This window comes from Podarcis raffonei, chromosome 5 (genome assembly GCF_027172205.1).
Source record: "Podarcis raffonei isolate rPodRaf1 chromosome 5, rPodRaf1.pri, whole genome shotgun sequence".
NCBI lineage: Eukaryota > Metazoa > Chordata > Lepidosauria > Squamata > Lacertidae > Podarcis > Podarcis raffonei.
This window is the reverse complement of record NC_070606.1, coordinates 48708189-48852367: the sequence shown is the minus strand read 5'-3', so window position 1 is coordinate 48852367 and position 144179 is coordinate 48708189. Positions and strand designations below refer to the sequence as shown.

General features: G+C 41.6%; 3 protein-coding genes across 5 annotated transcripts; 2 read left to right on the top strand and 1 right to left on the bottom strand.

Annotated features, from left to right (window-relative positions):
- Positions 1-22753: 22753 nt before the first annotated feature.
- INPP5F (inositol polyphosphate-5-phosphatase F) lies at positions 22754-63373 on the top strand. Of its 3 annotated transcripts, none has more exons than XM_053389036.1 (20): positions 22756-23074; positions 34879-34959; positions 42127-42263; positions 42658-42786; positions 45085-45252; positions 45453-45509; positions 46213-46411; positions 47736-47915; positions 51468-51535; positions 52360-52484; positions 53084-53161; positions 55006-55126; positions 55495-55623; positions 56795-56912; positions 57446-57644; positions 58525-58596; positions 58736-58809; positions 59255-59383; positions 60114-60201; positions 60672-63373. In XM_053389036.1, exons 1-20 carry the CDS (start codon positions 22978-22980, stop codon positions 61831-61833), a joined length of 3411 nt encoding a protein of 1136 aa, XP_053245011.1. In that variant the 5' UTR covers positions 22756-22977; the 3' UTR covers positions 61834-63373. The 3 variants fall into 3 exon arrangements, with proteins under 3 accessions (XP_053245013.1, XP_053245011.1, XP_053245012.1); XM_053389037.1 differs by lacking the exon at positions 22756-23074 and adding an exon at positions 30742-30767; XM_053389038.1 differs by lacking the exon at positions 60114-60201 and having other exon boundaries at positions 22754-23074; positions 60672-60838.
- Positions 63374-65734: 2361 nt separating this feature from the next.
- On the bottom strand, positions 65735-93571 carry MCMBP (minichromosome maintenance complex binding protein). The gene is given in 16 exon segments (XM_053389035.1): positions 65735-66118; positions 66850-66938; positions 67664-67828; positions 68503-68636; positions 72180-72345; positions 73621-73738; positions 75107-75230; positions 77984-78159; positions 78892-78992; positions 80901-81052; positions 81572-81707; positions 84781-84894; positions 86400-86441; positions 87466-87606; positions 89789-89874; positions 93335-93571. Coding segments are annotated over 16 exon segments (1929 nt in total). The 5' UTR covers positions 93393-93571; the 3' UTR covers positions 65735-65991.
- A 25-nt stretch (positions 93572-93596) lies between these two features.
- Positions 93597-125421, top strand: SEC23IP (SEC23 interacting protein). The gene is made up of 19 exons (XM_053389034.1): positions 93597-93911; positions 97978-98492; positions 99359-99560; positions 100621-100814; positions 101688-101777; positions 102065-102185; positions 106765-106854; positions 109025-109166; positions 110001-110209; positions 110481-110599; positions 110993-111154; positions 111986-112081; positions 113605-113820; positions 114193-114348; positions 114842-114944; positions 116328-116513; positions 117799-117958; positions 121110-121218; positions 123123-125421. Exons 1-18 carry the CDS (start codon positions 93713-93715, stop codon positions 121189-121191), a joined length of 3042 nt encoding a protein of 1013 aa, XP_053245009.1. The 5' UTR covers positions 93597-93712; the 3' UTR covers positions 121192-121218; positions 123123-125421.
- The last annotated feature ends 18758 nt before the right edge of the window (positions 125422-144179 follow it).

Genomic DNA, 144179 nt, shown 5'->3' with positions numbered 1-144179 from the left:
CTTTGTCAGTCCCAGATTTCTCCCCTCCTCTGTTGCAAGAGCTGCAGTTCCTCCTCTGCATTCCTAGCAAATGTTGACATTAAACAGATGCTGCAAACGGAATTTGGGGCTGACCCGTGGTCCACCTACCTTAGTATTGTCTACACTGAGATTTAAATGCACCAAAATAGAGGCTCAAATGTAAATTACATGACAAGCAATCCCCTCCAAAATATCTGCATGGTTAAAAGCCAAAACAACAGCAATAACATGGTATACAAAAAAGGAAGATATCACCTAGATATACAATCATACTCCTGTTGAAATGTGCAACAAACTCTGGCATATTCAAACAACAGGAAGGAGTTGAAAACTTATAGAAATGGAGTAAGTTGGAAGATCTTTATGAAAAATCAAATTAGGATTCGGCAGCAGCCGAATGTAAATGATGAATGTAACTATAATGAACACCAAACGGTTAGTTCATGTTTTTAAATGTACCATATATGCTTCTTTAGCCTTTCGTTCAAATATATGTAAATGGGGATTTGATAATAGTTTCAGAGACACATTTGTTGTCAGAATGCAATACATATCTTTCTAGCATGTAAAGACTTAATAACAGCAATAAAAACAAATACTATTGTCTGGATACTACAGCTATAGGTGTGTAAGAAATAATCTGGTGCAAGCGCAGAGACCTGGTTATTTGAAGGGAGGATATGGCATTTAGTGAGAACATAGGAATGACAGCAATAATTATATTGTTTATCACATCAACACCCAGAAGCGCTAGACTTCCTTTAAGATCTATTTCTTTCATTTGTTTTATTTATTAATTGCTGCCCATGAAACATCTCAAAGCAATTTAACTATAAAAACATCCATGATATCAAACACCTCCCTCAAAACTTCTCAATTTTACATAATAATAAAAAAGTATTAAATGCTTGGTTGGCATCTGTCTGTCTTGGGAGATAATGGAGGAGTGCAGTTTTGGGAGTGAAGTCACTGTTGGAAGGTTACAGCGCCTGCTGTGGCTGTAGAGACCGATATCAGAAAGACATGTTTTGTTGCAGCTGGAGCAGATGAAGCATTGTTGCAGCAGTGGGTGCACTCCCTCATTTCTAAAGGAACAACATGCAGGGCATGCTATGCTAGGCAAATATAATATTCAGTGGAAACACTTGGACCAAATGCAACAAATCCGGTGGTACCTCGGGTTACAGACGCTTCAGGTTACAGACTCCGCTAACCCAGAAATCGTACCTCGGGTTAAGAACTTTGCTTCAGGATTAGAACAGAAATCGTGCGGTGGTGGCATGGTGGCAGCGGGCGGCCCCATTAGCTAAAGTGGTACCTCAGGTTAAGAACAGTTTCAGGTTAAGAACAGACCTCCAGAACAAATTAAGTTCTTAACCCGAGGTACCACTGTAGTCAACTATTGCACTGAAACCTGCTTGTCTGGGAAGATCTTCTGAGCGCAGTTCCTGTGGGACTCCATAAAGGTCAATCCATTTTGCCCCCATGATGTTCATAAAAGGCATGTCCTGTTTCCCCGCCACCCCCCAAAGTACTGAATGTTAACAGCTCCTGACGCTCTTATCTCTTCAAGTACTGGACAGGACAGTAACCCTCAAAAGGAAGCAATCAGTCCAAACATAATTAAAGGGCCAGAAATACTTGTTGAGGAGCCAAGTTTTTACACAGCCCATGGGAGAGGTGGATAGCTTTGGGGAAAAAGACAGAAAATTGTTCACATCCTTCACAATGAGAAACAATTGGGAAGCACTGTTTTAACAAGCAGGGCACTTCGGTATCCAGTACTTAAGGAAAGATTAATAACTAACTTTGAATGCAGGCAGCCTCCTCGGAAAACTGTAACCTCACCCCTTCGTTCTCCTTTCAACTTCTCGTCAGTCATGTAAATGACACTGCTTACATCATGGAGATGATGTAAAGCTTAATTGAGGCTTGGAAAAATGCTTTAAGATGTATGAATGAAAGATGCTGTGGCAGATCAGACATTATTAACTCCCTCTAAGCTAACGCCTGCACCTGAGGTAAAAATCTACTGGTTCTAAGGCAATGCTTCTTTGAACTGTTTGGCATAATCAGTGTGATTTCTTTGGGGTACAATTACAATGTTATATCTTGCTATCAGATTTCTACTATGGAAAATCCTGAATCCTGTCCAGTCAGTACAGTACACACCTTTAATAACTTAACAAAACATGAAAGGTGAAAGAGGTGAGTGTGTGAGAATGTAAGAGAGAGATTACTAGAATAATAAAACTGAACTGTAGAGTTGGGCAGGGCCCAAAGGTCCTCTAGTCCAAGCCCCAACAACGCAGGAATCACAATGAAAGAATCCCTGATAGATGGCTATTCAAATTCTGTTTAAAAACCTTCGGTGAAGGAGAGCCCATCACCATTCCACTGTCAAGCAGCTGTAACTATCAGAAAGTTCATCCTAATATTTAGTTGAAATCTCCTTTCTTGAATTTCAATCCATTGGTTTGGATGCTACTCTCTGGGGCAGCAATTTATGCACAATATCTCTTATTCCTGGGGACAAGATCAGAGCTGATACAGGCTGACAAATCTGAATGAACAAAAGCTTTTAACAGTATCTTTGTTTTCACCACCTGCTTGACCAAGAGCTGTAGAAAACTTGCATGTTTTCATAGCATCACAAATAGATATTAACCAACTGTCCAAGGGGATGGAGAACCTGCTCTCCTTTAGATGTCGTTGGACTACAACACCCATCATCCTGTGCTGGCTGGGAATCATGGGAGTTAGGAGTGACTATCTGGAGGGCAGCAGTTTCCCCATCCCAGAAAGGTGTTAGCTGATCCAATTTGCACTCTTGCTAAGTCTGACTATTAAGACATTGAACCCTGCAGATAACTTGTAAAATAATGCACACGGTGATTTGCGATCTCAATCACACGCAGTCTGTAGTCCGCTGCCAGCGGGGGTTCAATATGGGTATGTCTTTGAGTTAACATCTTACATCAAAAACCTGACAGTACCTAACTATCGAAGGCTTTTCACCAAAGCCAGACTAAATGTCTTCCCCTCTGCAGTGCTGGATGGTAGGTTGAGAGGAGTTCCCTACCAGGACAGACTTTGCTCATGTGCTCAAGACATCGATTCCATAAATCATATTTTGTTGCATTGTGCGAAGTATGAGCACACCAGGGCTGAACTGATACTACCCTTGCTGGTGCCTTTCCCGGGAAAATCAGAGGCTCACTATGTCAGGTTCCTACTGGAAGACCGGATAAAAGCTAGAATGTTGGCAGTGGCAAAGTTTTTATCAGTGGTTGCAAGAACAAATGAGCCCTATATTCTAAACAAAATGCTTGATTGACCTGGAGGTGGGCTGTATGAACTGTGTATTGATTTGTAATGTTTTGTTGGGTCTCTGGACCGTAATAAAGATTGTTGTTGTTGTAAAATAAAAACAACAACATTGTCAAGTTCAAACTGATAGCAAAATACTTGTATGAGTAATAGAATTTAACACCAAATATTATTTCCCCTAGTCAAGGCACAAGGTGAGAGTAATTTTGAAGAACCAAAATCCAATGGACAAAATCAGTCACAGCACACACTGATATCATGTTATGCATTTGTTTTCTCATACTTGTAACTTGTCCTTCCTCCCAATGGGAACACAGAATGGCTAACAGCACAAACAATAAAAATAACATTAGTAACACAATGGCAATATATATAATGCAGCAGTCGCAGAAAGAAGGCTGGTTACATTTCAGAGGCCTGGGTGAAGGAGAAGGTTGTCACCTTGCATCTAAATGAGGACAACATGGAAGACAACCAAATGTTGATAAAGTTGAGGTGGCAAGCAGGGCATCCCCAAATCTTAATAGATGGGTAAAGCAATACTTGAGAAGGTACTCTCTTGATTACCTCACCCAGAACCTGATGTCTGCATAATTTCTGGTCTCAGGAACCACTGGTATCTGTATCATTTATACAAAAATATAAAATATACAAAAAATTGTATATAAAATATACAAAAAAGATCAAAAATATATTGCCAGTATCAGCAGATTTGCTGGTCTAGATGGTCCAATGGCTTGACCCAGCAAGAAGTTTATGTTCTTAGATGCATGCTAAGCAAAAATTGCAGTAATTTGTAAGAAATAACTGTTTTGTGGTTCTGCATCCTCCTTGGATAGACTTCTGTCTTTTGACAATAGGTTCTGTAGGATCACAATAAATCTAGAAACATGCCACTTGCCAGATGGTAGGTGGTGGAAACAGACAGAGTGGTGCTAGCAAACAGTAAGCTTGCTCTGCAGGAAGATCAGATGAATGTGAGCAAACAAAATCTCAAATAAGGGTGTGGCTATCTTGGGATGGGCTGGACAATGCGGATGTGAAAGCAGTTGCATCACAGCTTTTCTCATAGCTTTCCTTGGCAGGGTTCCTAGCAGAACCAAGCTAGAATGTGTAAAGTTTCTACCACAGTTTACTGAATGTACTTAAAAGCCATATTGTTCTGTTAGGGGAATATGAGCTGGTGCATTTGTGCAGATCAGTTTGTGCACTGGCCTTATATGAATACACAATTACCTGTGAGAAATCTGGCAGGCTGCAACTCTGAGAAAGAGCTAGCCTGAATAATGCAAGCCTCAGCTCTGCTGGTGAGAATGTTTTGTGTTCTTGGTCTTCTTCCATGTCTACAGTGGGCATGTCCCTGGGTTAGCCTGTCCCAGAACCGGCCCAATGCATTTTGCCCCCTGAGGCAAACCACAAAATGGCTCCCCCCTCAAACCAGGAAAAAAAAATGGATGAGTGAAGATCTACATCAGGAACAAGGCGAGGGAATAAAAAGCTAAATTGGGAACAAGAGGAGAATCAAATTAACCTTACCCAGTGGTTGAAGTAGTAATCAAAGGCCATTGTGAGGGGAAAGGTCCCCCATTCTGAATCACACTGGGTGTAGAGCCCAGGAGACCCCAGAGGGCAGCCCCTGTTTTTTTCTTCATAGAGATGGGAGTAGACCAGTAGCACTTCCTACCTGCAGCCAGGCTGTGGAGGTGGCATGGCAGGGCGGGAAGTGCTGAGGAGGCAGCAGATCTGACCTCCAAGTAGTGTGCCACAACCATCACTGCTACCATGGCAGCGGCAGCGGACAATGTATTCCTTGGAGGTTAGATCTGCTGCCTCTGTGGATCCTGCTGCCTGAGGCAGTCACCTCACCTTGCCACATGGGTGGGTCAGCCTGGCAACTAGCCCTTGTTTTCAGAGGTCTTGGGACAACAATTCTGGATATATCTGGGAGTCAGTCCTATTGAATTCAACAGGGCTTGTTTGGCTTGCACTGTAAGGCTACATCTACCTTAAATTTAAAGCACTGTGATACCACTTTAAACAGTCATGACTTTCCCAAAGCAATTCTGGGAGCTTGTTAAAGGTGCTGAGCGATGTTAGAAGACCCCATTTCCCCTCACAGAGCTACAATTCTCAGAATTCCCTGTGCAGACAGATTTATTGTTAAACCTCTGAGAAATGTAGCTCTGGTAGGGAATAGGGGTTGCCCAACAACTGTCAGCACCATTAAGAAACTACAGCTCCCAGGATGCTTTGGGGGAAGATGTTAAAAGTGGTAATACAGTTCTTTCAATGTATGGTGTGACCGTGACCTAAGACTCTCAGAACTCTTCCTTCCTTGCCATGTCCCATCAAGAGCCTCAAGAAGATGAGGTTCAGAAACAGAAAAGCATCCATCACAGATGCTGTGGGAAAGACAAGACTTCATACTTTATAAGCGGCAACTGCTAATATAGCTCACTCTGACCCAAGACTAGATACCAAACCAAACAAGGCATACACCGGAGTTAGGAAAGTTAATACCATAAGATGGTTCTACAGTCCCTCTCACTTGGTGCTTCACCACATCAGGGAGTGAGGTCAACCTCCCTAGTTTATACTTGGATAGGGGAGATCTGGGTTCAAATCCCTGCTCTGCCATGAATCTCTATCACTGTAGACCAAATGTGCATTCCTTCCTTACTCTGCTCAGTACCATTTATAATGATGAAAATGCATGCATACATGCATGAATATAAGTATTACAGGTAATTATTAAGAGAGTCCTGAGGGTAGGGAGGTTTCTGGCCCTGTCAGGAGGAACAGCATGTGATACTAGTTGTTTAGGAAAGGATGTCAAGAACATATCTATAGCAATCTGTTGATTGGTCTTCTTTGCTAAAAGCATGAGGTGTGTCCTAAAGGATTTGTTAGACTGAGTTTGCACATTGGCCAGAGCTCTTGAAGGTAGAAGAATGGATATGTGTGTATGTGGTGTTTCTGAAGGTAATATGTGACACAGGCAGCATGTGGGTACATTCTCACATACAGATGCTTCATACACAATATTTTTCCCCGTTAAAAAAACAAACAGGGAGGGAGAGACTTTAGTCACATGTCAAATGCAGAGTGTATTCTGCCTGGCAGTGTTCTTCCACAACATGAATTGAATCTCTGGCCATAAGCATGCGAAGCTGCATCCTATTTTATTGGAATCTTGTTTCATTTAGGCAAAGCTTCCTCAATCCATTAGTCTGAGGGACCAAGGGGAAGAAATATTCTTTTGGGAAATATTTTGTCATCTTTACCAGCAGAGGGCAGTTCATAACCATGTATATAGGGAATAAGGCTCTCTTCAAACAGCTGCTCTTTCTCCCTCTCTTCCCAGACAGAAATGATTGCTTGTTTTTAGGCTATAAATCAATATATTATCATTATTTCATTATTAAAATAGCATATTAGGAAGAAGAAAATCCACACACCTTGGAATATTCAAAACGAAGAAAGTGGTTTATATGGTCAGTTCTTCTTTCTCAAATATGTACATCCAAAGTACTTTAAACTGAAAATATGGATTGCAGTAGGGCTTGGAGTGAAGACAGAAGCACACAAAAAGTTTGTGGGTGCTAGATTTGTAATCCCCATAACTCTAGCAAATGTTAAAATATAAGACAGGTTAGCTTCCGCATGAGGTGATTGCCTGGGAGATGGGCCATTAAGGGAAACAAAGGAATGGCTGTGTACCAGAGGGTAAGCGGGTGGGCCTCCTTCCCACAACTGTCAGATAGAAAGACAAAAAGTGAGCACAGAGGACCTAGAAGAAATAGCTGCAGGCTTGAAAAGCAAAGAGAAAAGCCCCAGCTGATTTCTGCTTGAATTCAAGGCTATGGCTATGAAAGAAACAAGACCCTTTTGAAGTGTTTATGCTGTGAATCCCTTCTTTGCAGGCTCAGGTTGTATTTACGTGTAAATAAACCAAATACCATAAAGACGCCACAGTCTCTGCTGTGCCTCATTCCCAAAAGGAAACATGCACTGCTTGGAGACTGGGGTTGCGTGCAACAGTATGTACCACAAAACTGGGGAAGTACCAATGGAAGGTTTTTTAAATCCAGGTGCTTGAGATGAAATTTATCCCTGGCCCAATGTGTTTTAGAACAAATCCTTCCTTGGGGACAGTGCTTGCATTATTAATAATAAATATTAACTTTTATCCCACTTTTAACACCTCCTCTGGTTCTTTCACCGTGGAGGAGGCAGCCATTCTTTCTCTTCCTCTTCTCAAGCCCCCTTGACTCAGCATCCAAGGAGTTCAGGCTGTGGCACTGAGGCCCGCCTGAAAGTGCCTCAAGAACAAGCCCCACTGGTGGTTCCTCCAGTCCACTGTTTGAGAAGCACTGTGCTATGACATCGGGGTGGGCTATTTTCATTGTTTTCCTTGATGGCATATAAGAATAAGAAATCGCACTGGATGTCACCAACCCCTGAGGCCATCCAAATATCAGCTGATGTAAATATCAATAGGGGCTGTGAGAAAGTTAACTCCTCAAGTGGAATACTTGAAGGACTTAATACCCAAGTAACAGTGCTCAGAATGCCCATTTCTGAGTATTATGCTGAAGTGAAGAATTAAAGCTTGAATATATTTGTTTTTAGGTAGTCCTCCCCATTCCCAATATGTTGGGAATCACTGATTACCAACAAACACAGGATTCTTTCTTTCTCTCTCAGCAACATTTTCTTTGCTCATTTGTTCTTTTTCAGACTGAACTCAGGGACTGAGAATGGTTGAGTAACAGGCTTGCAAAAGGAAGGAAGTGGCAAGTTCTTAACAGCGCTGTCTTATAAATGTTTACTCAGCCAGAAGTAACTCTGTATAGAAGGCCACCCCCCCCATAAATTTAAAACACCCCCAAGAATCCTGGAAACTGTAGTTTGTTAAGGGTGCTAGGAATTATAGCTCTGTGAGGGGTAAATTACAGATCTAAGGATTCGGTGCAGGTGGGTGTGCCTGCATGCAGCCTGTGTTCTCAGGTTCAAAGATCTTTGGTCCTTCTATCCCATCTTACCAGGATTAGCCTTTATTTATTACAGTTTTATATCACCCTTTGTTCAGAGAGTTGAAGACAATGTATATGTGTCTCCCCCACCCTTCCCCCATACCTTACAAAGTACAGTGGTACCTCGGGTTACATACGCTTCAGGTTACATACGCTTCAGGTTACACACTCTGCTAACCCAGAAATAGTGCTTCAGGTTAAGAACTTTGCTTCAGGATAAGAACAGAAATCGAGCTCTGGCGGTGCAAGGCCCCATTAGCTAAAGTGGTGCTTCAGGTTAAGAACAGTTTCAGGTTAGGAACGGACCTCCGGAACGAATTAAGTACTTAATCTGAGGTACCACTGTATTGAGTGAGGCCTGTGCTGAATCCTTTTGGCTTCCACTGAGCTTTGTGGCTTGATGGGCAATTTGATTCTGAGAGTGCCCACATACATAATTTAATCACGACCATGCCACACGGTCAGTTTCTCTACACCAGAGCAGGGAGGATGCATAAAATGGTTTGGAGAGAATACATAGATACATTACACTTCTGGGGCAGCTGGCTCAGAACCCACCAAGGTCATACAACCAGGTGTTGTTTCTTCTTCTTCTTCTTCTTCTTCTTCTTCTTCTTCTTCTTCATGCAAAGTCATTTCTGATGAATATTACGCTATCTCCCTGCCAAGGTTATGGGAACGTCCTGCACATAATTGTATGTGCAAAGGCAGCAGTAAACATTTTTAGCCTCCACACGATAGTGATCAGCGATTCCAATTTCGTGACTGTAATACAGCAGTCTCAGAGGGTGCGGCTGTCCTTTTTAGTCTTTCCGACTACTCCTCTGAGAATTATGAACATTTCATTAAGAGTATGGTACTTCACTATGCAGAAAATATTCTAAAAGTAGCTACTGATATAAAGGCTTCAGGAGTGCCCTCCAGCCAGAAAGAGAGACCCATATGTAATGATAGTCTTTAGTTTAAATCAGTTATTGGAGTCGTACTTCATGATACTTAGAACAGGTCTCCCCAAGTGAGGTGCATGACATAAAGCCGGATTAAGGTTCCTGAAAGATGCTGGTAATGATCCGTGGATGCTGTAGGCCCCTGGATCTCCCTAACCTTTTCAAAAGGTATCTGAAGAAGTGTGCATGCACACGAAAGCTCATACCAATAACAAACTTAATTGGTCTCTAAGGGTTTACTGGAAGGAATTTTTTTGTTTTCTTTTCAAAAGAGATATACATTAAAGGTATATAGGGCACCCCTCTTAGGCTTTTGCAGCAGCTATCAAGATATATGCCGATTCATTTAAGCCTCTTCTAAAGCCATTAATGCCTCCTTAAATCACCCACTTACACTTTCAGGGATTTTTCTGCTCCAGAGTGAATTATTAGAATAATTGAACAGTAATACTACCCTTCTTCTGCCCTTGCCAGCAGTAGGGTTGCCAATGTGGCAGAGAATCTGCTGCTCTGTCCCATCCCCAGTTATGATTGCTCCCTTGGTTTGATTTTAGATATGTTGCTTTAAAATGGGAATTTCCCCAATCTCAAAGAAGACATATATTTAAATATTAACTAAACATCAAAATGCTCACATACATCTACGCACTATGTCTTTGCTTCATAATACAAACAATGGTTAGCTAAGAAGGTGGAGAGATGTAAATATTTTGCATATTCGTTCCTGGAACTATTACAACTTAGAATTGACATTGCTTTTTCATACATAGCTTAGTTAAAATGACAAGGTTGCTTTGGAGCTGAGCGGCAGAACAGCGAGGATTGCCAGAGACTAGAATGATTTGGCATTTTTGTGACTGTAAATCATATTATTCTGGTGGTTTGCATGGATGAAGCTATCTATCTCACTGTCACCCAGCAGCCAACAGCAATGTAAACACCTAATAAAGGAAGTGTAATGATGTCCCAGTTTTTGGCAACTGTTCGTCCCCTTTGTGGAAGCTGTGGTGCCAATTTTCAGCTGATCTTACAGCACTTAAGCAAGATTATTGTGCCAAGAAAGAAAAACACACACATTTTTCTGTTTACGAACTGTTGCCTGACCCTGTAAGCTCTTCTGTATGAAGAGTGATTTATAGCTTCAGGTACTGTAACAAATATCATTCCAAGAAAATGTCTAGAAGTGAGAGGACAGCACCATCTCAGACAAACATAGTCATACATTTGTTTGAATACAACTGATAACCTAAAAGGTTTTTCAAAGTGTCTTATTCTACCACCACCTGGCTTCCTGAAGGAGCGTCTCCACCCCCATCGTTCAGCCTGGACACTGAGGTCCAGCTCCAAGGGCCTTCTGGCAGTTCTCTCACTGTGAGGTTACAGGGAACCAGGCAGAAGGTCTTCTCAGTAGTGGTGCCCACCCTGTGGAATACCCTCCCATCAGATGTCATCTGAAGGCAGCACAGTATAGGGAAGTTTTTAATGCTTGATGTTTTATTGTGTTTTTATATTTTGCTGGAAGCTGCCTGGAGTGGTGGGGCAGCCCTGTCAGATGGGCAGAATCATCATCATCATCATCTCTACTTTTTGGCTACGGGTGTTGTGAGGGAAGTGCTAATTTGTAATGATTTGTCAGTTGCATACTATTCCATTTTATTCGCCTTCATGTTGACTTGCTTAGCTGCTCAATTTTTAAAATGGGGTTTTAGATTATGTAGATCGATTTGCTGCTTTTGCAATCCCCATTTTATAAAGATATTTACAAACTGATCCTGTGGATCTGCTTTACTTGCAGCAGCAGAAAAGCAGTGACTTATATTATTATAAAGTCATCCTATTTCTGTCAAGAAGAGTGGAGTCAGTCAATGCTGTAGAAATAGCCAGAGGGGACTCATCTATCTCTCTGCTCTGCTCCTGGCTGAGTGGTGTTGCTATAAGAAAACAGAGTTTGTCCCATGTTGATGCCAGTTGTAGTGACTTGTTATTATGCAATGCTCTTCGGATCCTAATGCCCAATCCTATAAACTGTCTTGCCCACTTTATTGCATACTGTTTATTAGCTGCTCAGCTGTAGTATCTGTTACAACATTTTCAGTAAGCCCTGTGGGAAAATAACTTCTTGGGCAACTGGAACACCATGCTTTAGAAATAGTCACTTAATAACAAATAAAACAGGATAACAACTAACACCGCCCCACTCCTGCCAATAAAAGATGTGATAATGTTATTATGTTTGAGTACCATTGTAGCTGGTAGACTCTCCTTGAGCAAATGAAGTGATAATGAGCCTTTCAAGTTTGTTTGTGACAAATTAGTCCAGAAGTTAAAGAATGAGGAAAATAAGCAGAGACTGTAAGCTTCTTTCAGTTTCTTCAGTTAGTTTCCTACTTCATGCTGGCAGATTAAATGGCAACATTTCTTTGCAAAATTGTTTGCTAATTAAAAAGCTGAAGGTTGCATTTCAGCTAGCTGAAGACCACTAGTTGAAAGATTGCTTCAGACTAATTTTGATTGTGTGAAGTGATGCTCTACAGCCATGCAGTGTGACTGTGTGCACTGGTGCCCCCCCCCCGTACTGCTGCCATATTGAATCACTTCCTCTATCTGGTCTCTGAACTGGTGGAACCTCAGTTGCTCCTCTACTCCCAAGATCGGCGTGAAGTGTGAGAAGAAGAAAGACCTGTTCCACCTATGTTATTAAACAGCAGCATCTGTGTTGCAAAAGATAAACCAGAGGCAGCAGCAAAGCTAGCCACTTGGACGCATGGGGGGCGGACGGAGCAAGATGCCCACAGGAGCAAGGCAGGGCGTGCTAGAATCCCAGTGCCTGAGCCCCGTTCCGCTCTGGCACTCTGCAGGCTCACATTGCTTTTTGGGGCAGCATGGAGCCTACAGGCGCTTGACTCCCAGGAGAGACGCATGGCTTGGACGCGGTAAGTGCCACCCCCTGTGTTGTGGGGCCCAGTGCCCCCTGCCCCCGCAGCTACGCCTCTGACCAGAGGGCAACATACAAGAATATAGAAGTGGCTATTAGGCTATTTTAAGCATGGACAAGATTAAGATTGTCTTGCAGACTTGTCAAAACAGTATTGCCCCAGGGCAATCTGAGACACCTGGCAATATCGTTTCACTAATCAATTTACAGTGGTACCTCGGGTTACATACACTTCAGGTTACATACACTTCAGGTTACAGACTCTGCTAACCCAGAAATATTACCTCGGGTTAAGATCTTTGCTTCAGGATGAGAACAGATTTGTGCAGCGGCAGCACAGCGGCAGCAGGAGGCCCCAGTAGCTAAAGTGGTGCTTCAGGTTAAGAACAGTTTCAGGTTAAGAACGGACCTCTGGAATGAATTAAGTACTTAACCCGAGGTACCACTGTATGCTTATCACAGAGTCCTGGGGCTGGAAGATACTGGAAAAAACTTTGTCCTACCCTTTATTATAAACTGGAATAGAATTCCCAACTTTTGTTACACTTTCCTTGGCTCAACAACAACTTGCTGGGCACACATGAGCAGGTGATAATGCTTATCTCCATGCTGTAAAAAGGTTTTACCTGCTGATTACTGCATTCCAAGCTGCTGTTAAAGGAAAGGAGAAACCTAGGCTGGGTTTTTTCCAGGCCAGATAGCAGCAATTCTAAACTAGTATAAGACTCCAAAGGACAACATCAAACATATGCATTAGCACACTTTTATAAGGATGCTACATGTCTCCCAGAAGAGAAAACATGCTGTTTGCTCACTTGCACATTGACTAAAACTGAAATTGAGGTAAACTACCCTCAGCCTGGCAAAGAAAACTCAAGCAGGGTTATTTATCCCAGCGGCTGCCATTTTATTTACCCACGATACCTCAAACACGGCATCATTCCATTGTGAATAAAATGGCACTTGCTGGTGAGAATGCCACTTTTAAAGGCATCTATATACTGCTTAATTACCAATGTCTCTATGGAGCATACATAAAAATTACATTTTAAAAAATGATAAAAACTGGAGAGTTAAAGAGCAATGCAGTACTGTTTACAAAAGAGCTTTCATGCAGCCATGTTTACAGTCTTTGAATGGGTGAAGTGATCTTGATTTCAGGTGACTGGGGGGGTTAACTTTTTCCACCGTGTTCTTCCTCCTTTCGCTCTCAGCACATGAGTGTGCACACACAGTCCCCTTCATGCAGGTGTTCAAGATAGAATAATGAGCCAGGCTATCGAATAGGCTCCTGGTGAAGGGCATCGCTGGGCAAAGTGACCTAGCCTCTCAGCTTACAAAGTGGTTTTATATTTCTTGTGAAAAATACTGCTGACTATTGAGATCACTCTGAATTGTACTTTGTAGCAAAGGCCTTGGGAGGACAATGGACACCTAGAAGCATTATAATTGCTATGAGCAAGGGAGGCAGGGAAATGCATAATCAGACCCGTTACTGGACTGTGAATACCGTGTACTTTCACACATAACACACAAGGTCCCTTTGGAGCCTCCACGGAGGTAAATCAAACACGTTCAGAGGCAATATAGCAGGCCAGGAGTGGGTATTTTATTACATTTGTCTGTAAAAAATATAGACTTTGACCATCTGTCCACCACTTGACAGATCACCTGCGACATGTTTGATAAATTCATACAATTCATAAATTCATGCAATGGAATTGATTCTGTAGGCTCTTCTCTTATCATAAGGACCTGGTTTTGTGACACTGGGAAGTATGTTACTAAGGGCTCAATTAAACTTCCCTTTGTCCTGTGGCTTGTCCTGCTGTTTCTAGCCACAGGTTAGAAATAGCAGAGGTTCATTTTCCCAGGAAAGTGGTGGGACAGAATAAAAAAACCTCCTGAACCTGTCCCTAGAAATCACAGCAAAAACAGGAGTGTGGGTGAGTCCTACGATAAAGTTGGCAAAGCTATACTTTACAGTGGGGGCATATACTTATGTGAAAGGGCAAGCTTTCAGGTTTCATAGAATCCTCAGGCATAATTACCAAATTTCCTTTACTGGCTCTGCTTCCTGGGCCTTTAAAAACAGGTAGACAGATGGAAATGTAGCAAGTGAAAAATTTCCTGGCACGCTGTTACTTAAACCATTTTTACCCCCACCTTTCAACCACCTTTCTCAAATTGGATCACACCAAAGGTTAAACAGCATTGGTGGTATAGTTTAAGCGGGTGGTGCTGTGGTCTAAACCACTGAGCCTCTTGTGCTTGCCGATCAGAAGGTCAGCGATTCGAATCCCCGCAATGGGGTGAGCTCCCATTGCAATTTGAAAGCACACCAGTGCAAGTAAATTGGTAACGCTGTGGCGGGAAGGTAAACGGCATTTCTGTGCGCTCTGGTTTCCGTCACAGTGTTCTGTTGTGCCAGAAGCGGTTTAGTCCTGCTGGCCACCTGACCCGGAAAGCTGTCTGTGGACAAACGCTGGCTCCCTCAGCCTGAAAGCGAGGTGAGCGCCACAACCCCATAGTCGCCTTTGACTGGACTTAACAGTCCGGGGGTCCTTTACCTTTTTTTATAGCTTAAGAACAAATACTAAAAAACCCAAAACAAGCCTACAGCTACTGTGAAAATAAAACAGCAGCAGGATCAAGTTTAATCATGGAATGCCCTAGTTAATAAAAAGATGGTAACAAGCACTCCTAGCTACTGGGGCCACCAGGGCTTCAGGTGACAAAGCTATATCCAGGAGCACCCCCCAGACTAGCTACCTTTCTTTCACCCTACCCAAAGGAGGCAATTTGCCAAGTATCTAGTTGCAGCATTTGTTTGTCGCATGACAAAAGAACAAGTATTGCTGGTTCAGCTTCCATGCACCTCCTGACATTTCCCTGACATTTCCCCTGTTGGTTTGAGGATGTGAACATGGATGTGAACCCTCTTGCAGTGCCTCCATCTTGCCAGGATTCAGAGTCAGTTTGTTGGCCTTTCTCCAGTCTACCACCAAGTCCAGGCACTGGTCCAAGGCTTGCATGGCCTCCCTTGTGTCAGATTTCAGAGAAATAGAGCTGGGTATCATCAGCATACTGATGACACCTCGCCCCAAATTTCCTGTTAGCTGCTCCCAACCATGTCATGTAGATGTTAAACAGCACTGCGGACAGGATGGTATCCTGTGGCACCTCACAGCACAACGGCCAGGGAGTCAAATGACCACCATCCAATGCTATTTTCTGAAACTGACCCTGGAGATAGGATCAGAACCACAGTAAAACAGTGCCTCCGTTTCCCATCCTGCTAAGACGTGGCAGATGGAAACCATGGTCAATGGTATAATGGAGAGATCAGTTAAGAATAGGAGGGTTGCACACCTCTGCTTTCTCCTGATAAAGGTCAATTCATTCCCATCACCTGGACTGAACTCAGAAGGAACCCAACCAACCAAAGTCCCCAACCTCATAGAGTAGCATTCCCAAACCTCTGATAGCTGCAGGCATATTCTTTCCCCACCTTGAATTAAAATTAGAGGTGCATTTCATTCACTTCTAGATTGTCATGTTGTAAGCCCAGCAACAACAACCCCTTGAGTGTGGACGTTGAGTCACTGTTCCGGGTGTGCCTCTTTATTGGAGTGAGACTAACTGAAAGGAGTGACTCATGCGGCAGGACACAGCAGGCAGCCTATTTTGTGGGTGTGCACAGTTGTAAGATGGAGGGGGGAAGGACAGGAAAGGGATAATGGGCAAACCTGCTGGACAGGTTAACCTAGCAAATGTCTTTTGTTAGGGAAACCAAGGTTGCCATGGGAGATAAATAGTTAGCAGTTTGCTTCTTCATACAGCAACGTTCACCAAACTGGCGCACTCCACATAATAACAATAACAATTTATTATTTATATCCTGCTCATCTGGCTGAGGTTCCCCAGCCACTCTGGGTGGCTCACAATCGAATATTAAAAACAATACAGCATTAAGTATTAAATACTTCCCTAAACAGGGCTGCCTTCAGATGTCTTTTAAAGATAAGATAGCTGCTTATTTCCTTCACATCTGAAAGGAGCGCATTCCACAGGGTGGGTGCCACTACTGAGAAGGCCCTCTGCACTGGATCTCATTGTCCAGCTGAACAATGGTGGTGGAGACACTCCTTCATGTATACATGTTTGGAACTATAACTCCCATCAAACCCAATGGTCCAGGAGAATGGGAGTTGGGTCCAACAGTATCCGGAGAACGTTAGGCTGTGATATGGCATCTTTTTGAGATTGTTCTGAGACAGCCATTTTGACAAAAGGACACCACCACTAACCAAGGGGAGGGGACTAATTGCCTGTGCAAAAGGGTAAGACAGCAGTTGCGCTAAGGCTCCATCAGTTCAGATACTTGTGCTCATTGCACAAAGACTAGGGAGAGAGGTTACTTCATGCATTCCTGAAGAGGACATCTTAATAGGGCTAGAAACAGTGAAGAGAGCTGAGTTTGGGGGTTCTGGAAACATTTCAGGGTGCTAGCTGTCCCACTAGAGATCTGTTGTGGACTTTGCCTTTCTGTTGGGAGTGCTTAAGCTGCATCCCCACCTGCAGATTTGTAAATAAGCACCAATATTACAAAACATCAATAAACCTCTGGTGGCCTCCTTCTAAACGGTACACCAAACATCGGTTAATCACTGTACCCCCTGGAGTGTCACTGCGTGGAGAAGTAGAGTGTGTGTTAACAGTACTTTTAAGTTCCCCAGAGCCAAAAATGATTTTACTTATTTATTTCTCACAACCACACACTAGGTTTATCTCCTTTCCACACATTTAGAAAAGCCTTGCCTGTTGGACTTCTGCCACAGCAGGATTACAGATGCAGTTTTGCAGCTACAACATTACAAGGGAGCTATCGCTAGATTAGGATGTACTTAATTATCTTTAAAAAGGAGATAGCTGCTATCCTTCTCAAGTGATTAAAATCAAAAAGGTAATAAGGCGGTTAAGTGCTCAATTAAAGAGATTGGGATATGTGATCCTAGACAGGTAGCGGAAGCTCATCAACATAGTATCATTGTTTCACAGTAAGATCATTCATTTTAATGAAGACCTAACAAAAAGGTTTTATTATTGGTTGGTGTGTTCATATCCTTCTGACCTTACAAATTCATGTTCGCATCCTCAAACCAACAGGGGAAATGTCAGGAGGTGCATGGAAGCTGAACCAGCAATACTTGTTCTTTTGTCATGCGACAAACAAATGCTGCAACTACAGTTACCTACATTTGAGTACATCTGAAATCTTACCAGAAAGTTAGCATGCATTTATTCTCAAATGTCACCATAAGTTTATTTGCAGATGTTCTTAAGATTTATCCAGTGCCTGAGAAGACAACGTGGGCTGCACATGCTCAGTGTGCCTACTGATAAACATTGCCAGCAGCTTGATGATCCTTCACAAACCGCCTGTAGCTCATGGATGGATCCTGGAACCTGCCCATTCATACTGAGCAGCAGTACTTTTAAAATGAGCTCTTTCTTCTCTTTCTTTAGAGAGATTAATTTGGAAGTGTTTATTATTCCCAATCCTCGAGCAAAACTACATTGCAGCTGCAGATTTATTGTTCCTTACACATCTCACAAGCACCACCCTTCTCACTAAGCACATGATAAAATATTCAGGTTTTTACTGTACAATATTGATTATCTTAGCATTTGAATACATAAACACAATGCAACCACTTTGGGCAGGAAGATCCAACTGCACCCACACAACCCAGAAGTGGTTTTTGCATTTGTACTCTGTAAGCTACTTGGGGGGGGGGATGGGGGACAAAGGCCTACCTTTTTACTTGTTAGTCTGTAAAGAGTAAACTCTACGGTGCCATGTAGGTAACTATAACATATTAAAACATATCTCCAAAGTTCTCCAGTTAGCTGAAACTTCATATGACTATATGCATCCCAAGGGGTGAGAGATTTTAGCACATAGCTCTGGTTTGGTTTCCTTTGAATGAAAGTCACTGGAAAGATGGACAGCATTAACAGACTTGTACCCCCCTTCCCACTTTAGACTCAGCACAGAGAGCAAGCCTCTGTGTCTTCCACGCTAAGACTGGCCCCCACACTATTGTTCTCTTGCACTTACAATGACATTGCCTCCAGCCAGGTGAGGGGGCTGAAAGCATCACTAGCTAGTTGTTTCTAGGCAATACACCTGTCCTTCACCAGCTAATTAGTCACACTAATTAGGGACATGAGTGGCGATGTGGTCTAAACCATTGAGCCTCTTGGGCTTGCTGATCAGCTCGGCGGTTCGAATCCCCACGATGGGGTGAGCTCCTGTTGCTCTGTCCCAGCTCCTGCCAACCTAGCAGTTCAAAAGCACACCAGTGGAAGTAAATAGGTACCACTGTGGTGGGAAGGTAAACAGCTTCTGTGTGCTCTGGTTTCCGTCAATGTGTCCTGTTGTGCCAGAAGCAGTTTAGTGGTGCTGGCCACATGACCCAGAAAAGCTGTCTGTGGACAAACACCGGCTCCCTTAGCCTGAAAGCGAGATGAGCGCTTCACCCCATAGTCACCTTTGACTGGACTTAACCGTCCAGGGGTCCTTTACCTTTATTGTCACAGCAATAAATGCTTAACAGGCCCACATTGGGTGAAAGATTCCTGCATTGCAGAGGGTTGGACTAGATGATCCTCGTGGTCACCTCTAACTATGATTTTATGACTTGGCTTAAGGCCCCCGATTTGTTCACTTAAGCAGCGTCTTCCACTAAAGCAGCAAGAATCCCATTTTACAGATACAAAACCACACGCTTGAAAGGGACCCAGTGTGGGTATTCAGAACAATACTTAATCTGTTGTAGCTACTGTACAGCTAAACAATGTACTCCTATCCAGCAGAATTTGAAACTGAAGGTACAAGTAATAAGACAGCATACAAGTTGTCAGAGGGAGGAAGTGCATGCCCTGCCTTCAGCACTGCTGGTATTTCATCAGCCCACACATTTCCTGTTGGCCAGCAGCTGCCAATGAATCTGGAAAAAAAATGTAAAACTCAATTCTACTGCTGTCAGGACCATGAAATCCGTCTAGTTGTCAATTCAAGAAGAACACAGTGCAAGAGACCAAATACTGTGATGTTTAGTCTCTGTGTGCAGGAATCAGCACAATGAATTAGATGAGAGAAGATCAAAATAAGCTTTGTTCTTGGCTGTGTGCACATTACATGTATAAGCATGCAGAGGACTGTGCTAAACATTTGGTTGACAGAATTTAGATTCAGATGACAGCTTCGCCCATGAGATGTAACTCTACGAGAATCCTCTGAGAATCATCACCACTTTTTTTTCAGGTATCAGAAATAAATGTTTAATCCTCAGATCTATCTTCTACCCCAGCTGCAGTAGGAAAATATCCTTCACCTGTCCTTGCTCAGCAAGAGAGAGAGAAAATAGATTGAAGATTGTTTCCTGTCAAAAGATAAGAAGGGTTACATGAGTTAGAACGAAAATAAAACAAAGATGGGAGAGGAGTAAAAGAGACCTTTGCAAAACGATAAAAATGAAGGGGGGGGGGTAATTAGAAGTAAACAACAAAAATAATTACATTTCCTACACAAATTAATTTGTGAGGATGTATCCACCCTACCAGCCAATGTACCAAAACAATCACCATGTTTTCCAGCACTGCAAGGGCATGATGTGACATTGAAGGCAGGCATGTTGGCTCAAACATTTAATATGAGGGTTTAAAGGAAGATGTTAGGTAATGGAATGAGAGAGAACCATCAGAGGAAGAATGAGCAACAAGCCCATAATAATCTCTAACCAAGCATGTTCATTCAACTCTCATATTACAAATGGGAATTTTTAAATATGTGCCATTTGTATGGAAAATAAATAGACATGAGAAAAAGAAGCCATTTGGCAAAAGAAAGCTTCTTTTCGAAGTAGCAATAATAAATGTTGACTTTCTTGACATTATTGTAAATATTGCTTCCTTAGACACTTCTGGCTATAATCTTGTTGAGGCACTGATTTTTAATGAAAGTGAAATGGTTCTGCCTTGGTATAATTTTTTATCTTATGAAATATTAAGATGACAGATCGGGCTAAATGGCTCTCGGCATTTTCCTTCCAAACAAAACAATTCTCTTAAAAATGAAACAAAACCCACCTCTCTCTTTTTAGTGTGCTTCAGAATTATAAATCTTGCGACTAGTATAAACTTGGACATTTTATGCAAATTCTTCAGGGTATGTTTTGAAGTTCAAGTATGAAAATTTTTAACACTGAAATCTAAATAATTAAACCTAGATTATTAAAATAAAGCAACAATAATGGGTTGCCTCCAATGGTGACTTTGCCTAAGTAGAAAGTGCTTTTTCCATGAAAGTCTTCCGCCCTCCAAAAACTGTTTCTTGTGCTCTGGAACATATCAGGGTCTTATCAATGGTGGCAGTAGGTAGGTTCTTCAATGAAATTTGGGTACCCTCACTTGTTTGACAAGAAGTGCTTACCACTGAGACAAAACCACAATTAGAGATAGGGAACTGTGTGTTATACATGGGTTCAGCCTCACTGCCATTTAAAGTATGTCTTCTAACAACTTATAGAATCATATAATAGTCGAGTTTGAAGGGAATACACATTTAACAAATGCATGATCAATTTGCCGCTCTATTAATGTGATTAATTGATGGTAAGAAGAGCTTCAGATTATTTTTTATCTGTATATGTAGGGTTTGGAATGGTTCTTTCAATGAGAGCCTTTCATTACCAACCACAAGGCAATCTCAATTATTTCAATTCATTGAATGCCCATCTGATATGCCACAGAAAATATAATTTGGTAAATAGATTATATTCTTGAAAGATAAATAAGTGCATGATCTGAATAGATGACCTACATTTTAAATTACTGGGATTTACAAGCATGCCACCCAGTTCATGGATATGGCTCAAAGACCCTGTTCTGCTAATAAATATAGGTTCAATCTCTGTTATCTCTAGGTAGATCTGGGAAAGACCCCCTGTCTGAAAAGAGTTGGAAAGCTGCTGTCAGTCAGTGTGGAGACAGACCATACTGAGATAGATTGAACAATGGTCTGACTTCGGGTAAGGCAGAATTCTGTCATATTTTCCTAGGTACAACACAAGTATGTATCTTTTATTTCTGATAGTAGCAAACCAAAGCAGAAGCCAAATTTATATTGACCCAAATGTGCAATGCAATCCTATGTATTTTAATTTGGAAGTAAGTCCCACTGAGTATTCAAATATGTATAGAATGTTGCCCTTGTGATTAGATGGATCACTGCCTGCCATGTACGATCTAGTTGTGATTCCTGCACTGAAGGAATCTCTTTCAACTCTACAATTCTATAATATGAACTTTAATAAAGACAAAGGTAAGGTTCTGCACTTAGGCGGAAATAACCAGCTGTACAAATATAAGATGGGAGACACCTGGCTTGCCAGTAGTATGTGTGAAAAGGGGTCTTTGTAGACCACAAGCCGAATATGAGTCAACAGTGTGATTAAGCAGCAAAAAGGCTAATTCTAGCGAAGTATAGTGTCCATATCAACTAATGTAATAGTACCGCTCTATTCTGCCTTGGTCAGACCACACCTGGAGTCCTGTGTCCAGTTCTAGGCACCACCATTCAAGAAGGATATTGACAAGTTGGAACACAACGCGTGCAGAGGAGGGCAACCAAGTTGACCACAGAACTGTAGAGTTGCAAGAGACCCTAAGGGCCACCTACTTCAGCCCCATGTCATTCAGGAATCTCAACACAGGGTCTGCCATCCAGTTTGAAAGCATACCAGCTCGTTTAGCTTTGCAAATGTGCTAGTAGTTTTATCGCTGCACCACTAGGAGGACCAAGGGTCTAGAAACCAAGTCTTAGGAGGAAAGGTTGAGTTGGGTATGTTTAGCCTGGGGGAGGGGGGGAGAGACTCGAGAGGAGATATGAAAGCAACCATCAAATATCTAAAAGGTTGTCACATGGAAGATGGAGCAAGCTCGTTTCCTCCTGCTCCAATGGCTTCAAGAAAGGAGATAACGATGACCCTTGTGGCCCCTTCCAACTCTACAATCCTATTATTTGATGACCTCCCCCCCCCTCTGTGGACTCCACGTCCTAAAAGAGCTAGTGAAAGAAGAGAAGCAAGCAAAAAACAATGATGCTTTCTTTCTGGATGAGTGGCAGGCAGCACCGGCCTTTCGTATGCTATGTACACACGCTTGGCGAACATGAGTGTCAGCAGCACAGCCTCCTCGCTGGTCCACCCCTCTCTCTCTGTGCACAGATCTGTGTCTTTTCCTAGGCCAGCGCGGGCGCCTGTCTCTGCCGAAGCAGCCTCGCTGCTTATCTCCAGGATAAAAACAACCACAAAGAAGGGCCTGGCAGCGGGAGTCACGTGTCCAGCGGGGCTCTCTCTCCCCCTCGCGCGCCGGAACCCTCCCGGCCTGAGCGCGGAGCGGCGACAGGGGCGGCAACAGCCGAAGGAGGCGGGCCCAGCCTCCAGGCGGCGGATGTGGTGCGCCGGGCGTGAGCGCGCTCCCGTCACTCTTCTTGGAATTTGGAGGGCTCGCTCGGCTTCTGTGGCCGCGGCGCGCCAAGCGGGGCAGGACCCTTCGCCGCGCCTCGGAAACCCGGCGGCGGGCTGAGGGGAGGCGAGGCCTCCCTCCCTCCCCTCTCGGCGCTCTTCTCGCCCCCAGCATGGAGCTCTTCCAAGCCAAGGACCACTACATCCTGCAGCAAGGGGAGCGGGCGCTGTGGTGCAGCCGCGCCGACGGCAGCCTCCAGCTGCGTCCCGGTGAGTCGCGGGGACGGGCAGGCTGGGCAAGGAAAGGGGCGCGCCGCCGCCGCCACCGCTGCCCGATGGGCTTCAGTCTCCGGAGTAGCAATTCTCCTCAGGGGAGGAGAAGACTTAAGGTCGGCCGGGCGGAAGGAGCTTTGAGTCCGGGTCGCCCAAGGGCGGCGGGAGGGCGGTGCACCTGCTGCGAGGCGGGCGGGGGGAGATGCTGGGCGCGCGCTCAGGTGAGCGGGAGGCGCCAGGTGGAGGGACAGAGGGAGGCAGGCGGCCGAAGGTGAGGGGTCCTCCTGCCGGAGGATTTGTGTATGTGTATGACAGGCTGGGAGGAAAGAGGGAATGGTGGGCAGCGGGGCAGGGAAAAGAGGCGACTCTTGACATCGGATCGACCCGCTTGCTGACCACTTTTACCTTTGGGAGGTTGTGGCTTTCATTATTTGCACTACCTCCTGCCTGACTCGAAGCGGCTAGCAAACAGGGACACGCACAATCCCTCCCCTCCCCCCACCCCCACAATATGCTCTCAGACGAACGATATCTATAATAGTTCTTCCTTTCCTCACCTGTAAAGTCGGTGACTCAGAGCAAACAGTGAACTCTTCGTGGCCTGATTTGTGTAGGTTTGAATTTCATTTCCTGGAAGTCCAAAAGCACTCTTAAGTACACGAAGTGTTTTACAATGTAAGTTAGTAGGGAATCTGTGCCCAGCCATAGGTCTGACCCACGGAAAGCAACACCCCCCCTCCCCGCCCTCCCAAGAGTTACACCAGTTTTGCATGCCCTTGCACTGCATGGAGTTATTCTGTCGCCCTCAGGATGTATCCTGTGGCTTGCTGTGCCAGGCTGTGTGTAGATTAAAGCCATATGGAGATTTCTCTGTGGCTTGCGTATCCCAGACCAGTGTATTACCTGCCTTTTTAAATGTCTGGGTGGGTCAGACAGTGACTAATGCCTCATTGTAAGAGGGGTTGATGCCCACCACATTAAAAGTGGTGGTGGTGCAAATGCTCCTTAAGGCCCTCTCTGGATCCAGAGGTACTGGACAACTGATGCAAGTTATTGGATGAAACCAATTTTCTAGACCCAGCCCAGTCTGGCTTCTGACCTGAGTATGACATTGAGTTTGCCTTGCGGAGTATGCATTATTGGAAGAGAGAAGATGGGGGGGGGGGTATGCTACCCTGTTTATTCTCACCAAACCCTCCATAGCTTTTGATATCACAGACCATGATATTGACCATGAATTGGGTGTTTTGGGCACTATACTACAGTGGTTCCATTCTTACTCTGTCAAAGAAAACAGCATTGGGAGACTTTTTCTTGTCCCCATGGTATTTTTGCTGTGGGGTGCCACATGTTTTTGTTTTGTCCCTGGTGCCGTTTAACTACTGGGAGGTGTCATCTGAATATTGGGAGTGCAGGGCCTTCAGTATACGGATACCCAGTATTGTCTCCATTCCTCTTAAATGACAGGGGCTGTGCATATGCTCAACCAATGTCTCAAGGCTATGATGGGCAGGATGAGATCCAGTAAACTGAAGCTGAATCAGAGCAAAATGAAAGTCCTGTGGGTTCATGGTTCTTAGGCTCAAGAATATGGTCTGTTTTGGATAGGGCAGCACACCCCTTGAAAGCGCAGGTTCATAGTCTGGGCTTGCTTCTGGATTCCAAGCTGTCACTGGATGTGAAAGTCGCCTTGATGGTGCCTATTCCCACTTCCGGCTGATTTTCCAGCTGTGGATGTTCCTGAACCAGGAAGGCTTGTCCTTCGTTTTCATCACTCTAATAACCTCCTGTATAGACTACTGCAATGCCCTTTATGTGAGACTTCCCTTGAAAATGTTGCAGCTCAGTTGTTGTTGGGTGCGGCCAGACAGGATCATATGGCTCCAATACTGAAGACATTGTGCTGACATTATGTTACCAAGCCCAATTCAAGGTCTAAACAACCTGGGGCCTACATTCTTGTCAGAATATGTTTCCTGATGCCTGCCACCCTGAGCTTTAAGATCTGCTGGAGAGTCTTGGCTTATAGCCCTGCCAGCCAGTGGGCCAAGCAAGACAGTGACATGAGACAGGGAATTCTCAGTGGCATTACTCCATTTATGGAACTCTCCCCAAATTAAGATACAACAGGCACACACATATAGATGAAAGGCAAAAATGCATTTGTTTGTGAAGGCCTTTGGAACCTTTCTGTTTGGTCCTGTATTTTATATTTTGTTATATTTTGTTGTAAGCTGCCTGCCCTATGCTCCAGTCTGGAGGAAGGGTGGAGTATGAAAACTTAGAGATAAATAAACAAGAGACACATTGTAAACTTTTGAAAGGGCAGGCTGTTTAGATGGTTCAGTGAAGAGCCACACTGACTGAGCTAAAATTTTGCTTAACCAAATTGAGAAAGGAGTGTGTGGGCTGAGGGTTTGCTGGAGTTAGCCAGGATAGAGATTTTTTAAAAGCAAGTTGATGGGAGTGCAGCACCTTGTGGAGTGGATAATATACCTGGGATTTATGAAAGTACTGTATACTGGTCCAATTTTTGACAGTTGATGGTGGATAAGCTTGCTGAAGAAGGAAGTGTGTAGGAAGGTGGTGATCTCATCTGGTGATGCACACAAGGTGGAGGATGGCTGGGGAAGCAGAACAAATGAATTATAGAATTATAGAGTTGGAAGCGACTGTGAGGGTCATCTAGTCCAACCCACTGCAATTCACCCTGCCAAGAGTAAGTAGGAGCATGTCAGATTTAGTATGAAAGTGTCCCATCCCTCTTATTTAGAGCTCTTGGAATGTGCAAGCCTTAAAAGGTTACCGTAGATGTCTGGTAATGGATTTTTTTTTTGCTCCCTCTGTGCTATACAGTGGTACCTTGGGTTACATACGCTTCAGGTTACATACACTTCAGGTTACACACTCCGCTAACCCAGAAATAGTGCTTCAGGTTAAGAACTTTGCTTCAGGATAAGAACAGAAATTGGGCTCCGGTGGCGCGGCAGCAGTGGGAGGCCCCATTAGCTAAAGTGGTGCTTCAGGTTAAGAACAGTTTCAGGTTAAGAACGGACCTTCGGAACGAATTAAGTACTTAACCCGAGGTACCACTGTACTTCAGATAATTGTAACTCAAGTTGTCTCATGTTTTAAAGTGGAATCAATTACAGTTCACTGACACTACCTTCCAAATGCAATATGGTGCTTGGTATGTTGTAATTTCTCCTTTGTTTAGCACATTGTAGGAATTTAACATTTGCTTTTGAATGCTTTAGGAGATTCAAAGTAGCTGTGTTGTGTGTGTTTGTAATACAACCTTCCCCAACCTGGTTCCCACCAGAAGTTTTGGGCTAAAACTCCACAATATGTCTGTGCTACCTGGGGCTAATGGAAGTTGTAAGCCAAAATATCGTGGTGGCACAACTTTGGGTAAGGCTGCTATAGGGAGACTTACTGCTGATTTGCCAGGAATTTTTGACATTAGAGGGTGTAACTGTAGCTTATATGGAAATGACTATGCACTTGTTTTTGTATTGCTCATGTGTAAAGAGATTTCTTGCTTCACTTGCAGTCTTTTCACATGTTTTGTTAACGCTCATTTGATTTGCTCAGTTTGTGCCCTAATGAACCTATTGAATGATACCAAAGTATTGTCATAGCGTTTTGTTTGCTCGGTGCATTTTTTAGAGCAAGGGTGGCAGAACCTTTTTTAGCCCAGGAGCAGCATACATTTGTGGAAAGTGGGGTGGGATGGGGGTGAGGGGCTGCATTCCATTGGTGGTTGAGGCAAAAATCAAAAGTGAGTGAGACAAAAATCAAAATTGGGTTCTATCTTTGTTATAACACACACACACACACACACACACACACACACACACACACACAGCATCTTAAATCCAACCAGACAAAAAACATGTTAATTTGTTTCCCCCTTTTCCTTGACCCCCCCCGACAAAGTTCTTACTAATGTCCTTTTTTCCAAAAGATGTGGAATGATCAGGGTGAGTGCTTGTCAAGATTCCCCCAGATATTGCTACACTGACTGGCAGTGTCTGTCCAGAGTTTCAGATACGTCTTTTCCAGGCCTATCTGGAGACACTAGAGATTGAACCTGGGACCTTCACACAAACCTTTGTTCCACTACGGACCTATTATCTTTTCACTTACATGCCTAAGGGGCTTTTCCTGACATTGCACTGACCTTTATGGGAACCTCTAGAGTAGCAATACTTTTTCAAGACCCTACACTTTTTGGGTAAGCTAGAATTTGCTGTCACCAGGATACCCCCTCCACTCGTTCCTGACTTGGTACTGTAAAAGTTGGGGAGATAAAGCCTTTTAGTTTAGGTTTTTGAGGTCCCAGGTGTGGTTTGCTTGAGGATGATCCCTCTTGCAGCTCCAAGATTGAGAGGAAGTATAGCCTCACACTTGCCATGATGAGCAAACATGTAGAACCCTGTTCTACTTAACAGTTTTCTGAAGCGCAACACAAATGTTAAGTCACCATTACATGCTGCAACTGAGATCTGGGAAAGAGAGCGATGGCCCACCTACTGCAGTCACCTTGAGACTTGAGCTCTGCATAGCGTCAAATGAGACCTTGTCCTCACCATTGGAATGGTACCTGGAAGGGTTCTTTTCAGAAGCAATATTTGCTGGCTAGCCAGATTTGTGGAACTCTTGAATGAGAACAAAGGAATAATTTTTCCTGTATGCTTTTATGTTGCTTATCAAAGTACATGATATTTTGAAAAAGGAATAGTGGAGCTGCTGAAGGATACATTCATTATCTTTCTTTGTCTCCCTTTTGCAAAGATGGCAATTAGAGTATCTTTCCCATTTATTATATAGAAAGTAACATGCTGGCCATGGGAAATTAGCAACCAACAGTTCTCATTGATTTGCAGTTTCATGAAGTTATGTATCCTGGTACAGTGGTACCTTGGGTTACATACACTTCAGATTACGTACGCTTCAGGTTACAGACTCTGCTAACCCAGAAATAGTGCTTCAGGTTAAGAACTTTGCTTCAAGATGAGAACAGAAATTGTGTCCGGCGGTGCGGTGGCAGCAGGAGGCCCCATTAGCTAAAGTCGTACCTCAGGTTAAGAACAGTTTCAGGTTAAGTACGGACCTCCGGAACAAATTAAGTACTTAACCCGAGGTACCACTGTACTACAAAGACTACTAATCAAATACAGGTGAAATTACGTAGTCCTATATGAGCTACTCCCATACAATCATGTACTTATTGAGTATTAAGCTATATATATAGTCAGCATTTGATTACAACTTAGCATTGATCACACTGAGATTGACCCTGGAATGAAAACTAAACCACCGAGTATTCTGTACTAATCACATAACACAAGGAGAATACTATACCTAGTATGAAGAATACAGTTAGACTATTCAGGTAATGGATATGTTAGTGTCTCAGTTGTTTGCTGTATCTTTGATGCCAGATGTGTGTGCTGCATCCATCCATAAACAAAATGGCAGCTGTAAGAGTTTGTGTGAATCTTATAATCATAAATATAGTCTTCTTTTCTTATATAATCTACAAGATGATGCATGTGCACGTATAGACATATAATAATGCATGTATGATATAGGCTTTTATGTTCCTGTGAGTTCCACCACTTTTACATTGTTTTCACTGCCATTGTTACCTGTAGCATTTTCTAAGTTGAGGTGCTCAAAGCATTTTGTCAATGACTAAGTTTCTCTGCCATAATTTGAAAGAAAAATATTGTCTGCACCTGTTTCAGTCTGTGTTCAGGTTTTGTTTTGGGACAGAATCTGTCTTGGCCACTTTTATGGATCACCTTGAGGGACTGCAGTTCTGCTACTTTTATTGGATCTCTAATCAGATTCTGATACCATTGACCATAGCATCCTTTTGGTCTAAGTATGTGGGATGTGAGTGAGAGGCACTCTGTAGGAGCCAGTGTCCACTTTGGGGGTATTCCTGGGTCATCTTTGTTTCTGGAAGCCCAAGTGGCAACAGTGACTGGAATTCCTTTTGTCAGCTTTGGCTGGTATGCTGGCTGCAACTGTTCCTGCACAGGCATAGCCTTTCCACAGTGACTTGTGCATGGTAACTTTTTGATCTTAACTACTGTAATGCCTAGGGACGCTGGTGGCGCTGTGGTCTAAACCACAGAGCCTAGGGCTTGCCGATCAGAAGGTCAGTGGTTCGAATCCCCGTGATGGAGTGAGCTCCCGATGCTTGGTCCCTGCTCCTGCCAACCTAGCAGTTCGAAAGCACGTCATAGTGCAAGTAGATAAATAGGTACCACTCCGGCAGGAAGGTAAACAGCGTTTCTGTGTGCGGCTCTGGTTTGCCAGAAGCAGCTTAGTCATGCTGGCCACATGACCCGGAAGCTGTACGCCGGCTTCCTCGGCCAGTAAAGTGAGATGAACGCCGCAACCCCAGAGTTGTTTGTGACTAGACCTAACGGTCAGGGGTCCTTTTACCTTTTTGGTGTAATGCCTTCTATGTGAGGTCGCCCTTGAGGCTGGTTTGGAGGCTGTGGCTGGTGCAACATGCGCTGGCTGGGGTACCAACTGTGCACACATTATACTAGTTCTTAAAGAATCGCACCAGCTGCCAATAAGCTACTGAGCAAGGTTCATGGAGCTTTAGCTCAGTGTTAGAGCATCTGCTTTACATGCAGAAGTCCCTGGTATCTTGTGGCAAGGCCAGGAATGATTCCCATCTGAAACCCTGAAAAGCCACTGGCAGTCAGTGTAGACGGTACTGAGCTAGATGGACCAACAAATCTCAGGCAGTATAAAGCAGCTTTCTGGTGCCACAACTAGTAGAGGTTCAATTGATGGGGAAGCATTTTCTGTAACAGCAGCCTTTCATGGAATAGCCTGCCTTTTGACCTTAGGCAGGAGCTATTTTTAATGTTATTTCAGTGCCTTCTTAAAAACATATTTATTTAACCAGGCTTTTGCTTCTGTTTAATTCCCATGTGGTTCTTTTCATTCTGCCTGACTTGCAGCTGGATTTGGTTATCATACTGTTGTATTGTGTTTTTAAATGTGTACACTACTCACCACCTCAAGATCTTGGTTAGAGGAGATATACAAATGTAATGAATAGCAGATCATGTGGCAGAATTCCTCCTAAACTGTACCAATTCATATTGCAGGCTGTGATCACATTCTTAAATCACTGCCATGTCAAAGTCCTCCCTTCCTTGCTGAAAACTGCACATTGGAGAGAGAATAGGATTAGGATAAAATTTCCCTCCTTGTGTGTAGTCTAAAATGGTACTTTGTTAAGATATTGCAGACTTTGTAGAATGGATCTCACTGTGCAGTCCCATGTATGCTTACTCCAAAGTAGGCCTCACTAAATTCATTGTGGCTTACTCTCAGGGAAACATATAGGATTGCAGCTTTAGTTCCTATAGGGTACAAAGTGATGTCTTCTTCTAGAATTGTCCACTAATATATTTCCCTAAGGGTATTGCTGGGCACAGTGTCATTGAGTCACATGACTTCTTGTATGTGTCCCTGACATAATTTAGGCCTAGTATTGGATTCCCGCCCCCCTCATTTTGTTGATTGTGATTTACTATATTCACAGTCATTATCCTTTGACCCTCTAACAGCATGCCTGGTGGACTGACTTTTCAGTGGATGTGATGAGAAAGAAAATAGTTAGTTCTGTATAAGGCTCTGATTTACAAAGGTGATCAATTTAACTTAATATACCTATTCAGATGGGGATATCTATCTATGGACTAATACTGTATTGTCTTCTGCATGCCTCCAAAAGCCTGAATTTGTAAAAGTATTGCTAGCCCTCTTTTTGTGTTGTGTTAAATGATGATACAGTGTTTGGCAAAACTGTAAGGAAAGAATATATGATGACTGTGCTTAGTAACATGCAAGGCTACTATTATAATTGTCAGAAACCCTACTTATGCTTAAGTGAGAGTCCAAATGGCTTATTGCATATAGGTGCCTGATATTATTTTGTTTATTGGGAGGTTCTTTTTTTAGCAATCTGACAGGTGTACAGCTTTTGCTGTTATGAAGCTTACATCTTTGATGACTGAATCTGTTTTGAGGCAAGTACAAATCTATTTGTGTCATGCTTACTCATCATCAAAGCTGTATGTCAAAATAACAACTTGCAAAAGTTGGTAGGAAGGAATCCTGAAAAGACATTCTGAATTTGAGGATGACAAACCCATTTTATGATCTAAAAATTACCATGTACTGGAACATATGACTGGCTAGTTTTCCCTCTCAGCTTTAAATTATTACTGTTTGCACATAATTATAATCTAGACTTGCTGGTTTATTGGGAATGAGAAGTGATAACTCCCACTGCACTCCTCCCCAGCACAAGCAGGATAAACAAACCAGGAAGCATTGATTTACCATTATGTCTGTACCAGGGATTATTATTTGTTGCTCCCTAACAAGCCAGAACTGCTATCCATCCTGAAGCCATGGTTTTCTTATTGGATTGCTGATTGTGACTTGCAAGGGAGGAACAAGCCACAATCCTTGGTTTGCATATAGTGGGAAACCAATGGCCCTTTTATTTATCATGTTTGAGCCAAGGTAGAGGAGTGCAGTGTGAGAAATCTGGCAGGGTACACATCACAGACAGAGAATCTGGCATATTGTTGCATCTGAAAGTGGCCTATGATTGTCTCACAGTTCCTGGGGCATGCAGTTGCACAATAGCTCTCTTAAGAGAAAATGACTTTGCAGCCACTTTGGATATTGAAGATAGAATATTGAAGATGCTTAAATATTAACAGTGAAGCCAACCTCACTTGGTGCTTCTATGCATCTAAAGGTAAAGGTAAAGGTAAAGGGACCCCTGACCATTAGGTCCAGTCGTTACTGACTCTGGGGTTGCGGCGCTCATCTTGCTTTATTGGCCGAGGGATTAAATGACTATACAAATTCATGGAGGATAGGACCAAGCCATACTACAATAAAGTAGCCACCATCTACCAGGATAGAAGAGTTATGTTGCTCCCAGATACGTTGTGGTATTCCACACATGTGTCAGCAGCATGCCAAGTTGGCGCCAGAGCATACCTCATCACCTGCGCCGGAGACATCTTGTCAAGAGGTTTTGCTAGTCAAACCACTCTTAACATGTACACTGATCCTAAGGACAGTCCTGAAAGCTAGTTCAGCGGCTTCCTCAGAAGCATCCTTGTCTTCTCCTGGAAAAGTTGTTCTTTCTTAGACTGGGGAGGGTCTTCCCCACTCATCACCATAGGTGCCTAAAGTTCTTATGATGATCTGTGCCTTGAAATTACGCTGCAGGCCTCCGTGATGCACGTCTAGGAATGAGGGAAGGAAGGAAGGCATTTGAACTGTGTTTAGTTGAGGCTGTGCTGAGAGTAGCCCAAAGATCTCAGAAGAGGAGATCATTCATGTTTCCTGCCTCGTTTCTGCAGCTGGCCAATGGTAAGAGGCCTATTCCAGTCCTTGGCAGCGGATAAGGCATTCAAGTTAACACCTCGGCATTCACAGGAGAGTCAAGGGATGGAGGAGGAGGCAAATGCATGTTAGGTCCAACAAACCACAGTATCTTTGTTCTTATGCCAACTTGGTACTGGCTAGTCAAATTGTGGCTCAGTGTTGAGTCTGAGTGCAACTATAACGTTGAAGTGACTTGCAGCTTTGTTGTCCAGATCATTCTAATAGGTGGCAAAGTGCCAAGCCCTCCTTTGTTCCATTTCTTTGTTTCTGAGCAAACCTAGCAATATCAACAGATCTATTCAGATTGTTTATAAATACAATAGGAATTCAGGGTAGCAAAGTGGCTGGCACCAGAAACATTTCCCAAATGGTGCTTAAACTGACAGTGTCTCTAGACAAAAGAGCATCAGCTTGGTCTGCACTCTTTGCTCTTTAAACAATAGCTTTTAATCTTATTGTGAAATTGTTTTTCTTGGAATAGAACATTTTCCTATAGAATATTTCTTTGAAATAAAGTTTAAAAATACATTTATTCTGAATAGCAGTTTTACAAAAACCTTTGTCCGAACATCAACTTTAGTTTGTGTGCTTTCATTTTAAACCTAAACAGCACTGTTGGTTGTTCCTAAAACCTTGATGGAGTAATCCATTAAGAATAGATATTTTTGCATTATTTTCTTTCCTTGAAATCAGAATTATTTGTGCCAGAATAACTAATTTCCAACCAGGGAGTTGCAGAAGTTTTATCAGTTGTTCTGATCCATCAAACTAAATATGAGCAGAAAGAAAAAAAAGGAAGTACAGCAGCAAGATCATATACTCTTCAGAACTGGCATTACTGCCTCTGCAGTATTTGTTCTTCCTAGCTGGTTAACTAACTGTTGAAAGGGTATACTGTCTGTAGCATGGGTGGTGGACAGCATTCTTTGCTTGAGGGAGCTGCATACAGGATGTGGGCAGAGATAGAGCCAACGGTGGGCAGAGCAGAGACAGACATGTTCTGGATTTATTAATATGGAACAAGGACCACTCTTGCTTCACTTTTCAGCATGACTACATTGGAACATTGGATTATAATTCCCAATCCTATGCTTTTTGGAAAAACATCATATATACAACAAAGGGTGGCACTCCATCAGCACAAGGACTTTGGGCTGCACAATAGAATTCCCCCTACCTCTCCCCTCCCTGTGTACACCCTAAATTGGTTCTGGGGATTCCTTACAACCCTCTGGAGGAGATTTGAGGAAAGTGTATGGAGAGAGAGGGGAAGAAGTTCTGGTGTGCATGGGGCAAAGTGCATGTGGCCTCATATTCCATACATAGTTTATGCCCTCACACATATCTGCTGAACACCTGAATAGGTGGTCTTGGAAAAAATGACACTAACAGTACAAGTGCTCCTGGTGAGTAAGAATGTTAAGCACTCCAGAGATTGAACTGTAAATTCCATAGGCTGTTTTGGAGTGTGGTTGTTCTGGTCTCAGGCATAGAAGCAATAGGGGAGTGCAGTGTTGGCCCTTTCAATGGCTACTTCTAAATTCCTTAAACTTCTTTCTTACAGGAGAGTGAGAGCACTCTTGCCAAGTTTTCTTCAACTTGTTGACACCATGAGTAGTATGTGAATAGAGTGGCATTCATACTTTAAGGGTGTGTCATCTATGCTCTGATTATGAACTCTAAATGAGTCATGTTTGTACAATTAAGTTACTGCAGAGAGCTATTTTCCAGTTATATAAACTGGAATGAACTTTGTAAAATTGTTTTTAACTCCTTGCTTAAAATAAAACTTGAAGAAAGCTTTTGGGCCTCTACAAGTAGGAATTCGGGTCTTGGAAGGTCACCCACCCTTATATTTCTTGCTGACTACAGCAAATAGGGTAGCTGGTGGTAGGAGGCTTTTTCTAGTATATATGCCTAGTCCTCACTTGGGGTATGAAGAGGGAGCAGTAGAACAGAAAACTGAGATGTTGCCTACAACCACTGGCTTGGGTTGCCTTGTAATTGGCATAGTAAACCTGACATTTAAAGATGAATTCTTTCTTTATGTCCCAGGGGGGCAGCTTTAAAAATGAATATGGTATCAGAATAATGGAGCCTTCACATATTCCAATGGGAACCTGTTGAATCCGTAGAGAGTGACCCATTTACAAAGTTATTAGCTAGAAAAATATGTGTTGAGATAACGTACTATAGGAATGAGCAACTAGAGGCCTTGCTGCCAAATCCATCCCTTGGAGAGGTAGGATCAAAACAAACAAACAAACAAATAACCAGACTTGCTTTTAAATTGCTTACCACAGATTCTGATTTGCATTTTTGTTTGTCAAAAAATTATCCCACAGCTACTGACCTGCTTTTGGCTTGGAATCCAATTTGTCTGGGCTTGATTGAGGGACTTATTGGAAAAGTTCAGCTTCACACAGGTATGAATAGTAAAATTCTTTATCTTACCAGATTGATGGTTAATGTTAAAATTGCTATGCCCTTTTGTGCTTGTAACCCCCCTGACAAGGCTTTGCTACCTATAATTGATAAAACTAAAGTGGGCTTTGTCAGCGCCTCTCAGACTGATTTTTCTGACACTTTCATTTGTTTCATGTCAGTGTCTGAATTGCAACACATAAATAACTGGCTCTATTTACATATACAGTGGTTCATGTATATTTTGTTGTGTTTTCTTGACCTGAGGAAAAGGTAATTGGGAGAGGGGGGAGGTAAAGAACCAGCATCTTCCTGTAAATAGAATTTCATGAAGATACAAAGGTAAGTAAAATGTGATGCTTTAGTTCAGCTTGAGCATTATTTGCAAATATAAATGCAAAGTTCTTGTAGATATCAGTTTAATTTTGGATTGTAAATAAAGGTGACTAATGGTTTCCTACAAATGACAGGGATATAAAAATGTTCAGCGGAAGATGCAGTTTTCTGGAGCATTGATTACTAACATTTTTTTTAGACTGGCTTTCTCATCTAGTTTCCTCAAACACCATCTGCTTCATGTTGATATAAGAAAAGCTAGACAAGCTTGGTTCTATTAATGGAATAGTATTGGAAATCCTGCCAAAGAAATAGCTCTCACACATTGAATATTTCAAAAGTGAGGTCAGCATGCTTCAGAGTCTTATTTGCTTCTGCTCTAGAGTTGTTTAGCTGACCTTTAAATAATAAATACTGTTAACAAGTGGTATTTGTGAATTGATCTTTTGTAATTGTTAGAAATGGATTAAAAACCAATAGTTGCCACAAAACACTAAATTCGTGGTTAACAAGAAAAACCCACACATCTGATTTTCATATATGCTTGAAAAAACTTCCTTTAATACTAGATTTTATTTTAAAATAGAACCAGTGGTGTTACCAACATGGAACACAGATAGCTATGAGTGACCCCTATGCTCCTGCTGTGTACTGTTCAGATGTGACTTTAATATGGGCCCAACAAGACCCTAGAGATTCCATTCTGTGGACAGCCTGTGATTTATTACACACAAGCAAGAAGAGATTTCAGAGAGGGGAAAAAAGGTTCACTCTTTCTTCAGTGATGCCCTCAAAGATCTTTTAAGGCTCTATAGATTAAAAGAGAACAGTTATGTAACACAATAGTACAACTGGTTAGAAGGAATCTCTCTTCTGAAATGATCAGATTATTTGTGGAGTTGGAGTCATTCTACACATTGTACAAAATTCATGTGACCTGTACTTCTAGAGGTTGGGGAAATCATATTTCTTAGTACTTCCACTAATAAAAAGAGAGATTTAGTGTAGTTGCGTTCTTGATGCAAGGAGTGCTTATGTGATGGAAATTCGCTTAAGACTATCAGCAGTCTTAAACAGACAAGACCAGAATTGTTTGCAGTATCTAGAATGACACTAATTTTCTGTCATGCCACTGCACCAGCTATTGTCCTTCAACTTTGGATCCCTACCTAGAGGTTGTTGGACTGCATCTCCCATAATCCCTGGCCGTTGGCTAACCTTTTGGGGATGATGGGAGTTGTAGTCCGAACAACATCTGATGAGCTAACTTTGAGGAACTCTGTGGCTAATTTTTTTTACAAATTTAGTCTTGCGCTTTCATTCCTGTAGTTTGTGTTTGTTATTAAAATCTGACAAATGCCATTTGCTTCCATTCCAATGATCTCTAGGAGTCTAGGTACTAGTAATGACAACTGACATTGGTTGTTTAGATTTGTTTTTGATGCATGTAAGTATGTTCATTTCTGATCTCTTCAGTGTAGCTACAGAGAGACTGTATAAAGTGATTTTCTGCTATTTGCAATGCATCTTGGATGAAGCCTCCGTTTTCTGTGAATGCTAAGCATATCTATTAAGCACAAAATTTAGAGGATTAGGCTGTTAGCACTGAAGAAACCAGAGCTATTGGTAGTTATCTAGCTTTCCCTGGGTTATATGTAGTATCTGATTAAAATTTTATAAGAAGGCTCTGTGTGATGTGTCCCAAGTTAACAAGAACACTGCATCACCATTCCCTTGAAAGCCAACTAGCAGTTATTGATTCTTTGAGGAGCTGAGCTGGAAACATTGCTTTATTTCCTTGCATTGTGGAGCTCTCTGGTAATGTTGTCATGGACAAGTTGTAGAGCTTTGATACCATGGTTGATTCATTGATTAAGAGCACAGGCCTTGAATAAATAAAAAGGCATCTTGGCAGCCTGGAAATGTGTTCTGTTTCCAGAACACTGAATACATTTTAATGGCTTTCATATTCATAGGTGCTTATTAGTAACTACCTTAGTTCTGCAAGTTTGCATGTTCTTTTATAACGCTTGCGGGTCCTTTCTAAAAATAGCTGTGAATATTATTATTTTTTAATAGTTGACCATAGTTCTGCAGGCAGGTATGCATGTTCTTTTAAAACAATTGCTGGTCCTTTCTAAAAATAGCTGTGAATATAATTTTAAAAATAGTTGACCATGACCCAATTAAATACTAATGTGTACCTTGAGGCAAAGGAGCAAGTGAATACACTTAGCATTTTCCATAGAGAGAATATCTTTATATTCTATGATCACAAAATGGAAAATCTATTAATTTTATTGCAGATATACTGACATTTTGCTTTTTCAAAGCAAATATGAGCTATCTCTTATTTTTGTATATGCCGAGGGTATCATTAGAGAAGAAGGGAGGAAGAGAGCATACTAGGATTGCAGGGATGACAAACTGTGTATTTTTAGGACCATACAGGAAAGCATGATTTCTCTTGGGCTCTGTAAATCTGTTGGGGGTTTCTCTTAAACCACTGGAACACTTTTAAGGGGGTACCTGGGGAGAGGAGAGGAATGGGAAGTTCAGTTGCTCAGCCCAGAGTGTCTGCTCTGTGCATAAATTAGTGTATAAATTAGTTGGATTCATGTTTTTCATTCTTTGGGAAGATTCTCCTAAAAAGGACGTTTGTTTTCCTTCTCAAAAAACAAATCATTAAATAATGTACTTCTTCCTTTCTGGCAAGGCAGGAAAAGGCTGAGGTGCAACCTTTGTGTCAGTTTTTTGGAGTAGCGCCACCACCATCACCACTTCCTCCTTTAAAACCACCTAGTTCTGGGCAAGGAAGAAACTCCAGGCAGGGACATTCATGATGTCCCAGCTTCCCTCTTCAGATGTACAGGGAATATCTTGAGGCTACCAACTGTGTATGTTTCCTGTTAGCTAATATAGGGAATGTTTAGTGGGGGCAGCAGGGAGAGTCAGGTCTTTCATCTTGTGCTTTGATAGCATCCGTGTTTTCCGAGAGCAACAAATAAAATACATAATGCAATAGTTAACATTGCCTTTGAGCAGGGTATGTAAACAATTGCTGTGTTAGTAAGAGCTTGCCTCATCTCGCCCAGCATGAGAACTGACTTGCAAGCTTTAATTGTTGACTCCTGCCACTGAAAGATGTAGCTACGCTTTGGCTGTTGCTGAAAGGAAAAGGAACACTCAGTTTGTTGGAATTATTATAGACTTGTCTAAAAGAGATTATAATTCTACAAGCTGTATATTGCTATATAACAATGTGTATATTGAGGGAGGGAAAGTCCAGTTCTTTTATCATAATTTTCTCATTGAAGAATGTGAAACTGTAAATAACTGGGGTTGGAGGGGTTGAGTAATAAAGGGTTCAATTTGAAAATTTATTACAGTAGCCCTGAAAAAGACCCTTCCTTTTTAAATAAACATTGCAGAAAGTTGTTGGCTTGTAAATGAATGCAACAAATGTTGCTTCTGCTGCTCATACGCAGTCTGGCTTAAAGAATCTACTTTCACCTTGCATTAATCTTAGTGTAGCACATGAAATGGGGGTAGTGGCACACTTTGAATGAAATTTCCCTGTTTGTGTATGCTGCGGAATAAGTTGTCATACCATCTTAAAGCTAGAAGCGGGTGATTGACAACCAGAGTCACACTCCCTTACAGACTTAACGGATCTATGAACTCATTAAGGCTAGAATAAATGGGAACGGCACATATGGAGACATTGTAGTTTTTGGTTTGCTCATTAGTTGCTCTGTGCTTAGCGGCAATTGACCTGAAATATTTGACTAAGATTTGAATAAGACTAAAAGATACCTCTCCAGATTACATTTGGCATTAAGTCTTTGTTTATGTTCTGTTACATCACTTAGTAAGTGCTGTTAGCCCCTGGTTCACTCAGGTCAAAATTAATTGTTTCTGCAGATGCAAGAAATATAATTGCCATAGAAGCATAGCATATGTAATACATGTTTTGTTTTTGTTTTTCCCAGAGCCTTTTTGGCTTTACCATATATGGTGAGAGCAACAAGCAGAAATGAACACAATTCTAGTTCTTATTTATGGAGCAGCTTTTTATTATATCAGGCCAGAGGTTATCTATTATTAAATCATTCAGGCTTTACATACAACTCTTCTTAAATATAAAATAAGGAAAATTCTTAGTGTAGCATTCATACTAAGTTAAGAGTGCACTGGAATGTTATCTTGCACTTTCCAAGCTATTTATGAACCTTTTGAAAGCTGCTTAGAGATTTTTCAAATATTTAAGTGGTTTAGAACTGCTTTTAAACAAATAAACAAAACTCGTATAAATATATTTAAAACTTAACAAGTGGGGGATTTCAGTTCAGTAGGATCACTTTGTGCATACTTCCTTTGTCATTTGCCCTTGAAAATGCAAATCAGTGAATTTGTTAGACGGCTGAAAATTTTATAGAAGTGTAGAGTTGGAAGTGACCATGATGATCATCTAGTCCAGCCCCCCTGCAGTGCAATGTAGGAATGTTTTGCCTAATATGGAGCTTGAACTAATGACCCAGAGATTAAGAGTCTCATACTCTACTGACTGAGCTGTTATAGATGTAGGAATTCAAAATTAAAAAGTGATCAAGACTGTAACGTCAGATATTTTAATAGTCTTGCCTGTCTTAGCCATCAAGTCCATATTTCACTGGAATATTTATGACAAGCAGAAGCACTTGAACCTACATGGAATCCTGTTTAAGAGAACTCTCCTCTTGCTGTCCAGGCATTCATTTTAATCTATCAAGGTTGCAGGTTCAATCCCTGTATGGCATGGCTGCCTATTCATGCATTGCAAGGGGTTGGACTAGATGTTTCTCAGGTTCCCTTCCAACTCTACAATTCTGTGTTGCATGATTACTATCACAATGAAGGATGGCTTAGAAGTACTTGTATATGGTCTTTAGACCACTTTTACAGATTATTCAGTTGTTGAGACAGAGTTCTGAATGCGTTTATGCCACTGATCTTCAGTTCCTGTTTGCCTTGGTGCTTCCCAGGATAGAATGCTGCATGCTTCTTGTGGCTGTGATCTGTATATATTTGATTGTATTAAAAGGAGGGCTGCCAACAGACCAGGAAAACAGTTGCTAGGCTAGTTTTGTTTACTTCCTGGGCATTGTTAGTGATGAGAGAGAGAAAGCGAGAGAACTGTTGTCTCCCATCCTTCTAATTCATTTAAAAATGATTCTCCCCTCATCCAACTGTGTCTTAAAAGCATGCTGTGAGGATACTAGGCCCAGCAGCAAAAATTGGTTTGAGCACCAGCTGTGAAAATTTAAAACGACTGTTGCCAGGGACTAGAGACAGCGGTGTCTGTTGCTGTGCTGGCCTGTACACACCACACACAGGAGGTGGTGGTTGAGTGCTGCATAGTCAGCAAAAGCCACAGCAGGCTAAAGTGTGAACAATGACCTGGGTATTATCTGGAGGTGTCGGTCTTTAAGTTTTTATTTTTAGCTGCTGGTTTGTGGGTAGGAGGAGTCTTTGTTTTGTTTTGTTAGCGTGTTGCAAATGTTTTCTATCATAGTTTTGGGAGGCTGTTTCCCCACAACGTATTGTATGATACCATATAATCCCCCTTTCCTGTGGTATAATGTATTTATGTATACATATTTTTAAAATGTCAGTATTTGGAGACCCTTTGGTTCTTAAAATTAAAAACCAATTCTATGTTTCCATTCTCTTGAGGTTTGTACTGCTGCTTCTTTAATCTTGGTTTTGTAGAAATGGCAGGTAGGGTGTTCATGATGGGCAGAATTGCACACCAAAGTTTCTATGCTATCTGTAAAGTGTCTTATGGAGGCTATGGTTATATAATGTCCCTAGAGAATAGCTTGCACTGAAGGTTTTCACGACAGATTTTGCTGTTAAAGCATTACTTTCTTTGTGACACCTTTTTAGTGTTCAAGCAGTTCTGTTTGAAATTGATGGAAGCTTTTCCACCCTGCTGAAAATCTGAATGTGTAACCTTACAACATCCCCCCCTTTAGAAGGAACCAAGAAACCTTCTGTTTCAGATTTGTTTTTGCAGACAAAATGCATTTTTTTATTAGCAAAGGAAGCCTTTGCATCATGACACACAATTCTAGAAAATTGCATGACTATTCTTTAGTTAGCAAAAACATTATTGCACAAACAATTTCTATTTTGTTACCAATCTTAGTATAGTATTCTATAGTTTTGTCAGCAATAAATCTTTCCGTTGAAATGGATTGTTTTCCTATATCTAACCTTGGGAGGAGGGGAAATTGTGAAGTCAAATGGTTTGTAAATGGGGAAAAAAAGTATTCATTTTCAACAATAGCCTTCTACAAGAGCCTTTGGTGGCAGATTCACTTGTTTAAATAAGGGTCTGCACATAATCATGAACAGTAGTGCCTCTCTCCCTTTTCGCATAACTGAACAATGTTTTGAGTAAAGGAAGTATATGCATGGGGGTTTCCGCCTGAAGAAAGCCACCATATTTGTTGTGAAACCTTGTTACTGTCTGATATGGAAATGGTTTTGTTCCTGGGTTAGGGAGAGGGGACTACTGGATGGCGCTCCACTTCATGATAAGTGGCAGCTATCCTACCTTTTGTTGTTGCATGGAGAAGAGCCACAGTTATGGATACTATATTCTGACACCATTCTGCAGTTTGCAAGCATTGTTTTCAGACCCCCAGTACCAGACTGTTTGTATTGTGTTTTAACTGAGATGGCTCAATGGTGAGGAACATTAGTTTGAAGGGTTGCTGCCTAACTCTGTGGAAAATGGATGCGTGGAAATGGAAAATGCCATACTAATAGATTTGGATTTGTTTCAGATTTGCCTTGGTGGTTGATTCTAATTCGCCAAAAAGTAGTGGTTGGCAAGCTTCCAGGAGATCATGAAATATGCAAAGTGACAAAGATTGCAGCAGTACCACTCTCTGAAGCAGAACCTCAGGATCTGGAACTGGAGGTAACTTTAACACTCGGAATACTTTGAAATCTAGCAGTTGATAAGATGAGTGCTTATATGTAAAACTAGGGCTTCAATTTTATCTGAGGCTCTTAATTGGATGGTGTTTTTAAAAGTTTGTACTTTGGGATTTCTTCTGTTATCTGTCACCTTGCTGAATTTGTATTTTTTATTTTTTTGTTAATAACCTTCATTAGCTGCTTTGAAGCAAAAATGAAAAGCTGCATATAAATATCCTGAAAATAGATAGATAGATAGATAAGAATATGCACATATTCATACCTAAACCACATGATTAAATAAAATATAATTTATTTAACATTCATTTGATAGGACATATGTAATAGAATATTGTTTCTTTAAGCTTTATATTAACTTAATATTTTCTTTTCAGCTCTGTAAAAAACATCATTTTGGAATAAACAAACCAGAGAAGATTACCCAGTCTCCAGATGACTCTAAATTTCTGCTCAAGACCTTCACTCAAATTAAATCAAATGTTTCTGCTTCTAATAAAAAGAAGGTACAGATCTCTGTGGGCTTTCAAAATGTTTTTTTCCTTGTAGACTGCTATAAAAACTATTTGTATTTGTATGTATGTATTCTGTACTTTTTCCGCAAAGTAGCTTTTTATGGTTCCTGCCAATCAAATCCGCTACTCATTCTAAATAAGCATCCCTGGCCTCTCTGTTTTGCATTTCACCCTGCAGGTGATATCCAGTTATGGCATCCCACTTGTGCAGTGCACTTCTGCTCCTCTTCCTTTCTTTTCCAAAGCCTTTCTCTTCTCCTGTATTGTTCTTATTTATTTGACAACTTCACCATCCATCTGTTGATGGGGCACAAAACCTTGGACATATTTGATTTCTCTCTCGTCTGAGCATATTCAGTCCTTTACCGAGTCATATGGCATTGCAAACATTTGTCAGCATTGCAAAAACATGTCTCTTCCATTTGGCCCCATCAGGAAAACTTTGGGCCATGTTTTGTTTGTGTCCAGCTTCCACTGCTGCAGTCTTCTCCTCTGTCTAGAACAGGAGTGGGGAACCCATAGCCTTCCAGATATTGTTGGACTCCAACTCCCAGCATGCCCAGACAGCATGACCAGTGCTCAGTGATGATGGGTGTTGTAGTCCAGCACATCTGGAAGACTGCAGGTTCTCTACCTCTAGCCTAGAATTCTGCACCCACTATTCATCTTTCATCATTCATACTATGACATAGTTCCTTACATCCTCATGGCAGCTTCCTGTCTGCTTTCATATTCAGCACAATTTCGTTCCAGGTCTTTGGCACCTCATATGTCTTCATGCTCATATTCCAGTATATCCATGCCAATGACCTTTTACTCATCAGGCTTAGGTTTCCTTCTTGCTGGAATTGCTGTCTTCTCTTCGTTGGCAGCATTTATGCCTGTAACTTGTCCCAGCAGAACAAATATGCAATGTTCCCACTTTGTCAAAAGGACCATAATGGCTAAAGCAGAGTGTTCCAAACTTTTCATGTTGGTGACACACTTTTTAGACATGTATCATTTTATGACACTGATTCAGTTTTGCATCATTTCGCAATACGCTAATGCAGTTTTACTAGCAAACCGGAGGTTAAACCCTTTTCCAGCCCCAGGAGGAGCATGGGGAGTGTTTGTGCGACACACGTACAGACTGCAGCCAACACACTAACGTGTCTTGACACACAGTTTGGAAAGCTCTGAGTTAAAGGAACTAAAGCACTTTTTGTTCATAAAGAGGCTAAAACATTTGGGACTGTTTAGTTTTGGGATGGCAGAGGGACTAAGGAAGAACATAATAAAGATTTATTAAAAATTATTTGTGGTTTGGGGAAAGTGGATAGACATTTTTTCCTATGCTGCCTCTTAGGCCTTGCCATCTGTGAAAGGTACACTCTGTACTGAACCCTTTGCTTTTTAGAAGATAGAACTCTCTCTGTAGAACATGAAGTGTTTTGTAACATATGATGTGGTCTGATCTTTTTATCACCCTCCATGCATCAAAATAGAGGAATACAGTAAATTGTGTATGGTGCCTGAGCAACTTCTGCTACATTGGAAAATGGGCAGTCACGTTGATAGGGAAGGCCTATCAAATACAGTAGCACCTCGGGTTACTTTATCCTCGGGTAACGAAAATTTCAGATTGTGAAAGCAGCAAACCCAGAAGAATTTGACCAGGTTTCGCTGTGTGCACATTCGCAGAAGTGGTCTACTACTGCGTGCATGCGTACAACAGTGATCCTCGGGTTGCGAAAACCTTGGGAGCTGACCGGAGCTCCAGAATGCATCTCCTTCACAGCCGGAGGTACCACTGTATTCTAAATATCTCTCCTGACTTGAAATCTAAAATGACATAATACCCTATACAGTGGTACCTCGGGTTACATACGCTTCAGGTTACAGACTCTGCTAAACAAGAAATAGTACCTCGGGTTAAGAACTTTGCTTCAGGATGAGAACAGAAATCGTGCTCTGGCGGTGTGGCGGCAGCAGAAGGCCCCATTAGCTAAAGTGGTGCTTCAGGTTAAGAATAGTTTCAGGTTAAGAACGGACCTCTGGAACGAATTAAGTACTTAACCCGAGGTACCACGGTATGTATCTTCCAATCTACGTGACCTGAAGAAGCAAGACCTTAAATTTGTAGTTGACTTCTATGGCTGACCCATTTGCTTGATGAGGACAAAGGTTGAAGGGTGGAAGATCTTGCTGGGCTGGAGTTTGTAAAAGTTGTTTAATAGTATATATTTGGATATAAAATTAGTCAAAGTAACATTTCCTCAATCAGCCTAATATTTTGCTGTTTCACAGGTTAAAGAAAGTAAAGAGAAAGAGAGACTGGAGAGGCGGCTGCTGGAAGAACTATTCAAAATGTTTATGGACTCAGATTCTTTTTATTACAGTTTGACTTATAACCTAACAAACTCCGTGCAAAGGCAAAGTGCATGTGAGAAGGCTAACTTGCCACTCTGGAAGAAGGTAAGGTTGTCTGTTGAAACATTATCAGTGTTTTGAACGAACACTTGGATTCCTATGTGCATGTATCTGATCTTATTCATTTATCTGTAAAACCAAGAAACATGAATTGTTTCCAGTTGGTTTGTGTTCTGATAAGGGTGAGTTTGCATTGTTCTCTGGTTTTCGGATGGAAAATATTTACATTTTAATTTCATTTTCAGGTTGATGATAGATTTTTTTGGAACAAACACATGCTAGAAGACTTGATCAATATTGGTGTGAGTAATGTTTGCTATGAATATGTATTTTGTTTAGAACCTCTGCGTAGAAGGTAGAAAGCTGTTCTACTTGTTTTTACTTCTTAATCAAATTGATTAGTAAGGAGATTTGTCAGGCTTCATGGATCTCATTCTAACTTTCTGCAATATATATAATTCTATAATAAAAATGTAGAAACCTAGTGTGGAAGGGGAAAATGCATAAAATGACATATTCATCAGACCATAGGAAGAGCCTACTCGTTCAGGCCAGTGGTCAGAGGTGCCATCTTCGGAAGAACATTGGGGGGGGGCACACAATGTCCTGACATTGCTCTGTTCTCGGCTCTGCATTTGGCTTGAACAATGCAGGGCCCCCTGGAGCTGGTGCCTTTGCCAGTGGTCCATCTACTCCATCATTCTGTTGCCACAGGGACCGATCTGATGCCTATAGGAAGCTTGTATGTAGGACCTGAGCATAAGAGCATGGTCCCCTCTTGCAGTTTCTAGCATTCAGAAGTGTGCTGCCTCTGATTACGGAGGCAGAGTGTAGCCATCGAGGCCTGTAGCCATTGCTAGCTTTTACCTCCATTAATTTCTCCATGCCTTATAAATTTCAGTCATCTCACATTTTCTCCAAACTGAAAAAGTCCTAAATGCTGCAACCTTTCCTCCTAGGGGAGTTGCTCCATCTTCCTTCCTTCATTTCTTTTTAACTTTGTAGAAATCTGAAGTGGATTTTTGGATTATCCCAGTCATCCAGGGATTTGTTCAGATTGAAGAGCTTGTAGTTAATTATAATGAAGCATCAGATGAAGAGAAAAGCAGTCCTGAGACACCACCCCAAGAGCCAGTCTGCGTGGATGATATTCACCCATGTTTTCTTGTGGCCCTTATCTCACGCCGAAGTCGCCACAGAGCTGGTAAAGTTGCTATGATACCTTTCATGGACTGTTTAATAATAGAAAAAGATTGATCGAATCAAGAACTTGAAAAAGTTGCACAGGATTCTTTTTTCAAAAACTCTGTTTAGCTGATACTCCATGCCTTCTCCCCACCCCCCGGATGACTGTACACTGAAAAAAGTGTTTCTCTCTTCACCATGTAGAGAGAAGTAGTGCTAGAAATCTTTATTTTGATGGGATTAAAGTTATGCATTTTTCACAGATTTGCTTTCCAATTACATTGATCCTGAATTACATTGACCATGGATACCTGTCTGATTTAGGATAATGATATAAAACTACATTACTTGCATTCTTCTGTGCTAGTTTTTGTGTAAAGGGGAAAGAAAGACTTGGATCATAAGGCAAATTAATTGCAAGGACATTCATGAGAGGGAAACTTTCCTTTCTCCTCCATACTATCCTGTGCTACCCCCAAAGCCTTTTTTGCGGGGAGCACAGGGGAGAGGAGGGGATTGGAAACTTTCCTTATGTGGACATCCTTAATAACTTAACAAAGCTATTGGCTTGGATCCTAAAGTTATCAACAATTATTTAATATGCAGAAACATACACATTTCTAATTGAATTCTCTTACTGATAACCTGTGTGGCTGGCAAGAATAACTTTTCCAACTGCTTTGCAGGGCTTGCCATCGCCATATAAATCAGAAATGGTAATAAACACTGAGGGTGGAATTCATCATCATACTCTTCCAGTTGTTCCATCTGTGCAAGCATTGCCAGACAGAACAACCCTTCCTCTGTCCCCCTGCATGCTATTCTGGGGGTTCCCTCCCATGAGCCAATTTCAAGGTATGAAGGGGGAGGAGTCGGGGGGGAAGCCCCATTGTTCAGGTAGAAGTCCTTGCACATGACTTCTGCTGATGGGGTTTGCTAGGTGAATCCCACCTTGAATATATGCCACACCCCTGCCCCCCCAAAAAAACAGGAATTAGTTTTCATAACCCTGTGTATTTATTGTGAGGAAAATAAGCTGTTTTTAAAATAAAAACCGGCTACATAAAATAAAATACATAAAATAAATGAACTACGTAAGATTCACTGTAGTCTTCTGAATTTACAAATTGATTTCAGCCATCTAATTCCCCCCACCCCCAAATATCTGCCGTAGGACTAATTTAATCTACTGATACCAGTTTGACTTTTGATTTGACATTTTTGATCTCATTATTCTTTTGCTATAATGGAGTAGCATTTAACAGCTGGAAATTACGCTAACAAATACTGTGCATAGGATTGCTATATCCTTCCTGAGAATTCTTTGTTGTTGTTTTTTAAAGGAATGCGTTACAAACGGAGAGGCGTTGATAAAAATGGGAATGTGGCAAATTATGTGGAGACAGAACAATTGATTCACGTCCATAACCACACCCTCTCTTTCGTTCAGACGAGAGGCTCAGTGCCTGTGTTCTGGAGTCAGGTTGGTTACAGATACAATCCCCGGCCACGACTGGACAAATGTAAGCGTTGGTACCTTATGAGTGATTTATGCTCTTACTACAGTGTTTGATAGACTTAAATATTTATAGCTATGTTTCAGGTCGTAGTAAAGATAGTCACTTTTGTCCCTTCACATGTACCTGGAGTATTGTCATTGCTGTTATCTCCATACTCCAGGATATAGCAAGCTGCTGCTCGCATTATTTGACACTCAGTTGGCAGAGGGACAGTTCCCAAAGGGACAAGTGCCACTTGGATGTGTTGTGTGAACACTGTAAACCAAACTACACAGATGAAACTTTTTTGATAATAATAATAATAATAATAATTTATTATTTGTACCCCGCCCATCTGGCTGGGTTTCCCCAGCCACTCTGGGCGGCTTCCATAGAAACCAAAAATACACTAAAATATCACAGATTAAAAACTTCCCTGAACAGGGCTGCCTTAAGATGTCTTCTGAATGTCAAGTAGTTATTTATCGCTTTGACATCTGATGGGAGGGCGTTCCACAGGGCAGGCGCCACTACCGAGAAGGCCCTCTGCCTGGTTCCCTGTAGCTTTGCTTCTCGCAATGAGGGAACCGCCAGAAGGCCCTCGGCGCTGGACCTCAGCATCCGGGCAGAACGATGGGGGTGGAGACGCTCCTTCAGGTATACTGGGCCAAGGCCGTTTAGGGCTTTAAAGGTCAACACCAGCACTTTGAATTGTGCTCGGAAACGTACTGGGAGCCAATGTAGGTCTTTCAAGACCGGTGTTATATGGTCTCGGCGGCCGCCCCCAGTCACCAGTCTAGCTGCCGCATTCTGGATTAGTTGTAGTTTCCGAGTCACCTTCAAAGGTAGCCCCACGTAGAGCGCATTGCAGTAGTCCAAGCGGGAGATAACCAGAGCATGCACCACTCTGGCGAGACAGTCCGCGGGCAGGTAGGGTCTCAGCCTGCGTACCAGGTGGAGTTGGTAGACAGCTGCCCTGGACACAGAATTGACCTGCGCCTCCATGGACAGCTGTGAGTCCAAAATGACTCCCAGGCTGCGCACCTGGTCCTTCAGGGGCACAGTTACCCCATTCAGGACCAGGGAGTCCTCCACACCAGCCCGCCCCCTGTCCCCCAAAAACAGTACTTCTGTCTTGTCAGGATTCAACCTCAATCCATTAGCCGCCATCCATCCTCCAACTGCCTCCAGGCACTCACACAGGACCTTCACCGCCTTCACTGGTTCTGATTTGAAAGAGAGGTAGAGCTGGGTATCATCTGCATATTGATGGACACCCAGTCCAAACCCCCTGATGATCTCTCCCAGTGGCTTCATATAGATGTTAAAAAGCATGGGGGAGAGGACGGAACCCTGAGGCACCCCGCAAGTGAGGGCCCAGGGGTCTGAACACTCATCCCCCACCACCACTTTCTGAACACGGCCCAGGAGGAAGGAGCGAAACCACTGCATAACAGTGCCCCCAGCTCCCAGCCCCTCTAGACGGTCCAGAAGAATGTTATGGTCGATTGTATCAAAGGCCGCTGAGAGATCCAGCAGAACCAGGAAACAACTCTCACCTTTGTCCCTAGCTCGCCGGAGATCATCAACCAGCGCGACCAAGGCAGTTTCAGTCCCATGATGAGGCCTGAATCCTGATTGGAAGGGATCCAAATGGTCCGCATCCTCCAGGCGTGCCTGGAGTTGTTCAGCAACCACGCGCTCAATCACCTTGCCCAAGAATGGAAGATTTGAGACTGGGCGATAGTTGGCCATACTGGCCGGGTCTAAAGATGGTTTTTTAAGAAGCGGTTTAATGACCGCTTCTTTCAGCGGATCTGGGAATGTTCCCTCACAGAGGGAAGCATTCACCACCCCGCAGAGCCCATCGCCCAGCCCTTCCCGGCTTGCTTTTATTAGCCAGGATGGGCAAGGATCAAGGAGACAGGTGGTTGGTTTCACGCGTCCAAGCAGCCTGTCCACATCCTCGGGGGTAACGGATTGAAATTGATTCCATGCAACTTGACCAGGCAGAGCTCTAGCACTCTCCCGCCCCAGCCCTGCTCCCACGGTGGTGTCTAGCTCCTTCCGAATATGAGTGATTTTATCTGCAAAAAACTTTGCAAAATCGTTGCAGGAGATCTTGGGGTCTTTACAAGGCCCCGGTGGTAAAGGTGGTTCCGTTAAATTACGAACCACCTGAAAGAGTCTCCTGCTACTATTTTCTGCAGATGCAATAGAGGCGGTGAAGAAAGTCTTCTTCGCCGTCGCTATCGCCACTTGGTAGGCTCGAAGTTGAGCTCTAACCTGTGTCCGGTCAGATTCGGAGTGAGTTTTTTGCCACCGACGCTCTAGCCGTCTCAGCGATTGTTTCATCGCCCTCAGCTCCGAAGAAAACCACGGGGCTGTCCGGGCTCCATGCAATCGGAGAGGGCGCTTCGGAGCCAGACAGTCGATAGCCCTGGTTAACTCCGCATTCCAGCGGGCCACCAGGGAATCAGCTGAAAGGCCATCAACATGGGATAAAGCATCCCCTACCACTCTCTGGAAACCATCTGGATCCATTAAGTGGCGGGGGCGGACCATCCGAATTGGTCCCACCTCCCTGCAGAGGGGAAGGGTCGCGGAGAAGTCCAGTTGCACCAGGAAGTGATCTGACCATGGCACTTCTTTTGTTTCACTTTTACTTAGTGTCAGATCACCCACGTCACTAGAGGTGAACACCAGGTCTAAGGCATGTCCATGACTATGAGTTGGGCCAAACTTATTCAGGGACAGCCCCATGGAGGCTGAGTTCTTAAGAGTGGCAGGGGAACAGTGATGTTCCAGGTACACATAAAGAAGGGTATTAATTTAATAACGTAAACCTACAACCCTTTGTTTGACATCCTTCTATGGAAGCAACCACTCTGCAAACTAAATTTCTGATGGCATCTTGAAACTTGCACAGATCACTTTATATGGAATCAGATCAAAAGCCTGAAAGTCTTGAATGTGGCTGTTAAGTTAGATCAGCTGAGAGCATGCTACTTGTAAATCCATAATCAAGCTGAGAATGCTAGAGATTGAACCTGAGTTGTACTCTGCTGCAGAATGTTGCTTTACCACCCCTTCCCCATAAAGCAAAGCTTTTCAAGCAAAGTAGAGATGAAATCACATTCTTGCATTCACCTGACATTTGAGGAGGATAATACTTAAAATAGTGCCGAGTTTCAGTTTAAGTATTTCCAAATGTATTAGAAAGGTACATCTCCCCAGGGGTTTCTTACAGTGAATTAGATGCACCTGTTCATTTAACCTGGTAGTGAAGATGGTTGGGATAATGGCAAGCTCCAGCATTAGATGAGATATCAGGCTGCAGTTCTGTTCTGGAGTGGTGCTGAACTGGAAGAAAGAGTTCTTATGGAAAAATGCTCTGAAATTCATTTATTCTCCAGAATTGCCCACATTCGTCTCTTAGCGGTAATTTTCTCTTTCCTATGAATTTCTTTCCACAGACTCCTCCATGCACGTACTTCCAACATGGCCCTGTTTGAATACTTTAAACGTGCCCATTTCATCCCCCAAGCTTCCTTAACAAGGTATTTTTTTTTGCAGGTGAAAAAGAAACTGTTCCATATTTCCGTGCACATTTTGAAGAACAGTTGAAAATTTATACAAAACAGGTGGGTTTCCAAATTATTACAAGATCAAATATTAAAAGTTTGGAACTATTGTAATGGTGATGTATATCTTTTAACTTATGAAGAATAGAACTAAATGGTTGGATTTCATATTGAAAGCTGTTCCTGTTGATGATGATGATGATGATGATATAATAATAATAATAATAATAATAATAATAATAATAATAATACCCCGCCCATCTGGTTGGGTTTCGCCAGCCACTCTGGGCGGCTTCCAACAAAATATTAAAATACAGTAGTCCGTCAAACGTTAAAAGCTTCCCTAAACAGGGCTGCCTTCAGATGTCTTCTAAAAGTCTGGTAGTTGTTGTTCTGTTTGACATCTGGTGGGAGGGCATTCCATAGGGTGGGTGCCACTACTGAGAAGGCCCTCCTTCTGGTTCTCTGTAACTTGGCTTCTCGCAGTTCCAACCAGTGGAACAACAATTACAACCTTATAAGGTGACATGCTTAGGACCAAACAGCAGTTGTATGCCAGAGAGCATCCCAACTATTGTTGCTGCCTTGGCAGGTCTCTGTGCATTTGTGTATGCAAACTCTTTTTATCCTAATCCCAAATGTTGGAGAGCTAGGAGAAAAGCAACTTTTCTACCATAATTAGCCCATAATGTTGGATTACATAATTAATTGATGGCACTCTAAAGGACACAGTTTCTGAGGGAGCTTCTAGAACTTATTGAGAAAGCACACAGCAGTCACCTTTAACTTCTCCTAGACTAGACATATTTGCCCCAGTACATACTTGTTAGATTTCATTTGTCTTATGTACTTGTTTGCATTTTTATTTTGGTAACTTTTAACAGATTATCATTAACTTGGTGGACCAAGCTGGACGAGAAAAAATTATTGGTGATTCCTATCTTAAACAAGTTTTAATGTACAACAATCCAAGTCTTACATATGTTTCATTTGACTTCCATGAACACTGGTAAGTCTGTCAAAATGTCTTATAGCAATTTAATACAAAAATGCTAAATCATTCCATGCCATTACATGTTTCTTGTAAGCTGGTATAGTATGGCAGGTGTTTTCCAGAGCTAAGTTGTGCCTCTGTGAATGTTTTCAACATCTTTGTAAACTGTCATTTTGAAATATTGTCTTTATAAAAATGTTTAGATGAATATTTTCTTGTATGTGTTCATACATACTGATGTCAGAGAGTAAGTCAGGATTTTGGGCATGTGCATAGCTATTTAAGTTGATTTGTCTGTGACAGATATTAGAAAATGTTTTTTAAAAATCTCCATAAGGATTATTTTTTTCCAGATTTCATTTGATATAAAATATACAGTACTGCATTTCTTTAAGAGTAAAAATTCAGTGGAACTTTTAATCTTACTCTTCAAACAATGACCTGCACAATTCCTTATCTGCGTCCCCCATGGTCGTATTAAATAATGTGTTATTTTTAATACACCTATGTACTGACCATTATTATATAAGCATCTCTCGGATGAATTTCCATGTTTTTGTGTTGAAAAAAAAGAAAAAGAAATCAGTAAATTGTATTTTCTTTGTACATTTTAGCCGTGGAATGAAGTTTGAAAATGTTCAAACATTGACAGATGCCATTTCGGACATAATCACTGATGTGAAGTGGTGCTGGTTAGTATTAGCATGTTAATTTCACTCTGAAACAGAAAATAAATTTACATAAATGATTGCATGCCACTTGCACTCTTGTAATGATACACACACTGCTTGATAGGGTAGCTTATTCCGGCCGGTGATTTACAACTGGTCCAAGATGAGCTTGTATATCCCTTGAAGTACCCAGTGTACACTTTGGCAGTTCTTCTGGGCTGGCTGCTAACTGGGAATGCTTGGTTAGTAGAAGTGGCCAGGGTGCTTTTTACCATCTTATGTTCACAACTGGTGTACATGTCTATTTGGGGAGGACATGCCTTTTCTCAGTTTTCATTGCACCTGGTGATGCCCAGGCTGGACTATGGTAATGCATTCCATTTGGGCTGCATTTAAATACAGTTTGGAAATCTGGCTGCCCAAGTAATGATGGGGTCAGGTGATCAGATCAAATGGAACCTATATTTCACCAGTTGCTGGTGCATTTCTGTCCTATTTGAAAGTGCAGGTCCTAATAACCTTTGAATGGTGTGGAACTAAGTTGCCCACACTTTTCAGCAGCTGAAGCCTTATTTATGTCTCTGCCAGGAGAAAAATTAAGCTTGAAGGCATATAGGACAGAGATTTTCTCAGTGGTGACCGTACATTTGTGGAACATACTGCCAATTAGAGAATGTCAGGACTCCATTGCTGCAGGCCTAAAGTCGTCTTTGTTCTTTGTCACATTTTCTTAAATGGGTTTTATTCAGCTGCTGAATTAAAAGAGTTCTTAACCATAATTACTGAACTGGATATTTAGGCATAATTACTGAGCTTGGTTTCATCAGTGGTTATTTTAGTTACTGTTTGGATGTTTTTGTTACTCATGTTATATATTTTATGGGAAGTTTCCTTAGAAGACTTTTGACTCTTAAAGGCAGCATATAATAGTGTTAATAAAATTAATTAGGAGAGGTTTGGACAGTATTTAAAGCTCAGGTTAATAAAACGATAGCATCTCATCAGTGATAATACAGTTACCTCACACAGAATGGGTAATGTTTAGGTGCCCTTTTTGAAGGACAAGAAATTAGTTTCTTGAGAGTAATGTTCTTTGTTTCCCCTGTGACAGGGGTGGGGAAGCTTTTTTGGCTCCATGGTCCATACCCTTAATGGGATTTCTGTTTTAAGACAGCAAACACTGCTTTTTGCAAGCATCGTGGCAATCAAGAGAAACCCTGCTTCTTGCAGATCCACTAAAAGGGGGCTTCTCTAGTGAGCAGTGGTATGTGCACCTGTAAGAAGTGTAGCGATACCTGTAAAATACTGGGTGTAGTTTCTCCTCTCCCATATTCTTCTTCTCATCTCAAGCCACCCTGTCCAGACCATGAGACAGCCTTCCTCAGGAAATAGGAGAGAAGGGGGGGAAAAGCATGCTGTAACTATGAAAAGAGAAGGAGGGGAGGGTCTAAAGCTGAACTAGTCCCCTCAAGCTGGACAAGGGAAAACACAAGAGAACTGAAGGAGCCAGGTGCAAGACCAGCAGAATGGAAGAGGGGAGGGAGTTTCAGACAGCCCTTGCCACACTTGTTTGAACTGAGGAGGATTTAACCCCTGCTCATCAGCTGATGAGCAGGGATTAAATCCCACTACTTTGGCTGTGCAGGCGCTCAGACGATGCAGAATTTAATCCTGCCATCCCACCCATCATCCGGATAGGTGGGGGTGGTTTAGGGAAAATGAAATTTTGGGCCAGATTGCACCCCCTGTAGATAAGCGTTATGGTTTAGTCACTTCCAGTAAGAGTATATTTTTTTCTACATCGAGGGATGTAGGATCTTTTCACTTTAAGCTTTCTAATATTTTTCTTCTTCACTTTTTGCAAGGGTGGACCAAGCTGGAGTGATTTGTAAGCAGGAAGGGATTTTCCGAGTTAACTGCATGGATTGCCTGGATCGAACCAACGTTGTCCAAGCTGCCGTGGCCCGTATAGTTATGGAACAGCAGGTATTGCAACTTCAGTTTTCAAAAGCCTGTATTAATGAGAACTATGTGAAATATAGTCAATTAGACTAGTATGGAATGTGTGCATAGTCTATTCCTACTTAAATTGCTTCAGGATAATTCTTCTAATGTGAAGCATGATCTTAGTGGAGGACAGTAGTTATTACCCTTGCCATGGATGCGCAAGTAATATACGCAAATTCAAATTTTTGTTTGATGTTTGGAGAACAAGGTTTCAGTGGTTAACAGACAAATGGAATAAACTTGCTTTCTGTAGCTTCAGAAGAAAGATAACAGCTCTACACTCCTAGAGTAAAAAAAAAAAAGACGAAAGAATGGCACTTAGTAATAACAATAAAATTAAATTCCAGTTGAAGAAGTTGGGTGTGATGCCACCGGAACAACCACTGCCAATGAAATGCAATCGGATCTACCAGATTATATGGGCTAACAATGGCGATGCCATAAGCAGACAATATGCGGGAACAGCAGCTTTAAAGGTAAAAACATTTCACTTCAAGTAAAAATAACTCTTAAGGTAATCCTTTTCAGTTTCGTTAATTGACCTTATAACAGGAATAGTTTACAAGGTTTATACAGGAGCTTATTGTTTTGGTTTAACACATCACATCTTAATGTACAGGACTTCTGCTGACTGGGCTGGTTAGCTGAATCCCGTCCATAGATTTCACTGTTCTACAGTTAATACTATAGATCAGGGGTTCTCAAACTTTCTACCGATGTGGCCAGCTAGAGACAGCTGAAAATTGCTGAGGCCCAGCAGTCAAAAAAACTGCAGTGCAGGGGCAGAGCCTGTCACAAAATAGTGGCAGATTGAGGCAGAGTTTGGAATTAATCAGATGGAAGTTCCAGGCATTTTCTAGCGAGCCAGTCGATCTTTGAAATTGCTAAATTCTTTATTACAGCATTTTCTTTGTAGGAAAAAATTCCATAGCTCAGCTTTCCTCCAGCTAATTACAGGCATTTGCTCTTGAGGTATCATGAGTCAGCCTTCCCGTGTAAGGCAGAATTTGTTGATCCAGAGGGGTCTAAGTAGAAAGGTATTTTCCCTTCCCACCCACACAGGACTCTAAACATATTTTTACCTGTCTCCGGTGATTTCTTCTGCTATCCTCCCTTCACATTTAGTTTGCTTGCTATTCACCACCCACCCAGCTGCCTGTCTCGTTCAGTCCTGCTCCCTGATCTTCTTATGCTTTATTTTCTCCTATAAGAGCTTTCCTCCATTATCCTCTTTTCTCTTTCCAGTTTGTTTAACAATAATGATGATTGTGATAATAAATCATTAACCTTTTATCTTAAAAGTTTCCTGCAACACCTCTTCTGGCTTTCCCCCTCCCTCCGAAACCTTCCATTCCTCTTCCCCCATCTCCCTTGAACACCTGTGTCTCCCAATCACTGTAACTCAGCATGCGAAGGGTTGCTGATATTGGTATTGATCCAAGCAAAGGCTGTGGAACAGCTAGTGGGGTGGGATAGGCAAGTGAGGAGGGATTGTGCAGACTGAAACCCTGAGGCCCACCTGAAAGCGATTCCTAGCCCACTTTTTGAGAAACCCCAATACAGACCTCGTGTTTTAATGTTACTTAAGATGTCTCTCATATGAATAACCAATGCACTGAGTATTCAAAGATGTGTTTTGTGCAATAGGGTGATTTCACAAGAACTGGTGAAAGGAAGCTGGCAGGAGTCATGAAAGATGGTGTTAATTCTGCAAATAGATACTACTTAAACCGCTTCAGGGATGCTTATAGGCAGGCAGTCATTGGTAAGATAGTTTCAGTCAATTTCCGTACTGAATAATTGTCTACTATGTATCTGTTGAATTTTCTTTTCATGTTGGTTTCTTTGAAATGTTAAAGGTGTTTGGGTCTGTGTTTTCTACTACTAAATAGGTCAAAATCTTGTTTTGTATATTTTTAAAAGTATGAACGAGACTGACTCATTTTAGCTGAGTTTTCTAGAAGTTTTGGCAATAAAACTCTCTCCATTTGTAATCAGTGAATTGTTTTTTAATACTTAAGTCTTGAATCATGGTGGAAAAGGCAGGGAAGACTCATAGTGAAATCCACTTGTTTCCTAAAGATAATGAAGGCATGCCCCTTGTAACTTGAGCATTGCTTAGGTCTTGCTTAAGAATTTCAAAATACCTAAATCCCAAGAGTCAGAGGTATAACTTAATCAAAGCAGTCCATTTAGTAACTTACTGCCAGCTTTATTCCTGTTATGCATTGATATTGTTATACATTCATTATGCATTCAGTGTTTTTGTTTTGTTTGTTTTGTTTTGTGTGTGTCTAGATTTAATGCAGGGCATTCCTGTGACAGAGGATCTTTATTCCATATTCACAAAAGAGAAAGAACATGAAGCGCTGCACAAGGAGAACTTGAGAAGTCATCAGGAACTGATTAGCCAGTTATTGCAAAGTTACATGAAGTTACTATTACCAGATGATGAAAAATTCCATGGTGGTTGGGCACTTATTGACTGTGACCCAAGGTATGCAGAATGTTCTATGGTTACATAGATCTTAAAGTACCATGGCATCTTTCACAGTGACCAAATGTGTAATGAGGTGGTAGAGGGATACAGTGGGGATTGGGGAAGAGGTGAGTCTTAATTGTTTTTCAAGTAATTAGAGGCCATATTTTCTGACTATGCTCAACCTCTGGTACATGCCCTCCTAACAGCAACAACAATTTATTATTTATATGACACCCATCTGACTGGTTTACCCCAGCCACTCTAGGTGATTTCCAGCAAATTAAAACACAGTAAAACATCAAACATTAAAAACTTCCCTATACAGGGCTACCTTCAAATGTCTTCTAAAAGTCAGAATGTTGTTTATTTCCTCCGCAAGGTGCACATAGAAGGCCCTCTGCCTGTTTCCCTGTAACCTCACTTCTTACATTGAGGGAGCTTCTGCTTCTGTCATTATTCTGTATATTTTGTTTTAAATTGGTTTGCTGCATTTGTTGTTGTATTTTCTGTTGGAGCTCCCATGGAAACTTGTTTTGAAGGTGGGGAAAAATGACTTTAATAACTGCTGCCATGGTAATATCTAAAACTAGCCATGTGGGTGGTTGGATCATTCAGGATGTTACCACACCTATGCTACAACTCCCTGAGGGCGTTACTATGGTACCTCAGAACAGTAATTTACTTTGAAATATACAGCAAAACAAAATTTTGAAGAAGAGAAGGATTTCTAGGTTTTATTGACAGAGTTTATGAAGCAAGGCATTAGTAAACATGGTTGTTGTTGTCATTACTAATGATTGACTCCATACTAGTTGCAGGGTGTAAAAGGCTTCAGAAAAGTGCTATGAAATTTTCATGTCATCCTGTGAAAAATACTCTGTTCATTTTTGTTTAGCCTTGCGGATGCTACTCATAAAGATGTGGATGTCCTCCTTCTGCTTTCTAACTCAGCATACTATGTAGCCTAGTAAGTAAGATTCTTTCTACTTTACACATTGAAAACAAAGATATCAGAACATCTTTGCTACTTTTTTATTGCATTGTAATAGGATTCAGGTGTGATTCAATCCAGATCTAACTGTTGGCATTGATGTCTTTTTGTCTAGTTATGATGATGAAGTAGATAAAGTAAATCAATACCAAAGGCTGAGCCTTGAAGATTTGGAAAGAATAGAAATAGGTAAGACCTCAAAGTTGTTGCATTTTAGCTGTTCTCTCCTCATTTCCTGCCTAAACTTAAGGTATTTGTCACAATCATTGAAAACACATGAATGAATAACAGCCTCTTCTATATATTGAGCATCCAGGATTTGCTACATTTATATGCCCCCACTTGTTGTCAACAATAGCAATGCAAGAGGCGCAATACAAAAGGCAAAACAAGCAAATCCATTGTACCAACTATGTCCTTATATGTAATGCATTTACATAATAGAACAGCAGAGGAACATTCTAGGAGGGCAGTTGATCTCAGCTAAGTCAGCAGAGGGTGGTCTCACTGTTACATTTCTCCCAGTGATGTAATAAAGTAGAATGGCTGCTTAGGAAAAGAGCTGAAAGGTTCTGAGGTGTTATTTAGAAAGTTATGTTCTTTATTTCTAAAAATATTCATGCTTTTTGTAAAGGTCCCGAACCAACTCTCTTTGGGAAGCCCAAGTTCTCGTGCATGAGGCTCCATTATAAATACAAAGACACAAGTGGATATTTCCATACTCTTAGAGCGGTGATGCGCAACCCTGAAGAGGATGGAAAAGGTAACGCACTTCTACAAAGTTTTTAGAAGAGAGGTAAACCACTTTTCCCAAGTCTGAGCACTGCATATAGAAAGTAGAACTTAATTATAAGAATTGAGCTAAACAATTGAGTTGAATTAAACAAAATAGGTTCACTGAGAACACGAAGGAAAGGAAATTGCTACTTTTCAAGAACTTGAGCAGAAAAACTTAACACTCCACATTTCAGATCCGGGTTTTTTAGTCAATCAACTGAATTAATCAACATGAATTATAGATGCCAACTCCTTTAAGGCCCAAACTATGATGTTCTCCCAGCTTTGCTCCCTTCAAAGGAGGAGGAGGGACAGACTGCAGGGTGGAAGAGAAGCTTCCTTTTCATATATGTTGCTCTCCTTTGGCTCTTTCAGTGACACCCACTCCATCTGCTTTGTATGTGAATGAAGCAGACCTGCATTTAAAGATACATTTAAGAGGGGATAATACTTTATCCAATCAACAACTAGGAATAGTCCTCATTCTTTTATGCTTGTGTTCAGCTATATGGCTGCATTAATTTGCCAGTTGCAGAATGATGGGTGTCTCTCATTTCAAATTGCTTTATGCTAAATGGCTCCCTTGCCAGGTTAAAAGTGAAACCAATAGAAAAGCTTCACTGAAGCATCTACACACTCAGTTTTCACAAAACAGAAGTAGTAAGAGAGAATATGCTCTATTAATGGATATAATGGACAAATAATGTGCATTTCAGATACTCTTCAGTGCATTGCGGAGATGCTGCGAATCACAAAACAAGCCATGGGGTTAGATGTAGCCATTATTGAGAAGAAACTGGAGAGGTGAGTTAATACCCTTCCCTTCTAGGAGTTATTGGAGCCCCAAATCACTTGAATCATAATACTTGTACTGGTTGCTTAAAGCAGTTGTCTACTGACAATTAGTAACTAAGAGCTTATCTGCACATGCATATAAGTATTACAGTACCCAGCTACAAGTTTTTGATACTGTGCCCCTTGGGAGAGGGGTGTGTCATTAGAGGGTTTTTAAAAAACAACAACGTGCTGAATGAGGTTGGGGAGCAAGTCCACAAGGAGTGTTCTCTCTTCAAGGGGCTTTGGGTATAGGGAAGGAAGATGATTGTCAATGCCTAGCTATCTAGGAGAAAAGTATGCAGAAACTAGTGCTGTATTTATGTCTCACTAAACAAAAAAATATTTATTAGAACATGTCTGAATATTAAGCAATGTGTTGAAAGTATATCTGAACGTACGTATATCAGAGGAAGTTACTGATCTTCTTAATTCTGCAGGAAAAGCAGTAAACCCCATGAGGACATCATTGGTATTAGATCCCAAAACAGAGGCTCCCTAGCCCAAGGAAAAAACTACTTAATGAGCAAGTTCTCATCTCTTAATCAGAAAGTGAAGCAAACCAAATCCAATGTAAACATGAGCAACCTGAGAAAGTTGGGGAACTTCACGAAGCCTGAAATGAAAGTCAACTTCTTAAAGCCGAACTTGAAAGTGAATCTTTGGAAATCTGACAGTAGTCTTGAAACCATGGAAAATCCCATGGCAGATGCTAAAGCCAACGTAGAATCTGACATTGAGATCTCCTCCGACAATGATTCATTCCATTCTGATGAGTACCTTACAAATTCCAAATCTGATGATGACCAGCAGTTCATGGACTCCTTGGAGAACGTGGGACAGATAGATTATGTTCTGCCCAGTTGTGGTATCATCGCCTCTGCTCCTCGGCTAGGCAGTCGGTCCCAGTCTATAAGCAGCACTGACATTAACATTAGCATTCCTGTTCCTTCAGAAATCCACGTGACACACTTTGAAGACCAAACTAACAAGTCTGAATCGGAAGGGAAAGGACCCCAGGAAACTCCTGCCACAGACAATGCTGTAATAGAGTTCACTAAGCCAATTGATGCCTACTGCCACAGATTTGTGCAGGATGCTCAAACTAAGATGACAAGTGTTTCAGAAACAGAGATGAATTCTCAAGAAGCTCAGCAAGAGTTGGATCGCATTAGCAATAACGCTTCTAAGAAAACTGAATCTTGCTTGGGAACAGCTGTTGAGGCTCCTTCCAGACCATCTAAATTGGATGTACCATTTTCAGAGTCAGGATCACAATTCTTAGCAGTAGAAAACACCAATGCTAAGTCTCATAATACTCCAGGCTCCTCATCCAGTGTCCTGGAAGCTGGGTCAGGGTTTCATATGACGCCTTCACCAGCAGAGAGTAATGGCAGTAGGGCAGTCTCTCCTTTTGCAAAGATTCGCAGCTCTATGGTTCAGGTGGCTAATATTACACAAGCTGGTTTGACCCAAGGAATCAGCTTTGCGGTGGCTAAAGTCCAGAAAAGCCCAGCTGAACCAGAATCCGTAAATGAAATTCAGCAAAATGAACTGAGAGAAATGTTCACGCAGTGTCAGACACGGATAATTCAGATCTAGAGAGCACACGTTTCAGATTTAAGTTGTACATATTGCTAAACAAATGGTTTGTAACGGCCCCTTGAGGGGAGGGGGTGAACCAACTGCCACTAAGTATTGGTATCAAAAAAAATGCCAGTAACTATGTTTACAGAAAGGTTTGGGAGATGCTAATTGGGTTCTGAACGGGTTTCAGAATTATCCTCAGGCAGCTGAGCTGGTGAAGGTAAAACTACTAAACAGGTAGCTCATACACCAGTGGTTGATGTGCATGTTAAGTTTGCGTGATCCATTGCACAGTTATCTTTTGAGACCAGTTTCTATAGGCCTTCTGATTTATGTAGAAGGGGGGTGGTACTGAACACCTGTCAACCTTATTAATCTTGCACTGTACCAGTGAACTATTTTACTCACAGATGACATTCTATTTATTTTTCAGACTAACTTTTTTTATTTATATTTTTAAATTTGTTTTCTTGTCGTTCTAGTTGCATTCCTAAGGGAGGTGGTCTCTGCAGAGGAAGGACTTAAATACCTATGCCTGTGGGGGGTGGTTTACTCTCCTTCCTCTCCCATCGATTCCTTGCTTCTTCCTACCTCTGTTAATTTATAACTATGGTATCTAGGAGCAATCAATAATATAGTAATGAGTAAAAGCTTGCAGGGCAGCTGCTGAAAAGGTTTTTTCTTACAACAATAAATAATCTTTTAAAAAAACTTACAGTGTGTCTGCAAGCTATTATGTGTCTTCTGTAGTGAAACTTGACACCCTACTCTTAGGCTGCAGCCTTTTTTTCTTTTTGAGGAAAAACAAAGGTCTAACTTTAAAAAAAAATGCTGAATGTCAGGTATGTGCTAGTGTGTTCATATGAGGAGACAATTACCTAAATAAGCACGAAAGCACCAAAAAGGACATAATCTAAAACATACTCATCCATAAAATCATACAGCTGATATTTAAAATCCAATTAATGCAAAGTGTTTCGAAACAGTTGTAGTTGTAATCAGTTGTGAGACCAATTCTGGCTTTGTCACAGTACTGGTGGGGAATGAGGCCGCATCTAAACGTTTCCCCGGGAATCTGATTCCAAAAACCTGATGTGTAAGAAGTAATTTCCTATATAGCTCATTCTGTTATTTCCCGGAGGAGTCTTGTGACTGATGTTCTATAGTAGAATGTAGCAGCAGAAACAACATTGGATTCTGCTAAGCTTCATAGCCTCACTAGTCCTCATTCTAGAGCCAGGGTCTCTGTATGTTAGTACATGTGTACTATAGCTAGACTGCATGTACTGTTCTAAGCAGTTAACGAGTGTCATAATGGTGGTATGATGTCTTTGAATATCTCTGCTATAACAGAAGTGATCATCACCTTAACCTGATTGTCCTTGTCTAATACTTTTGATACTGTTTCCATTTTGTTATTTATTTCTTATTACTGTAATGTGTATTCCTTTTTTTGGAGTGTCTGTATAAATTTGTGGGTATATTTAAAATAATATTGTATTGTTTTAACGTGGGAGACCTATATAAAATATTTTAATAAAAAATACTAATAGTATGCATTTTGGTGTAAGTGTTTGAAATGCTGAGATCCTTTTTAGTTCTTGAGTTGCTGAATATATATAGCCTCTCCCCATTGTTGGTCTGAAACTCCGTATTCAGTATATGCCTTTGGTTCGGTGTACACATTATGCTAAATCATGGTTTATGTCGACTTTAGTTAAAGTTGAAGCATTTGACAGATGATCACTTAAACTATGCCAGAGAAGACACAGAGGCCCCACTTTCTGAACACAATGTGTTCCTAGGAAATCGTTTGCTAGGTGAGTAATAAGCCAATGATTTCCATTATTTCCAATGGGAACATTCCTAATTTGTAATTTGTCTGTTCCCTCCCTCTTTTTCCTCCCTCCTGTGGTGTCTGCCTGAAATTGCTGCAGCGAATCAGCAAAAGTCAAAGGAAAAACTGATTTGTCTGATCTCTGCTGCTCCACAATTTGTCTTACCTCCCTCTCTTCCTCCATGGTTTCTGCTGGAAATGGCTGCCACCAACCAGCAAAGTACAAACAAGTAAGGAAATGGGCAAACTTTGGCTGTTTGGATATCTGAATCAGCTGTTTGTGTAGCAAGGTTTGGGTATAATTCTTTGTGTTCAGATAGCTGAGATTTTGGATAAGCATTCTGATAGTGAGACCAGCACATCATTAAAGGCAGCAATAGCTTGCATATAACAGTAGGTTATGATTAACGTTAACATGGTTTATAAAGCTACAAACCCTGGTATACTAGTGACTTCAGTATAATTCAACCTTTAATGAGTTAAGGTGCTGGGCTGGGTTTGCACTTAATGCTATGCCATGCTTGAATAAACAGTAGTTTTGTGTTATATACATGAACCAGACTTTTGCATTGATTCCTCAGACGTTGTTTGAACAGTCAGTTTATATAGTCCGCAGCCCTATTTTAATTCTATTCAGTCTAGGATTTTAAAAAGAAAAAACTTCAGTTTGAAGATGTTTTTATGAAAGTATCTTATCCCATTTCTTTTAAGGTTTGCTGCACTGATTTGCCTAGTCCTCCCAAGGCATAATGTATGGTATCCAACCATACTGGTGCTAGATGCAGGAATGCCCAAACACCTACCATGCATGAATGAAGACTTGCCACTACTTTTGCCTTAAGGGAGTCTACAAGATTCCAAACATGGAATATCATCTGGTTAGACATTAGTTGATTATTCATGCATTGATTAAATCTGTAGCTTATATGTTGATAGTATTGGCTTCTATTCCACCAAATAAGGGCCTCCTCCATGAACAGGTATTCAACTCTGAATGCCACAGTGGATATATTTGACCTGGATGTAGTGTCAACATTGCAATGATGCAGCCAGGATGTATTGGTGGCAGTGGACTTATGATCTTAGATGCATGGCAGCTTGCCACATCTGCAACAAAGGCTGTAAATTATGCAAGGTGCACCAAAGCCCCATACATATTACCCTCAGTAGTGTTGTGTTCTGCCAAAGGACGGAGGGGTGGGGAACTGATGTTGTAGAAGCTGCACAAATGAAGTCGACTGCAGCTCTGTGGCCTTTCTTCCAAGCTAATAATGCAGAACACCTCTCACCACAGGAACCTTGAAACTTTCCAAGGACTTTTTTGGGGGGATGGGCAAAATATAAAATTGTTGTCCTGCACAAGGGCGATGCCCATTCACCATTGGCAGCTGCCTCAATATAAGCAGCTAATGCAGGGGTTGGCAAGGTTTACCTTGACTGGGCCGGTTCACTCCAGCGGAGATCCCTCTGTGGGTTGGATCGCGCACGCACGATTTCCAGCATCTGCATCTGCAGATGTGATTTCCGATATGAGTTCCGGCGCCCCGGAAATGAGCCCCCATGCCGTGCTGCGCTGGTTTAGTGCAGCGCGCAGGGACTGGCGAAGCGGGTGGCTCGGTTTGGGGGCGGCTCGTGGGCCTTAGGTTGCCAAACCCTGAGCTAATGGGACCTCTGGGAGAGGACTTAGTTGCTGAGGAAACGGAAGCCTTTCTGGATGCGGGCTGCCTCTTGGGTTCTACACCCAGGTATGATGGTATGTTGAAAAGCAGAGGCACAAAATCAAAATTGTACCAAGGAGCTGCCTTGGTTTGTCAGGTTTGAGTGCTATGAAGGAGAGATGATTCTGGGGCTATACCAGAGCCTTGCCACTGGCTTAACTGAGAGAATTCTCAGTTAAGTCCTCTGAGGAATGGCTGAATGAAGCTCTCAAAGAACTTGGGAGACTCCATAGGCTTTTCTAAAGTTCTTGGCCATGATTCAAGCCTCAAACTCCCACCCAAATAAGGCAGTAAGCTTAAACTCACTGAACTGTTAGTGTGAGGCAATGATAACTGCACTTTAGTAAAGAGAGAAACATTTTTTATATTAAACTTTTAATATCAAACAATAATTGTTCCATTGTTTCTAGTTCAGTTACAAAACAAGCTCCAAAATTTTATGATCGGTGTTAAATCTGTTGAACACCATAAATTGTGTCCAAGTTTGAGAAAACAGCCATAACATTCTGATACAAATTATCTACAAAACCCAATATAAACATAAGCTAGCACCCTTTGTACTAGCTCCACAGATTAGGCAAAAGTTGCAGTCATCAAAGCAAAATGGGAGCTGTAGCTTTAGAGTTCATTTCCATTTACACACTTCTGCTGCTGTAGTCTCACTTTACGTTGTGCCTCCAACTGCTTTGCTCTGAGCCATCTCTCTCTTGACAACGTCGTCTGCCCAGCGCTCAGAGAAAGGAACCTGCAGGCAAGAAAGATACGTTGTAGAAACACAGGTTTTAACTTTGCAACTGTAATCTGTGATCACTCCATATCCCTTAACTGTGCAAGAAAGCAACAAGCTAAACTGTGCTTCTAGGTCAGGGGTCAGCAAACTTTTTCAGCAGGGGGCTGGTCCATTGTCCCTCAGACCGCTCAAGCACTGGTGCTGCTGGCACCAATAAAGCCTAGCCCCCTTCCTCCTCTAGGCAGGGTGGGGAAAAGTCAGGAGGAGGCGCCGCCACCGTGTGAGGGAGAGGGAAAGGATGTGTGCGCTAGAGATCCACACAGCGATTCCCGGATCGTCTGTGGGCCAGATCCAGAAGACAATTAGGCCTGATCTGGCCCACCAGCCTTAGTTTTTTGACCCATGTTCTAGGTAGCCCTATAATCCTCCTTTGCAGAATCTGGGTCTGCATGTCATGTACTTGTTCTACTTAAGTGTATTATATAGTATAGTTTATTTGTAGGCTCCTATGAGTCTAGGTTACATTTCTTGGCAATCCAGGTCAAGAATTATCATAACCAGGACTTTTTTTCAGCAGCTTGCCATAAAAAAGAGATTTAGTGACTCTCCAAAAGGAAATGGAGGAAGATAAATGAGCAATGGTGGGGAAGAAGGGCCAAGAAGAGAACTGAAGCAGTTAAAGGATAAGCAAGTCTCCAGCAAATTATGGCATCTTGCAGTTTGCTATTCTGCATTTGTACTCTCACCTTGCCACAAGCAGAGTTCTATGAAGATCATCAGCTGTGATACTCTCAGGGTCATTTTTACGCATTTCCACAAAATCATCTTCTACTGCCTGTAAGAGAAGTTGTGTTTTGATTAAATGTAGTGATAAAGTTATTGCACTTTCGAAGTATGTTTTAAATACGAGTTGGAACTACATAGCAAATTACCTTGCTTGTAGCACTGCGCTTTTGAGGCATGTTGAATTCCAGGTGGGAAGAATTATTTACCCACTACACAAAATAAACATCTACCCCTTTTTTATGCTACTTTTAGCTATTGTAAGGTAGGAATGCAGTGTAGTATTGGCAAAATCTTCCATTGAAGGAGGGACTATAGTTCCAAGCCTATATAATGGCAAAGTGCTTTACTCCCCGGTATCCTAGTGTTACAACAGCTCCTAATGGGCCCCTACATGGTGCCGTTATCCCTTGAAGACAGTATTCTAAAATGAAGAGAGTGTTCTACCCCACCCATGATAAGACGAGACCGCACTTGCCTACTCCGCTGCCAATACGCACTGTCCGTTCATAGCGATCATGCCCTCCTGCACTTTCTCCCCTTGATAATAGCAACTTAACTGATTCTAGGACAGTTCTTCATATTTTTCAGGAAGCAACAGGCTGAAGCAGTCATATCTGAAGTCCAGCAAAATCCCCAATGGTAGATTCCCTTTCATAGTTAGGGCAAGGAGTATTGTGGATAAGGGAGGTGGCAGCCTAGATGGAATGACTCTGTCCCAAACTATATACTCTACTCGACACGAGATTCTGGTAAAGCAGAAAGTGCTTTCTCTACCTTGGTCACTTCATCAGATATACTGTAATCCAGCAGTCTCAGCAAGCTTAGATAAATGCGGAACTTGTTGAGGACAGATGGCAGCACTGCTGTGAGAAGGCTGCTCATGTACTCTTCCATGTTGGGGGGAATGAGCTGCGGCTGCAGGTGGACTTGGCAGTCGGACTGTGGAAAGACATTGCACAGCATTACTTCTCCTTCACTGTTATCAGTTCCATACTATAAGCGATGTGGGCTGTAATATGAGCCAGATGGGCGAGGTAAAAAATATTATTAATAATATATATATTTATTAAACAATTTTAACAGAACAAATTATCAATCAATATAACCAATTACAATTTTATAACATGCAGAGAATAATATGTGCAAATAAATCAGAGAGGGGAGCTGAGCTTGCGGGTGGGAGAGTGAGGGATAAAAAAGGGGAAAATTATTATTGTTAACAAAACACAAATATGGTTTAGACTATTAACAAAACTTAGGCAACCCTAAATAGATGTATTTGCTACACAGCTCTAACTTGAGGAATGGGGGCTCAAGAACTAGCCTATCTGGTTTATCCTCTCCATCTACAAATGGAACACCACACATAATGTCTATGATGTGTGGGCCATCATCTTCCAACTCTATGTTGTCCTATCGCTACAGCATCCCAACCTTTCCCTTTCATTTCAAAGTAAATGAGATCTTAATAGCAAATATAGCATATTTCACTGAACGGCAGTTGAAAGTGGCAAGTAGTGATAACACACAAAATTAGTTGGCCTAGGATAGTATGCTCTTGTTCTTCATTAACAAGCTTTCAAATGCAGAGGAAAAGTGAAGTATTGCCATACCGGTAGGAGCGATCTGCCCTCTGAAGTGATAAGGACATTAATGTTGCATGGGAATTCCATCTGGTGGTAACTGAAGTCATAATCCACCTTCTGCCAAGTTATCAGGTGACCTAGTGCTGTCACATTGTGAACACCTACAGAAACAGAAAAAAAAATCCTCTGAAATGTAGATGCAAAGTCTTCAAGTTTTAAACAAAACACAGTCTTTCAATGATCAGTTGGCAGTTATTTTGTGCAGTATATTACTATCTGGGAATAAATTATCTACTTAAATCACAAGAATATATGTTATATTACACACACACACACACTTCAGGATGTAGAGTCTACTCCAAGATGATGTAATATTATTGTATGTATCATGGCACTTTCCAGTTCACAGGGATATTAGGTCAAGTCCTAGAGTAGATCCTGGAGTATATATTTGGAAGGAGACAGAATGGAGAATTATATTTTGCACAAGTATACAGCTTCTGCTGTTATAGCTTCTACTATTTATTCAGTATATCGGTTAAGAATTCCAGGTACTACAGTATCTGTTGAACTACGTGGTAGAACAAAAAAGAGAGCAATTTCAGCTTTTCAGCACCAGGCACTAGTCATCTGAATAAGGAGGGTGCTGGAAAGGGGGGGAAAACAGTGAGAGTTTCAGGGTTCCATGAACTTCCATCTATAAGCAATAGTTTTTGTTTCCAGAAATCCCATCGTTCTTGCTTATTCATTCTTCCCCTGTGCCTCCTGAAGTGCTGCAGTGTCCATTTGCTAGGGTATAAATCTCACCAGGTGCTATGGCACCCATCATGTCCAGCTGGAAAAGTAGCAATCATGTCCAGCTGTAGCAATCCCTGTGGCCCATGGAACAAGTACTAATATAGCATCAGTATGATTTCAAAAGAAGCTAAGAGACCAAATATGAAGCTCCAGATATATGACATGTCTGTTCCAAGTAAGATGGTCTTCCATGAAAACAGTCTTAACAGTGAGTCCATAAGTGACTGTGGAGGCCAATTCTGGATCCACCCATCCTTCCGCAGTGGGGACATAGGTTTCCAGGCGGACGTTAATCATGTTTGCCAAACATGCCTTGCTCTTAGCTTGTTTCTCCTTTTCACCCTGAGTTTGTGTTTCTTCAAAGTCCATGACACCTTTGGTAAAGGCTGTTCTCCAATTGGAGCACACAAAGGCCAGTGTTTCCCAGTTATCAGCGCTTATACTACATTTTTAAAGATTTGCCTTTAAGAACCTCTTTAAACCTCTTTCGCTTTCCATTCTTAAGCTGGGAATAGAGTAGTTGCTTTGGAAGAATAATCAGGCATGCAAACTTTAATACAGTGGTACCTTGGTCTACAAACAGTCCTGTTAAGGAACTATTTGGGCAACAAAATCCACAAAACCGGAAGTAGGTGTCCCGCTTTGCGAACTTTGCCTTGGAAGAGGAACGGAAGCCGAGTGGTGGGAAGGGCACTGGTGGCAGGAGGGAAGGCGCGCCTCATTTAAGAACGCTTTGGTTTAAGAATAGACTTTTGGAACGAATTAAGTTCGTAAACCGAGGTACCACTGTATACAGTAGCAGACAAGAGGCACTACCACTTATGTGGTGGCAACTACTATTCCATCCTACTGACCACGTTGTACCTACCAACACCTGCTTTTAAAGCAGAAATGCACTACTTGAGCATTCCTTCATTTACTATGTCCCTGAGAAAGAAAGGATCGTGATAGCAACTCATGGCTGTGGGTGGCTCCTGTTTTTCACATTTGCAGCCTCTTCACCAGGTACAAACAAATGCAGACTAGGCCCTCATTTACATGCTCTTTCAAGCGTAGCTAACATTAAGACAAAGGATGATCGCAATATTTTATGATCCAACAGAAGCAGAAAACCTGCTAGTAGAGAAGTTTAAGATAGCCTGGGCGTTCTACACAGGAGTTACGAAAATAGCCCAAGAATATTATAAGGAGGCGTCACTGTTTTAAGCCAAGAAACATAACTAAATGACACCAGAAGCTCTATTCTGCCAAGAATGATCTACTGATACAGTGAATTACAGATTTAAGTTTTAGTTTCCCCCTAATACAGAGCTTTTCAATAGATGCCTGAGGCTAATACTGGTAATACTGAGTAAGGAAGCTAACCGGATGTTCAGAACTGGCTTGAGCTGGAGGCTCCCACGCTGGGAAAGGCAGCAATGACTCAGCAAAGCTGGAAACAGCTGTCTTTAGAGCAGCGAACATTCATTCCACCAACGGGCAAAAAGGAAGGAATTCCTTATTAAGTCTTCACAAAAGTACACTGTGAAGTATACCAAGTTAAGTGAAAACGGAGCAAATTCCCACCCGCCATATCAAACACAAGGTAACAAATTGTTCCACGCACATGTCAGGTTGATCAGAACAAACAAGGCATGGAGTAACTGGAACAATGAATTAAAGTGTTAAGCAGATTTAAGTAATGGTTTTAAATTAAAAGGCTTAAGATTTTGTTGGAGCACTGAGCCAAGTTTTTGTGAACTGCCCTGGAAACTCTCAGTGGTGGTACAAAAATCCCTTTACAACAAGCAAATTTAAAAAAAACCCAGTGCTGATCCAGATTTGTCCTTCTGTGAATGGGAGGGCTTATTCCTTTTGCAGAAGTAACTCAAAATCAGTGGAAGTTCCTGCTGGAGGAAAGGAAAGCAATTTCTGTCACTTTTCCTTTCCTCCCAGAGCCACCTTTTATGCTGCAGAAATCAGCAAAAAAAATCTCTCCTTCCAGTTGAGTTGCCAGCTGGCACCTATTTATCAAACCCTTCATCTTGATACTAAGCATGGGATCTGAAAGGACTTTAATCCAAATTTTCTGCAGTACTTTAAGCGCAGGTACTCTGATCTAATCATGCTAATCTGTAAAAATTGGTTAGCTACATATAACATGGGTTGTCACGTATGAGAATTTGTTATACATTACAGAGACAATGGCTTGGATCCTAGGTTGCTACTCTGTTTATGAAAAAGGGCAACGTCCATCAAATTCTCTGTCTGCAGCCCCCTGCACCATTTCTTTACAAAGGAGGTTGCAAAGGCCAAATGGAGGTGGGAATCCCTGTTATGTGAACTCTGCTGTTTGTTGGAAGGTAAGTTATGATGTAAGCCAACCAAAGGATGAAAACCCTGATCTCACAGACATCTTAGATAAAATGTCCAATTATTTCCAGAATTAGGATTGTCAGCTTGAGAAAACACACATACATTTTGGGAGTAGACTACTAGGTTAACCAGCACAAGGTCCTGCCTGTGGCTTTTGGAATTGGGAGTCTACCCCTGTTATAAAACAAGGATGCCAGCAGTATAAGGAGATGAAGTCAGCACTGCTTCCAAACAGAGCGAAATGATCAGACACAAAAGTAGGCAGCAGAAACATATATAAAGCTACCGTAGTGAAGTTCAGGTACTCTGCCCTAAGCAATAAAGTTACAGACTGGAGCCAGTTAGACACACTGTCCAATTAAACTGACACAGATGTGATGACAAAAATGGGTCAACTGAGAGATAACTCTGTAAAATAATGACAGTGCAACCTGAACAGCCAACATTATCCTTTCTAAATGCAGCGATCTAGTTTCTTCTTAATATTTCTGTTAATGCAAGAGAGCTTTGCACTGGGATAATGAATGGATGAATGAAACCCAAATACCAACCTCTAGTGTCAAGCTGTCCTTGCTCAAGCAGAGTCTCATCTATCACAAGGGAGGTATTGCTTGCGAGCTGTAGTACTCCACTGACTAAGCGGTTGGCTGTGTAGTCCTTGTGGGGGTTAAACTTTAAGCAGTTCATGTTCTCTATGGTCATGGGCAGGCGATAGGACTGTCAAGGAAAAAAAAAGTTAAGAGTTTTCTGCTAAGAAGTGTTCCTTTGACAGACAAAACAACACTAAAACAACAACAGAGATATAACAAGTGGGTCAATACACACACACCAGATTCCAAAGGAAGGATCAAACAGCAACCATGCAGACATCACAAGTTGAATGGGGAATACAAGTGTTTATTCTCAATACACTTAGATATGTCATTAGCAAACTTTTTTTAAAAAAAGAACTGTAGCGAGTTAAGTTTTTTGTGTATTAGTTTTAAAAGATGCAAGTCCTACGTGCTTACTGAGTTTCCTTAAAGCTCCAAATTATCATAGTACCCTTGAGTAATAAAGATGTTGCCTTAGGCAAAATAAACTCTATTCCAAAAAATATACCATAGAATTCCACATACAGATACTTCATTTCTCCATTTAGGTGTTGGCTACTACTATGACCAAGGAACTGAAAGTACTGTTCCAATAGCAGTCTTCACAGCTATTGGAACAGAAATATTGTAGGAAAGTGTGCACCTGCCTTTTTTAGGTACCGTATTTTTCGCCCCATAGGATGCACCAAGTTTTTTTGGGGGGAAATAAAGAAAAAAAGATTTATTTCCCCCCCAGGCGCTTGTGGGCCAGCAGCGGGGAGACGCGCTGCGCCTCCCAGCTGTCCCCGGAGCTTGCGGGGCAGGCAGCGGGGAGGAACGCTCTTCTCCCCACCGCCCGTCTGCAGAACAGGTCCGGGGACAGCGGGAAGACGCGCTGCGCCTCCCAGCTATCCCTGGAGCTTGCGGGGCAGGCAGCGGGGAGAAGCGCTCTTCTCCCCACCGCCCGCCTGCAGAACAGGTCCAGGGACAGCGGGAAGACGTGCTGCGCCTCCCAGCTGTCCCCGGAGCTTGCGGGGCTGGCGGCGGGGAGAAGCATGCGTCTCCCCGCCATCAGCCTCCAAACCACATCGGGAGACAGCGGGATGGCGGCGTTCCGCCTCCCCGCTGTCCCCCGGCCTTGTGGGGCTGGCGCTGCGGCTCTCCTGAAGCACACCGACCCCTCTCGCTCTCCAGGCTTCAGCGAAAGCCTGCATTTGCCCCATAGGACGCACACACATTTCCCCCTCATTTTTGGAGGGGAAAAATTGCGTCCTATAGGGCGAAAAATACGGTATACTTCTAACACCTCCAGTTCTGCAATGAAGCTTCTAGGTGGCTACTGTATCAACATACACATATAGGTGAACTATTGCACAATCAGTTGCTCCACAAAGCATTTATATATATATAGAATTCTTACTGCAGGCACTAGCTGCTGAATAATATTGTATATGTGCTCCGTGTAGACATTATTTCTTGGACAGCCGCTTAAGTTGACAGTGAATTTTCCCAGAGGAAGAACATCTCTTCTTGCATAGCTAGAAAACACACAAAAGAGAAAGCCGACATTTTGAAATTGCTAGAGTGATTGCAAGAAGTTAGTGGCAAATTCATGATTCATGGTTTTTTTAAAATAAAAAAGCAGGGGTCTAGAAGGCTAATAGAAAGCTCAAAAATTGTTTCCCCTCCCCAAACCTTGTAAAGTGAGCTTCAGTTTTATACATCTTAATACCAGAAAAGACCTCAGCTCCATATGTAGATGGCGAATGATGATTGGAAGCACAGTTGAGGATATCAATGGTTCAGGTGGTAAATTATTCAGAAACTCCAAATTCTCCTCCACAATTATTTCAATCATCAGGAAAGGCTGAGGTAGTTACAAATATTGGCTCAACCCTCCCCTTTTTCACTGACCTCTTAAGAAGGAGAGAAGCCCTGAAGGAGTTATATTTCTGGATGGTTTTGTTATAATTGTTTATTGGGTGAAGAGAAGGACAGCTTATGTGTCCAATTAACTGCTCCTCTCCCAATAGACACTGGAAGGTGAGAAACAAAACATCCAAACTCAAATGTCCAGGTAGAGAAGTTGCCAAGAATGAGAATGAGAATGAGATGCAAATAACATATGGAACACATAAGACAATCAGGTCCGTAACTTCCTGATGCTATAGGAGCCCAGTCTGGAGGCGAGCTGAAGGCCCAACTTTAGATGATGAAAATAGGGTACAATTTAACGGAAGTAAATTTGGAGAATTTTTATCCAAAATGTACCACCCTTGAGCAATTTCTCACTCGCTCTTACAAGAATTAGCTGCAGTGAGCCTTGGGCTCAAGCGCTTTCCCACCCTCCTCTGGTGGAGTCAGGAGTAGTAAGTTGGCAGTTAAGCATTGTGCTCAAACTTGGTCAAACTGTGTTTAGTATTAAATATGGTTAGTTGAAACTACCATTGAGCCAAAGCTTATGAAGCTAGTCTGTTTGAATTACCTATAGGTAGGGCTAACCACAGTTTAGGATTCAGAGCCAACACTGAGCTGTGGTTTATTGAAACTGAGAGCTGTACTGGTGGAGGAAGGAGAACACGACCCTGAAGTTGGTGCACATAATGAACCATGGTTTATTACACACATGCGCTGCCCCCATTGTTTGAAAGCTTCCCAGAGTTCTTGCTTAAGGGAAGCACCATCTTCAATTTCTTGGGCAATGATATACCCAAGGCTATTCCTGTGTATTTGGGTTCAATACATTAAAACATCTGCTCTGGTTATTAGTTCATAGATGTTATTTTATCTCTTTGAGCCCCTGACAGAACACTTAAGAATCTGCTGAGCTGCATGCTAAATCCTAAATTTAAAAAGGGTTGTATGGGAAAAATGAAATGTTCTAAATAGCTGACCAGGTTACTTACACTGTGGAAATGAGATGCAATATAAGGTACTCAGCAGCCAGGCTGTCTCCCAAGAAGGCATGAGTGAGGAAGCCAAGAAGCTCTGCTCTGACTGGTGACAGTTCAGACATAAAACTAGAAACAACTAACAGAGAACAGTAGGGAGTAGACAGAAATACCATTGCCTAACAGTCATATAAAATACAGTTCTTTTTATATGAATGAGTATCAACTGGGGAAAAGACTGGACAACATACAGCTCTATATCCAGCAAAAGAGCAAATTTTGTATCTTGCTGTAAAACTTTGCCCACCTAAGTTTCACACCATGCTACTTTGTCCGACAGTTGGGGCAAAGTATCTCAGCATAGGCCCTTACTATTATTATTATTATTATTGGTTTAACGTAACGTCTTTCTTATTATATACTTTCATATGACACTAACTAATACTATACAAAATCTAGTCTGCAAAAGCAGTACATAATTACACAAGCCAGAACACTATTTATATGTGTGTGTGTGTGTTTAAAGAATATAGATTACACAAAAACACAGGGAGGTGTCTGTCATTACAAAGAGCACAGAACTTCAGAATACTACCATCAAGAGGCAAGAAGAGCATGGTTGGATTTGGATCTTGCATGAAGAAAAGGAGGTGACTCTAACCCTGAAGGAGGATACTGTGCTACAGACTGGCCTCCATGAGCCAGTCCGGGTTTGAATTTGAGAGGTCTGCTGCTTAGCCTCTGGTCTGTGGGTGCCCTCTGCAGGACAGGACCAATGAACACACTGGCGTACATGCAGCAGCATCACTAAATGTTTGGGGAGGCCACTTGTTGGTCACATTTTCATGTAATGCTAAAGCATAGTTTAGCACAATATGAATGTGCAGGACAGCCACTGGGCTGCATGCTTCCCCTTATCCTTTGCACACACAGCTGGGATGAGCTGTTTGCAAGCTTCTGCTCTTGATTTAAGGTGCAGCTTGCAGATTCATCTGGATCTAGAAACGTGTTTAGCCTTAACTATGGTTTGTTCAGCAGGCCACTGTCAGTAATTATGGTCTGAAATTGGCTTATCTGAAAACCAACCATGGTTAATATTAACCAAAGTGTAAATGAAACAGCAGCTGTGGTTATGTAAAAGCAGAAGCTGCATGCGAGAAAGGATGGGAGCCTAAGATGCAATGTAGCTAATTCATACAGCACTCAACTATGGCTCAGTGGAACATGCAGATGTAGACATTAAAACAGCATGTTGTACATGGATTAAATGGAGGGTTATTTTAATAATGTCTCCTTTTTAATCTTAATTTGTAAACTACAGAGAATATAAAATTGAAAGGTGGTATATAAACGTTTTCTAATTTTGCAGTCCTTGGGAGAGTGCGCCAGGGGCCAAATAATGTTTCAAATCTACCTCTGAGTGGGCAGGCCTCCCTCTGCAAGGCCTCCCTCTGTAGCCTGCACCTTATAGAATTTAGTAAAGGTAAAGGGGTATGCCATGGGAAAGGTATTAGATCCAAAAAAGTCCCAGTCTCCTGACATTATGCCCCCCAAAAGAGTAAACATATGCAAGTCCCGAAGAAAAAGAAAGAGCAGGTGGTAACAGATAACCCCCCACTGCTTTATGCTCCCTTTTGTCCTGCAGGGCACCAAAAAAGGTGTTTCCCTTCAGTTCTCCCTCTCCCACACTGTTTGGATTGCTCTATAAATAAATAACAATTAAGAAAGTAGTACTGATTATATTGTAATATTTTATCTTTACTCATTACTGTCTACTTTCAAACACAGGAATGAACGGTAACTTGAATTTGGACAGAACTGAAGCTAATAAAGCAATTTATTTATTAATTTTATTCCCCTTTTATGCAAACATTTCTCTAGCGAAATTCAGTGCCCACATAATAGCTGGCATAACCCACACTTTTAATTAACATTTGTGCTTAAATGAGAAAATTCAATGTATAAAAAACCCCACCCAATTATCCTTAAACAAAGCTGGGAAATACGGTACAGAATCATTAATATGAGCTTTGATTTTTTAGGAGACTGGCATCTGCCTCAGAGAAGCATCTAGCAGGGCAACAGCTGTTGTGTGTGTGTGTGTGGGGGGAAGACTTTTACTCAATATTGTAATTAAGAGCTGTTTCCTCAGCTTCCATTCCTTTGCTGAAAAACAGCTGATTTGGATTCGTGAATCCTGTTCACAGTGAATCCCTCATTAAAGGAACCTGAATGGTTTTTGAGCCAAGGGATTTAAATATGCTGTAGGATTCATAACTACTAGCTATGTTTACAAAAAGATTCAATATGCTCCGTCTCCACCCAAGGATCTCATAGTAAAACTTGTAGCCAAAATATAAACAACTTGCGTAAGGAAGAGAAACTACTAAAAAAAAATATAAGTGCCACGAAGCAAAATCAAGCTCAGTTAAAAACCAAAGAGATCAGTGTTGACAGCAACCTTCTTTAACTATTTGGAGTATGGATCTTTGTAACATACACACTATAATCCCATGTTTGCATATTACATATGCATTTGTTCACCAGCTAAAAGTACAAAATGTACACCAGAGCCTTAACTGTTGCTACAGGGGGTGAGCAATGGTTACTTAGGACTGGCATGGGGGGCCTTTTTCCAGGAATAAGCTTATTTCAGGTCACATTTCTCAAATAAAAACCCCCCAACAATGCCAATGTATTTGTGGAAAATCTAGAAAAACCTTAAAATCAAAGGCTTCAAAGATGTTGAGTAGAATACCTTTGTGATCTGAATACGTAGGACTCTGGGAACAAGCTTATTTCTTTGTGAATGAGGAAGTGGAAACAATAAAGTCCAGTGCAGACATTCATCAGTAATGAGGTAATCTTTCTTTTAATAGCTTAACTACTTACAGCTCTTGCTTTCCTCTTCATTAAGGCAGGCAGGCAATAATGGATTTATGTGTTGAAGTTTCTGTGCTAAAATCACATGGATTCTGGGAACTAATGAGGCTGGGGGACTATGAACCCTCTGTTCTTCCATTGTGTCCATACATTCCATAGACTCCACTGGAGAGGACGAATTCTCCCTAGTAAATAAAAACAACCAAGCTTAAGACACATTTCGTGCAGTTATACAGGTGCTACCAATGAATACAATGACATATAAAACAGATAGAGCGGGACTAAAAAACGTACACCAAAAAAACTTAATTCGTTCTGGAGGTCCGTTCTTAACCTGAAACCATTCTTAACCTGAGGTACCACTTTAGCTAATGGGGCCTCCTGCTGCCGCTACGCCGCAGCTGCGTGATTTCTGTTCTCATCCTGAAGCAAAGTTCTTAACCCGAGGTACTATTTCTGGGTTAGCAGCGTCTGTAACCTGAAGCGTCTGTAACCCGAGGTACCACTGTGCTGTGAATTTGGTTTAAAGAACATTTCATCATCTTTATGGTGTTCATAAACACCTTCCCCATAATTCTATGAAGTGGGAAACTGAGGCTGAGAGACATACAACAAATACACGGAAGAGGTGGGACTCAACCCAAATTTCACCCACCCTTCCACTGAATTGCACTGGAAACAAAGCAGGATCAGCTTGTGGACTGCCAGCAATCTTCAAAAGAAAGATACTGATATAAATTTCCTCTGTTTCAGTTTTGAAGCACACTGACCAAAGGGTTAGGGACACACTGCCATTATTATACTGATAAATTACAAATAAAATACTTAAATATTGTTTGTAGCTCAAATCTGTGTGCCTTCATCATTATTATCATTAATAACTGTAAATGTGGATCCTATTAACATTAAAATGTTACCTATCTTCGTTGTTCACCATGTTCAGGACTGGATCGACAGATAAAATCCCATACACCTCAAGAACATCATTCACTTTGAAATTATCCCCGTTTTCATATATCTGTCACAAAGAGTATTTTTAAGAGAAGAGACAGATTATAGTAACATAATGCATAGAGCTGAATATTAAGCCAGGACTTATCTTTGCAAGAATGAGCAACAGCAAGTAGGAATGGATGAATCCTTCAATTTTGGTTTCTTCCAGATGCTCATTCCTCCAATATCAAGTTCAGTTATTCACTTTTCTGCATCAGTTTGTGAATTTCTTTTTAAAACGATCTCCCAAAAATTCACCAACATTTTAGTACTTATTTCTCCTAATACACACATTTCTGTAAACCTTTTCTTCTAATGTGTATATTACTTATGTTATTTTCACTAATATATGCATGTTTTATGTATACTGTCCCCTAATTATACACATTTATGCATACTGTACATAATTTGGGTTGAGAACTGCACAGCAAAATTCAGAGAAACGAGATAGCTGCATTTCAGCTCACGTATTGTTTTGGGTTCTGCGAATTAGGTAGGTTCACATTTGCAGTGTGAACTGAATTTCTGCCTCATTCCTCACAACAAGTCTCATACTCTTGCACTTTCCCTTCTTTCTTTTGGTATGGCTGCAAGGAGGACTCTGGAAGTGTTTGCTTCTGTTGTGGATTAACTGCAGCTTGTCACAAAATGTGGTTAATCTTAACTATATTGTACTGAAAAAAAAGCAGATTTTGAACTCTGAATTATGAAACTGGTTTGTTTCAACAAACCATAATTAAGATTAATTGCAGTTTAGGACTTTAGGACTTTGAGTAAACTACAGTTACTCGAAAAGAAGCAACAGCTTTATATCTTTTCTTTGTGACCACAGTGGATGAGAAGAGAGGGAAGGGAGTGCACAAACCTGAGGCTTGTTGCAGCTCATTCCTGTAACAATAAACCATCCAAATACAAATGGTATCTGAAGAAGTGTGCATGCACACAAGAGCTCATACCAATAACAAATTAGTTGGTCTCTAAGGTGCTACTGGAAGGATTTTTTTAAATTTTGTTTCATCCAAATACAGCCAGTGTGTTTCTCTAGCAAAATCATAAAATAGATTTCAACATAACTGTAGAGACTTAAGAGAGCAAGCAGAAGGTTTCTTGCACATTTCATTGTATCTGCCACTTCTTGGTTGCAGACATCTGTAATAACTAGCTGCATTTTACCCATTTCCACGAGTTTAGCACTGAGCTTTATTCTTTACAGAGAATATATGAATCATTTCAGATATATGGAGCAGTAATGTCCAGAGCTGCATAACACACAACCCGTTACTAATCAACATGCACAACCCTCAGCACAGACACCAACTGTTGGTCTACTTCTTAGCTCACATTCCAGTTTTTGGAGACCTACTTTGGAGATTTACCTATTGCCATTTATTGTGTAAGATACGAGTATCCTGCTGTTTCACCTATGTCAACTCACATAAAATATATGATCCTGGGTTTTTTTTAAGAATGCACATATAACTTCATAACTTCATCTGAATAAATAGGATTAAAGGAACATGACATCTCAAGTGTCTGCTTATGTGAGTACAACTGCAGCTACACATACTTCTGTGTTCTGAATTATAATAATATACCCTAGGTCAACAGTGCATTTAATGGCAGGATTTATTTTAAGGATTACATTATTTTGGTTTTCTTAAGAACAGAAGAGCCCTGCTGTATCAGGCCAGAGGCTCTCTAGCCCAGTATCCTGTTCTCACAATAGCCACACAATGGCCAACCCAGATGTTTCTCAGAAGCCTGCAAACAGCACCTGACTGCAGCCATACGCTCACTCTTATGGCTCCCCAGTAATGGGCATTCAGAAGCTTATTATTTTCAATAGTGGAGGTGGAACTTAGCCTCCATATTTCATCCATGGATTTAAAACGTAAATGAGGTCATGCTTAATACCGCTTGATAGGCTTATTACCTTCACAAGACATGCAGGGCCTTTCTCTCCTGGAAGTGGAAAGTTTAGATCTAGCGGAGGTGAGCAATTTAAGGAGATTGTCTGATGTCTTGCAGATGCTTCTGTTTCTAATCGCTTTGGCTCTCCACTCCCATGGATATCAGGCACACTTCCTGCAAGTTAGAAGAAGCAGTTTCTAATCAAAGTCCAATCAAAGTTGAAATTAAAACTTCCAATTTTTCAAAGAAGCTTTACAAGGCCAGAGGTTTAGGGTAAAAAAAGTAAATGTTGTAACGGGGTGCATCCAATGCAGTGCAAAACTAGAAGCATACAGTACTTGTTTTGCTGGTGAAATATTTTGCACCAGTAGAATATTGTTGTGCAAGAGAATGCATAAGCAAGATGCTGGTAATTTTGTTGCACAACAGATTGCACAATCAGTTGCACAAGTTTCCACTAGCACAGCTGCTGCGCTGGATTCCTCTGTTATGCAACATTTAAAACTACCAGTCCATTAGTGCAAGAGCCCTTGATCTAGTGGAGAGAGAATCATAGATGCAGCCCAATAAGTGGGTCAGAGTACCAAAAAAATATGTGCTTCAATAAAACAGCTATTCAGCCATACGACTTTAGTGTGTTTTGGGTGTAAGAAGAACTTAAAATAAAACCATCAATGTCTAATTAGCTGTTACCCAGATGTTGCTCTCTCTGTTTAGATGGATGCAACTCCATATCTTCATCTTCCTCATAACTCCTCTTGTGGCGACTTGGTGTATAGGATGTCGAAGGGCAAACTCGAGCTTGGCTTGCACTGGTATAGGCTTAAATCTCAAGTTAAGGACAATAGCATTTACTGATGTGATCTACCCAGCATAATTTGATCTGGTATTTCAATTGTATGGAATGATTTAAAACAAAAGAAGACTGGGAAACAAGGCACCATCCTCTCATGGGATGTATACAACAATAGAACATATTCCACATGTAGACTTAGGCTATAGAGAATTGTAAAAATAACTTGCATCTACTTGCATATGAAACGCCTTAGGAACATTTTCTATCTATCTAACAGACTCAATTGAAGTGACATAATTCAGCCTCAGTTACAGGATTGTTGTTGTTGTTGTTGTTTAGTCGTGTCCGACTCTTCGTGACCCCATGGACCAGAGCACGCCAGGCACCTCTGTCCTCCACTACCTCCTGCAGTTTGGTCAGACTCATGTTTGTGGCTTCGAGAACACTATCCAACCATCTCATCCTCTGTCGCCCCCTTCTCCTTGTGCCCTCCATCTTTCCCAGCATCAGTGTCTTCTCCAGGGAGTCTTCTCTTCTCATGAGGTGGCCAAAGTACTGGAGCCTCAGCTTCACGATCTGTCCTTCCAGTGAGCACTCAGGGCTGATTTCATTAAGAATGGATGCGTTTGATCTTCTTGCAGTCCATGGGACTCTCAAGAGTCTTCTCCAGCACCATAATTCAAAAGCATCAATTCTTCGGCGATCAGCCTTCTTTATGGTCCAGCTCTCACTTCCATACATCACTACTGGGAAAACCATGGCTTTAACTATACGGACCTTTGTTGGCAAGGTGATGTCTCTACTTCTCAAGATGCTGTCTAGGCCTGTCATTGCCCTTCTCCCAAGAAGCAGGCGTATTTTAATTTCGTGGCTGCTGTCACCATCTGCAGTGATCATGGAGCCCAAGAAAGTAAAATCTCTCACTGCCTCCATTTCTTCCCCTTCTATTTGCCAGGAGGTGATGGGACCAGTGGCCATGATCTTCGTTTTTTTGATGTTGAGCCTCAGACCATATTTTGCGCTCTCCTCTTTCACCCTCATTAAAAGGTTCTTTAATTCCTCCTCACTTTCTGCCATCAAGGTTGTGTCATCTGCATATCTGAGGTTGTTGATATTTCTTCCAGCAATCTTAATTCCAGCTTGGGATTCATCCAGCCCAGCCTTTCGCATGATGTATTCTGCGTATAAATTAAATAAGCAAGGAGACAAAATACAGCCTTGTCGTACGCCTTTCCCAATTTTGAACCAATCAGTTGTTCCATATCCAGTTCTAACTGTAGCTTCTTGTCCCACATAGAGATTTCTCAGGAGACAGATGAGGTGATCAGGCACTCCCATTTCTTTAAGAACTTGCCATAGTTTGCTGTGGTCGACACAGTCAAAGGCTTTTGCATAGTCAATGAAGCAGAAGTAGATGTCTTTCTGGAACTCTCTAGCTTTCTCCATAATCCAGCGCATGTTTGCAATTTGGTCTCTGGTTCGTCTGCCTCTTCTAAATCCAGCTTGCACTTCTGGGAGTTCTCGGTCCACATACTGCTTGAGCCTTCCTTGTAGAATTTTAAGCATAACCTTGCTAGCGTGTGAAATGAGTGCAATTGTGCGGTAGTTGGAGCATTCTTTGGCACTGCCCTTCTTTGGGATTGGGATGTAGACTGATCTTCTCCAATCTTCTGGCCACTGCTGAGTTTTCCAAATTTGCTGGCATATTGAGTGTAGCACCTTAACAGCATCATCTTTTAAAATTTTAAATAGTTCAGCTGGAATACCATCACTTCCACTGGCCTTGTTATTTGCAGTGCTTTCTAAGGCCCATTTGACTTCACTTTCCAGGATGTCTGGCTCAAGGTCAGCAACCACACTACCTGGGGTGTACGAGACATCCATATCTTTCTGGTATAATTCCTCTGTGTATTCTTGCCACCTCTTCTTGATGTCTTCTGCTTCTGTTAGGTCCTTACCACTTTTGTCCTTTATTATGGTAATCTTTGTACGAAATGTTCCTTTCATATCTCCAATTTTCTTGAACAGATCTCTGGTTCTTCCTATTCTGTTGTTTTCCCCTTCATGGATCACTGCCTTGCCGTGGCGAAGGGGCTTGAAGAACTCAGAGAAGCTATGAACTACGCCGAGCAGGGCACACAAGATGAACAGGTCATAGTGGAGAGTTTTGACCAAACGTGATCCACCTGGAGGAGGAACCGGCAAGCCACTCCAGTATCCTTGCCAAGAAAACTCCATGGACAAAGACAACAGGCATATAAAAGTTATGACGCTGGAAGATGAGCCCCTCAGGTCGGAAGGCGTCCAACATGCTACTGGGGAAGAGCGGAGGGCAAGTACAAGTAGATCCAGAGCTGATGAAGCGGCTGGGCCAAAGCCGAAAGGACGCTCAGTTGCGGATATGCCTGGAAGCGAAAGGAAAGTCCAATGCTGTAAAGAAAAATATTGCATAGGAACCTGGAATGTAAGAACCATGAACCCGGGTAAGTTGGAGGTGGTCAAAAATGAGATGGCAAGAATAAATATTGACATCCTGGGCATCAGTTACAGGATTAACCACAACTAATTAGTAATTACCCAACATACTTCCACTAGCTGAGTAATTTTACTGGTCTTAAAGCTGTATTCAAGCTTGCCTTTCTCTCTCAAAAAGTTAATCTACAATGTATGCTAAACTTGATAAGATTTGTTATTTTTGGATTAACCACCAGAGGGAGTCATACTTTTCAGAAGACTTCAATTTAACAGTATTCTAAAATTTTAAAAATGTACAAAGCTACTCATCTGCTTGTGTAGATATGCCTGGAAAAACTGACCCTACCTTTTTATGGAATAATTAAAAAAACCAAAACACTTCAACTTTCTTTGTAGAACAGTATAGCACCTTTTCTTCAAATTTCAAGGCACTTTAATCAGATAGCTCAGTCGGTAGATCATAAGGCTCTTAATCTCAGGATTGTGGGTTATGTTGAGCAAAAGATTCCTGCATTGCAGCAGTTGGACTAGATGACTCTGTGGTCTCTTCCAACTCTACAATTTTTTTTCTCCACCCCACATTGCATATATATATATTTCTATATATCAGCTTACAGCACAGTCAAAGAACTGCAAAGGATATTTCTTTCACCCACGCTGACTCTCCAGGCACTGGAACACAGTATAAAGTCTGTCTGTCTCCCGTTACTATTTGTTTAGGGTTTAAGTCTATTTCTTGGTGAGGCTAGAAAAGAATCAAGTGACATTACACAACATTAGAATACAAGATATCCAATAATATTTGGCCACTTTCACTTCAATTCTATCCTACTAGGTCAGTTGTAACAGAAGTTAATCTACTAGAATATTGAGAGTATTTTTTGTTTCAAAAAGGGTTGCAGATTCATATAGTGGTATTCCTTTTCACACTAAGATACAATATATTATGTTCTTCCAACAACCATCTTCATGATGCAGCTGATGCTTTAAACCATTTTAAATGCAAGAACAAAACATCTGTAAATAGTTTTCCTATTATGGAACAAAAATCATGCAGGTTTTATTCTTAGAAACTGGAATAACTGCTTCATCATAATCACAGTCACAAAAATCAAAAATAAAATGGGCTTATTTAACAATTTGATATTATATGCCATAATGACTCCTCAATGTTTGCATCACTCAGACAAAACCCCCAGTATAATGTAAGAATAAAAGCTCAAATTAAATTAAAATGTTGAATCGATCAATATATTTTAATAAAAGCCTCATTCTCTGGATGCCAAATCTTTATGTAGCCAAAACGGCAACATCTATGTGCAGGAAGGACATATCAGCAGATGTGGAGGAAATAACAGAGTGAAAATGAGGATCTTGAAGAAGGGCATGGCTGGTTTTTTGGAAGCCTGAAAATGAGACTTTACACTGCGATATTTTATTCAGATCCTATGTGTTTATAACTAAATCTCAAAGCTTCAAAGAACCGTGAATTTTCAGATAACTATCTTAATAAGAAAAATAAACATTCTGTGGCAACAGCATCATTGCAGCATGAGCGTTCATAATCAAAAGCCTACTTCATGCATCTTGTTTGTGAAAGCTCATGTCATAAGACTTGTTTTTACAGCAGCAGACCAATGTGGCTACTCTCCTAGAATGTAGGCATAAATGAGACTTTCTCTATTTTTTAAAAATGGAAATGAATTCAGTACTAGATGCAACAAAAGGATCAGATCATCAAAACCTTCTACAGTTCGATAGTCTGTTCTATTTCCACTTCACTGTCTTGTTTGTGTAATATAGGACAGAGGCATTATCAAGTACACCACTAAATACATTCTTAGTTGTAGTGCTGGAATCAACTTTTTGCCAATACAGAAAAATATCCCTGCATGCATATCCTTGTTGAAATAAACTTCTTTGAAGTACTATTTTTTTCTTTAGAGAGGTGCAGGAGAAGCGGCAGAGGCACATATATATGGGACGACTTATTGCACAGAAGTAAGAAACATTACTCGCGAGGTTCAGGTTTATCCCTTTAAAACCTACACTTAAAAACCCCAAACTGCTAGATGTTTTATTCAAAGGGAGGAATTCACTGCCACTCTTCTAATCGTTCTGTCACTGCAAGCATTACAGCTTGCCCAACCAAACCATCTTCCCTATAGATTCTAGGGATTATTCAAACCCAAAACCGAAAATGGGCAGGACAGATGGACAGGGAGCTATATTTGCCATATTATCACTCACCCCACATTCTGCTACATCTCTGTATTTTCCAAAATGCAAAACCTATTAAAAAGAAGACAATGTGAGATCACTGTTGTATCCTATATCAGTTCACATTCATTTCTATGCATAACAGAAATCTCTTCAATTGTGGTTATGCTTTGCACTACATATTTCAAAGTAAAGATCAAAATAAATCTGAAAAAGAATTGAATATAGGGAAAATTCTGGCCTATAGCCCCCTTCTGAAAGCAGCTATAAAATACTCCTACAGATGAAGAGCTAAATCATGATGGCTTGTGGCTATGCCTGACACAGATGTTCAGGATCTATCGGGAGGCTAATATTCAAAATACGATTATGTAAATTTCATATTAAAAAAGGGCACACCCCTTCAGTTATACCAATAATTGATGTGGTGGCCTTGCTTCCCAAGAGGCACTGCTGAACCTTCTGCCGTGGTAATTAATATGCAAAGCAGTTCAGCCGAGAGCAAGTCCAAGATAGTACTTTTATGCCGCAGACATGCCTGTTTCTTTAAAGAGACTGAGACCTGTAAGTCGTCCATCTAAGTAGGGTCTTCTCATTCTTAGTACAAATATCTGTAGGTCTCAGTACTTGAGTAAATCACTGCATATTCCCAGCAAAAGAAATGCCAGGGTTTGGAGCATGATAATGATGCAGCTATCCAGAGTTAAAACAGAATGAAGAATCCTCTTTCTTAAGGAGGAAGACTGATTACTCACCATCCCTGCACACTCTCCTAATTTCACATTACTCAAGCATGGGGTGTTCTTCATTGATGAACTGTTGAGGGATTTTTAAAAGCATGGATTGGTTGCTGATACCCTGTGTGTGTCAGGAGGACTTGTGGAAAGGGAAGTGGCTGGTTCCCCCCTCTCTTTCACCCTCTGTCGAACTTCTGCAAAAGCCCCATGTGACATGGAACAATAAGCAGATTTGAGAGAGGAGATGGATGATGGCCACCATAAATTAGGCTGATTAGTAAGGCAAGCACACACAGAGAGAGCACGTATTTGTGCATGTGAGAAAGCAATAAGGACCATAATAAAGAATAACCACTTACACATGATTTAGTATGTATGTCAATTGTTTCATAAACATTCATATAAAATTCAGGATCAAACATATCTTGAACCATACAGCGAAATTTCACTAAACTGTTTGGCTTCAGGTAATGTAGAGGGACATCATTCAATGAAGGCACCTGTCGAAGAAAATAATAATATTGAATTACTACTACTTTCACATTACATATACAGAATTGTACTCTCTAATGAAACCTTAATTTATATAGTAATTAGGAATCATGAGGGAATCAATCTATAAAAAAATTATAATGTATATTATTTAGTAATCTAGCAGCAGCCTTATTGTTTGTTTACATCAGCCAGTGAAAAAAAAAGTTGTCAAGTTCACAATAGTTTTACTACTGTGTATAATAGATAATCAGTATAATAGATAATACAGATGTGTTTTCTAAGATAGGTCCAGCTTTTTAGAAGTCTTTTACTGCTAGATTTTGACCTGGAAAATGCTGTGGCTCTTTGGTTAAACCACTTCTGCTAACATCTACTTTTCTTTTTGTTAAATGCAGGTGCTAAGAGCCATGAACAGATCCATAGCATTTTGAATAACAATGATAAGCAGTAAAACTGTATTAATACAGCACGGTACTGTCACCATTCAAACCTTCATTTTCTGAATTCACTGTATGCCCTTCATTACAAGGCTTAATTGCCAATTATCCAGTCTCTCAGGCTATCAAGCTGCTGAGCTATAATCACACTTCAGTTTACTCTTTTGTACTTTGGGGATGCGGATGAATTTCCCAGAAAACACTGATGTTCAAATATTTAATCTCAACTAAGCCAACACCGAGTGTCATTCAAATAACTTGTCATCAGAACTAGTGCTCTTTCTGGAATGCTTATTATTCTAAGTATGCTCATGGTATGCTCATGTGACTTCTACCCACAGCATATTTTTACCCTGAACTCCCAGGTAGGTGGGTACACGTTCGCAGCCTAGGTGTTAGTTAAAGTTGGCACAGGGGAAAAGCAAGGTTGTGCCTTTAACAGCTATAAGGAAGAAGTTCAGCAGGTTAAGCTTTTCCTAGTATGGAAATACATTTGTGGGGAAAGCTTCGCTATGATCATATTCAGTCTAATTTTGTGTTATGACATGTCCATCTCCCATGGCAGCCATGTTGTGACTGGCACCCACAATACTCTTTCAAAATCCAAAACTTGCCCAGTAGTGCAAAAGGGTTTGTGGCCCCCTGTTCTACAGTATGCCACTGCAAAGACTTATCCTACAGCAGGCATCCCCAAACTCGGCTCTCCAGCTGTTTTGGGACTACAACTCCCATCATCCCTAGCTAAAAGAAACAGTAGTCAAGGATGATGGGAATTGTAGTCCCAAAACAGCTGGAGGGCCGAGTTTGGGGATGCCTGTCCTAGAAGCTAAGAAACACTGCTGCCAATGCAATGAAATTAAACAGGCAGAGTAGGCAATTCTGCATCCTGACTATTCCTGCTCAAAATATCTCAAGTGGAATTAACAAAAACCCTGACCAGCCTCCACCAGCCACTTCCTATTTATATTTTTGTGTCTTATCATTAGGTTAACAATACCTGCAAGTCCCAGTTATACGTGAGGTATCTAATTAGAGGTGCATTCAACTTACTGTCTTTTCAATGAAGTTATAGTCTGTTAACTTTGCTCTTCTCTAACAAAGATTTTCAGTTCCTATTGCAGTTACAGTGCAACCCTAAACATCAGATATATCAGGTGGGAGAAGTTAGGATGTGGTATGTCGTCCCACTCCCAAAATGAGGTGCCCTTAAGCCAATGTAAATAAATTACCCCAGTGTATCTGTTTACGTTGGCTGAAGGAAAGCCCTGGTGGTGTAAATTAAATTGGCTTAAGTTATGCTGGTGTAAAGGGCAAAAAGGCGGCATGTCAAGAATGGGAAATGTGTGCAGTGAGAGGGATAAAGAACCTTATGCTGCATCACAACTCCCTTAATTCATTGGTTTTACCCACAGAGCTTGGTGTAATTTACATCACCTAAAATGCAGGTGTAACTAAATTCCCCCAGTAAGTGTCAATGAAAGGACAGAAAATGAAGGTTTGCATTTCCCCCACACCCCGAGCAGTTAGAATTCAATTTAACTTACAGAGATACGCCTTTGTATCTGCTTGGTTAGGACTGCTCTGCCCATCTGCTTGGAGCCTTACAATCCTTTTAGTAGTTTTTTCTCAGTTCAATTCGCAAATTTATTTAAAGCAATGTTACAGGAAGATATTGTGTAAAACACAAGAGTACTGCCCCCAAAGCAAAAGGGTAGGACCTAGATATGTAAATAAGTAAGCCCATTTTTACCCAGTTAGTAGCATTATTTTCTTTCAGCTTCTCTCTGAAGTATTCCGTTACTTTTCTCTCCCATTCAGGATTCAGACTATTTTGAGCTAGGAAAAAACCAAATGAAATTGAACTATTTCAGAACATTCAACAATCCAATGTATTTGGGCAATAAAATAGAATCCTGACTTAACTGCAAACACAATTTTTGCAAGAATATTGTCAGATAGCATTAGTTATTGGAAAAAACAAAGAGCTTGATTCAAGTAGTAAGGCAACATTTATTAGTACTGGAGACAGCATGCTTCTGAATACCAATTGCTGGAGTTCATGGACAAGAAAAATGCTACCGCATTAAATTAAGCAAACTGAATATTTAGACTAGAGATAGGGAATGTGTGGCCTTCAGATGCAGCTGAACTCCAACTCCCATCAACTTATTGATTCCCATCAACTCTAGGCAGTATGGCCAGTCTTCAGGGATGATGGGAGTTGTGTTCCAGCAACACATGGGGAGTCACAGGTTCTGAATCCTTGATTTAGTCTGTCAACCAAATGTGGGGTGAAAAATTTTCAGAAACAGAAAATAAAGTGTTTTATTTTTCAGGAGAAAAACAATCAATTTCACAAGTTCACTGTTAACATTGAATGGATGCCAATTGCAAATAAAATATTAGGGAATCAAAATATCACATAAATGACAGGTGGCCACATCTTATTTCTTGTGTGAGGTTTCCAAGTACTGGGCAGCCTGTTGGCTATCAGGCACTTAGGAACTTACAACAGCTTCAAAACCATTTTGCTGTTTGTAAAGGGCTTTAAGGCAGCTCCCACGCTCCTGTTAGAGCCTCTTTGAAATAGCTCCACGCTTCTCCTTTAAGCAAACAAGTGGTAGAGAGATGGTGGAAGAGCAGAAAGATCTGAATCAATGAACAGTGTTCAAAACTCCCATTGTTGAAGACGCATTTTGTAACAGGGAATTTCATTAGCGTGAACAGTTTCTGAGCTCTGGGCACAATACTGCGCCTAAGATTTCAGATTAAAACTGCAAAGTAGAAGGAAAGGAGGACCTTTTTCTGCCTCCCCACTGCCAGCTACTTTCTGAAGATTGGAGAAGAGACCCTCTTAAGAATATTAGGGGTGGGTGGGCAGGGGAAGGACTAGACCATGTGAAAAACAAACATAATCTTTTAGCTGCAGTTCATTCATTTCCAGCTTTGTGTTCTTGTTATTAAAAAGTGCACCTAGACATTCTATTGTTGCACCCATAACCTAGGTTTAAGGTGCCATTTAGTGCCTAGCTTTCATATCTCAGTTTCTTTTCAGCTGATGAGTGGGGATTAAATCCTGCTGCCTTGGCTGCACGATCTGGTTTGCTTCTAGGAACAGGGCATGCAGCCAATGCAGGGTTGGAGCCTGTTCTCCTGCCCTCCATGATGTGGTTTGGGGGAAATGGCCATGGGGCCAAATTGGATTCCATGGAGGCGCAAGATTGACCCATGGGCAGGAAGTTATCCACCCCTGCTCTATAGCATCAGAAAAGTCTCCCAAAATTTCCCAAATATCCCACATCACCGTCAAATAGGATTGATATATACTTTCCATGTCATGAAGATCAAACTGTCCTTGCCAATTAACTAAGGAGCTGTTGCCTCTGAAAAATTCTAGACAATAGAAAGACAACCCAAAGCCTAGTTGGGTAGCAGTGATGTGTGATGGAGGCACCACTGCATCTGTCACTCATGCTGGTCAGAGAAGGTGGCCAGCAAGACGGGGGTGGGGGTGGGGGAGGTAAATCACCCTCAAGTGATGACAGGGGTGGCTCACAATTCCTAAGACCCTGGGCTGGCTTATCCCCTCTTCTGGAACACTCCATTTTGGTACTCCTGCTTGCCTGTACTTTTAGTGGACCAAACAGAAATATCTACAGTAGTGGAATCCAGCAAGGCTGGGGGGATGGATTCCCCAACCAATCTAGCCTGCTTTCTCGCCTGGTGTGAAGGGTGGGGTGGATAGGACAGCCAACTTAATCGCTATGTAACTAATCTTGCTTAGTGCCCATGCATGTACACAGAGAAAGCCAAGCAGAAACCATTCAATTTTACTACCTGCTCACAATGTATTGAGCCCCCTTCTAAGGTTACAAAGGCTTTGTGCCCCCACTTTCAACTCACTGGTAGTTATAAAGACCAGAAATTATTATGTGAGCTAGAAGCTAGAACCTGGCAGACTGGAGGCTAGGCAGCTGGGAGACAGAGCTGTGTGTGATTTCTGCTGGAATCCAAGGGTGGGGCTATGGAAGAAGCAAGACTATCTTAGGGTGTGTTAATGCCACAAACCTCTCCATCATAGACTTGGGTCATATATACGTGTAAATAAACCATATACAGTGGTGCCTCGCAAGATGAAATTAATTCGTTCTGCGAGTTTCTTCGTCTTGCGGATTTTTTTGTCTTGCGAAGCACGGCTATTAACGGTACTTAGCGGCTTAGCGGGAGCTTGCGGGGCCGGCAGCAGGGAGAAGCGCTCTTCTCCCTGCCGCCCGCCTTCGTCTTGCGAAGCAAGCCCATAGGGAAATTCGTCTTGTGGAACGACTCAAAAAACGGAAAACTCTTTCGTCTTGCGAGTTTTTTGTCTTGCGAGGCGTTCGTCTTGCGAGGTACCACTGTACCCTAAAGACAGCAGAGTCTCTGCTATACTTCATTCTGAAGGAACATGACCTGGAAAAGCCTGGAACCCCTTGAATCTCACACTGCTCTGAGATCGTGGTGGTGTGCAACAATATAAATGTTTCCTTAAAACATATGTTTACAAGTTAATTGTTACTATAGCAGGCTGTCCTTATTCATACCAATCAATAAGCTACTTGATTTTAGTGGCTCTCTTTTGGTTGTTTAAATCAATGGTCATTTATTTCAATTGCCTTGGTTTAAACCCACACATCCTGGGAGACACAGACATCCCAGTTAAATACCCCAGCAACTGATACTGGTAAGGAACAAAACATGTAGAAGCAAGACGGCGTGGTATTTACCTGCCTAACTGGGCTTTGACATGCACCAGCCTAATACCACGTCCTCACTTTATTCTGACAGAGGGCTCTGATCTGGCGATTACCCTCGGAGGGGAAAAGTGATGCTGAAGGCTCCTTGGAACCTCCCGATTCTTTAGCGCGCGAAAAGGCATACTACACATGCTCAGAGGCACTCTTATCCCCGTTCCTGGTCTGCTTTCAGGGCGCTTCACAACCACAACAGCCGAGCTCTGCCATGCGATCCCGCCGAAGAGTGGGAGCCAGGCGCCCGCTGCCCCCTCGCCGGGCAAGGCCGAGCTCCCCACTAACGCCTTCCAGCTCTGCCCAGCTAGGCCCACTTTGCCCTGCCGCCCCTCCGGCTCCCTCCATGCGCAGCCGACCCCTTCTTCCGGGTTGATCCCGGCCCAGCTGGCTGTCTCAGCCCCGGCTCCTCGTCCTCCTCCCTCGCTTCTCTTTCCCGAAGCCTTCTCGGCGTTGCTTGTTTGCCTCGCCGCCCTCCCAAGTCCCCCCCCTCCGGTTCCCCCTTCGCTTACCGAAGATGCCTTGCACGATACTGAGGGGGCAGTTCAGCCAGTCCGCCACACACGGCATGTCGTCGGCTCTCGGACCAGGAGGCACACGCGGGTTTTCACCGACGGTCGCTCAGTATCCCTCCGACGGCGGGCAATGGCGCGCTTAGGCGGGCTGGTGCTTCGCGAAGAGGCGTTGTCGTCGTCGATAGCGGCGCGCCCGAGGCCGAGCTGACTCTCCTTCTCTCCGCCTCACTTCCCTCTTCCCCTCAGCGCGGGCTCGGGTTGGCGGGAGATGAGGGGGAGGCGCCGGCGCCGCCATCTTAGAGGCGGGCGGAAGGGGCCGGACCGGCCGCCAGAGGAACCCGAGAGGCAGCCCGGAGACGTGGAAGCGCCACAGCCATGGCTACCCCGAAAGCCTCCGTGGCGGCTGGCGGGTCCTCCTCGGCTGGCGGCGGCACGAACTTGCTCTTCTCCTCGTCGGCCACCGAGTTCAATTTCACGGTTCCCTTCATCCCCGTCAGCCAAGCCCCTGCCCCTCCGCCTCCTCCAGTTGCCGCTGCTGCCGCCGCCGCCTCGGGGCCTGGTCTCCTGCCCGCAGGTAACTCGGCTTGGACATCTTCGTAGGTTCCCTCCCCCCCGCCACATACACCAGGGTTGCTTTTCTGTGGGTTACCCGCGCCCGAGGGACTCGTGGGCAGATGAAAACGCGCGCCCGTTTGTTTGCAGGTGGTGTCGCCCATCTCCCCGTTCCTCTCGCGGGAGACTCGCCAACTGGGCAGATAGGCACGGGAAGCTTGTTTGTGTGAAAGTGCTGCCTTTGGAGGGACTTGGGAGGGAAGTGGCTTGCCTGCCTCCGAAAGGAAGCCCGTGATCGAGAAGGTGTCGTGGCTTAATTCGTGCCGGACGTCGGACCCGCTAGTGGCGTCTATGAGCCGGAAGCATCACCGGCCAAGAGCCGCCTGCAGGTCTTTTACCAGTTGCTCTTGATGTGAATGGTCGCCTCTCAGCCTTTCCATAGAGATGTCACACAGGCTCTGGTCCTGTTCTCTCCTTCCCTATAAGCAGTGCTTTTTTATTATTAAAAAGAAAAAATGTTTAGGTGTATTCTCATTCTGACTCAAGAAAATCATCATTTTATAGTTCACATCGCGAAAAATAAGTACAGTAAATGGACAAAAGTACAAAGATTCACAAAATGTTTAGGGGTATGCGTCCCCCTGCATCTGCCTATAAGTTGCCAGATTCGAGCATCCGATGACTGCAGCTCGTAAAAGTTTACATAACAATGAACCAGTAGGTCTTTTAAGGAGCCACTCTGCTTCCTACTGGGTGATGACAACGAATTTGGGGGTGAGGTGGGGGAAGGGCATTCCCAGTTAATAAGTATTGTTTCCAGATTGAGTTGGGCATTTGTGTATACTTTTTCTTGAAACAAAGGATTGGAAAGCACAGGCATGTTATGGTGGTGATTTGTGGCTGGGAGAACTTATTGATGATGGGGCTTTGGGGAAGGGAGTAGATTATGGAGGGTCTGTAACACTGAGAAGCATGGGAGACTAGCACAGGGATGTATGGAGATTAGCCTCCAAATCTGATGCCTGGGAAGTTGTTAATGTAACATCATGTTTGTTTTTTTAAAAAAGGACCCAAGGGGGATCCTGGAAATTATAGGCTATAGCATCGCAAACTAGTCTTGCTAAAGATGAAATAACTAAGTATATAAAACGCGGGTTGCGCTGTGAGTAAAAGCCTCAGCGCCTAGGGCTTGCCGATCGAAAGGTCGGCGGTTCGAATCCCCGCGGCGGGGTGCGCTCCCGCTGCTCGGTCCCAGCGCCTGCCAACCTAGCAGTTCGAAAGCACCCCCTGGGTGCAAGTAGATAAATAGGGACCGCTTACTAGCGGGAAGGTAAACGGCGTTCCATGTGCTGCGCTGGTTCGCCAGATGCAGCTTGTCACGCTGGCCACGTGACCCGGAAGTGTCTTCGGACAGCGCTGGCCCCCGGCCTATAGAGTGAGATGGGCGCACAACCCTAGAGTCTGGCAAGACTGGCCCGTACGGGCAGGGGTACCTTTATAAAAGAAAAAGCCTTGCTGAAGCAGAACTAACCTGGCTTCTGCAAGGGTAAGTCCTGGCTCACTTGTCAACCTTGGCCCTTGGGGAATGGGAGTGGGGAAAGGATCCAGTCCATTGGCTGGATTCAGTTCCCTATCCCTATCTTATAGTGGTGAGGCATTTCCTAGGGGCAACATTTTTTGAGAGAATACTAGGTAGATCTTGAATTAGGCCAGCTACATCCTTAATGATTCTGCTGTACTAACAGGCGGGTTAGAGGATAACACTCTTAACACTGATTGTGGCCACTGTTACTTGGTGCTTGGCTGCTGAGTGCATTCTGTGTTGTCCTGTAATTTTTAGTTTTAGGACTGGTTTTTTTGCTGATAACCATGCATGATAAAGGCAGGGATGCGGGTGGCGCTGTGGGTAAAAGCCTCAGCGCCTAGGGCTTGCCGATCGAAAGGTCGGCGGTTCGAATCCCCGCGGCGGGGTGCGCTCCCGTTGCTCGGTCCCAGCGCCTGCCAACCTAGCAGTTCGAAAGCACCCCCGGGTGCAAGTAGATAAATAGGGACCGCTTACAAGCGGGAAGGTAAACGGTGTTTCCGTGTGCGGCTCTGGCTCGCCAGAGCAGCAATGTCACGCTGGCCACGTGACCCGGAAGTGTCTCCGGACAGCGCTGGCCCCCGGCCTCTTGAGTGAGATGGGCGCACAACCCCAGAGTCTGTCAAGACTGGCCCGTACGGGCAGGGGTACCTTTACCTTTACCTTTATGCATGATAAATGCAGATACTGAGCACACATGGTAACAGGCAAACTTGCCTGTTTACACCTGCTGATCAAGTTCATGCTAAAAGAGCATTAAAGAGAATATAATTACTTATGCTGAAGTTTGGGGAAAGTTTGTCACTGGGTGTTTTCAAACTCCTCCAGAGAGTTGCAGTTCTTTGTGAAAACAATAACAAGCTCTGTGCTTCGTTAATCCCTCAGGCTGGATTCTTGATTATCTTGTCAGTGTGGGAGCCCTGGCATCCACTTTCATTTTGCCTTAAAGTAGTGATCCAGTCCTCACTACTTTTTATTTGTGCTTAAGAGCTTTTTAGAGTAGGGTTTGTTTATTTGCATGTCTTGTTCTTTTCATCTTGTTCTTGTTGAAGATGATGTGACTACCTTTGATGATAAAACATTTGCTGGTGTGAATTAGACAGAAGTCCTACCTTTTCTGTTCTTCTAATAGGGTAAAATTGTGGATTGTGATTTCCCCCCAGACCTCTTAGGAAAAGCAAAATGCTTCATCTTAGACATTGCTACAGTGGTTCCTTGGTTTAAGAACAGCTTAGTTTATGAACTACTCGGATTAAGAATGCTGCAAACCCAGAAGTAGGTGTTTTGGTTGTGAACTTTGCCTTGGAATAAGAACATGTTTTGCTTCCTGTTGAGTGTAAATTGAGTCCCCTGCCCCTATGGGAAAGCATGCCTTGGTTTAAGAACAGACTTCCGGTACGGGTTAAGTTCGTAAACCAAGGTACCACTGTATAGACATTGATATGTGCATTTCAGAGGCCTTTGGAAGCTTGGATTCCCTTTCGGCTAGTGCGAAAGATTGCAGATGAAGGTTATGTTATAGCTAATTATGTTTGGGAATAATCTGCAATTTATATCTGCAATGTCATTTGAAAATTCTAGGTTTATGTAAGAGGAAGTAGTTCAAAAAATAGTATTTGCTCTAAATGTGTTCGTGTCTAAATGTGACAGTAGTGTAAAAGGCAGAATAGCAAGACATATTAAAGAGCGGAAATAAAATAACAACACTGCAATGTTTGACAACCTGCTTTGAAGTCTCTCATTATTTGTTACTATTTGAAGTAATTTTCAAAAGAAAAGTATACAATTTATCCAGGGGGAAGGATGAAAGCACAGTTCTAAAGAACTGAGTTAAATGTCTGGGCAATTAAAATTCACCTGCAGGTACAGACAATATATATATAGGGATGCACATTGACAGTGTGTATTCCTGCATGTATCCCAAATTGGCAGGCTCTCTGAATCACACCACACTGTTAACAAACACCTGGGAGAAATGTTAAAAGCACAATACACTCAGAATGTGTTATTTTTTAAAAATGTATATATTCCTATTCAGTAAACATGTATCTAAATAAAGTGTTTTCACAGTGCTTCCAAAAAATGTTAAGACTCATGATTTGTAAATATCAGACTGGAAAGAGTCCAGGGGCTGGAATGTCACCACTGAGAATACATCTCTTAGAGTGGCATGCAAACCACTTGAAAGCATGTCTCAGAAGGTTCTTTTAAGTAATGATGTATGCATAAGCCTAACACATTAAAAGCACTAGTGAGTTAGTTGGCCAAGTGATTTTGTCAATTTAATAGGTGATTCAAAACTCTGCTTTTGGAACTGAAACCAGAAAACCTTGATACAAGGAAAAGTCTCAGTTCTCCAAGATAATGTGCTGCAGTGAACAAGAAAGGAACGGGACTGGATAAATTTTCCTATTTGGGGGGAAATGTTTAAAACGGGCAGTACTACCAATAGTTTCTCCACATAAGCTTCCCTTTCTTTCAGTAATCCTTGTATCCTTTGTTGTAGACGATACGGCTGATGTTGGTGAAGAAGACAGCTTCCTGGGGCAGACTTCTGCAAATCCTAACCCCCCGCCAACTTTCAGTTATTTCTCCCAAGTTCCTAGCAGCAGTGATCCCTTTGGAAGCATTGGGCAGCCATCCTTAGGCGCAACATCCCCACCCCAAGCTGGAACATCTGTTTTCTCTAAGACTTCAGCTTCTCTCCCACTTCTGCCTGGATCACAAGATGGGCCAAATGCTTTCTCTGCTCCTCTTTCCAAATCACAGCCTTTTAATGCGCCACCTGCTTCAGGAATTGGTTCATACACTGGTCCTCCACCAGCTGGCTTCTCAACTCCTCCTCATGCCATATCACAGCAAGGCTACAACCCATATCGCCATACTACTTTAAGCAGTAGAGCTAATCCTTACATCACTCCACCACAACTTCAACAGACACAAACACCCACCCAGAACGTTCAGCCTCCAGCCTCTGTACCACCTATGCACATGTATGCGACTCCAGGGACACTGCCACCGGTATGGAAAGTGTTTTTTAGCTTTTGGAATTGGTATAAAACTTTTAAGGTTCTTCTAGTGACCCAGCTTGCCCTGCCCTGCATCTTCCAGCACCTCCATTAGTTCCAAGTAGTAATTACTAAATTCAGGGGGAGGGAAAGAGAATTGGAAAAAATTGATCAGATAGAGAAAATAAGAAATGGCAGTATTTTAAAGTATTAATTTAGTATGATGAACAATAAGAGTTATGCTACAAAAGCTTCCTTTTGGAACCCTCTAGAGTCTAGACATTCCCTGAAACTTTACAGAACACTGCCAGATCACAAAGCAAAGATAAAATAGGAAAATAAGATTGTTCTTGATTATATGGAATATTCTTAATTTTTGTTAATAATATCACTTCTAGACTGCTTTTCATTGAAAAAGTAGAAATAAAGTAATGTATCTATAAAACAGCACCACTATAGTACCAGAATAATTGTGAACTGGCATAAGCCATCAGGGAAGAGAGTATTGATGATATTTAAGCAAATCAAATGATAGACCTTAGAAAATATTTGACCCAAATATTTGACCCAAACATGCGTACACATACAGACACAAATTAGGTTTTGCATTAAACTTGATAACCTACACTGAATTGGATGCTGATAGAGGGCTTTGGAGAAGGCACCTCACTCTGAATCAAGCTTGTATTTAATGACATAGTAATCAAATGTATGGAATGAAGAATCTCAGGATCATTTTGTTGGATCTGACCAATTCTAGAATTTAATAAATGTATGATAATTACATGATCAATGTAATTTGGAGGGCAGTGGATTTTGTGTTTATAATAACCTTTTAAAATTAAGAATTGTATACATTTAAACTGGTTTCATTTTCAGTTTTCTTCGCCTCAGTCAGCATTGCCGCCTGTGACTCCCATGTCAGCAGGTCCTTTGGTGAAAGCACCTCCCATCTTACTACATAACCAATATGAGCCAGTTCAGCCCCATTGGTTTTACTGCAAGGAGGTGGAAAACAAGGAGTTATGGATGCCATTCAGTGTCCTAGATTCTACAACACTAGAGGAAGTTTACAACTCTGGTAAGGCCTCTGTGCTTTTCATTTATGTGATGACTTTTTGGCTTTGAAAATAAAGAGGACTAACAAATTGCTGATGATTTACAATGAGGAGGCAGAACTACTAACCCGTCCCAATCTAGTACCCTCCAGACATTTTGGTCTGCAACTCCAATCAGCTGCAGACCTCATTACCAGTGTTTAGTCCAAACATCTGGAAGGCACCAGGCTGAAGAAGACTTTTGTATACATTTGCATATATTTACATATTCTTATGTTGGTGTTTCTTAAATGGGAACGTGATATATGTTCAGTTCCACATTCAGATTTCAGATTGACTTTTGTGTATAAATCCCATGTCCTATTTTGTTTTCATATGCAGCTCTTTGTTTCATTCATCTTGGCAACTTCTATGTGAGCAATTAGAAAGGCATAGTTTCATGGTAGCCAGTTCACAGAACTGTAGAAATGGAAGATATCCCAACTAGGGTAATCTAGTCCAAACCCCTGGGATTCAAGAATCGCAACTAAATAATCCCTGACAGATTGCCATCCAATCTCCTTTAAAAAAACCTCCAATGAAGGAGAGTTCCCCACCTCCTGATAGAATCCATTCCATTGCCATACAGCTCTCAACTGTCATAAAGTCATTCCTAATGTTGAATCAGAATCTCATTTCTTGTAATTGCAATCCATTGGTTTGGGTCTTCCCTCTGGGAGTAGCAGAAAACAAGCTTGCTCCATCTTCCAGGCGGCAGCCCTTCAGATATTTGAAGATGACAATAATATCACAGAATTATTGCCTATGAGAATGCTTGTGTATGTCGTATACTGCCTACATTCAGATCCACACCAGTGAACGTAGTGGAACAACTGGGGAAAGAGACATGCAGGGACAAGTCTAGAAATCTTTCAAAAGTGCCAAGTTTCCCAGTAACACATTTGGTTTGACCTCTCTGTTTCATTGTTCTAATATAAAATTTGAAGAGAAGGAAAAGTGAATATTTCCTTCTTGTTTCTAAATATGCATAAGTTTATCAGTTGAAGGATTCCAAGCTAATAAAACATTTTTTAATGCTTCTAGTGCAACCTGATCCAGAGAATGTTGTCCTGAGTACTGACGGAGGACGTTATGATGTTTATCTCTATGACCGAGTGAGGAAAGCTGTATATTGGGAAGAAGAGCCATCTGAAGTGAGAAGATGTACTTGGTTTTATAAGGGAGATCAAGACAGCAGGTTTATTCCTTACACTGAGGATTTCAGCGAAAAGCTAGAGGTGAGTGTTCTTAAATTGGCTGAATAATAAATGTGTGTGATGGCTTACTGAAAACTGGAATTTGAAAGGGCTCAGATTTTATGTGAAGATAAAAAATACTCACTGTGGAGTGTTGATAAAATGTGGAAGAAATCCCGGTCTGCATTATTGCTATTGTTACTGCTGGTGGTGTTGTACAATGACCAACATTATTATTATTATTATTTTGCATCTGAAATACTGTTGTAAGATCAGTGAAGTGTGCTTCATCCTGGTTATTCACTGATATTTCTAATAAACATAAAGGAGGTTAGGGTGTTCTGCACAACCACTATTTGTCTTTAAATGGGGTAAATTGAACTTTATGTTGATGTTCAACCTACTCTGAGATTCAGCCTCAGAGTAGCAGAATATCTAAGGCCTGGGGGAAAACATACATATTCCTTTTGCTCCTACTCTGTATTTTAAAATGCAGGCCAACTTGGGAATTTGGGTTAGCAAGCAGGCTAGAAAAACACTGAATAAGTACATGGAAACAGTAATGTACACAGTGGCATTCAGCATTGTTTGAATAGATTTCTGCTCATGTGTTATGACTTCCCTCTCCCCCCCTCCCCTCTGTGCCCCCACCACATGCCCCCCCAATCTGTACTGGCAGCAAGCTGGAGGGATCCTCCAGAGGAGGTTTCAAGGACATGAGGGACTACAGAGGGGATCAGAGGATGGGGAAGTTCTGTTGTGCAAGCTAAATTCAAAATATTGGAGTTTTGATGCTACAGGATTGTCAATAAATGAATGTGGTATAAGCTGTTTACGGCACTGTCCTTTGACATGACATCTTGATGCTTAGTTTATTTATGATTTTGCAAAACTGTTTCCCCCCCCCCCCCCCAGGCAGAGTATAAGAAAGCTGTTACCACAAATCAGTGGCATCGGCGACTGGAATTTCCAGGTGGAGAAACTATTGTTATGCATAATCCTAAGGTAATAAGAATTTTTATTGCACAATAGCATTGCATGTGTGGGTTAGAGCAGTATGTGAAACTCAGCGTAACTTGAGCTTCTGTTCACGGAAGGTGCCTGCCCCCACTTCCAATTTCTCACAGTCTCTTCCTCAGTGCCACAACTGATCCCACTCTGCAGGATCTCCTGACCCTTGGGGGCTAGAGATGCAGAAGAGTCATTCTCCACCCACCCTGTTCCTTGAATGCACCTCTGGTTGCAACTCCCAAGTGTTTAAATGTAGTGTGTTGTCCACTGATTTTTTTCAGGTTATAGTTCAGTTCCAGCCTTCTGCAATACCAGATGAATGGGGTACCATACAAGATGGGCAGACTAGGCCAAGAGTGGTAAAACGTGGAATTGATGAGGATCATGAGGAAATTCCAGATGGTGAGTGGTTTAGGACAGAGGGCTCTCATATTAGCTTATTCCCCCCCCCCCTTTAATAAATAATGGGGTAGAATGTGGGCCATACGTTTTCCATGACCTAAGTGTAGCAGAGTTTGTTGGACTTTTCTGATTTGGTTGACTTTGCCAGCAAGGGGCCTAATGAGGTAGTTCCATGGAGATAAATTCATAGAATCATAGAATCATAGAATCATAGAGTTGGAAGAGACCACAAGGGCCATCGAGTCCAACCCCCTGCCAAGCAGGAAACACCATCAGAGCACTCCTGACATATGGTTGTCAAGCCTCTGCTTAAAGACCTCCAAAGAAGGAGACTCCACCACACTCCTTGGCAGCAAATTCCACTGTCGAACAGCTCTTACTGTCAGGAAGTTCTTCCTAATGTTTAGGTGGAATCTTCTTTCTTGTAGTTTGGATCCATTGCTCCGTGTCCGCTTCTCTGGAGCAGCAGAAAACAACCTTTCTCCCTCCTCTATGTGACATCCTTTTATATATTTGAACATGGCTATCATATCACCCCTTAACCTCCTCTTCTCCAGGCTAAACATGCCCAGCTCCCTTAGCCGTTCCTCATAAGGCATCGTTTCCAGGCCTTTGACCATTTTGGTTGCCCTCCTCTGGACATGTTCCAGTTTGTCAATGTCCTTCTTGAACTGTGGTGCCCAGAACTGGACACAGTACTCCAGGTGAGGTCTGACCAGAGCAGAATACAGTGGCACTATTACTTCCCTTGATCTAGATGCTATACTCCTATTGATGCAGCCCAGAATTGCATTGGCTTTTTTAGCTGCCGCGTCACACTGTTGGCTCATGTCAAGTTTGTGGTCAACCAAGACTCCTAGATCCTTTTCACATGTAGTGCTCTCAAGCCAGGTGTCACCCATCTTGTATTTGTGCCTCTCATTTTTTTTGCCCAAGTGCAATACTTTACATTTCTCCCTGTTAAAATTCATCTTGTTTGTTTTGGCCCAGTTCTCTAATCTGTCAAGGTCGTTTTGAAGTGTGTTCCTGTCCTCTGGGGTGTTAGCCACCCCTCCCAGTTTGGTGTCATCTGCAAATTTGATCAGGATGCCCTTGAGTCCATCATCCAAGTCGTTGATAAAGATGTTGAATAAGACCGGGCCCAAGACAGAACCCTGTGGCACCCCACTAGTCACTCTTCTCCAGGATGAAGAGGAACCATTGATGAGCACCCTTTGGGTTCGGTCAGTCAGCCAGTTACAAATCCACTGAGTGGTAGCATAGTCAAGACCGCATTTTACCAGCTTCTTTACAAGAATATCATGGGGCACCTTGTCAAATGCCTTGCTGAAATCAAGGTAGGCTACATCCACTGCGTTCCCTTCATCTACCAGGCTTGTAATTCTGTCAAAAAATGAGATCAGGTTAGTCTGACATGACTTATTTTTCAGAAATCCATGCTGACTATTGGTGATCACAGCATTCCTTTCCAGGTGCTCACAGACTGTTTGCTTAATGATCTGCTCCAGAATCTTCCCTGGTATTGATGTCAGACTGACTGGGCGGTAATTATTTGGGTCCTCTCTTTTCCCCTTTTTGAAAATAGGGACAACATTTGCCCTCCTCCAGTCTGCCGGGACTTCGCCTGTTCTCCAGGAATTCTCAAAGATGACTGCCAGTGGTTCTGAAATCACATCTGCCAGTTCTTTTAATACTCTTGGATGCAGTTCATCTGGCCCTGGAGACTTGAATACATCTAGACTAGCCAAGTATTCTTGTACTATCTCCTTAGTTATTCTGGGCTGTGTTTCCTCTGCTGAATCATTTGCTCCAAATTCTTCAGGTCGGGCATTGTTTTCTTTATCGGAGAAGACTGAGGCAAAGAAGGCATTGAGGAGTTCAGCCCTTTCTGTGTCCCCTGTTTGCATTTCACCATCTTCTCCTCTGAGTGACCCCACTGTTTCTTTGTTCTTCCTTTTGCTACGAACATACCCATAAAAGCCTTTTTTGTTGCTTTTAACCTCTCTAGCAAGCCTGAGTTCATTCTGTGCTTTAGCTTTTCTGACTTTGTGTCTACACGTGCTGGCTATTTGTTTGAATTCCTCTTTGGTGGTTTCCCCCCTTTTCCATTTTTTGTACACATCCTTTTTTAATCTTAACTCATTTAAAAGTTCTTTAGATAGCCACCCTGGCTTCTTTAGGCACCTTCCATGTTTCCGTCTCATTGGTATTGCCTGAAGTTGTGCTTTTACTATCTCCCTCTTAACAAACTCCCAGCCATCATGAACTCCCTTTCCTTTTAGTATTACTGTCCATGGGATCTCACCCAGCACTTCCCTAAGTTTTATGAAGTCGGCTTTCTTAAAGTCGAGAAATTGAGTCCTAGTATGCTTGGCTGCTCCTTTCCGCTGTATAGTAAACTTCAGAAGAGCATGATCACTCGCGCCTAATGATCCTTCCACTTCTACCCCACTAACCAGGTCATCAACATTGGTTAGGACCAGATCTAAAATGGCTGTTCCTCTTGTAGCTTCTCCCACTTTCTGGACAATGAAGTTGTCTGCAAGGCCAGTGAGGAATCTGTTTGACCTTATGCTCTTGGCTGAGTTTGACATCCAACAAATATCCGGGTAATTGAAGTCCCCCATTACTACTATCTCCCTTCCTTTTGCATGCTTGGCCATCTGTTCCAGGAAGGCATCATCTATGTCCTCCGTTTGGCTTGGGGATCTATAGTAAACTCCCACAATGAGGTCACTGTTATTCTTCTCTCCCTTAATTTTGACCCAAATGCTCTCACTTTGGCTTTGAGGTTCTAAATCTTGGATCTCTTCACAGGTATACACATCCCTGACATATAACGCCACTCCTCCTCCTTTCTTGTCTGGTCTGTTTCTCTGAAATAGATTGTATCCCTCCATTATTACATTCCAATCATGGGACTTATCCCACCAGGTTTCAGTGATGCCTATTATGTCATATTTAGTTTGCTGTACCAAGAGCTCAAGCTCATCTTGTTTATTTCCCATACTTTGCGCATTAGTGTACAGACATTGAAGTCCATTAATCATTCCCCCGTGTCTCTTATTTAAGGATTTTTTCCTCCCACCACTAGGTCTGCGTGCTGTTTGCTCCATTCGGTCTATGACATTTGGATGATCATCTTCATCAATTGATAGACTCCTACCTTCAGGAGCACTGTCTCCCTCCCCCACATTAGTCAGTTTAAAGCCCTCCTGATGAGGTTTCTGAGATTTTTTGCAAAAACATTCCTACCAACCGTTGTGAGGTGCAGCCCATCACTTGCCAGAAGTCCATCTTCAAGAAACTGCATTCCGTGATCTAAGAATCCAAACCGTTCCTGTTTACACCATTTGCGAAGCCAGTTGTTCACTTCCACTATTTTTCCCTCTCTCCCTGGGCCACGTCGTTCAACTGGGAGGACAGATGAGATGACAATTTGTGCATTTAATTGCTTCAATTTCCTGCCCAGAGCCTCGTAATCTCTTTTGATCTTCTGGAGGCTATTGCTTGCAGTGTCATTGGTTCCCACATGAACCAAGAGGAAGGGGTATTTGTCAGTGGGTTTTATGATTCCTTGCAGTCGTTCAGTTACATCTTGGATCTTAGCCCCGGGGAGACAGCACACTTCCCGAGACATCTTGTCAGGCCCACAGATCACTGCTTCTGTTCCCCTCAGTAGGGAATCCCCTATCACCACTACACGCCTCCTCTTAGGTCTGGTCGGGGTTCTCCCGTGAGCTGTCCGTTCCAAGGTCGCCTGCACATTCCCTGAAGACTGCCTTTGCTGCTCGTCTTCATATACCTGATCGACTGTAATGAGGGAGAGATCCTCAAATGGAGTCTGCTCTTCGTCTTCCATGCTAGGGGAAAGGACCTCAAAGCGATTGCGTATTTCTAAACAATCAGAGCGAACCCTGGGCCTCCTACTTCTTTGAGTCACGTTTCTCCATATATCTCCATAAATTCAGGTTTATTTGGGGGAGGAGAACCCTCCCATCTATTCCTTACTTTATTAATATTACAAGTTTTAAATTGCTTCCTCATCCCAAATGGTCCTCCAAGTGGTAAAGAACAACAACAAAAATATGGAAATAGACAAACGCACCTTTAGAGATATGATCTGAAGGCAATAAATATTTATATTAAAATCTGTCACTTTCCTAAGCTTGTTCCTTTTTAAAATTTAGCTGTGGGTCCCTGCTACCGGCCTGTTTGTGTCTGTTGTGTGGGGGTGAGGAGGGAACATGGGGATCTTCCGCCTCTATGCAATTAACAGTGTAGTTCGCTGGCAAGTTGTGCTGTAGTTCAGGTCCTGCTCTGGAAGCAAATTGGCCATGCTGGTTGGTTTCTTGTGGCAAGGCCTCAGACTGGATTGGAGAGGGAACCTTTCCCCAGAGCATTTAATACATGCTTAGGAAGCCTCAGGCTCTTCAGATGTTGCTTAAGTCCAAGTCCCATCAAACCCATTTGGTGTGGTCAGAAATGATGGGCGTTATATTCCAGAAACAAAAAGAAGGCTAGAGATTCCCCATTGCTATTTAATGAAAACTGTTGCTATTTCTTTTCACTTTTATAGGTGAGGTGTCTCAAATCGATCATCTAGTATTCATGGTCCATGGCATTGGCCCTGTCTGTGACCTGCGATTCAGAAGCATCGTTGAATGTGGTGTGTGTTTAGACTGTGTGTGTGCAGGAGTTTCTTTTGCTGATATCTTATTGTGTCCTAATTTACTCGTGTCAGCATTTATATATTATTGATAAGTTACATTATTGTTGATTAATGCAGAAGTGGGGGACATAAACCATGGGGGTTCAATACATGCCTCCTGGTTTCTCTGTCTGGCCCTAGGGCTACCCAACCCCGTTCTGCCACCTCCCCAACCTGCTCCTCAGCAGCTGTGTTCCACACCATTCTGCAGTGTGTCCTTGAACTGATAATACCTATTGCTTGCTTGGATATGGGTATGGAGATGTTAGGATTAGAGTGCCCCATTTCCTGGCTCAATGGTTAATTAGCAGAGTCGCAGACCTCTTGCTGTAGCGTGCACTCCAATAAAAAACAGAAGAGTCATTAGTAATAATTTACTAAAAATAATTTACTAATGCATGAATCTTGTGGTTCTTTGTCAAAGCCTTGACAAGGTGCATCTTGAGCAAAAAAAGCAGTTCATATAAAATCCAACACTATACAAGAATACACTGAGAGTGAGAAAGAAATAATCCAGGCAGAGAGAGAGAGAATCGAAAGTAAAATGAAACTGCTTGCTGGGTAGCTGATGTTTGTTCCCAGTGACCTTGAAGTGAGATGTAGTCAAAACAATATCCAGCTTGCTTCTTCACAGAAATGAAAAGTGCCAACCAGCTAGAATTCCGTCCAGAATGTTCCAGCTTCAGCTTCTGCATGTACAAAGAATATGCTAGAAAAAACTTCTGTTTACTTTGATAAACTGGAAATAGTTTCTGTACTTGAGAAACACCATTAACCCTGATAGGAGATGTGTGTGTAGAAACTTTTATGTGGCAGGAATGTAGCCTACTGTTAAAAGGCAAGTGTTGCATTCACTTTCCTACACACCTTGTGCCATTCACCCCACCCATTTTTGCACCTCACCTTGGCATGTGGCCCCCTAGAAGAGGCGGGATGTCTAGAAGGGAATGAGTCTGTTATCCTGAAAAAGATTCCCCACCTTTGCCATAGGAGCATATAATCATGAGTCCGTAGGCTTTTATGGCACACCACTTATTAGATATCATGTGTCGAGGGTGCTTCCCAGCCGCAGAATGCATATGGCAGGTAGTTAGGTATTTATTGTCAAAGGTAACACTTCCAGTCCACAGCTCTGGATATCTATACACATCAATATAATGGCTAGGCAATTATTCCCCTGTCCATGTTGCAGCAACCCTCCACCAGTTTATGTACCTCCCTTTGATAGGCTATGTGCACTTAGCTTAGGACTGCGCCTGCATGGAAACTTTCTCAGTTTCCTCAAGGTTCTGGGAGACAGTGGTGCAGGAGAGGGCGGAGAAGCACCCAGCTCTTCTCTTGCCTCTTCCTCCTCTTCTGACTCATCCTGTTCTCTACCCTCCAGCTCTGAAGCTTCCTCTGCCTCTGATTCTTGCCTCCTGGTCAGTACAGGCCCCCACAAACCACTGCCCCCCCTCTCCTGAGTCAGACTCCAGCCCCCTGCCCGCATTGCATCAGTGGCTTGCCAGTCCCTGACATCATGTGGAAACAGCTTTCAATCACTCCAATGGATGCTGCATCAAAATATCCTTTTAAAACTGAATTAAAAATATATTTGGATGGAAGGGGAAATGAAAGGATGTACTGTTGTTTTCTTTCTGAAGGGAAGGGAATGTTTACTATATAGGTAGATTAGCCAGTGGTCTGTGAGGGGAAAACAGCATTATTTAGTTTTGTTGATGTAATTATTTTGTAAATAGAAAGCATGACAACCCCTTCAATCAGAAGGAAAGAATACAAGGATGGCTGGGGTGAATTGCTCCTGCAGCCTTTTCCCAGTGTGGCTTTCTAATGTTTAAATGGGTATCACTTCAAAGTCATATGAGATTTTAAAAGCAAAATCAGACTGAAACAATGTGAAACTTTAGCTCTGTCTAATTAATGACTTAGTTTTTGTTTTGTATTGTAGTGATTGTTTTACAAATCTACACTTCTTCATACAGTTTGTGAATTGGAAAGTTTTGATTAGATTAGCAAGACTTCAAAAGTGTAAAGAACTCTTGGGAAAATATATTTGAACACATATATTTGTAATGGGTATCAATTTGTGGAGTTAACATTAACCTCTTCTTTTCTTCCATTTTTAAAGTTGATGATTTTCGGACAGTGTCTCTGAAATTGTTGCAGTCACATTTTAGAAAGTCAGTAGAAGAGCTTAAAGTGCGCAGGGTCGAGTTCCTGCCAGTTCACTGGCATAGTACTCTGCATGGAGATGCAACCGGAGTGGATAGGTAGGTCTAAAATACTGAAGTACCAAAACACAGTTATTCTCCAAACTTCTAATCTGTTTCAGCAGGGCTAGCTTGTTGTTTGATCATTGATCACTGTCCCAGAGATGAGCTGCTGAGACAATAATGTGATAGAATGTTTTAACTGAAAACTGCTCAGATGTGCATTGCAGGTTGAGAATGAATTGCCACAAGCTGAATAGTCCTATAACCCCCACTATACTTGTCTCATTAAAATAAAAGAGATCATTGAATCGGGTTTAGTGGATGCTATTAAAAGTGATCATAAAGTAATTGTGTTAAGAGTTATGTGGCTTATCATAATGGAAACAAGCCAAAGGCAGCCTTGGACTTGCACTCTTTTTTGGTGCAGCGTCATTGGGGGAAGGTGCTCTCTGGCCAACCGGCTGGCTGGCTGGAGCGCAACTTCCTTCCCTACCTGCGCACAGGAAATGATCTAGGGAGTGTTTCCTGCCTGTAGCTGCGTGGGGGGAGGGGCTCAACAACTTTGGGCCATCTCCTCTCATTAAAATTGAGTCTCCCAAAATAGGGGGGGGGTGTCTTATACACCGGGGCGTCTAATAGAGTGAAAAGTACGGTACTATATAGTGCAGACTATATAAATGATAAGGCTTGTATCAAGCAGTATTGCTCAGCTGACTGTAAGGCTTATGTTAGTGGAACAGGGAGGGAAGCACTGCACCCCAAATCTGCTCTGGAGGTTGGAGGACCTTGACTGTAACTAATAGCTATTGGGGTCATCCTGTTTTTAGCTAAGCTCTTTAGTCATGTAATGAAAATGACTTGGCTATTAATCTATTGATTTTGTGTTCCCAGGAATATTAAAAAAATAACTTTGCCGACCATTGGACGTCTTCGTCATTTCACCAACGAGACTCTGCTTGACATACTGTTTTACAGTAGCCCCACCTACTGTCAAACGATTGTGGATAAAGTAGGACTGGAAATGAACCGTCTCTATGCACTTTTCAAGAGCAGAAACCCTGAATTTAAAGGAGGAATCTCTGTTGCTGGTCATAGTTTGGGTAATGCTACAACTTGAAAGTGATAAGCTTTTTCAACAAAAGGCTATTTTTAAAAATGCCACAGTTCTTGAGAGATGTTGTCCAATGTTTGGTTTTGTGACTGCTTGGGCACACCATTGCTGTAATCTGGTTTGCATGCACGAAACACCTCTAGGTCATCTGAAACTCTAAATATGTTTGAGAGAACAGATCAAGAGGTCAGCATATGTCTTTCTATTTAAGTTTGGACAAGATTAATGCTATCCTGAAACATATTGTTTTGCTTCTCCAGGTTCGTTAATATTATTTGATATCCTGTCCAACCAGAAAGATTGGACTTCCACGGTTAATTCTGTGGCTTCTGTCGCTGCCAATGGTATTGGGAAGGATGCGGCTGAATATGATCAGCAGGTATTTGTGCTAAAAAGCAATTGTCCATTAAGACTTGTGTGACTGTAGTGGCTCTTTTAACTGTTTAAACCATCTTCCAAACACTGGAAATATGCAGCCTAGTCAATTTGCTCTGTCTACATACTTTATGGGCTGCCTTTTGCATGTGGCAGCTTCCTGCAAAATAAAGATCCCTGGAAGATCGGGGTTTTGGGTAGGGTATCTGCTGCAGAAGTTACTCTGCACAGGGAAGCTGTCAAGAGTGATGCATAACAGGGACAAGCCTCTTATTCACTGCAATAATAACCTGAATAAGGCTATTGCTTAGTTACATTTCCCTGGATATACCTTTGACTTCCACATACTGTTAGGAATTGGGGTTTTTTTATCACAAATATTTTTCTTTCTTTCAAGATGACAGTAGAGTCTAATTCTGCTGGTTCTGTACATTCTCTTTCCAACGATGAGCATGATGTGGAGGACGATATTCCAACCTTGCAAAGAACCCTGGAAATGCTTAGCTTGTCTGAGTACATCAGCACATTTGAAACGGAGAAGATTGACACAGAATCTCTGGTATTTACATTAGCACGGGAAGGTAGCAAGTTAAAATGGACTGCTGACTAATTTTACAAAAGGTGGAAATGTGTAATCCAGGGGTGGGCAACCTTAACTTTATTTCATGTGGTCCTTTGCCTAATTTCATGTGGGTGGTAAGGATGTAGTGGCAGAAAGAGGGGGGGGGGAAGGGAGCACTCCACTTTTGGCTCTCCCTGGCCACCACCAGCATGTGGCAACCAATAAATTATCCCTGAGGGAATGCAGCCCTTGACAGAAGAAAGGTTCCCCATCCTGATGTAATGGTTTCAGCATAATACACCCAGATACGTAAAAATAAAAATACATTGTGTCAGGAGACGGGATCACACACCCACATCTATACATGCATTGCAAGAAAGAGTAGAGGGGTTTGCAACATAAACCTGTACCTTAGAAAAAATTACCAGTCTAAACTATAGGTCTGTAGAGATTTTTATTTTTATATAATACCTTCCATGTGTATAGCACTTTCAGGGATCATTTCTATAGTTTGTAACTATAGGAGAATGTGAGATTAGAAGCCTGCCGTACTTACAGTCTGGAATTAAGGTCAAGGGAGGGAAATGGAGGCATATCTAAATGAATGAACTATATGCTATTATTTAAATTACATATATTTAGGCTTAGTTATATGAGTGTATTTGGACATATCTTGCACTATTTACTTTGCCTGAAATAATTAGAATGTGTGGTTCCAGAATTTTGTTTGTTGGAGATTTCTCTTTTACGAAAATATGCAAATATAAACTGTGTTCTTAAAAAGTGAATAAGTAAACCTTGATATATTTATATATATTTACAAAACAGCTGATGTGTACGATTGATGATCTGAAGGAAATGGGAATACCTCTTGGGCCGCGAAAGAAGATAGCAAACTTTGTAAAAGACAGAGCGGCCAAACAGGTAGGGAATGATTGCTTTGCGAACCAGAACTATGGCAGTAATATTTCAGTGTAATACAGCTGCTCAAAGAATTACAAAATAGGCATGGTGAGAGTTGGATAAGAAAGGGTTGGTCAAAGTAGAATAATACGGACAGGCACGTTGTACTTCCCAGAAAGCTTAATACGTACATAATATGTACACAATGCAAAAGGAAATAGTAGTTGAAAGAGGCCTTATATTCTAAACAAAATGCTTGATTAACCTGGAGGTAGGCTGTATGAATTGTGTATTGATTTTTAATGATTTGTTGGGTCTCTGGACCGTAATAAAGATTGATGATGAGTAGTTGAAAGAAAAGAGTAACAAGAGTTGCAAAGTTTTATTTTACAAAACTATTAGAAAAGAATACAATGTAAGCTTGATATTGTAGCATCTCCAAAATACTCCACAATCAATACCTGATTCACACATTAAATACTTTCATTGAGAAGTAGACATACTTAATTAAAATTGGCTACAATTTAAATACTATGAATTTTAGTACTGGTTGCATCCAGCTGAATAACTACCATGTACCGTATTGGCCCGAATATAAGCCGTACTCCCCCCCCCCCCCCAATTTCAACAGTGAAAAGTTAAAGTGCGTCTTAGATTCACCACCTTACAAAAACTGGCTTTTACGATATCGCTGCTGAAACAGACATATGGTAAAATGGAACGGGTGTGAGTGCCTGCGGAATTTTAAGGGAGCGGCTTATATTTGGGTATTGCCTTTTTTTCTCTCTCCCCCCCCCATGAATTTTAAAGGTGAGGCTTATATTTGGGTGTGGCTTATATTCGGGCCAATACGGTAGTTCTTTAATGTGAAATGTTGAGGTGTGTTGAGTCAAGAGAGCCATGGATACAGGGCATGAGATCTACCCTTATGACTTGCTTCTCCTGAATTGTGTAGAGTAGCTTGAGCCATAGATTAGCTGATTTTTAAAAAAGCAGAATCTAGTGCAAATGAATCATATTATTTCAGTGCTTAAAGATCTTACTAGGCTGCTAGTTTGTTTCTGAATGCAGTCCAAAGTGTTTGTTGTGAACCATCAAGTGCTGTATTCTCTGAGTGCCAGAGGATCTGAAGAACGTTCTGCTCCTATGTGGCTCTGAAGGCAGGGCCTCCTGTGTTGCAGCACCCAGACTGTGATACACCCTCCGCATGGCTATTTGTTTTTGCTTCCTGTTAAGCACCATTTGAACACTGTGCCAAGCTTTTAGTGGGATTCGGCTGATATGGACCCAATTGACTTGTAATGTTATATAGACTTCTTGAGGTTTATTTCTTATTTTGCCTTGTATGCTGCCTCGGGCACTAAAGATGGAATGTAAATATTTTAAAATGAATGAATATTAAAAGGAGATTTGAGTGAGTTAGGACTTGGTTGAATACAATAATACAATACAATAATGAAACTAAATAGAACATAGCAGGGGGGTGGTTTCTTCCCCCCTCCTCTAAAGCTCCTCCAAAGATTTTGAAATCTTTGCATCAATAGGAACAGAGAAAAGCAGCATTGGAGAAAAAGGCAGCAGCTGAAGCCATGATGCGGAACCAGGAAGAAGCTGCGCAGGCAGCAAAGAAAGTGGTCAGTTTTGCTTCACCTTCAGAATCTGGTATGCTCCAGGATCCATCCAAGAAAAGACTTCCAGTTGGAGCTTCAGTTTCCTCTGCCAACATAGATTATGAATATTTTGAAGTGGGCACTGGTCAGGTAAGTTTTAGGCAAGTTAAAATAGTCCTCACTGATGGAACTGTCTTTTTTTGACACATACCCCATTCACAGAACTGGTGCTATGATGATGGGGTCATATGTTGTGGAAGCGGTGGGATCCTGGCCCAGAGAATGGAGTAAGGGCACACGATTCACTTCCGTTGTGGAAGTATACAAGTGCATACAGTTTGTATACCATCCATTCCTCAGAAACATTGTTTTTAATAAAATATGTTTTTGCTAGGCTTGTCTTGTTAGTATCAGATGAGACATTTATATCTGTCTTGTGGGATACACCTGTGGCTTTCAAGTGGGCTGACTGACATATGAAGGAGGTATTAATCATCTCTTTTTTAATTCTTTGTCTTCTAGGTGTCTGTGGTATATAGTGCACTTGACTTTGAGCCAGACAATTTCTTTGCTCTGGGTTCGCCAATTGGTGTATTTCTCACTGTAAGAGGAGTGGACAAAATTGATGAAAACTACAGGCTCCCCACTTGCAAGGGATTTTTCAACATCTATCATCCGGTTTGTGAGAAGCACAGGTTTTCAATCACTTTCAGCGAAAGGACTATAGACTGACTATCCATTTAACACCTAATTGGATCTTTTTAAAAGCTCAGGAAAACAATTTGTTAGGCTGAAACTGATTTTTAGCACACCTTCAGGTACTTCTGTACCAATGTATATTTAGTTAAGATAATTACTTAAGCCCCATAACATACAGTGGGCCTGCAAATCAGTGGAATAGCAGTGCAATACATATACATATCTGCTCAGTGGGGCTTACAGGCAAGTAGGTATAGGACTGTAGCTTTAAGTTTGTTGCATCTCTGCACTGGATTATGGTCACATTTTTTTATTGCATCATTAAATTTTATTTAAGCATTCATTTTAGAAATAGGTCTCCTGTGGAAAGAGCTTTTTAAGTCCCCTTCCTTAACTGGCTTTGGGGAAGGTCATGTGAGGCTCCCACAAGATTGATGTTTAGACTGATCACTGCTTTCGTTCTTGTTTCCAGCTCGATCCAGTGGCTTATAGGCTAGAACCTATGATTATTCCTGACTTGGACGTAAAACCAGTTCTTGTTCCACACCACAAAGGCAGAAAAAGGCTTCATCTTGGTAAATAAAGTGTATTCATATATTTTCTAATATAGGGATCTAGTCAGAAGGCTGGATCCAGAACTGGCTCACTACTTCACAGGTAATTTTGAGAAGGTGGGCAGGACCACTCACCTGTCCATAACCTGATGTCAGGTGATTCAGTGTTCATGCTGTGTCTGCAAAAGAAGAATATTGAGGGTAGTGAAAATGCTGCCGTTTATGGTCAGAGAGCTGGCAGCATTTTTCTTATATCTAGTCATACTTCTGTGTGACCACTAAGACTGAAGAGAAGCACCTGCTTGCTTTTTGACAGTAAAAGGTGGTGGCAGAGACAGCACAGGAACCAGCAGAGGCATCAGCTCCAACTTTTGAGATGCTTGGATCAGATAACAGATCTCCACACCTGCTGTCATATGATGTCAGGTGACTATGGTTTGCCCCAAATGGCCCCACAGGCTAATTAGACTCATGGGCTGGAGGTTTCCCCCCATTGTTGTAGATTATAATACACAAACAGAAGAAGGTTCATTCTCAGAAATAAAATTTTGCATAATTTCGCTGACCATTCTGAAAGAGCAGATGTGTCATAAGGCTTTCCCCATTCACAATTTTCCCTCTCAATTTACCATTTCCCTCTACATTGGGCCTTGCGGAAGAAAAATATTTTGGGGTCTTCACATCTCTTAATATAGTGAGTAAGGAGACATGGTGATCATATTCTATTATGTCTCTTTTTGAATGCTTTTGCAATTCTGTGCATGTGGTGGCAGCTGTATACAGTGGTACCTCAGGTTACGTACTTAATTCGTACCAGAGGTCCATTCTTAACCTGAAACTGTTCTTAACCTGAAGCACCACTTTAGCTAATGGGGCCTCCTACTGCTGCTGCACCAACGGAGCACGATTTCTGTTCTCATCCTGAAGCAAAGTTCTTAACCCGAGGTACTATTTCTGGGTTAGTGGAGTCTGTAACCTGAAGCGTCTGTAACATGAAGCGTATGTAACCTGAGGTACCACTGTAATCCCTATTGTTTGTAGTGATATATTCCTCTTAATTTCTACACATGGAAAAGTTTCAGCTGTAAAATAGTATCTACTACTATAGCTGAATTGTGATAACATGGGATGCTTGAGGATATTGTCCTTGCATTTTTTATGCATTTCATTTTTTTGGTATCGGCTGCCAAAGTACTAGTTGTCTCAAGTTCCTGTTAGAACTTCAGCACCGCTACAACCCAAATCTGTCCTGAAGGTGGCAGAATAGCTCATTTCATAGAAGGTATATTCAGTTTTTCCTCCTAAATGCGCTCTAAATAAGTTGGTGCCTGTGGAATAATTCTTGTCTTACAATTCATCATTTCTGTGGCATTTCTAATTATTGGAGAATGGTTCTCGTTTCAGAATTGAAGGACTCTCTTTCTCGAATGGGATCAGACCTGAAACAGGGTTTCATCAGCTCGTTGAAAAGTGCTTGGCAAACCCTGAATGACTTTGCACGCGCTCATACATCTTCCATTCAGCTCCAAGCAGAACTGGAGAAGGTAGCTCATCAGATTAAACAGGAAGAAGAAAAAGATGAGACAGACGGTTAGTTGTTGCATGGCTATTATATTTTCAGTAGTTACTGAAAATGTTAAGTGACTGGGACGTGCCCCAGTTTTATTACCTTTGTATTAGGAAGTTAAGCTTGATGCCTTTAGGCTTGATTTAGATTCTTACGCATCATTCTGAATATCTAACCCTGTAGCCTCTGGATAACTCCCCCAACATATAATCTTTAAATTTATTTTTACTTTGAGCACTTTGTCTGAATGAGAGTTTTGTCAATAACATTTTTCACTTTGTGTCTTTTGAACTTTCGTTGGCCAAATTGAAAGCATCCCCTTGCTAGCTGTACAAGCTTCATGCGCAGACCACATAAAAATGGGGTATATCTCTTGAAATGAATTGCCTTTGTAATACTGTCTCCAGATGATACTCTTCTGAGTGACCAGCCGTTTGCCAGCTTCATCCCATCTGTGATTAATATGGCTTACCACTGTTTTCCTTGCTTTTGTCAAAGCCGCAAAAGCTTTTTGGTAACATCAGAATTTGTGCCAGAATGGAATTAATCTATTAATATTGACAAGTATTGAAGGCCTTGATGGGTCCCAGAAACCTGATGGGAATTTTGGCTTTTTTCTTTGATTAACCGTCCCTACTGTTCCTTGCCGCAAAGTGTTTTTGACCCTCTCCTCAGTTTTTAAGTGTAGTTTGTAAAATAGTATGAAGGCCTGCAGTTTGAGAAACACAACCACAGAAGTCCCCTTTGGTAACTGAAACAAGCCACAGAATTTAATTTGTATTTGGGAAACTTTTTGCTTTGGCTTTTATGGCAGGATATTCTGACTGTTACTTTATTTGAGCTAATATGATGAAACACCACACAAATATTAGGCTGTTGTTCTGTTATTAAATACTCTGAAAGTTTGACCTCCCGTAACTTATGCTTCTGTCTTTTACTATTAGGAACGCATAGGAGCTGTCTTGTAGTGACATACCATTGGGCCATCTTGCTGAGCAAGACCAGTGGTCAGGGATGATGGGATGCAGTTCTCTAGGGACTCAGTCAGGAGACTCTGCCGGCCCTACCTGGAGATACCGGGGGGTTGAACCTGACCTGCTTCTAAGGCAGATGCTCTACTGAGCTACAGCCCTTCCCACATTGTGTAGATAATAGGAGGAACCCACAGCTGTAACAACCCAGACAATATTCCAGCAAGCTTAAAATGGATAAAGTGTAATAGGGACAGCAGAAAGGCAGAACCAGGAACTCATCAAAGATTCAATTTACCATGTACTTTTCATGCTCTGTTTCCTTCTGCTGCCACAGAAAAGATCGTTGAAAGCCCAGATCTTTCAAAAGATGAAGACTTGGCTGTAAAAGTTGGTTTGCTAAATGGAGGACGACGTATTGATTATGTGCTGCAAGAAAAACCCATAGAAAGTTTCAACGAGTATTTGTTTGCTCTACAGAGTCACTTGTGCTACTGGTAATAATATTTTCTTCTAATATGACACACAGCTTCATGTTCTTTCCTGCATTTATTTTAGCAGTTTCTTTGCTAGCCTTTTTGGGACTTATATGCAGGAGCAGTGCAGGAGTGGGTGGTGAGAAGCAACCACCCTGCTGCTTACCTGGGCAGGGTGGGGGTGCGGTCGGGGCCATGTGGTTGCACCACTGAACATGCCAGATTGGCATGGTCACTGTTGCTGGTGCAACCACACGTCCCTGATCTTGCTCCCACCCTGCCTCAGCCCTCTCTAGGTAAGCAACAGTGATGCTGATGTTGGGAGGGCAGCTACTTGTATTTTTGTTCCGACTGTTACACCTTCCACACTGAGGATCAGAACATTACAGCAAATATACAACACAGTTTGCTGCGTGTGAATACCCACACATTGGTTGCATCTTATTTTGTTCATAAGATCAGTTTTTGCACCAGATAAAAGAGTTTTTCACTGTAATGTTTTTAGCCTGGCTTGAGTTTCTCAGGGCTAGAAAATACTAAAGTACAACAGAGTCTTTTGGTCTGTGGCACAGGGCATAACATGGATAGATCTGTTATTGTCCCAATGTGGTCTCATTGGTAAACCTACAAGAGATCCCTCTCCTTGTACCAGTGCAGTATTCGCAGTCACAAAAGGTTAATGTGAAATGCCACATACTGCAGTCCAGACAAAGCACATAATTTGCACTCTCCAGTGGAATGCTGCCCTTTGCAGGAACACCACAGGATCAGAGCTGCCTACAGCAGTGGGGTTTGGTGGAGAAAATAAGGACTTGGTATTACTACTACTACTACTACTACTACTACTACTACTACTACTACTGTGATTGTGCTAATATTTAACTGAAAGTCTTGTGTGCATGAGAAGTATGTCTGATATGTACCAGTAAAAGGTGCTTTTCTGGAGACAAACAAATTATTTGTTTTTAATGGTGTGTGTGTGTGTCCAAAATATAAAGATAGTGATGGGGGTGTTTTTAAGTATGGGTTTACGTTTCTTGAGAAACAGTGAATGAGGATACTTCCTATTGAGCAGTTAGTCATTTAAAATAACCATCCAAACAGTATTTTAAAGTTTGCTCCGGAATTTTAATTGACTAGCTGGTGCAATAAAACGTATTATCCTGCTTGTTCTGCATCTGTGCGGGTTTGCTGTGGGACTAATGCTGGAATATGCTGGAATCTGTTTTGTTTGGTGTATGCTAAAAACATAGCTGTATATTGTTCTCCGTAAGGTGGCACTCTTGGGCTTTTTTTAATTAAAAAAATATCTATTGATCAATAAATTATAACATTAGTAGGCTTCTTAAAAGTAGTTTGGTAGGAAGGGGGCAAATGATTACTTGCATATAGAACTCCACTTGTTATCCAGGTATTTGTGCAATATTTACTCTTGTTCCCTGTGATTTGCAGCATATGGTTGAGCACATGCAAGGATTAATGTAGCAGATCTTTACTTTTCCTGCCCATCCCAACCTTTCCCCCCCTTTTTTGTATGGTGTCTTATTAGGCATCAACTCTCTAAGTTTTTTTCTTCGGAGCACAGTACCTAGACAATTTTATAAATAAGTGTAAAAGCAATAAATTAGTGAGACTTCTGTGGAGAGATAATCTAGCATTAAATGCATTGCTTGAAAGATCGCTGCTAACTCTCTTTGGAGATGTTCTTAGCAACTTCTAAAAATGATATAAATCTTGAATTTTGTAATACAACTGCTCAGTACAGTAATTTGGGTTGTGTAGAACAGGTAGAACGATTTGAATCAATTCTATTTAGGCTATGTCAACTTCCCCACCGCCTCCCCTTTTCCTTTCTGATAAGCAGCAGCAACTCGGCTCCCAGGTCAAATGAGTGAGTGCATTTTGTTCAGTGGGGATTACTCCCAGACAAGTAAGGTATAGGACTGAGGCCTAAGTGTGGGAATATAGGAACATGCCGAGCAGACAGCTTGGGTTTTTTTTTCTTTCCAGTTTTCTCATTTATGCCTCACTGTGCCTTGGCCCAGCCCCACCCTCAAAAACAAAACACAAACGAATGCCCCATGACCGCTAGGTAGGATGGCCAGGTGCAAAAGAGGGTAGGGCATCTGGACCTTTAATAAGGAATGGAGAAAAGGACATTTCTGCAGGTATAGCCTACATGGCCCTCTGGTAGATGGAAGCAAGTTTTGATAGTTACCAGGCAGACTAGAGCAATTTATTTTTATCAGGAAAAAAATTAAAATACCTATACTTGGCAGTTAGACTGTAAATATTAATATGTAGACACATATTACCTAAAACATTTTTAATCTACATTTTTAAAAAAGGAAAAGTTTATTTTTAAAAAATCCATTTTTATCCATCTTGGTGTACAGTAATTTATGATAGGGCATGTGGATGATCGTGCACCGTAGAAGGAGGGTGAAGTAAATTATCTTTGATTTATTTATATTAATGCAGGGTTTTTTTTACATTTTGCGGAGAGCAATGTTGAAATGCGCACTGTGCAGATGAAATATGGGTTAGCAATAATGTTCATTGACAGAGACTGGCCAGAAATAAGATGCAGTGCTGTCTGTAAGACTTCATGCACACTGGAATTAATAATAATAATAATAATAATAATAATAATAATAATAATAATAATAAATTTCTTCCTAGAAGGGAACTTAAAATGGGCTACATTAATACATTCAATAAAACAACACAACGGTACTTTGATGTACTGTGATTTTAATGATAGTATTAATAACCAGAAAGTAGAATTAAAATAAATCCATGAAAGCTCATCTGAGGCTGGAAAAGATCTGCTTCACCCACAGAGCTCAATGAGTGTGCTAAAGGAATCTATATTTTTATTGCACTTGTGACAGTACGGTGTTAGGATGGATGATGTCATGGAATGTAAAGTAACATGCAGGTTGTTGAGGAAACCAGGCTGCCAGCAACAGATTGCTTGTGAGGTATGGGAGGAATGGTGTTGAGAACCAATAAAAGGAACAAATGAAAACATCACAGTGGCAAACTTTCAGTCAGCAAGATTACATATTTAGGTATTTGTGTCTGCTGCACTTGGGGGGGAAAAATGCTGAATAGCAAAAGGTTTCAAGCAGGCAATTATTTGGCAATCAGCAAGTATTTTTATTTGCAGGGAATCAGAAGACACGGCTTTGCTTCTCCTGAAAGAAATATATAGAACTATGAATGTTTGTCCTGAACAGCCGCAACATTGATGTATGGATACCCATCATTCAGAATTTGTAAGTAATCCTCAATATAAATGCAGCACAGGTTGTCCCTACTTGAGATTACAGCCCCTCCTTTTGTAAAACAGGGAAGTGATAAGAGCTCCTATTGATGTGAGAATGTTAAATGGCTGAAATTTAGAGACTTTGTTCCCTTGTGTGCAGGTGACAATATCTTAGGTGGTCTCTTTATATGTAGCATTTGCAATGAAAAGTGCACCTGGAGTAGACTTCTTTGTCCCATCCAGTTGCATAAGGCCATTTCCCTTATCCCAGCCTTCCATGTGACTTCAGTAGGCAGGATACTAGAAGGCATTTTCTTCCTTTCCCCATGATTGTGGCTTGGAATATGAAGCAGTTGGACTACTACTTACCCTGCAAATCCACAATGTGCTTTGGATATTTGAGAGAGTGGTGAAAAGAAAAAGTGGGAATGCTCCAAGCTTCTAGTTTCCTGTGCTGCTTTGCAATATTGAAATCAGAACTTCTGCATCTTTTTGTGACTGGATGCATAAGCTGCTCTGAAGCAACACCTAAAGCCCTTGTCAAAGGAATTTCAAGCTTATGACAGCTCTGGTATCTGTTTAGCATTGCATTGTTAAAAATATGACAGTGTGACCCCCCCCCCCAAGCAACTATGAGAGCATAAGCAAATCAAAGGGATCTGTTTAAAAGATGGAAGTCACTGTATTGCAGTGGGCAAAAGTAATTTTGTGGTGCTCATATTTTAGTGACTTGCAAGTTCATACTAGCCAGGAATGAGATTAACTTCTGTTATTTGTGCCAGCATCTGTGCTAGCAAGGAGCTAGATAACGTCTCTCTTTTGAAATTAGTTCTTCACGGCTTCAGGTTAGAGAGGGAGGGAGGGAAACGCAACAGAAAATAAATCCTAAATGTATACATACCCTTGCAGAATTAAATTCTGAAACATTGAACTTAGTTTTAATTATTATTCAATGGGTTATCAAGTATTTCAGCTCATTTAACTCATCTTGTTATATTCAGTTGACAGTAGTATTGTTTAGCAAGGGAAATGTCTCAGTTTGTGTGCATTTGTGTGTAGATTTAAATGATTTGAACTGTGCTTGGTGTTTGTTTTATACTTTGTAATTGGGTGGCTATGTTAGGTTCCCTAAACACACTATGGAACCAGGGTATCAAATATTAAGCATCATTTGTTTAATATCTTAATATTTTCTTTTAACTGCACTTGTTGCAGCTCTGGTAAACAAATAAAACATAGCTCTAGAAATTATTCCCAGGACTCAGTGAAATATACTCAGTTTGGCTCATACCATGCTGCTTCATGACATATTCATGCTTTGCTTGCTAAGTGTAACTACATCTAAAATATGCAGATAAATGTTTCTGATCTTATGCATAACTTAAATGTAAACTCATCCAATGTACACAAATAATAACTTTTTGGAGGGGTTGGCAGATCCTGTGCTATCTCCTTGTGAGAGAGCTCATAGGTAAAAATATAAATGCCATCAGGTTGGGGGGGGCAGAGAGAGAGGCTTTCCAGCTGTCTACAATTATTGGGCTGCTTCAAAAAGGACAGCACACTCTTCTTTTAAAGTTTATTTACTGGCTGTGCAATAAGAGTGCCTTTTGACAGTGTTTTTTTCCCTTATTGCTATACTGCATCAGGATGCAACATACCCAGTTCACCAGATGGGCACAGTGTCTGTACAGGATTCTCAAAGGTTCCCTATAGGCCCTACGTTCTACAAGTAGTGCAGTTGGCCATTTGAAGCACAGGGCAGCCTGAGCCTCTCCCCATTTGCCCATACAGCCTTCCCTCTTGCCTCAATACATGTTAATTTGATAGTCGTAGCCCTTTATATAAGCTGTGAAACTAACCAAGTTTGCCATAGCTTACAACTTCTTCTTTTCTTTTTACTTTTCCTTCCAGCCTTTCTAATCTTTCTGCTGGCCTGCCAACAACCTTTTGAAGAGGCAACACCAATTCCCTTGTCACAGATGACAGAAGTGGTTTCAATCTACAGCCCTCAGATTCCATACCATCATTTTTTTATTTTGGTTTTCTTTCTTTTTTTATTAACTGGGGTGGAGGAAAAGAAAATGAAGCCTACTGTTCAGAGTACACATACCTTTTTTTTTTAAACCAGCCTTGAATCATTTGTGGAAGAGTTGCCAAACATAAAGGACCCTTCAAGAAATGTGTGGCATGCAAATTAATCTTCATAATCTGATTTATCAGACTTGTATTTTCTATAAGGGCTGTGGTTTGTTTTTTTTCTAAAAAAATATTATTGGTAAACAGCAATAACAACCTTTTTGTTTAATAAAAAGACCATTTGTCCCACTTCTGCAAGAACTGTGAAGTTCAAACTACTTTAGTACAAATCTACACCCATCCATTTGTATTTGTTGAAATAAAGCAATTCCTTGCACCTGGTAAGCCTACCACTAAGATTTTATAATGAAATATCTTCTGAGCCTCTGAGGGAGAGTGTTTTCAAATGCTTGCGACATGAACTTCAACTCTGTATCATAGAGAGCAGCTACAAACTGCTTGATCTTGCTGTATGTTTTTTTTCTTTCTTTTTTGCAGAGGGAGAGTAGAAAAGGATAAGCCAAATAAAATTTTAGTTTGACAGTAGTGACCAGCCTGGGATGCAGAAGTCTCCATACAACTTGGTAGACTGGATTTGCAGAAATCAAATACATTTATGGCTCTGCAACAGAAGAGGAGTGTTTTGATTATTAGATTTAGAGGGAGTTTTGGTATGCCAAGAGCAGTCCCCGTGTTGCTTAGTGGAGTATGAGAAGGGTAGAGAAGTTCCTTAAACACTGGACTTCTATCACTTTTTTCCTGCTCCTTCTGATTCCCCCTCTGTATACTTTCAATTTTTTCATTAAAAATAAAATTGTGATAGCTTCTATTTGCTGGTCTTCTACATAGTGGCTTGTCATGGATGAGTAGCCTTTTTGGGGAAAAAGTGGTTGTTGTTTTTTTGGGTGGTAATGTCCACATTATTTTTGATATTTGCTTTGTTGCAGCATTGTGTCTTGAAGAGGGAGGTAATAGACCAGGTGGTGCTGTAGTTGGATCAGCTTCTGCCCTGCTGTAAAGTCTATGCAGTTTAAAACCTTCATATTCTTAGGTTGAGAGAACTTTTCATTGCAGTATATTAACCTGTAGCTATTTTATATCTCTTTATAAATATAATATTGTGGCTAATACTAAAAGATACTGTGATACCAGCAAGCTTCTATGCTTGCCTGCCCCCCCCCCCCCCCGCCGGTAATCCTCACTTTATCTCAGAAAGCAACAGGATGTTTTCTGTCTTGGTTTTTCCTCTCTTTCTAAATATTCGGTGCTCCATTCATCACAATGAAATTTCCCTTCAGTCATTTGTTAAACCAGAACAAATTTCTGTCAGAGGAATGCGGGATGAAGCAACAGCTTGTCAGAGAGCATAACAAGTGGGAAAGCCCTTTAATAAATCCTGGATTAAAGTTGTCTCTGAACAGGTTTCAGAACTGTACATTTGGTATTCAGAATGTGTTTTCAGTCCTCCTCGATAAAATACCAAAGAACAAAAGAAATGCAAAGGTTTTCAATAATCGACAACAGTATTGAGAGTGTGGCGTGTACTGAAGTGAAATGTGTAAAGGTAGACCAAATAAATGTAATGTTAGCAAATATGAAAAATAAAAAGGTGTTTATTGAAACTTTTTATTTTAAGGAAAAAAACCTTAGTAATTTTCTTTGCTTTTCACTTGCTCAATATTGTTTAGTGCTCTGGCAGGGAATGGCTTCTGAGTTGGTGGCACAGAATATACATTGTGTTTCAACTTGAAAATTTTAAATTCATTAAGAAATTCTATTTTTTTTAGCAAACATTCTTTGTGTCATCTGAATTGATGGATAAATATTTTTCCCCCTGTTTAAGATATTTATCTGGGTGTTGATGTGGTTATCAAAAACAGTCTGAATATTGCCTATTAAACTTGACATTTGTTGATAGGAACATTACACCTGTCCTCTGCGCAAACCTTTTATTCCTGTTGGCTCTATTCAACAGCTGAATTCTGTCACATTCTACAAATATTTGAGGTTCCAGTGATATGAGCACTAAAATGCCAAGTTCTTGTGATGGGATAAGGATAGAACTTTGTACAAAGGAGACATAATGCTGGATTTCCATGCAAACAATATGGAATAAAACATAAGTTGTTTTAAACTGTGTTTAAATTTGTGTTTTTTAAGTATCTAACCAACCCTGGGGCTTCAGCGTAAAGGGTACGCAATAAATAATAATAGCAATAATAGCCCCAGTCCCACAATAGCAATTTGGGGGAACCTTCCTCTTCCACGAGAGCAGGGATGTCCCAACAGGTCAATCATGATCTATCGGTCTATCGCGGGGCGTCCCTGGTTGATCACGTGACCCCCCCTCCCAAAGAAGCTCAACAACTTTGGTCAATCCAATCCAACGGGTAGATCACTGCCAGTTTTTTTTTATAGTGGGAGTAGATCGCAGTCTCTTGGGAGTTGAAACCACATTAAAAAAAAAATCCTTCCAGTAGCACCTTCGAGACCAACTAAGTTAGTTATTGGTATGACCTTTTGTGCGCATGCACACTTTTCAGATACCTGGTGAGGTTGATGGACTTCCATTTATGTGGCTCAGTGTTGTGCCTTCCATAGTTCTAGTTACAGGTAGGTAGCCGTGTTGGTCTGCCGTAGTCGAAACAAAATAAAATAAAAAAAATCATTCCAGTAGCACCTTAGAGACCAACTAAGTTATTGGTATGACCTTTCGTGTGCATGCACACTGGACATTCCTGCACTAGAGGATAGAGAACACATGCATACAGGAGCAGCCATAGCTCTGTTATAGTTCACCAGCTTGGGAAATGTAGCTGTGCCCTTTGACAGCTGCATCTCAGCATTTTCTCTCTCTCCCCCCCCCCTTAAACTGATGAGAGACAAGACAACAGCAGCAATAGGGCTCTTCTGGACTGAGCTGTTGTGTGTGTTCTCTCTCCTGCTTTGCTACTCCCCTCCCCTTTACTGGCAGAAGAGAGAGAAGAATCGGTCACTGGATGCCAGCCAAGAGAGGAAGAGAGTAGACAGGGCAGCCAAACATGATCCAGCATCAGTACTTGGCACCCTCAGGCAGCTGGCAGGACACACTGATGCCTACGATTGACCCCCAGCTGTAGCTTACCTGGTAGCAGCAGTTGTTCTAATTTCCCACAAGGCTTTGGAGCAGCACTATTTGAAAAGCATTGTGGGAAATGAAAAAGGCCACAGCCATCAAGGGCACTTTGCCAAGGGCCATGCGAAGCTTGATCTGCCAAACCTTTCTGTGATTGTTTTCTTTCATTTTAATCCTTTCTAGTGTTTTGCTTCAGTCAGTACTGACAGTTGTTTCTCCTGGGTTTGAGAACTTGACTTTAGGTTTCAGTCCTCCCATCACTACAGTAAACAGAACACTAGTCAAAGAAGGGGATACAGAGGATGCATTTAGATTCTATTAAACAGAAGCAAAGAGTACCAGCTAAACATTAGGATTAGTGAGTGATTAGTCTTTCCTTTTGTTCATTAGAATCTAAATTGATCCTCTATACTGCTCCCCTTAACTAGCATTTTGCTCACTGTTCTGATGGGAAGACTGGAATCCAAAGCAAAGTTCTTTAATTTGACTTGGTTTTCTGCTGCCTATCATGTTTATGCCTTTTTTGATGTTGCTGTAACAGCAAAATGATTTGCATCTCAGTGAAGTTTCTTGTCACTGAAACAACTGAATGTTTTAAGGAATACTTCAGTAGGTTGTGATAAAAGTGTCTCTTGTTAAAGTGGTGAAACTTTAATATCGAGAGTAACAATTCGCCATGTTCTTTTCAGTTTAGCCTTGTTTTGTTTCTCCTGTGCCTTTATGATGTATGTCACTGTGATTAGGAAGAGTCTGTACACAACTCCATTGAGCCCAGCAGCAAGGGCCTATTAAATAGATACGGAAGACTTCATAAAAGGTGCTTTGTTATGACCACTCTTGGAGCCATATACTACATCAAAATTGGAAGAGTTCTACCATGGATGGGTGTATAGTGTTTCTTATATATTTACTTTTTCTGTATTAGTAGGTTTGAGCATTTGACTTCAGAAAAGGGCAACCAAAATTATCAAGGGATTGGAGCAACTCCCCTATGAGGAAAGTTACAAAATTTGGGACTTTTTGGTTTAGAGAACAGGTAAGAGGCAACATGGGACGCGGGTGGCGCTGTGGGTTAAAGCCTCAGCGCCTAGGACTTGCCGATCGAAAGGTCGGCGGTTCGAATCCCCGCGGTGGGGTGTGCTCCCGTCGTTCGGTCCCAGCGCCTGCCAACCTAGCAGTTCGAAAGCACCTTCGGGTGCAAGTAGATAAATAGGGACCGCTTACCAGCGGGAAGGTAAACGGCGTTCCGTCTGCTGCGCTGGCTCGCCAGATGCAGCTTGTCACGCTGGCCACGTGACCTGGAAGTGTCTGCGGACAGCGCTGGCTCCCAGCCTATAGAGTGAGATGAGCGCACAACCCTAGAGTCTGGCAAGACTGGCCCATACGGGCAGGGGTACCTTTACCTTTTAAGAGGCAACATGATAGAAATGTATAAAATTATGGGAAAGTGAACAAAGATTCCCCCCCCCGCCTCACAACATCAGAATGACCTTTCTTGGGACGGCTTGCAAACCTTTGGTAACAACTACAGTGGTACCTCAGGTTAAGTACTTAATTCGTTCCGGAGGTCCGTACTTAACCTGAAACTGTTCTTAACCTGAAGCACCACTTTAGCTAATGGGGCCTCCTGCTGGAGCACGATTTCTGTTCTCATCCTGAAGCAAAGTTCTTAACCTGAAGCACTATTTCTGGGTTAGCGGAGTCTGTAACCTGAAGCGTATGTAACCTGAAGCGTATGTAACCCAAGGTATGGGTTATGTATACAGTCTATGTATGGCGTAGACTGGTAAGCACAATCTCCAGGTTTAAGACTACAATATTCAGAATGGAGATGGAGAAGCTCATTGTGATATTTTGTGTGTTTTCTGGGTGGTAGCAAATGGTGGTGTTGAGTGGGGAAAGGTAAGAAATTGCTTTTATTAGTGCCCTGTTGCTTGAAAATTGTGGACTTGTAGAGCCGGGTCTGCTTTACACATACTCTGGTCTGTCCAATACAGTTTCAGAGTTCTTTGCTGCCTGTATTTTCCTCACATAAAAACCATAGATTTGAGTATGCTGCTTTTGAGTATGCCTCTGATGAGGCCATCCCACCTAATTAGAGGGGAGATTTTCCTCTTCAGAGCTCCAGTCTACAAAGTCTTCCATCATGCTTCCACCTACCTTTTGGCACTTAACCAGCCTGATGATTGAGTTCTGATGTACTTTGAAGTTTGCTCACTATTTTGTAATGTTTTAGTTGACCACAATAAAGATGTGCTGCTGTTGCTTTTCATATTTTTTTCCTAATGAACTCACACTGCTACCTAAATTTTTTTGTGTTTCCATAGCATTCTGAGTTTTCCCTAACTTGTGTCAACCAGCATTTCAATTATCTGGAAAAAAATACATTTTAAATCTGACAACAGCATTTTCTGCACATTGGCAAGTTTTGATAGTTTATTGATTTCTAACTTTTTTTTTATTCTGTCAGCACCATACTAATAAATCCATCTTCCTATTTGCACTTTGAAACAAGAACTGCAAATATTTTCATATTGTTGTCTTAACATTTTAAAAAATAATTGACCTTGAGATTGTTCATGTTGGTAGAGGACTGTCTAGGAGAAAAAACTTAGATTCTCCAGCCTATGTGAATGTTTACAAATATGATAAAATCTTTTCACAAACACACAATTCAGACCTTTAAACTCGAGTTTTGAAAGCAAGCCACTCTCACTTCAAGTGTTTTGGAAAGAAGTTTTGAAAATTCTTAAATTATTTAATTTTTCATCATGTAATTAACTTGCTGCTTCTGTTATGATCTCTTAGGAGGCAGAAACCCCAGAAGTGGGTTAATTTCAGTTCACATTGATGGTGTTATATAAATGAATTATAAGCACTTGCATTATGTCCTATAGACTATAGGGGGAATTCAAATGATTAACTTTCTCTAGTTAATTTGTTGCTAGGCTTATACAGCTAAGCAGAGAAAGGAGAAAACCCTATCATTTCCATGCTGCCATTTCCATACTACAGGTGTACACCAAATACAAGATTCAATTTGGTTCCTGATTTGGTAATTCAGCTCAAAGATCAAATGATTCACCCCAGAACATGCCTTTGAAACATCTGGAACGTCATGCCTCTTGATTGACTACCATGGGGAAATCAACAAACAGGGTTTTTTTGAGGGGGGGTCACTATTAGATGACATTTGCTGGGATTAGTAGCCTATTCTGATTGGATGGAGCCTACCAAATAAGTGTCAGAACACGCCTGGGGGGCGCACACAGCCCCCCCCCGAATGAGACAAACCTCTCCAGGCGTCTTCCTGATGAAGCGCAGCCTGGGACGTCCATAAATCTTCAGTTCCAGTGTGCACCAGCGACACATATCTTCAGATTTGTGCACGCTCAATCAGCAGAGTATGGCAGAAACGAAGCTTTGGTGTGTGCAGTCTAAGAGTGAGAGAAAGTAAGTACAAAAGTACAATATAGTGGAAGAGATCAGACTGACTTCCGTTCTCACACTTTCCAAGCCTGGAAAGTAAACACAGACATGTGACGTAACAATCACACATCCAGCAACGGGAGAGTGAAATGATGACAATAAGTGCAGGGGTTTTAGTGCTAGCTGCACTTAAAGTCGGAGGTTTGAAACTGGCGAATCACCTATAACTACGTGTTTAGAAGAACTGTATGAAATTCGCAAGCATGGAAGCCCCTAATGTGGGTATGGATCCTGCCAAGTTTCAAACAGATAGATGCAGGAGTTTCTTTTCTAGTTGCCTTTTAAGGTTGACTTTTGGATAGAAGGACCAATGAAAGAACTTGCTTCTCTCCCCCTGTGCTTTTGTATGCTAAGGGCATGCACCACAGAGGTGACCCTGGGTAAGTAACTCGTAATATTTCAGAAGAAGGTTGGACAGTATTCCTTTCCACATGATTTTTGATTAGTTTGCTGTATTCTATCTGTGTGACCTGTGAGTCACACATTCTCTCTCCCTGCATCCACCCACAAGTGTGTGTGTTGGGAGTAGCGCATACTGCATAACTGCTTGCTCCTAAAGCCCACACAGCACCAGCTCCTTGCTCTTTCAGGCAAAGAGCAAGTTGTCCTTGTGCTACAACAAGAGACTACTGTGCCCTGCCTTTCTCCCTCTGCATTGAGGTTTTTCTCTGAGATGGTCCATTGGGGTTTCCATTAAGAGCAATGGGAGAGGAGGCATGACCAATTCTTGTCCCCATCCCCAGCTATTCCCCCTAGCTGCCTGAAGCTTATGGTCATCTAGCTGGCTGGTGCCACCTATAACCAAATTATGGCACCATCCCCTCTTTGTACCAGCAATTGGGGAGAAAGTGCTGGGTGAGTTTGACACATATTATTGAGATTCAGTGGAACTCAACAAATCTGATTGACTTGTGGGACTGGTGTCAGCCACTCACTGAACATGCAGTGAGCGACCTGTCATGGACAATAGTAGAGGGGTAATAACCTCACTCCTCAAATCTTTATAAAGAGTGCGCCACTGACTCAATACTGCCATCTCCACATAAACATAGCCATGTTTCCAGGAGAATTGTTTTGAAATCGACCCTCAAGTACAGCCAAAGCCAGTATATTCAATCTTGTGGAAGTGAAAGTGCGTCTGTATTTTGGAATTGTTAAATTTTGCAAATAGGGTGCCAGAGTTTCAAAATGACTAGGTGGAAAATTATCATACCGTGGACAAACAAGTTCCTTATTGTGGCCAAATTATTCTGTCACTCAATATCATATAGGTAAAGGTAAAGGTACCCCTGCCCGTACGGGCCAGTCTTGACAGACTCTAGGGTTGTGCGCCCATCTCACTCAAGAGGCCGGGGGCCAGCGCTGTCCGCTGACACTTCCGGGTCACGTGGCCAGCGTGACAAGCTGCATCTGGCGAGCCAGCGCAGCACACGGAAACGCCGTTTACCTTCCCGCTAGTAAGCGGTCCCTATTTATCTACTTGCACCCGGGGGTGCTTTCAAACTGCTAGGTTGGCAGGCGCTGGGACCCAACGACGGGAGCGCACCCAGCCGTGGGGATTTGAATTGCCAACCATGCGATCGGCAAGTCCTAGGCGCTGAGGTTTTACCCACAGTGCCACCTGCGTCCCTCAATATCATATAGGCGCTGTCTAATTAAATTATTTGCTTTATTGAAGCCCAGTGTTAAAGAATCTGTTCAAATCTTCTTGTTCTGTACAGCTACTAAAGGCATGAAAGCCTTAATATGGCAACCCTAACATCAAGACCTACACAACTCTCCCAGATCAATGAAACAAACTGGACAGAGTAGCTTATGTTTGGAAGAGTGCACTTGTAGGTGGTGTGTTGATAACAACACAGCACCTCTCTGACATCCTGTTTCTCTGATAGAACAGTGCTGTTTAAGAGCCATTATAAAAGTGACAAAATATTGAGCCATCAATTTGAAACCTGTGGTTTTGCTAAACACAAGATCTATATTGGTGTTTCTGAAACCTGTGGTTTTTAATGTAGTAAATACATATGACCGTATAGCTTCCCCAATGAAATCGATAAGAATAGTCAGACAGAAAGGAAACCAACTGGAAACTGCAGTGCTCATTTCTTATTTGGCACAGAAGCATTTTCTTAAATAGATTTTGCAGGTTTTGATAAAACCCTCTTGCAGTTTTGTCGAGCTCATTTTTTTTTACTCTGTGTAGGCAAATCATTCAGCTGGATATCAACTTATTTTAATAATCAGGAAGGATCAGCAGTTGAAAAAGTAGAAATTGCCTTGAAAAAGTTTTTTAAACTAGCATTTTCTTTCTTATATGGCTCTGTACAGTCTAACAAATATCTTTCACCAGTATGAACATTTCATCTTCAATTTGTAATCAGTGCTACAAGGCAATAGAGTTGGAATAAGCACCTGTGGGTGTACTAAGTGCAATGGAATTTCTTAAAATAGCTCACTTTTTGGATAGCAATTGTCATTGAAGACTTGCTGTATAAATACACTTGCTTATGTCTGGAAGCCTCCTATACAGGGCTTTCGATGCACAGAAGTATGGGCTATATAAGCATAAGGCAATTATATGAATTCATGGATGCTACTGGTGACTATTATTCATGTTCTGTCTCCACTGTTAGAGGCAATGTGCCTCTGAATATCAGTTGCTGGGAATCAACAGAGGGAAGAACACATTTGCATTCAATTCCTGCTTGCATGTTTAATGGCGGTATCTAATGGGCTATTGTGAGAACAGCATTCTGGACTATATGGGCAAGAAAGTAGGTTTATAATCAGGCCTCTATCACAAGATGTTTAAGAAAAGCCTTATGGAATGTCATTTACAGGTGAACATTGCAGGTAAAGGGGATTACATATAGACTGGTTTCAATTCAGATGCCATGATTTTTACTCAAAGGTTTGGATCCTAAGATGTGCTAACTTTCATGGAAGGAAGCTCTCCTGAACTACCCTTGCCCAAGTCACCTGGGACCCATGAAAATCCCCCAAGGGTGAGTGCACCTTGCCATCCTGTAATGTGGATGGGACATAGGGGCTTCAGGGAGAGGAGAGGGCATGAAAATTTCCTTCCATGAATTTATTTAACATATCTTGGGATCCAGTCCCATATGCACAATAAAAGAAGTAGCATTTCAGTGCTATTGTATAACTGCTTTTTTAAATACAAACTTGGTAACCGTATTTGGGCATGCAAATTAGCATGCGGTGTTCCGCCACAAGCACAATGTGAACTTGCAATTCATACAGAACAGATACTAGTAGTGCCTTTTCTTTGAGAAGACAGCTTCTGTCTAGACTTCTAGACAGCATAATTTTTACCATCCCTTGTATTAATGTCTATAAAATTTATAGTACAAATTAAATTTTTAGCAGATGGCTTCCCAGAGACAGTTGTATGTGATTCTTAGTTTAGATCTGATTTTTCTTCCTCCCAGAAAGGTTGACATTGCACATATAATTCTTGTTTCAACATTTTCAGAAAGCAGATGATATCTAGTTGCTTTTCATCAGTCTGTGACAGATTGTATTGATGTGCTGATGCCCAGCTGCCTCTGGCCTTGGCAATCTGAGAATGCCATTTATAATCAAGCAAAATATGGTAACTTGATATTTCAAACCTGTAATGAAACAGCAGGTCACAGAATGTGTAGAATTAGATATAATTTTATGCACCTTTCAAGTATATTTAGTGTTGCTAAGATATGCCAAGTTTCCATTATCTGATTTTGTTTTCTCTATGCCCTAGGAGGTTTTGTCTGTCGAAGAGAAGGGGAGTGTCTGGAGAGAGGGATCCTCATTGTTTATATCTAATTTTTCACAAAATATGTTAACACAGCTTCCTTTCCATCTTCCTTAAAAATTGACTTGCAAAATGTCTAAGCCTAAGCCCATTTGAAACAATTCCAATAGTTTATAAAAATCATAGCATGTTGTTTACTGTGCAGTGACCTCCTTTAGAAGGATTTGGTACTCCAGGTGTCTGGTATGCTCAACAAATCACTTTTCAGCTGATACATAAAGCAACATAAAGCAACTGGAAGGCCAGCATAATAAATGGACTCAAGGACATTTCATGTCATTATCTTTCTTTTTATAGCTTGAGGATGTGGACATGGCTTGGATCAGTCAGGTGACCACCTGCACTCTGGACAATTGCCCTTCTTGGCTGATAACTAGCCGGGAGGGGGAAACTGGCTGGGCCAGAAAGGTGATTAATGCCTCCTTGCAGGAGGGGCTGGTCCCTGCCTGTTTAAAGGAAGCAGTGGTAAAACCACTCCTCAAGAAACCCTCATTGGATTAGGAAAATCTAAGTAACTGCCAGCCAGTTGCCAGTCTCCCCTCCCTTCCTAACTGATGGTTGTAGGCCAGTTCCAGGTGCTCTTGAAAGAAATTGATTTTCTAGATCCATTTCAATCGGGGTTTTAGGCCCAGCAGACAGAAACTGCTTTGGTCACCCTGTATGATAACTTTTGTCTGGAGAGGGACAGGAGAAAAGTGTCCCTGTTAGTTGGCCTTGACCTCTCAACAGGTATCCTTCTGGAGTGTTTATCCAAGTTGGGGGTGCGTGACACTGCTTTGCAGTGGTTCCAGTCCTACTTAGTTTCTAGAGAGTAATGCTTCTGGCCCTGTGTGGGGTTCCTCAGGGTTCAATTTTATCCCCCATGCTGTTTGACATCTACATGAAACTTCTGAGTGGGTTCATCCAGATTGTGGAGTACGTTGTCAACAATATGCTAATGGCACACAGCTCAACTTCTCTTTTACATCTGCAGGTGAGGCAGTGGATGTGCTGCACCATTGTCTTACTTTGGCAATGGACTTGATGAGAGCCAACAAAATGAAGCTTAATCCAGAAAAGTTTGGATATGCCAAGTTTCCATTATCTGATTTTGTTTTCTCTATGCCCTAGGAGGTTTTGTCTGTCGAAGAGAAGGGGAGTGTCTGGTGAGAGGGATCCTCATTGTTTATATCTAATTTTTCACAAAATATGTTAACACAGCTTCCTTTCCATCTTCCTTAAAAATTGACTTGCAAAATGTCTAAGCCTAAGCCCATTTGAAACAATTCCAATAGTTTATAAAAATCATAGCATGTTGTTTACTGTGCAGTGACCTCCTTTAGAAGGATTCACATCACGATGACTAGTGAGCATAAAAAGTGCATCTACCTGAATGTTTCAAGTCTGCCTCAGGTTGTAGCTTTTGAACAGGAGTGGCCGGCATCATAGGATGGTATTGCAGAACTGCCCTCTCAGTAATGCCATCGCTGTTACTTACAAGGATTATATGTGGTCAGGGCAAGGCATGGTAGGCCAGGAGAGTCAGACTGGCTCTGCCAGTGCCCCTGTGCAGCCCTGCCCCTGCTGCCACCCTGGCCCATTCAGGTACAGGAGGTGTGGAATACAAATTTTAATATTATTATTAATATTTAAGTTTATTATTAATTCAGTGGGGCTAACTCCTAGGTAAGTGGTGCTATGATTGCAGCCTAAATGCAAAAGAAAATGTAATATTCGGCAGTCTTTAGCAAAAAAGAAAAGAAAAGTTGACCAAATAGTATGAAACATCCTGCAAGAACAATGTTAAATGACTTTCTCATACTTTATACTAAAAATATTACAAGTGGAAAGGGTATAAAATAAGCCTCCCATCTCTGAACTATAACTGGCTCTTTATGAGAACAAGTTGTTTAAATGCACATCCCTGAGTGCCTCACTTATTCATTATTATACACAAAATGGCCAGTTCTTAACAGGGTTATTCTAAGAAACAAATTTCAGTTCTTTATCCTCCTCCCTAGCAGCATAAATGAAGGTTGAGTTTGGTATTACTTTTATAAATACACACACATCTGAGAGTCTTGTGACCTAAGAGGCACACAGGTAGTGCTTAAAAATGATCAGTTTTGTGGCATTGTTCTACAGCTTGGGCCAACTCAATGCAGGTTGTAGCAACAAAACAAGCATGTATCTAAGGTGACAGTTGCTTGCAGACTGAGTGTGATTCTCTCTTCTCCATTTTAAAGTGATTCTAGAAGCCGGTCTAACATGAATGAATGCACATGTAATGGTCTGCAGCCACATGGCCACTGAACATATATTTACGCTGTGTCACTGTTTGATTTTGCAAAAACAGCAGCCCTGAAGAAGTGACTTCTCCTCGTGTAGTGAATGAATTTCAGTGCACCTAGAAATCCCTACAACTGAATGTTGCAAAAATCAGGAATCTAGGGGTTGCTCCATGTGTTAAGTTAGACTTGTGTACATGACGACACGGCAGCTGACTCCACGTGGGAGCTATTTTCACATGCCAAGTCATTTTTATCAAACCACTTCCCCCTCCCGCAAACCACTGCAAAACAGCCCACACAATTTTACTTCAAGGATTTTTGTTAATGTCCAGAGATTCCATGGCAGCTTACGTAATGTTAACGATATAAATTATAAAATGCAGTGTAGCATATGGTGAGCTCCATACCTTGAGAAGCCTAGTAGAGTGATTGCCAAAAAAATATAGTAGAGTGATTTCAAACCACTGGCAGCTGCAACTGTTTAAACTTGCTTAGAATATTCATAGTCTGGTTATGTAGAAGGGGTGTCCGTGGTCCCCCAACTCCACTGAATGTACATAGTATGGAGAATGGAACTGACAGATGACTCTTGTGGTGTCTTCAAAAGATGTGACTACAGCACCCGTTGTTTTTTTTAAATTAAATTAATTTTTTATTGTTAAAATAGTTCATCATTAATACACATATATTACAGATATACAAGCGTTCAAACATACATTTCATACAATCCTTAAAAGTGTTCAAACATACTTACACTCAATCCCACAAATAATTCCTTTTCCCATCACCATCCACCACCCCTCACCCCACCTTTGTGTTAACTTCCAACCTACTCAATTGCAATTTCTTTCCACTTCTATTACATTCTTTCACACACCTTTAGCCTAATTTCATACTTCTTTTTCTATTACACATTGTTATCCATCTTATTCAGTATTTCAGTGTTTGAAACGAAACTTGTTTATTCTATTAGAATAAATAAAGTTCTGATTTTTCGATATGGTTTTGCAAGTATCTTTTAAACACCTTCCAGTCCCTATCTATCTTCTCTTTTGAGATCCTTCCAATTTCTCCCATTGTTTTGGATATATTGTAGTACTCCAATAATTTGGCAAGCCACTCTATTTTTGTCGGTACAATACTGCTTTTCCAGTTTTTCGCAATCAATAGCCTTGTTGCACTGTTGCACTACTGTTGACTACAGCACCCTAATTGTCTAGATAATCCTTGAGTGCACACTTTATACCATTCCATAATAATTAACTTACTAATTTGATTGTACCTAATCAGAAAATAGACACAGGGCACTTGTAGAATTAGAAATGCACCCAGTTAGATTTTAGGGGTGATCATGGAGGGCTACATCACATCCAAACAGATGCCATTGAACATTCTTATGTGATGGCTTTGACTCCCACTATAGCAATGGGAACATTTTATAATATACTGGCATGGATCAGGGTTCAATTCATGAAGCTTATCACACCTGATAACTCGTTAAAATATGAAGAAGGGCACAGAACTTTTGGGAGTCAAATAGTTCTTTGCAGAGTTCTGGTTGACCTCATAACATGTAGCTTCCATAGGCAAAAATTAGAGCCGGTATAAGAAAAACGAAAGTAGGTAACACATCCTCCAGGGAAGCTCAGTTCCTTGTCTTTCAAGTCCATTAGGTCCTCTTGGACCTAATGCTGTCCATTACTCTTTCCTCCTTTTCTATTCACTAATATTACCCATGTAAAATTATATTATGTAAATCTCAGCCATTTATGCTCAAATGTCTGATTTGCATTAAGTTAGTTTGAGTGTTGAAATTGAATTTTCTGCTTGGCAGATATGACTTCTAAAAAAAAAGGAAGAGTGTTCTCAGATGCCCTGGCAGATTTATTGGACAGTAACTAAGAGCAAATAACCCAGTGATTATACTTTGTGTCTGTGTGAAAACCAGGCTCCTTTCCAGTTCAGAGCGCGAATTAAACAAAAAACTACTCTGCCAACTAATACCAATTAAATCCTGTGATTTAATTACAATGCTCAACATTCCCATTTTTTTGTGTTCACCTTATTTTCATAATCGCTTTCCCCAAGTAAATACTTTAAACTATGCAAAGCTACTTATAGCCCCTGCAGACACCAAATCCTGACCCTCTTGAAATTAGTTGAAGGACATGAACACCAGTCAATGCCGAATCCGGTCCTTAGAGGATATATTGCTACTAAATGTTTAAAAAGTCTTCCCTTAATGTATCTTGCAGCAGATGGATTTCCTCTGTCTCAAAACACTATTAAGCATATTCACAACCAGAGCTGAGTGTTGTTGAATATGCATGGCAAAACGATATGTGGCAATAGAAAATGGCTGGTCTGCATTCTTGTCTTGAAGGCCATGTAACCAAATTTGAATGTTATTAAAGGAAGGAATGAAAAAGGTTAGGAGTGAAGGACAGTTGAGCAATTCTTTGCAGAGAATGAAAATATATACTCTTGATTATTTATGAGAAAAAAAACATTTCAAATGAGAAGGGACTGTTTGGAAGTTACACCAATGCACTATAAAGCTTTGATAATTCACCCACCCACCCACCCAGTTTTATCATTTATTGTATGGACTGCCAGGGCATAACAATATAAAGCAATGCAGTATTAGTCTGTTGGGTCCCATCCCCCCCCACTCTTTAAAGCATTTTTGCTTTGATCTTCAGCTGAAAAGAACTTCCAGAGTGGCTTAGAAAGATCAATAGTCCCTGCCCTCATAATTAAAAGGTTTGATACGAAAGTAAAAGGAATTATGAAGGAGGAAGGGAAATACACATTCGGACATTCATAGAGGAAAAGACTACTAGTGGCTACTGGTCATGAAACCTGTATGTAACCTGCAAGTTTCAAGTGAAGAACCAGCTGCTGAGGAGTGATGGCTTTTAGGTGAAGTTTTTTTTTTAATGGCTTTATTCTGCTCAGTTTTTTATTGATGTTTTCATGCTGGCTCCATGTTTCAGCTGATCTTCCATTGTTAATTTATCGCCTTGTTTAAAATGCTTTTCATCTTGTAAATTACTCTATGAGGCTTGCATCCTAGTAAGGTGCATACCCTCCAACATTTCTCCGATGAAAATAGGGACACCCCATTCCATAATGATAGTTTTACTATTTATATCCCACACATCTTACTGGGTTGCCCCAGCTGCCTTGGGCAGCTTCCAACATATATGAAAACATAATTCAACATTAAAGAAAACCTTCCCTATGCAGGATTGCCTTCAGACGGCTTTTTTTTTTGGAGGGGGTGTCGGATAACTCCATACCCTCCAACATTTTCCCAATGAAAATAGGGACATCCTAAGGAAAAGTGGGACATTCTGGGATCTGAAGATGCGCTGTATATGGTGAGACAAATAAATAAAATGGGAAGCTGGATCTGGTCTGATTCCACATGGTTATTTTTTGTTATCTTTGCAGCTAGGGTTATCCTAGGTGTGCATGAGCCTGCAAGACTATTAACCACATACAGTGGTACCTCGGGTTACATACGCTTCAGGTTACATACGCTTCAGGTTACAGACTTGGCCAACCCAGAAATAGTACCTCGGGTTAAGAACTTTGCTTCAGGATGAGAACAGAAATCATGCACTGGCGGTGCGGCAGCAGTAGGAGGCCCCATTAGCTAAAGTGGTGCTTCAGGTTAAGAACAGTTTCAGGTTAAGAACGGACCTCCAGAACAAATTAAGTTCTTAACCCGAGGTCCCACTGTATTGCAAGCTGGGATGCAAGTTGTCCCCCCCACCCCCTGACCTTGTATATGAATTTTTTATGGCCGTGCATCAACAAAATACATCTTAGGAATGTGTCATAGCAGGTATTATGTCATGATGTGTCAGGGCGTCATGCGTAGCTATGTTTCTTTTTATGATCGTCTGTTTCCTTGTGTCATGTATGTTTCCAGTCAGTTTGGCATAACGCCACTGGAGCCAGAGGGAGCGACTGTCGTGTGAGCTGAATGGATATAATTAACAGGATTTATGCAGTTCCTCTTAAAATGTGGTTGGGAAACTGTGATGCTCCAAATGTTGCTGGATGGTATTTCCCATCACACTCGGCCATGCCCAGTGGTTAGGGATGATGCGAGTTGTTGTTCAGCAACATCTGGAGGGCCACAGCTTCCTTCTCCCTTCTTCTAAAGATGAGATTGTTGAAGGATTTCAGGTTCAAACTTGGTTGGACAAAGAAGTCACGAAAATGGAGGGGGAGGGGAAGCTTTGGCCCTCCAGATGCTATTGAACTACAGTTCCCATCATCCCTGGCCATTGGTCATGTTTGCTGTGATCCACAAACATGCATTGCGGATTTCATATTTACAGTGAAAGGTTACAGGAATCTACCTGAGCTTGCACAAAAATGCTTTGATTCAGAACATACATGCACAGTAAATTGAAACTGGCCTGATCCAACAGACTGTTTTTTAAGTTTTTATGTTCTTAACTCGTAACCAATCTCATTTTAAATCACAAAAAATATTAAAAGTTTGTTAGTGAGCTGGGCTCAGTTCACGATCAGGCATTAACAAATAGATTCAATCTACAAACCACTGAGTTTCAATGGCATCTCTAGACCTTTGTTTACAAACAGTAGCTGTTAGATAAGCCTGTTTCCGGACATTCCTATAAGACTGCAGCTGAGGGATCACATTATGGGATACTTTCCCATGAAGGCAAGATTCCTACACATAGAAAACAGTATGCGTGAATGAAGGTTAGGCTCTTAATAGTTTTTTGGGGTAAATTTTTTGCTTGACGGAGTAGGCAAATTATTGCAATTTTGTGCAGAGGCTGGTGAACGATAATGGAAAACAGAGAGGGATCCTGACCTCCCTTACACCTGCAGTGACTTTTTGCTTGCTCTCCAATGTAAATTTTCAGAAGCTGGGGGAACAACAGCAAACTTAAATGAGGGTATAATGATAGCAGCCACAGTGTACATATTAAAGCTAATGAAGACAGTTATTTATATGCAATTTAGCAATAATAATAAAACTTTGCTTTTTGGCTCACTTCCCAGATTAAAAAAACACCCTTGAAATTGTTTGCAAGTGCAGTCTTAAAGAATATAAAGGCTGCTTGCTTTCTAAGGACATTGGTTTTCCTCAGGAGAAAACAGAACTGAAAAGCAAGACACTGTGAAAAGAAAAGGGGGGGGGGAATCATTTGATGCAGAACTGGACCCCTGCAGCCTTTTTTTCTGGTGACGCTTTGAAGTTACTGTATTTTCTCTCTTTATTCTTGATATTGGTCACCTTAAAAAGTAAAGGTAAAGGTACCCCTGCCCATTAGGTCCAGTCGCGGACGACTCTGGGGTTGCGGCGCTCATCTCGTTTTATTGGCCGAGGGAGCCAGCGTACAGCTTCCAGGTCATGTGGCCAGCATGACTAAGCCGCTTCTGGCGAACCAGAGCAGTGCACGGAAACGCTGTTTACCTTCCCGCCGGAGTGATACCTATTTATCTACTTGCACTTTGACGTGCTTTCGAACTGCTAGGTTGGCAGGAGCAGGGACCGAGCAATGGGAGCTCACCCCGTTGTGGGGATTTGAACCGCCAACCTTCTGATCGGCAAGTCCTAGGCTCTGTGGTTTAACCCACAGCGCCATCCACATCCCTTATTGGTCACCTTACAGAAGTGCTAAAGAAGAGTGTAGATTCACACTAAGCCACTTCCACTGTTCACTGTATTTGGCTGTCTATCAGGGTGCTGGTTTTTTTAAGCAAAGACTCCCTCTGTAAATTCATGTCATGGTTGTGCAGGAATAATATTATGGACACTGTTCTGTCTCCATTGTCCTCGTCTTCCAAAAGCTTGACTGTCATCTATGCAGATATTGTTTTGACACTAAATCAAAACATCCCCTACTTAGCCTTTTAAAATTGTTTTATTTCTGTGAGAGTCTAACACAGTTTTTTTAAAAAGGACCTTGATACTCTAGCCACATTATGATTTTATGTTTTTAAATGTGTTTTATTGTACTTGTGACTTTGCATTGTAAGTTGTCCAGGAAATTTATTTGAAAGTCAAGATAGCTATTTCCATAATTTAGGGCACCATCTGCACAATTTGGAACCCTGTCCATCCGCCCCCTGAAAGTGATAGAATGTGGGGAGAGCTCTAGGTGTATATTGTTTTATGCATTTAGATTCTCACAAGACCTTTGAAAACATGTAGAGCAGTGCCAGTGGCTGCTGCCACTATATATCTCACTGAAGTCTGATAAACCCCTAGTTTAAGGGAGCCCAGAGCCTTCCATTTGTCGGGTTCCAGCTCCCATCATTCCTGACCATTGGCTCTGCTGGCTGGGACTGTTGAAAACTGAAGTCCTACAGCAACTGGAAGGCCACAGGTTCTCCATCCCTGCCTAGCCCCCTGAAATTTCTCTCACCTATCCTATCTGGGCCATACAAGAGTGTATTTACATAGGCAGATATTTTACGCTCAACCAAACCTTTAACGTTCTTTTAACTCCTATTCTCATGTAAGCCCTCAATTAGCTTACTTTTAAGTGCTGTTCCCCACACTACAAGGAAATCCAGGTTTGTAACCGAGGCTATTCTTGGCAAACAGCTGCAACTGATCTTAGAATACACACATTTCCCTCATTTCTACATTAAGTGCATGCTTAATATAGTGTACTTAGGACTTTCTGCATTTTCCATCTGCACCTCAGCCCAACAGGTTTATGCCTCTGGTTCCACCACAAAGCCATAAAATGGGCATGTGATTGCAACCTATGCTTGTGGAGTTCAGTATTTGTGGCTGGAGTCAGGTGAGCAGGCAGCGCACAGGGGGCAACCTTTATGTGAACCACCATGAGACCTTTGGGTATAGGGCGGTATAGAAATTAAATAAATTAAATAAAAAAACTACCGTGCATTGTGTCTGCTGCACAGCACAACTTATGCCTCTGAGTTTTTTGTACCTGGGGATGTTATCCGATGTTCATAGGGAGTGAAGTGTGTTAATTCAGCCTGACAATAAAATAACTCAGTGTGGACTGAAATTAGTCCCCCCCCCTTTCCTTGACTCATGTGATTGTATCTAAGGCCCTCCATGAACATTGAGGTCTTCACATGTAAAGATGACTCCATAGCAGGCATTGTAGAGTTTACAGTGACTTCCTTTTAAGAGAGACCTTTGAGTTACGAAGTTCAACCATTGTTGTTACACACACAGCTTTCTATTCAGCAGAGTTGCTTCCCTTTCCAAATTTATAGGAGCTGGTGTAAGAAATGCATGTTCTCTCTAACTCGTTAGTATGCTATTCTGCTTTAAATGACTGCAGCAGAGCAGGCTGTATATGATGAGTTGAGATGGAATTGCACAGATGAGCTCTCGCTGATGAGCTGTGCATTGCTTCAAAGGCGGCAAACACGCATTAGGGAGAGTTTACAGCAGCCTCTTAACAGGGTTATTTTTGTAAGGGTTGTGAAGGGATGTCATCAATAAGATGACCCAGGCACGATGCTCTTCTCTTGCAACTTTTTTTTTTTTTGCTTCTAATCTCTTCTGTCACTCATACAGCAAAGCTGCTCTGTGTTTCCTTTTAATTTTTAAACAAAAAATTGGCCCAAAGAAATAGCCGGTTCAGCAGTTTATTTCTGAGGCTACATCTAAAAGGCCTCGTGATTTTACTCTTTTATGTGAAAATCACTGAAGTTAGTGTGCCAGTGAGCCTAGTCGGAGATGAATGTCTCCCTGTGGGAAACTGCGGTAGTAAAGTCATTACATGAGCATTTCCCCTCAGAAATACGTATCTGAATCGACCCAAGATCTTTGAAGCCTGCTTGGCATTCAGCTGATAGGGACAACAGTACTGAAAGAAGTAGAAGCTGGTTGCTTCATAAGAGGAGTTCCAGCAGGACAACAAGGTCAGTCACACAGAAGTGGACAGAATTCCTAATATTCCACCATTACAGAAGGACGGTTCATAGACTCTGTGAGTTATATCCAGCTAAGTCATCCTTAGTGCATTTTCAATGGGTTCACTCTATGACCAATGTTGGATAGCACCCAGTATATTCTCCCTCCCCACCTGATATGTACAAGCTATGTATCATATAGGTAAGTAAGCTAGTTATTCCTCAGGCATGCTATACTCAAGATTGTTATCAGCAAGTTTGTTACATTGGAATGTGTTTGTGTATTTGTTGTTTGTGTTTTTATG

What these genes read in the sequence shown, in the direction of transcription:
- INPP5F (XM_053389036.1), top strand. Translation starts at nt 22,978, where the DNA reads ATGGAGCTCTTCCAAGCCAAGGACCACTACATCCTGCAGCAAGGGGAG. An exon ending in TGAAAATTTATACAAAACAG is followed by an intron (nt 51,536 to 52,359) that starts GTGGGTTTCCAA and finishes AACTTTTAACAG; the next exon opens with ATTATCATTAACTTGGTGGA. An exon ending in TTTGACTTCCATGAACACTG is followed by an intron (nt 52,485 to 53,083) that starts GTAAGTCTGTCA and finishes TGTACATTTTAG; the next exon opens with CCGTGGAATGAAGTTTGAAA.
- SEC23IP (XM_053389034.1), top strand. Translation starts at nt 93,713, where the DNA reads ATGGCTACCCCGAAAGCCTCCGTGGCGGCTGGCGGGTCCTCCTCGGCT. An exon ending in TGTTGCTGGTCATAGTTTGG is followed by an intron (nt 110,210 to 110,480) that starts GTAATGCTACAA and finishes TTGCTTCTCCAG; the next exon opens with GTTCGTTAATATTATTTGAT. An exon ending in AGATTGACACAGAATCTCTG is followed by an intron (nt 111,155 to 111,985) that starts GTATTTACATTA and finishes TTTACAAAACAG; the next exon opens with CTGATGTGTACGATTGATGA.